The sequence below is a fragment of the Gavia stellata genome, chromosome 3 (assembly GCF_030936135.1).
Source record: "Gavia stellata isolate bGavSte3 chromosome 3, bGavSte3.hap2, whole genome shotgun sequence".
NCBI lineage: Eukaryota > Metazoa > Chordata > Aves > Gaviiformes > Gaviidae > Gavia > Gavia stellata.
Window position 1 is genome coordinate 98638740 of NC_082596.1, and position 144179 is coordinate 98782918.

At 42.8% G+C, this 144179-nt stretch overlaps 1 protein-coding gene across 1 annotated transcript; it reads right to left on the minus strand.

Annotated features, from left to right (window-relative positions):
• Window positions 1-25941: 25941 nt before the first annotated feature.
• HIVEP1 (HIVEP zinc finger 1) lies at window positions 25942-107430 on the minus strand. The gene is made up of 8 exons (XM_059815664.1): window positions 107379-107430; window positions 75219-75272; window positions 50912-56859; window positions 43595-43728; window positions 42038-42213; window positions 39873-39977; window positions 30185-30702; window positions 25942-27350 (listed from the first exon to the last, which is right to left on the minus strand). The coding sequence occupies exons 1-8, from the start codon at window positions 107428-107430 to the stop codon at window positions 26178-26180; spliced, it is 8160 nt and encodes a 2719-aa protein (XP_059671647.1). The 3' UTR covers window positions 25942-26177.
• Window positions 107431-144179: the final 36749 nt, after the last annotated feature.

Genomic DNA, 144179 nt, shown 5'->3' on the forward strand with positions numbered 1-144179 from the left:
AGGAGAAGAGAGAAATAGCTCTTTCCCTCAGTAGTGCTATAATCCTGGTCCCTTCTGGCCTTGAGAGGCTGCTCAGGTACTCAAGACTAAAAAGCTGTGGTATCGTGGGTGACGACAACAAGCAACTGCAAAAACTGCATTTCTCGAATAGCTGAAAATTGAGGCTAGGACTTTCACAAAAAAAAAGCCTAAAACAAGTTACTAGTGAACTGAGCACATCTTGCCTGGATTATGGAGATACCCCAATTAAAGCATCCCACTAGACTGTCTTTGCTGTTGGCTGAATTTCCCCTCCCAGTCGATCTGATCACAGCTTGCTCTCTCAGAGGGCTTCCAGGTTTGCATTTATTGTTCACACTAATCGACTTGTTTTGATAAAATAAGGAACAGGAAAAGGGGAGTGCTGAGGCTTTTGGTTTCTGACAGGGGTAGTACTACATTGTTATTGTCGCCGAAAAGAGCTGGAGCCTGGCCATGCTCATCTCTTCCAGCCTTACCACAGCTCGCATGCCTCTAGGTGGTGCCTCGCTCTAAAGTTTAATGCCAGGAGCTGGGGAGTAGCCGCCTCAGGCTGGGTTTTGCCCAGCAAGTGGTGCCAGCAGCTGCAGCACCCACCTTGCCCTTCCTGGGGTGGCGGAGGGAGCAAAGCAGGCAGTCCTGCTGAACCCTTTTCACCGAAGTATTGCTAGAAAAGTATATTTGCTTTAGGCAAAGAAGCCACAGCTAGAACTAGAGGGATCCCCCACAGCAACAGACATCTCTGCAGTTCATCCAGACCCCACATACAGACTTCATCCAGAGCTGACTGGGACACCTTCATTTAAAGCCACTGTGGGTCAGGCCCCTAAACCCAAAGAAAACCATTGGTTGCTTTGCTTTGAGGCTGCTGAAAAGCCTTGTCATCTAGAGAACTGGTGTCTGTAAGGAGATGTAATCAAGTTTATACCCTTCAGACTGAAGTGTTAGAAAAATTAGATGGGCAGGCTCGTGGGTCATCAGCGGGAGTGGGTGCCTATTTCTTTCCCGCTCTGCAGCCTATTTTGCTAACCTGGGCTGTGTTAAAAGTCGGGGGGGGGGGGGGGGGGGCAGGAGCAACTCCTGGAAACACATGTGGAGCAAAGGATGCGTGTAGATGATATAGAGCTGTTCCCTGTCCTTGACTGTGAGGAAGGGCAATGTTAGGGATCAGAAATGGAAGGGTACACTGAGTTTGTTATGTGTGGAAAAAGCAGTTCTTGATATTTCTTTTTACATCTTTGAGGTAAGGAATGTCAGCCAGGGAGGTTCACAGCCTTGGGATGGTCACAGCACATCCCTTCATCATGTCTCCTCCTTTTCCACTATGTGACTAGGAAGCAGAACACACCCTCTGTTTTGAAGAAAACTATTTGGTACACATAGCCATACAAAGTCAAAATCGACCCTGACATGACTGAGACAGCCCCAACTCTCACCTACTCACTGTAAGTTCATATATGTTCCCCCTCATACTGGAATAACAGAGCTCCCTGAATCCTACTTGGGAAGATGGGACCAGTCTCGGAAGACTTGCTATTTTCTTTCCTGCTATACCCGCCTCTTGAGAGAATTGACCTGTATTCAGTATGGGGAGGAAGAATTTGCCCTTGGGCTTCCTCCTTGCCCCTGCAGGTTTCCATGTACTTACATCTAAGGGGGAAGCAAACCTGGGACAATGGGGGAGGCGGTGTCACAGCTGGAGCGACATCTGAGGAGGGTCATCATGCCAGTTCATCCCTGAAGCAGGGCATGCCCAGCGGGAGGAGGGGGGAACATCTTCTCTGACATGCACTGCTCTCCTGAACAGGCTAAAGGATTAGCCCTTGGATTTGTTTTTCAGATGATCCCATGCTAACAGCTTTGGGTGGATTTGGGCTGACTTCTCCACGTCGAGTCCTTTGACCTTTTAATCCTTCTGAAATAACCTATTCCTTCTCCACCCCCTAAGTCCCAATCCCACCAGATTGCCTTTTGTTGTTTTTCTCCTTGGACATGTTTTGAGAGCTTGCAGCAACTTTTCTGGTGGGCTGGGTAATTAGCTGGCAGCTCTGGCTCTATCCTCCCACTGGGCTGTACCTAGGGCTATGCTTATTTCAGGGTGCTGCTTGATGAGGGTGTTGCTGGACTTGCAATTTGAAGGTTTTTCAGGGCTAAACCCAAACTTAGGCTTTTATGATAAATAATAAGGAATATCTCTGGCTTCTTTTCTCTTATTTTAACATCCCTCACTGCAGCTGGGAGACCCAAAGGGTTCTGCAGTTCTAAAAAAGGAAGAAAAGAAACCTGAAAAAAAGAAAATTACAGCTGGTAACTGAGGCCAGATATAGCTGTGGTGTGGATGAGGCAGGGAGGAAAAGGAGAAAGCTGGAGAGGGCCCTGGGGAGGAGGTGGCTGCGGAGGTGGTAACATAACAGATTAAGTATCTTAAGGACCTGAGGTGTGGGGGAGATGCAGAACCACCACTGCAAGTATAGTCACTAAATGCTGCATGAGGATACCTTTTATAGGCCCTGATCCAGCTCACAGAATTTTGAGACCCTGAAGGAAGCAACCCAACTAATGGCACATCCGTAGGGAGGTTCAGTTGGCTTCAGCCAGAGGATGAACACATGTTGTGTTTTCTCCCAAAGATGGGTAGCACGCTCTGTGTCCAGCCAGGTCCTGCTGTCTCCTTGGCTTCCTCTGCCATCGGTGACTTAAATAAGAGGATCGTAAGTGGCTCTTTAAAAGCAGTTCACACTGGCGCAAGAGAGGAATAATAAGTCCATACTTATTCTTCTGGACTTAGGTCTTTACGCAGACAGATCAATATGCTTCCTTCTGCAGTTCATCTTCAAACTCGTGTGTGGAGGAAATGCAGGGACTACTCAGAAAACTGTGTGGTCCCTTGCTTAAATTCATGCAAGGCTTATAGTTATCTGAGGTTTTTGGGAACTAACATTGTCTTTAAAGTTAAGTATAAACTCAAATTTTTCTCTCAAGAAAGACGGTTTAAGCATGTTTGCATTGGGAAAGTCCTTTTTCCCCATCTTTCACAATTGCTGTGTACAAAAATGCATGACTTCGTGGTAGGCTGACTTCTAGATGGCAAAATATACTGACGTGTTTCCTTGGCTCTAGATAAGCAAAGGGTGGCACTCCGGCAGCATTTTGGGGACTGTCAGCTTTCTTCCATTCTCCTCTAGGGAAAGTTTGTTGGAGAGGGAACGCACAGAAAGGAAGTCGGAAAGCTGAGGACAGCAGCTGCACAGCTCCGCATTCAGTGTGTGATGGTGCGAGAGAGCTGTACACAGAGGAGGAGGAAGGCAATGCCCAATCAAACCAAAAACAGGGACATGCACCCACGGGAACGGAGAGGAGCAGGGCTGTCTTAGTAGCTCATCTCACACCCCTGCACGAGGACACCACTGCCGCACTTGAAAAGGCACAGATATTTCCCTACACAGCCCAGAGAGTTTGCCCACTTCCTTCTACGAACAAAACTCTGCCAGGGTCACAGTTTCTGAACAGATCATACTCTCACACAGTCTCTTTCTATGTGAGCAAAAGCAGTAGCCAGTTCTCACACTTTGCATACCTGTGAAGGAAGATGGCACAGGTCTATGGCAATTGTACTGCAGAACTGCTGTAAGACCAAGGTTTTGGGCTTAATGACATGTGATACATACGGAAATAAATTCCATCTGCATGTACAATGTAAAGGAAACAGCCTTTTCACATCTGTCATGCTGTCCAGTGACTTGTCTAATTGAAAAACAAAACGAAGTACAACGTGGAAAAATCTTCACAAAAAGGTCCTAAGACAGGATGCTTTTTGCTCTTTTGAGGCAGTAGGGGAAATAGCCTGATTAATTCTTAAGGATGTCTGTGTATGAAAAAAAATTCTACACACTTTGCACCAAATACAGTTAAATTAAGCATGGTAAATATCATCCTGAGCACTGTTTGTATTTAAAAAAAAAAGAAATTTTGGCAAGTCTTTGAAGCTTGTACATTGAAGTCAAAACCCAAGAAGTGATGATCTGCCATAGAGGTCCTCAGTGGGATCCTGGAGAGTTTGTGTCAACCAGCAGTCAGGAAACCAAAAAGGCACATGAGATTTTGGGCTGACTCCTGCCCCAAAAGGTTGTCTCACCTTGCTCAGCCTCTCCCAGGGTCCAAGTGCCACACTGCATTGCCATTCAAACCCGTTGCGCATCCTGTTCTGGCCTGGATTTTTTGTTATGGGAAGGGTGTCACGCTGCTACACTGGGTCAGACCAAAAGCCTCCAACATCAGCCCAAGGCAGATGCCTAAGGAACAGTGTGACAGGGAAAGTAATAGTGTGAGACACCCTCATCAGTCTGTGACTCGAAGGCTTCCTGAGCCAGAGGTGGTGCTTTTGAATGTAGCAGCCCTCCATGGATCTCTATTCCACTGAGTTATCTAGCTTTCTGAAAACAGATGAGCTTTAGTGTTCACATCTCATGGCCAGTTTCTATGGCTCACTTGTATTTGGTGTGAATTACATATATCCTTCAGTTAATTTCAAATCTGCTGCATGGTCGCTGCATTATGATCCTTAGTTCCTGTCATGGAGGACCCTTATGCACCTACTTCCTGACACTCAGGGCTTTATAGACTGCTGCGGTAGCCCTGCAGTCATCCCTGCCATACTGGGACTGGTTTCCCTTTCTTCTGTGCTGGTCTAAGTCAGAAGCAACACAGCAAAGTCTACAGAGGCTGTACAGGAAGCACAGAAGAGAATATGACTGCATGGTTTCTTAATGCAAGCTCTGGCGTTTGTCCCTAAAACTAACACAAGAGGTTTCCTTATGTTACGTGTAAAGTTCTTTGTGCTGTTAGTAATAGAGCAATAAACTAGTGATCTTTTCTCTCCTGTCCAGAGGGAAAAGAAAACAGGGACCTGAATGCTAAATTCAGTTTTCGACTTCATCAAGATACTGTTTCTGGTTTGGATGTTTTCTGAGCTTCGGTTTTAGAAGTGTTCAAATTTATATCCCAAATGTCCATGCTCACCCAGAAATTCAATGAATTCAGGGGAGAGAACTGGTCTCTGACCAGCTGTTAGTTTGGTTTTGAGTGCTTCACAGGATCTTATTAAAATAATAAATTTCCATTGAAACTGCTACTGCAGCATTTTTATTTTTTTAATTTTTTTTCAAGAGGGAAGTTATGCAAGGCCTGCCGGATGATATCAGCACATCTGGACAGCTCGGAGACTGGGTAGTTTTGAGGAAAGAGGAGCCAAACAGAAAAGAAACTCGGGGGTTTCTCAGCTTGGGGCAGGTAGTGGGATCCTGGAGAGAGAACTACAAACTCTGCCAGCCCCAGGAGGGCCTTGCCTGGCTCTCTGCTGTCCAAAAGGTCACTGAATTTGGCAGCCATCACAGACAGCAAATAGCTGCTGATTGCCGCAGTGGGAAGTGCAAGGCCAAGCAAATTCGTTTGTGATTCCAGCACTAAATGCTTACTCCATAGCTACGCTTTGTATTTATGCTCTGGGGGATCTGTGGAGGGAGGGTTTGTTCCCCCTCTTGCCTAAGTAAGAAGTATTGCACAACAGGCAGGTGCTGGATGCCTTGGAGCAACTTCTGCTCAGTCCCGCTGATAGGAGAGTCATGAGAAGCAGCGTGCAGGCAGAGTGGAGCCCGCTGCGGCTGTTGAACCTCACAGCTACCACTTTGCAATTGCATCTTTTCAGTGCCTCCAGATGCAAGCAGGGCAGCATCTACTTGCTTGTGAGTTTAGACCCTTATAGCACATGTAACTACAACATCAGGTTCACAAGCCCCCGGGACCTGAGTGATAGTGCATGCGTTAACACCTCTGGCCTTCTGGTAAAAGCAGATCTGTTCATTCAAGCAAAGGTTCCTGAAAGGGCTGCAGAGGAAAAAAAAACAAATTGCTTTGGTTTAAGTTTCTGCACACATCTTCATGACATAACTGTTTTTCAATAGAGCCACCTCTTAAAAACATAATTAGAGGTCAAATATTAATGGACAATCCATGTCTTCAAATGTAATTAAAAGCACCGATACAAAACTGCTTCTGTCCAGAAAGTTCCTGTGCTTGGCTAAACTTTCAGGGGCTGGTCATTACTCTCAGCCATAGAGTTGCTTAAATCATTTTGATTCATAATCCTCTGCAAGAGAAAAATCAATGCTGGAGTGCTTTGCTTGTGTAACAATGTACATTAGTGAGCCTGGAGTGCCTCTTCAATGAGATAATACCAAGCAGTTAAAATATGTAGAGGGAGCCTCCTGAATTCATTATGAATCGAATTTCATCCTTTTAATATTCTTGCTTACAAAGAAATTCCTGTATGACACACTGGCCTTTGTCAGTTCACCTTCTTGGTCTTTGGGCTTGTTCCTTGGTGCTCTCCCAGTGCAAGCTGGTGGAGGGAATTACAGCGGGAACAGCCTGTTGATCAGCTCTGCATAAACTGAGTTGTATAAGCTCAACATTAAGTTATCCACAGTTAGAGAGAAGAAGAAAGCAGAAGGAAAGGGCTAATATCCCTTGCAATGATGAAAATAAGAACTTGTTATCAGTACTAGCAGTGTGACAACAATCTGCCCCTTCTTTCTCTGGTGGCTTCAGCTGGCCTGCCTTGAGCAAATGGGAGCTGGCTTCTCCCCTGCCTGTGGACGTGCCTGTTACACTTCCTCCGTGGTTTTGCAGACAACTTTCTAGGGATAAAGTGATTTGACAGGATTTGGTAAAACAAGTAATTTCACTCACTATCTTGCGAAAGATAAGTTTAGAAGTGAATGATGGTGAGTGATGGTCTCTCTTTAAAGGGTTAACCGGGTAACTTAGGCCATATCTGTGTGTGTTAGGTCTTCTCAGTCTGTACTATCTCTGGAAAATACTTTTAGCAGAGGCACAATTATTTTTTTGCCAGTATAACTTATCTCAGCAGAATAACGTGTACCTGTAGGCTGTAGCCCATGCTCAACAGCTATGTCTACTCCAGGTAATTTTTCTAGTGTAGCTGCATCATTCACCAGCCGTATCTCCTTGCAAACTCTGTCCTTCACAATTCCATCAGGAAAAACATATAACATAGGCCTGATCTCCTGTTCTGCTTTTCATAGGTCACTGTAACTGTACTCTGCTTCAGTCTGCTTTCCTACTAACCAAAGCTTAGGAAGCTTATGCTGCTCAGTTTTTTTGACAAATCAAATGTGTGCTGAAATTTAGTACCTGATGTACACATGGTTTGCGTGTGTACTATGGGACTGACTGTGTCTTAGTTTGCTTATTTATAAAGGATTAAATACAAAAATAGACTAAAACATTTGTATGCAACAAAATATGTTTTGGATGGGACTGCTAAGCATCTTTTCATGTGTTACTTTAATAGCAGTAAATATGTAGGGATTGCAAAAACCAAGGGTTCCAGTGGAAAATGTTTCAACAACAGATGATGAATACTGCTAAAACAGTTTTTATGCTTAAAATCATAATTAAAATTGTTTTAGGCAAAGCTGCTAATATACTGGCAAAGCTACTTCTCTGAGAGTGCCAGATGTTTTACTGTCACTTGAACTGCAATGTAGTGCGAAGACTGTTATTCTCCCATCTCTCTCTTTATGTCCAGCCATATTGTCTCTCTCCTTGACCTGGGCTATCAGCTTGTAGCTTTACATTCAGACCATGGCTGCACAGAAACACCCCCCGCTCTGAGTGGTATTGCTGAGAGTCTACCAAAGGCTCTGCTTCTCCTTAGGGGGTGAACTGCTGCGGAGGCATGCATCCATCAATGTGCTTTAATAAGCAATGGTGTTAGATAAAGTTTCCAGCTGGGGGAGGAGGAATGCTGCTTTTCCCACCAGAAAATGCCTACCCACCCAATGGGCTAAGTAGTGTCTAAGGCCCATTTCTGCTGACATTGTCTAACGTACTAGTACTCTCCCAGGACACAGGTGGAGGAAGCATCTTGAGGCTTGGGGCTCTTCTCCACTCACAGGCAATTCTTGGAAAAGCCCCAAAACCTTGGAAATTATACATGTGTTCCTCAAAACATGAGGTTTGATCCCACATCAGTTAACTTGCACAGGAAACCATGTTGTTCTCTGCAGTTTCCAGTACGTGACAGTTGTTACTCACACAGGCCTCTTCTTTCCTCAGTCAATTTAATGCAGCAGAAGTGATGACAACTTATGCAAGCAGTCTTCCTGGTACATGGGATTTTTTCTAAATAAGATAACAGAGATGCATCATTTTGGGCCTCTGTTCTTTGGAAACTGCTCATGTACTCCATTCTTAATGAGCAGGCTAGGGAGTTTTTCCCCACCTCTATCTTAATATAAAGAAAGTGTTTAAGACAGCCTTTTCCGTTTCAGCGATCCATAAAGCAGCATATTTGCAAATTCATGCCCACGTCAGATTATTTTTATCATTACAATTGGTCTCCCTGTGGAATTTGTTAACATGTTGCTGGCTATTTTCATCCTTCACATGAAAATGAATCTACTGGGTATCACAGAGCTCAGTTATTATGAGGATTTTTTTGATGAAAGACTTAAATTGCATCTGAGAAATACGAATTACAGGGCCTAATGTCCCCTCAGAGATTTTAATTTAATACACAAAAGGAGCTGCTCACTCCCTACTGAGGTCATTACACAAAAAATTTTTTCTAGCGAACAGAGTAATTGGGACCACTGGAGCTTGTTTCCCCCACCCCCCTCAAGAAAAAGGATGGGGCAATTTTGGCTGCCTCTGAAGGTTTATAAGTGATCATGCCTAAGATGAATTTTGTTGTTGTTGCTATAAGAACAAAGAACTTGTGAGAAGCCCTGTTCATGCCACAGGCGTTGTTCAGGGTAGTGGCCTCTCCTTTCACCGTTACAACATGGCACTGGTTGAAGCCACTGAGGTCCAGGTCCCCATAAACCCCAGTACACAAACCACAGTGCCAGCCTCCCCTCCCTGTGCCACAAAACCCCTTCAGGAGGCAAAAAAACCCTCAGAAAATGTAGTGGGTCAGTGAGAAAGAGGGTGCTGTCCCAGGAAGTTGCCCATGTCATAAGTGCCTGAAGGGGTTCATGGCCAAGGTAGTTGGCAGCCATCGGACAACATTATGGAGCCGATCCCACCCATCTGCTTTTCCCTGGTGACTGCTCGGCGGAGATCTGAACTTTAGGGCCGGGCAGTCTAAGGCAGATCCAGCGAAGTCCCCATATACTCATTTAACTCCAGGATAAACAAACACGTGCTGAGGTCACCCCACGTATGGCTGCGTGGGAGTCAGAGGGATGTCGGCAGGTCAGGCTGCGGGGTCAGGGAGGATGGTCCCACTGCAGTCCCTGCTACAGTCCCATTAACCTCAGCGACTCAGCTCCTATGCGTGGTTAAAATTTAAACACTTGCATAAGTGGTTTGCTGAACTGGTGCCAGAAGGATCAGTGTCTTGCAGGACTGAGCCCATTAATTCTTGCCCTTTGAGAAGTAGAGGGGGAACAGACGAGCCAGAAAACTAAACAGCTTCAGACTGTTTGATCCAACGAGAAGGGCAAATTCCAAAGTCGAGGAACCCTCACACGCTTTGAAAGGAAAAAAAAAAAAAGACAAAGGGAGTTCAGGGTTTCCATGCTGCAACTGTGCTTGGGGCTGTGGTAACCATAACTTCGCATGGATGCAGGATATTTTTGCACAGCAGAGTGAGCCAAGACATTATTCATTGTACCGGTTTGTAGGCACAGATTATGTGTATCACTAGTGTGAAATTCAGCCTCTTATTTCTAACTTGAGAAGAACTTTCCAAATACTCATTTTTTTCTCAATCTCCTATTGAAGAACAAAGCACTCAGGAGAACGGGCAGCTAGGAGGCATGCTCGTTCCCTGAGTGCCACTGAACTTCTTTAACAGAAACAGATGATAACAAGTATACTAAAAACAAGAATAAAAATATGCCTCAAACAAAAGCAATATACTTCCAAAACAAGGCTCTCAACCACACAGGTTTCTCCCAGTGGGGAGAGGCTGCGAGAACAAGCAGACGACACTTGTTAGTCACTTAACTGCACGCCTGGAAAGCACTCAGATCTGATGGTGATGACACCGTAAGACCCTATGCACAACATAAATGCTGAGCTGCAATAAAGGCTTTCACAATGGCATAGATGGAACCATTATTTTTCCCCAGGGTTTCAGGCACTGAATTCTTTCAGGAGCCATTTAATTATTTTGTTTTATTTCTGCTCAATCTGTATAGGAAAGCTTAGTAAAAGGACTGTTCATTTTGACAAGGTTCCTCAGGGAAACCTCGAGACAAAATAGCAGTAATTTCTTCCCCATATAACTCACTAAGAAAAATAGCAGAGGAAATAAAGGGGTAATAACAGCAAGAGGAAAATTATCTTTTAAAAGCAATTGCTTGATACCAATACATAGTGAATGTATTTACTGTCATAAACATAGGTTTACTTAGGGAAGACATGAGGAAATTTCAGGAGCAAACAGACTCATAGCTAAAATGAAATTAAGACTGGCAAGTGTAAGAGGAGAACGGAGGGAGGGGGGAAGAGAATCCCATTAGGGATGGTCTCATGGTTCTGACGAAGACTTAATAGTTGGATCCCAGCCGTATGTTTCTTGCAGATGTTGGGCTGCCAAAGCATGTGCTAATCTGGGCGCCTGACTGGCCAACTTCCTCCTTAGAGGGAGACAGTTGAGGCAGGGACCCATATATATAAAGACACATACATCTCTGGTGTGACCATGCTTACAGAGTGGAGACAGGTTCTAACGCCCTGCTTCCCTGAACACAGGAGCACTTTATTTCCTTTCCTCTGAAATGTCAAGGCTTGCTGACCCCCGAGCTCTTGACCCAAGCGGTCCCACCTTTCTTCCCATCCTCTGGCCACACTCCTGGCTCTCATGACACCTTCCTTCTTCCAGGCACAAGGACACTGGCATTTCAGGCCTCTGCCTGCCCCTGGTGGTTCCCTCCTTGCAGGCCTGTCCCCATGCCTCAACCGATAGCCTTGTGTTGCTGCCTGGGGGAACTCGATTGGGGCTCCTGCCAAGCCTGGGAGATGGTATCTTCCACTGGTGAACAGGTGACCCCATCCAGCAGTTATTGGTATCTTTTCTCACAATAGATCTTCCCTTACGCCTCCAGCATCAAGGTATAATCTGTGTTTCTAAACTGGTTAAGAGACTGCAGTGCCCACAACTGCAAAACAGGGCTCAACGGTATTTTCTTGTTTATACTTGTTCTGATTCTTCTGGGCCCTGAAATGTCAAAGACTCACTCATGTAGCTGAATTTTAGTCTTAGCAACAATGAGTTGTGCCTTTGACTTGATATACACCTGATTTTATGGTTTGCCGTTGACTTGGTGACTGTTCCCCCAGTCTCTCAGTGGCACCACTTATAGTGTGTCAAGCACATAAATCATGTCAGGTTTCAGGCTTGGACTTTAGGATGGAAACACTCCCCTACAAAATGTGTTGAAAATACTCAGTTGGGTCCAGCTCACAGCTGAGGATACTGGTGACAGATTCAGTGCCTTGAGAGCAGTAATGTCTTGGTGTTCAACACATACGCCTTCAGGTGATACATCCTTCCCCCCAGCCAGGCAACCAGCCAGAGACTGGGATCTTAAAAGTAAACTCCAGTCCCATAAATTCATATGCTCATAAATTTTACAGCCACGGGGAGCATTAGGACTCTCTACTCTATCTTCTGTTTAATAAAGGCCAAAGAGTCTCATTCAACCACTTTTGCATCAAGCTCAGAAGTTCTGATTGAGCCATGGAGAAAGTTATCCAAATATTGACCTAAGACTGAAAGGAATGGGGAATATCCCATATTAAACTGTTCTCATACTGGCTATGTATCCTCATTTGCCTTCGATCTTTTTAACAATGCACATGTCTCACTTGAGCTTGCAGCTTTTGTTTTTTGCTCCTTATTTGGGTTTTTTGCCAGATTAAATATCCCTTTCCTCCCCCCCCCAAAATACAAAAATCCCTCATTTGGGCTCTTCCTATAATAGCTTGGTTTTCCAAACTACCAACAGCTATACTTCTCTCTACTCTCCCTTGGACAGGCTACTATTTTGTTGCAAAATGCTTATTTATTTTCTATTTCCTACTGTTTTGGTTTACTGTGAGAAGCCCTGGCAAGCTAAAAGAGAGCCTCTCAAAGGAGAGCCAGCAGCCATTTACACTGTATGGGAGTTTTTGTGATGATTGTTCTTACCAATGAACCTGGCACAACAGATAAGCATGTAGATGCTTAGCTTGAATATTGATCTTCAGCTGAGGCTCTGGTGCTTGGCCCCACCTGCACCGGTTGCAGCTGTGCTTCTGCCTGGCCATGGACTGTTTCCACCCTGACCCCAACCCATGGGGGTTTGAACTTGGACCTGTCTGGCTGCTGTGGACTTGCCCAGAGATCTGGACTCTGGGCTGCCCCCCTGGGCCTGCCCTGTTCTCCGTCCTTGGGGCTGTGGGACTGCACCTCTTGTCCGTCCGTGAAGCCCTGACTTTGCTGGCCCTGATGTCACACTCACCTTGCTGTCCCTTGCTATTCCATGGCACAGTTGAAAGAAAAATCTGTAGGGCATGAGGCATCTGGTTTTATGCAGAGTGTGTGTGTGTGTAGCGACAGAGAGAAACTGTAAGTGCATTATGGGCACAGTGCTGAGGCACTGCCACTGCTAAAAATACCAAAGAAAAAACAAAAAAAGCAATTAACTCTCTAAATAGACATTCTGATCCCTAATTTTTCAACATGGAATAAATTTCTGTGCTTTTTTTATACTATTCCCAATCCTCTGTGCAGAATGGTACATGTGCTCTGTTATTCACTGCCTTAAGAGACAACAAAAAAATGAAGTTCAGTGCTGTTGGCCATGAGCAATGAGGATTTGAACACAAAGGCAGAGTTTTTTCCATGGCATCTTCTTTTACCTTTATGGAGAAATGTGTTTTTGAGTGTGACAGGATACATAAACCTTGATGAAAAATGCCTTTTAGTCAACATTTAAAGTCCAAACAGGAAGAGAAAGAAGGTGGCAATGAAACTGTTAAAGCAATAGATGCCAGATTTCTCTTGGGTTGGTTATAGCTCATCCTGTGTGTTCTTGACATTCTGACAGATCTGTTCAGAAGAGTAGAGGCACCCCAAAAATCAAGGCCAGGATTTTGCTATTGCAATTGCTGCCTTTGAAGAAGAAAAATACAGAGCTGGAATTACTTAGAGTAAGTGGTGATCCCAGAGTTACACTGTAGTGACTGGACTACAGGAGCTGTGTTTGGGCATTCAGACCTGAGGTCATCTCTCTTTGATATTAATTCTCTGCATAGGATTGTTCTCTAATATTTTGCAAGGCAGAACTCTTTGGGAAGGAGAAAGAGAAAGCAATTATGAGAGAGGCATATACTGTGTAGAAAGGAACAGAAGAAAAGCCTGGGGCATGATTGCCTTTACAGCAGGCAGCTGCAGGATCCTATACATAAGCAATAGCAGTATGAAGCTGCCTTCCTTGTGATGCAGCAGATGTGGCTAGCAAAGGCTTCAAGGAAGACTCAGCAACCTGGTAGGTATCAAACAGCCCTGCAGATGGTCTTTTACAATTGGTCTGACTATCTTCCTCAAACTCACACTGGGTCAAGTACGCACAACTTTCTGCTGGACAGAAGAGATAGAAGCAGGAGGAAAGAGAGAAACCAAGTGGAGACTGCTCTTCTTATTCAGCCCTCCTTGCACAAACACTGCATGAGAGAGACCCATTTCAGAAGGGTAAGAAAAGGGCTAGTGATAGGAAATGGGAAGAAGGAGGTAGCAAATAGCACTCTGTTAGCAGGAGCAGTGCTCCGTGAGCTCTGGCTGAGCAGACGAAAGGCAGCAGAGAGTCCTCAACTAACTAAATTCAAATCAGGCAACTGCCAGCTCCCAAAGCAGCTGCAATCCTAGACCTGCATGTCATTGCTTTGCCCAAAATCATCTCCCAGGCATGGACAAGTTAGCTCTCCATGAACCCAAACTGAACTGGATTGATAGCTGCAATTTTAGAGCTCAAATCACTAGAATAAGAATGAGAGACCTGATCTGATGTTAATAACAAATAGACTTTAAATGTGAAACTGAGCGTAAAGTAAACAGCTAAAGTCAGGCTGAGCACAAGAAGGACTCTCGCTGCGTGCTGTGGCAAAAAATCTGTTAATCTGTATGAACCTCTGTCCGGCCCTGTCCTCTGAGAGAGTGTTATGCTAATGAAAGGTTACTCCATCCACAGCAGGCTGCTTTCTTGCCCCCCTCTCTTCCTCCCATACTCTGTCTCTCTGCTTAATAGCTCATCTCACAACCCACACAGTTCCTAGCCTCTAAGCCCAGTTTATATCCGATTTCCAGCCTATCAGCGTTTTCATACTGATAGGCATCTGCTCCAGGCTTCTTGCCTTTCCCAGGCCCCCAGCCCCTCAACACTGAGGCAATTCCTCACGACACTGTTCCCACCTCCTACGGGTAACTGCAAACTCCTCTCAGAGACCAGGTGAAAAGCCTGTCCTCCTTCCCTTCCTCTTTATCATCCCCCTCCCCTTGCTTCTTTCCTGATGTAACTAACTCCACGTGGTGCTTCTCAAACTGGAAATCTGGTCTCGTTGGGGTCTGAGATAATGCTTAAAATGACTGGAGGAGAAGAAAGCTGTACAGACTCCTTTTGGCTTGCGTAAACCAAAAGGACAGCCTTCTCCTTCTGCTGATTTTTAAAATAGAGCTATCAGTTTTCCATATAGTCATCCTGCCTGACTTAGCCATTCTCTTCAAAGATTTCACATTAACATGTTTATATATTTGTTTGCCTGGCTGGCTTCTTTAATAATAAGCATGCCTTTGGTTCAGGTGCTCCCAGCAGACTGTGCTCTGCCAGGCTGCAGGAAGCCCTCTGTTCGTTGCAGCTGCATCCCCAAATTACGCTCTGCAACTGATTGCTTTTGGGGCAATTGCTTAACTGTAATAAGCAGGAACTTAGATAAATTGGACGTTTTTCTACAGAACCCATTAGAACCGTGCCTCAGAGAGGCTGGATTTGGTCTGACTTAATTTACAGAATCACAGAACCACTACGGTTGGAAAAGACCTGTAAGATCATCAAGTCCAATCTGAAAGTTTTGTTTCTGCAGTATGAGCTGAAGATCCCAGCAGGAGGATTATTTAAGTGCAGAGGCTAGACTAAGATATCCTGCTAAACTAGGATGTGGCTAGGAAAGCTGATATTAGACATGCAGGGGGCCCTGATAGATTCGGGGGTAGCCTTAAAAGAAGAGGTGGACAGTAAACTGATTTTGTACAGCTTTCATTTTAAACAAGGGCTCCTAGCAAGCCGGCCCCATCCTTGCCAGAAAAGGGATATCTGATCTGGTTTCTTGACTCTTCATGTAGCCTGTTTCCAATGCCAGGCTTATTTCTGTGACCGCTGCTAGAAGATCTGCACTTGCAGGGCTTTTCTTCTCTCTTTTGCCTCTGTGCTGGGTAAACTTCAGTTTCGCCTGAGGTAGCAGCTGCAAGTATGCAGGCAGTGAAAGTAAGCCTATATCTACTGTACCTACTTTGCTGAAAGCTCCCTGTGAAATTGGATTAGCACTTAAATGTTGTGTGACAAAGCTTTATGTTCCAGGTTTTGTAAATGCTCTCAAGGAAAAGAAAAAAAAATCACTTGTCAAACTCTCTCTGTATCGTTTGGGGACAATTACAGTATCGCCAGATTAATTACAGTGTTTCTACAATGCTCTCCTCTGATTCTACTATTAAAACACAGCAGAAATCAGAGTCTGTTTTGACCTTTATTCAGAGCCTCCTGTTAAAGTGACTTTCACAACAGAACCCAATTTGTCACATTTTATTTGTACTTTCATTTTATTATTAACAGATTAATGAAGCTGGTAATGGGTTTCCCGATGCTTCCCTTGGAAATGTGAACTGTGTTCCTTCCTTACATCAAAATGCTGTCAGCAGATGAAGTGCCTTTGCAAAATGCTATTAACTGTTACCAGAAGCAATTAGTTAAAATAGCAAGTCGGCTTCTAAAGGAGAGACTCCGGATTCCCTCAGTGTGTTAGGAAAAGCGCATTAGCTGATTTAGTCTTGCCAGCAGACACGGGCTTTAGGCCCTGCAGTAGGCACCTGGGTTAATGACGTGTAGAAATGCAAATGTATCAGCCTTTAATTTCCTTGAAGGAGCAATGCCAGGTTAAAAAAAAAAAAAACAAAACCAAACCACTTTCCGGTGTTATTAACAGCAATCCCCATTGTGCCAGAAATACCCATGCTCTGTTGTAAGATACTCTCTGTGCTCCAGCCTTAAAAATCCATGACTGAAATCCTGGCCCTCCTGAAGGCAGTAGGAGACTGCTCCTGACAACCCTGAGGCCAGGCTTTGTCTTCATTTTCTGGCCCAAACAATTATTTTAAAAGCATTCTCCCTCATCCTCCAAAGCATCAAAGTCCAACCCCCTTCTGAGATGGCTCCCTTTTTTATGCCGGCTCCCTTTTTTATGCCGCTGCCAGAAACTCACAAGATAATTCCTAGAGGAACATGCGCAAGCCAAGCTTGAGCTCCGTTTCCCACCCCCCCCTCGCCCCTGTTTGGCACCATCATTATGCTGACAGGTCAGTACTCCAGCATGGGGCTGACAAAATTGCATTATTGTACACACACAAAACACAAAATATGCTCAATAAATGGCCCCTAATAGGATGAAGTAGGAGTTTGAACTCTTTTGAGGCACTAGCTAGCACCTGGTTAAAAAGCCAGCAGTCCTCAGCTCCCTCACCACTGCCCTGGATGAACTGACAGGGAGGAATCTGGAGGAGGTGAAGCATTAGGTGTAAATAATATCCTAGATGCCCAGTGAAGTTTCAAGCATATGCTCTGGCATACCTACCCAGCACCTACAGACTGCTTTCCAGATTGGACAGACCAACAATTGGCCCCTCCTCTTTCTCTCAAATGTTGGAAAACAATGTTACAGTCACTATTTCCAGTGCATTGGTAATTGCATGTGTATTGCATACATGGGACCAATTAAAGGGGAAGGTCAAGAAAACAACAGAAATACCATGGATTATGAAGAACAAAAAGATTGTCCATTTGTTCTCAGGACTGGACAATGAGGTTTCTGTCTCTCTGCAGAAGGCTGATCTTTTTCATGTTATTTGGCCCTCGTTCCTTCAAACCCACTCCCACCTCCCTTGGACAGCTGCAGTGGCCGTGATGGCTGCCCCAGCCGGGGAAGCTGCAGCGGGGGGCAAACTTTGGGCTCAGTTCACATGCCTCTCACAACCCTGCCACATGCTGATACTCCTACATTGGGGAGTTTTTGGAGGCAGAGGACAACTCAGCATCAGATCTTACTGACATTTTTCCTCAAAGAAAGCATGAACAGCTGAACCCCACCCAGGGGCTTGGACAAACTATACTCTCGATAAAAAAACCCACACTTAATTCTGCCAAAACCGCATTGATTAAGAATATGCAAATCTAATGATTTTGCTGAGTATTTGCAGAGCGTATTCCTGCTGGGTATTTTTTCCTCCATTGCCTTCAAGTGAGTGTTCACAGTGCATAAGGTTAAAAGTGTTTCTTTTCCCCTCCAAGTGCAGAAGGCTAATAGAAGAGTTAGAGGTCTAGAACTAAAAGCCTGATACAGTCCACTCTAAGATGTAAGAAAGAGCAGCACATTTTATCTTCCTTTTATATGAGCTTAATGACAGAAAAAGGACAGTCCTTTGGTCCTTTATTCAGCTGTTTCCACTGACTGGAGGAACAGCTTCTTGAAAAAACGCAGTATATTGTTCAAACACTCCCATAAAAATGGTCTCTCTGACTATCCAAACACATTGTCCGTTGTCTTAGATCAAACACGGCTCTTATTCTTAAACATAAGGATTAAAAGGCATCCATTAAAAGGAGAGTTTAAAATTCTATTTTAAAAAAAAGTTCAGAATCTTAAAAGACTAATTATTTGTGCAATCTTCAAGATCAAACGCTGCTGAAATAAAGACTTTAACTGCTTTATCAGATAAAACCTGTGTTCAAAGATTGCAAGGGGAGAAAAGACTATTAAGATAATCTAGTCTGACCTCATGACCTTAGGTTTTGGCATTTCACTGGTGCAGAATCTTTTCAGTTGTTCATATAGCTAAATGGAAAATTGAATAAAACCATCAAGAACACAACAGACTGCATAAACTTGAAAAAACAGACCACATGTTTTCATGTTCCTTTAATTTGTGTGTTTGTAGGCAAGGCTCAATACTTAAATGGATAGTACCAAGTCCTCTGCTGATGCAGTTAGTGCAGCTCTTGCTGAAGCTTACGGATGTCATTTTCCATCAGATGAGGCTCTAGCCTGACGAGTTTCCAACTGCAAGGGAGAACAAAGTAAGTACAAAAGTGCAAATACTTAGAAAGGGTCATTTGTAGAAGACTCCAGGTAAACTAAGTTTCCAGAGTCTCTCTCTCTCTCTCTCTCCCCTTTTTTTCATTTTTTTTTTTGTCTTTCTACAGTTTCTTTTATAACAAGTGCTTAGGATTGTGTTGACCCTGCCAATTTTCAGCAGGACAGGAGGAAGGAGAAGCTGGGATGCATTTCTTTGTATGTGTCTTTTCTAATCTGTTTGAGCTGTCTGATGTCTTCATATCTAATACATTCTGGATCTTTGATCTGAGTTGGAGGATGTCTCAAGGAGGAATGATGATTCACAGGAAAACAGGATATGCACAGGGGAGCCAGTTACCCAGTCCAGCAGAATTAATCAGCATTAGGTGTGTGAGCTCTTGCTCTGAAACACTGTAAATAAGAAAGAGTCACCGATGATTATAGGTATGGGAATAAACAAAGAGAGAAACACAATTTAAACCTCTGAGTGTCAAAAATGGTTTCTGAACCACCCACTTGATTTGTTGGTGGAGCAAAACTGTCTAATGTCCAGATGAAAACATGACTTCTGTTTTGCAAAGAGGTACTGTTTCAACATTTGCTTCTGTTCTGGTTCCTAAACTGTTTTTGCAAACCAGGGCCACACCTAACACTGGGTCACAGGGCTGAAATACAGCGCGCTGTCTTCCTGCGCCCGAACAACCTAGCAGTCTGGTTACAGCATGGTGCTCTCCCTGGCTTGCTCTGTCTTGCAGCCTGGTTTCTCTCTCTTTCTTGTATCATGGCCTCGTGCCTCCAGCTGGCCTAGGCTAGAGCACGGGAGTTTGGAGCAGCCCCCGTTGAAAGAGGCATAACTAATGAAGGAGTCCGCTTACTGGGGGAGCTGAGGGACATCACCTTCCTTGCTATGTAGTCCCGGCCGATGAGAGAGCTGGTGCAGCACTAGTGTGCTTCAGCCTCCCATGAGAGGATGGTGACTGCACCTTCATTGCACCGCTTGGCCTCAGTGGCAGAGGGTGCCACCGCGGCAGTATCGGTGGCCGAGTGTATGAGAGTGGACATCACCATCTCCTTTTCCTCACGTTTTCAGAGTGAAGCCCTTGTGATTGCATTGTATAAAAGATATGATCTCTCAGCACAGTGTGCCTGAGGCATGGAGAGCCTCACAGAGGCAAACTACCTTGTTAGATCCTGTGGAGGAGAGCCGGGTGCCAGAAGGGCAGCAGCACAGGCTGGGGAGTTTTTGAGTATTAGCAGGAACAGAGCTGTAGCAATTTTCTGTTCAAACAGGGAATTTTGGCTTCATGTCAAAATTCCTTCTGATTTGCCAAAAATTTCTGTCAAAAGGTGCCTTTTAATCCTTCATTTTGACTTGATATGCATTAGTTATAAGGGATGGGAAGAGGGAACCCTCAAGATGGTTTTTCACTTAGCCGTTTCAGCTCTGGGTAGGTTCTGTTGATGGTGCCTAACTCCTTTTCCAAAATCTGCACCTGCACGAGGCCCAGCACTGAGCAAAATCCCTACTGGTGTCCAGTGGCCCTGTCTTCCTGGGACGTGGGTGGACATTTGCAGTGATGCTCCCTCTGTGCTGGTCCCTCACTGCATGCGCACGTCCAACGATCACTCCCGCCTCACACAGGAGTCCTGGGGAAAGCCCCTCACAAAAGCAGCCGCTGGAGCTATGATGGGGATGAGCCCTGCGCAAATGAGTGGGCTGCGAACTCACTTCCGTGGCTCCATCTGGGGCAGCGAGCTGATGGGGTTGGGGAGCGACTCTTAAGGGACAATGATTTTATTAAAGAGCTGCTGTATATGAAATGCAGATGTCACCTATGTCAAATGTTTTGTTTCTCAGAAGGAGGAATCCAACTGTAAGGTACTTAGGTACCAACACCAAAGCACCTTAGACCTGAATGACCTGCAAATGGAACTTCTGAAGCCCAAAAGGATGTTCTAACCATGTTAACTTAACAAAAAAGAGGAAATGCTAGGGGTATTTGACTTTACAAACAGCCTTCAGCTGGCCTGATTCCAGCACAAATGCCTCATGCATGGTAATAGATTTCAAATACACTAAAGAGTACAGCCGCAAAACCAAACAGGCCTTAACATTTGACCTTATTGGGGAAAGCAAGCCTACTATTACCAAAGAAAACTAAGCATGCCTAGCTAATTGACTCATCTTAGGACGAGTTTTGTTTCCATGACTGAACTGTAGGAATGTAAAGCCTTGCCATCTTTCAGCCAGCATGGTTTCCTTAGATCTCACATGAAATATCTGAAAATCACCAGCCACTTCCTAACATTTTGAGTAGTCTTGCCAGTATAGAGAGGAGAAGTGGAGGGACAAACAACACCAGCAACACCTTTGCCATAAGGATTTTCTTTTTTTTTGATTCAGCATTTCTGGAATAAAACATGAACATCTAATCAATTAATTACATGCTGTTACATCCTTGTTGCTGTTTGCTCATCTAACCAATGACATTCCACATAAACTTACCTAATAATCAATTTGAAGTATTTTAAAAAGTAGCTTGTTTTTATCGTAAGCCAGCAATAGAGTTAGCAATCCAGTGTCTAGACCTAAGACAGTCGTCTCATCCTCAAAGCTATAAGCCATAAATGGTTTCTATGTGGTGTAAGTCTCTGGTATTTTATGTATAATTAAAAATGGCCATCTGTAGGTGCTGAGACCCCTTACAAGCAAAGGAAAAAGCCTTAAGACAGGGAAAGACAATTCTAGCCACCTTTTTTTTAAGGCATTCTTAATTTAACATTCACAACTAGACACTGGCCACAACAGTCACCTACGATGGTTGACATCTATTATTTGTATTATAAACCATGAAAGCAAGGTAAGGATTCCCTGCTATGAGATGTAACAGGTCTCAGAGGATCTTTCAAAAGCAACAGAAGCAGTGGCCTGTCAGATAAATCAGCTGAAGGGTATCTTGAGCAAGCACTCTTACTTATAGATTGTTTGGTTTTCCTGGCTTTTGGGAAGTCACTTATGCTAAAACTGAGCATTTTTTTATTCTGTTTTGATGAAACCATCCCCATGCCAAACATGTTTGAAAGGCATTTTACAGGTTTAAACTGAAGCGTTTATAAAACCTTAGTGATGATTAGCTTGCAAAAAATGAGGACTTCTGGAATAAGCTGTATAGTGACAAATTCATTTTATATTCTGTTTAACATACATGTCAGTAAACTCAAGGCAAGATAAATCTGTTTATTAAGAACCCATACAGAATGTTTAGCTAAGTGTAAAGCATGGTATATCTTTGTTTTATGGTGTATCTTTGTTTTTGGGGTGGGCCAGACTTTGTTCAGCCTAAGTACGTTGTCTGAGATGAAATGCATGTGGTGTGCATTTGAATTTGCTTGTATGCAAAACACTGCTGTCAGACTTTCTGGCAGGGGACTGGCTGATACAGACCAACTGTGGGCTGCTGTAGCCTCAGGGCATAATTTACAGCAACCTGGAGCTACACAAAGTTACTTGAGAAGTGAAAGGAGCAGAAGTGTGAACAGCAACAGTAATCGATTCAGGGCAAGGCATCCCTCAACCTAGTAAGTTTGTTTTATGTCAGCTATGGCCCAGAAGTTGGGAGTTGCGTCTGGGGATGTAATGCTACAGATGCAGAGATCTGAGGCCAGTTACAGCAAAAGTGGCTGTCTTTGGTTTAGATAGTGTCCTAAGAAGTGACAGGTAGGTCATGCTGTAGCTTATTAAAGCCCAGATGGGGGACGTAGACACATTTAATAGAGTCCACATTCCAAAACCAATATTGTTATATGGACAGCAGGGGAACATGCCGCCTTCAAAATCAGATACCCACATCACCAGCAAACATCACGTATTGCAATGAGAAATTAATCCAGGTCTGAGTTGAAAGAGAAGAGCTACAGGCTACTGGTCGGTTCTTTTTCTACTGAGGGCTTTTGGCAGATAACAGGGAAGCATCTGCACAGGTCTCACAGAAGTGAGTACTGTATTTGTACCCAGCCTTCAGCTAGCACCTGCTTGCACCCTCTTGATGAGAATAGGTTGTGTGAAGATGCCAGACTGTACCTGGATGCACTGAGGAGCAACACTTGCCCTGGCCTTTTAATGTTTAAACAGCTGTGCTGGATTTGCCAGAGGGTGTCTGACAGAGTCGTTAAAAATTGATCCCTGAGTAAACAGCCCCAGTGCTATTTACTCCAATTCAGCTGCAATAATTTACACCATCTGAAGACCAGCCTAATCCTGCACTGGCAAATCTCTGAGATATTTGCTACTGACTTGAACAGAAGGATCCTTGTGGCAAGGGGAGTGCAATTTCCCCATCACTAATGACTCTGGACAAGAGAATAAAGATACAACACAATTTAAAATAAAAGGAATTAATTCAGAATGAAAACATAATCACTAACACAGTGGTCACAGGCTTGTGCAGATGCCGGACACCCATGTATGCTGACATACAGTATAGATGCTGGTTACACGCATGATTAAAATGAAACTGCTAGACACAGAGGAGAGGTATGGACCTCTCGGGTCTGGTCACACTCCTAGTTTGGTTTTTTTTCCTGTTGCACAAGTTGTAGAGGTACCTCATGGAATATCCATTGGGAAACATGCTAGAGGGAAGGGAAACAGTATAATGTTCAGGGCCACAAACATCTACCTTCTAAAAAAGTGATTTGCTCCCAACTCCATTTGAACAAGGTTAGCTATATCTGCAACTATCCGCTGATCTTTTCATTGTTAGCGGAGATCCTGCTTCAAATATGGCTCATCTGCTTTGCCTGGCTAAGTGTGATGATTGCTCACTATCAATCAGCACCCATTCTCTTGGTCCTTTCTCTCTATTGTCCTGCTATTAACTTACCAAATGACATATGTCTTAACATTCCTCTTTATGACATAGCTGTTGTCTTGTCATTCTTCAAGATATCCCTTCCATCTCTTGACTGATGTCTTCAAAACACCTAGAATAGAAGAGAGACACATGTAGATTGCCTGATTCACCAGGTTGAATTTTCTTTTAAATTAGTGACTTCCTGGAATTCATCCTTAGAACATGAGCACACCACAAACTGGTAGTCAAGTAAGTATTTAAGATGTGTATACAGTAAATCTCTGGAGTTTCTAAATGGTTAGTAAAATCAGGACTTCAGGGCATGTGGAACAGCGATTTCTTACCTACTGCTTCCTTAGAAAACTCAGAGAAATGGTAATACTTGTGATGGCATTCAAAATTTTGGAGCTAGATAGTTTTACTTTGCTGTAAACCTATTTGATCCAGTCATCTTTTTTTGTCATGCTGTAGACAAATACGCTTAAATTAATTAGCGTAATTCTAGTTTACTGGTAAGTGTAAGTGTCCATTTTAAAGAAGCTAAAACTGATGCTGTTTCTTGAGTTCATTAACTACAAACCTTCACCTGATTCTACTAGCAAAAGTTTCAGGCTCTCAAAGCATATGTAATGCAGCAATTTTTTTTTTTTTAACTTTGGCTGGTTCAGGTTATTTCACGTTTGGTATAAATGATAATGATATAAGACACGCTGACATCACTACATATTCATAAAAAGAACATACAAATGCACAGTGACATTTTACACAGTGGTTGCACATAAGACACTCACAAATTGGAAGTCCAACGCTGTGGGGTGCCAAGTACTCTTAACTCTCATTAAGTCCAATGTGAGTTGAGAGTGCTTTGTGGTTCAGGTGCTCAGGCCCTCAGTGAGGCTCTGCACAGTAAGGAATTATACCAACATTGATGTCTGAGCCGAGAGTAATTTTTCCTTTCTAGTTCGTGCGTTTCTAATTGCTGAATTAGTACAATTGGCTGATAATCACAGTAATATAAATGATTTTCTGGTACTGAAGTGCTCTTTCTGAAAGTTAATAAAGCTCACTCAACATCGCCTACAGTTTTACAACACGCCATAATGGAATAATGTAATGAGTACAATGTGAGTATTGTACAAAAGCTGATGTAAAGTTAAAAATGGATCTCGGATAGTGCTGTTCTCAAATACGAGCAGTACGAGGTATGAATTACTTCTTTGAGCTGGGTACAGGAGTTAATCTGTGAACAATGCAGCCCAGCTCACATTCAGGTTCACTCCTGATTATTTTTCAAGATTTGCTTCTCACCCTTTTCTTCCAGTTGTTTTATATGCACTCATCCTTGTTATTTCCATAAAGGCGGTCATGCTTTTAATTTACATCTTAGTTTTCTACTGGAATTTGGTTGTTAAAATGGTTTTCTAAACTTCTGTAAGAATGCGATATAAGGACACAGCAGAAAACCATCTCTACTTAAAAATGACAGCACGAATCCCAGGTCAATTTGAAACTTTCAGGAATGTGTAGCCCTGTAACATACGAGACTTGTCTCTTGCAGTAGTTGAACATGTTAAAAATTTATTGGTAACTTTAAATTGTTTTCACTATGTGCAAACAGAATTTTATTAAATTTCATTATTCTGGGATCCATCCATGTCTTGTATGCCCATGATGAGTTTGTTGATATAAGGGCACATTAATTGTATGTGTAAGACCTCTAGTCCCATTTTTCCCCCTGCATGATTGAGACAAAGCAATATTTAGGGAGAAATTGGCTTTGTCTACCTGTAAACCAAGATCACCTGAAATGCAGTCTCATAAGAAGTTGAGGGTAATTGGTAATGCCAAATCCTCATTACAGCACTGGCATTTTCACCAACTGTATGGCAGATTTTGCAATTAAGAACACACAAAGAATTATTCTTTTCTTGCGTAACAACATTTTAATGTCAATAAAAAGTGGTTTTATAGTTCAAGATTACAAATAAAAAAATATTTCATCTTGACCCTTTCCGTATTTTCCCTCAGGGAAGTCTTAAAATTTTAGTTAGGAAGTGTTAAAACCACGAGGTGGATGGATGCTGTCTCTACAAAAAGCTGAAGGACTCCCTCCCCACTTTGCCATCACCGGATGTTTTGAAGTGGAAGGTTTTGCTCCAAGTCAGCCTGAAAAGCATTCGCTCTCTCTCGTGGCAGGTGAAACCACGGGGGCATACACCACCACCGGATCCTTTCAAGCTGAATGCAGCTGGAAGGGTACTAAAAGGAATGAGTCAAGCGCCTCTCTATCTACCGGGCTCCATCAAGAAGGCACAACATAAGCAATGGTAAAGTCAGTAAACAAAATTTTACTGTAATATTTCATAACACAGATACTGTATTTCTCTTTTAAGTGTAAAGCTACCGTCTTACACAAGAAAGATGGACAGACCCTTTTCCAAGACTAATATGGATACAATAAATATGGAGTTTTACATACTAGATCTGTACACAGAAACTTTGTCCCACAGCCATAAAAATTTACATTTAACAGTGCAACATATAATTTAATCCTTTATTTATCTGACATAGGATGTTTACTTACTAAACACAAGCCACTACCTGGTTTTAATATACATATTTTATATATATATATTTTATATATATATATTCAACAATCTGTACAGGTTTCTAAACATAAAACTCCAAAAAGGCACAATCGTCTATACAACATGTACAAAAATGGCTGGAGCTGACAAGAAACAACAATTATTGGTCAAGAGTTCATGATTGCACAAAGATTAGTAATGGGTTTGTGTCAGAAAAATGTGCTTTAAGGAAAGGAAGGTTTGCAAAGAAACCTGTAAGTGTTATTAAAAAAACCTCAAAAAATAAAAACACAATGAAAAACAAAAACTAGGTTGCTATTACAAGTCTATCCTCATCGTCACTGCTGCCATCGCTAAACTGCACCGTGTTTTGCCGCCGGGGCAAGGCGGCTGGCCTGTGTACCTGTCTGTCCGGGGAGACAGTTCGGTGGACCGGGGACTTGGTTAACGTGTCAGGATTTGCCTTGGAGCGGGGCTCTGCCGGGGCAGCCCTCTTCACCTGGAGGGAAGGGACATGGCGCTTTGGCTTGGCAGGGTTCGTGAGGTCAGTCTTTTCGGGATCCGCTTTCCCCGGCCCGTCGGGTCGCTCGTAGTCAGTCAGCGGGGTGGGCTCGGGATGGCTCTTCCCGCTGTACCGCTGGCCGCTGGCCGCTGCCTGAGGAGAAGTGGCCCTGCCGGCCTGGCCAACCTCAGCCGCGGGGAAGCCAACAGGAGCCGGCTCTGGCTGGGCCTCGCAGGCTTTGCTGCCCGAGGCGGGCGCCTCAGAGGCTCCTTGCCCCTCGGTGCCGATGGGGCTGACGGAGGGGATGAGGGTCGGCAGGGCGATGTTCAGTATCTGCAAGCCGGGAATGTGGGCCTGTGGGCTGGGGTTGCCCTGCGGGGCTGCGCCGGCGGTCAAAACCTGGAGGCCCACAGCGTTCAGGGTAATTCCCGAAGGGCGTATCTGCGGGGTGATGTTTGCATTTGCCAGGCCCAAGATGTTCACTGTCTCCATGCCCAGTGGTGGCAGAGGCTGCAGGCTGGGCGTGCCGAGACCCTGGATGCCCGGCATGCTCACCTGGCCTATGGGAATGCACGGCACGACGCTGTTCACCTCGGCGACTCCCATGGGATTCGCAGCGGCCGCAGCCACGCCGCCCGTCTCGCCGAGGGCACTGGTAGTTCTGTGAATCACACTAACGGCAGGGATAGTGAGCTGCACTGGCCCTGCCTGGATGGGAACGAAGGTGGAGTAGGTGGCCAGGCCAGCGGGGACGACCTGAATCCCCCCGACTGGTACTGTGCCGTAGGGTGCCGTGGCTTGCCGCTGTGAGTGCAGGGGGAGGTGGCTGAAGAGGTGAGTCTGGGGAGCCCTCAGCTCGGTGGTGTGCTGCGGGCACCCAGCCAGCTTCTCCTCTGGGATTTCGGCGTAGGGTGATGGCGCTGTCGTCTGCATGCTGTGGTCCACCGGCGAGGAGGGAGAGCTGACGGAGGGCGTGCTCTGGGACAGAACAACACAGGCGTGTTAATGCGGTGGCCACCGCTATCCTCGAGTGAAATGAAAATGCAAGGTAGCTGGGAGTGCTTCCCACACTCCCTTTTAAGAAAAAACAAAAACAGACTGGTTCACAATATATACTGCCCAGCTTGAACAATGAACTAATTTCCTTCCTTTCTTTTTCCAACTCCTTCCTCGCCCACTAATTGAATTTTCCTCTCCTAATTACCCTGGCTAATTTCTCTTGAACACTAATACTCAAAAACATTGCTGAATATCCGTTGCACGCGTTTTTTAAGGAGCGAGAAGGCTTTGGAGAACTGTTTTCTGTGGAAATCACCTTAGGCAAGAAGGTTAAATAACCATAAGCTGGCATTTTTGATGCACCGGGTTCCTCAGCTGGAGGCATTACAGCCTCCGGCAGGCAGAAGCAGCATCATGGCACATCTGTCTGTAGGTGCTTCCAAAGTGGAAGACAGGCGATATGCAATGACAAGAGATGGATGACTACTACAGTGCTCGCATAGGCGGAGGTGATGGGCGGATACTGGAGTGAGACATGGGACCCACATCGCACTGCTGCCTCAGCTCACTGTGATGTGGTGCACACACCTGCACCGATAATCGTATTTATATGCTCTCTTTTCTTCTCATATAGCCTGTGTAACCAACCAAGGCTGGCAACTCCTTTCCTAAAAACACCTAAACCGAGAAGACTTAAACTGCAATTGCAATCTTGCAGTATCTTTTAGTTTTAGGCATATTCATAACACATAAAGAATGGTGCAACCTTATTTAGTTTATATAGTCCTAAACTGTAATTCTGTGGCTTTGACCAAACTCTCAAGAAATGTCTAGAGCAGGCACAAAACCGAAACACTAACAGAAATGCTTTTGAAAACTGCTGGTAGGAAACGTATTGGTTAAAGGAGAATATGATTTACTGACTATGCAGTGCCGATCAGTCTAAATGGGAAGATGGGTGTGAGAAAGAAGCCAACATCTTTCTCAGAATTAAGTCCTGTCTGACATCTCACAACAAATCCTGATAAACTGGTATGGATGCTTTCAAAGGAACATACAACAGCCTTCCTGAGCTGTCTCGACCCCTTGTCTCTATTGCAAGAAGTGGAATCCACAACCATTCACAACAGGAACAGACTGCAGATTAACCATCAGGCACACGGCTGCCACTTCTTTTTGGTCTGGGAAAGGAGGAGGTCGTCTGGAAAGGAATTACTGCCTTGTATTACTTACATGCCTTTTAAAAAATACATATTAATGTAGACAATTATTAGAGCTGTATTAATGAAGACCTTTCAACATTTTAAATTGTGTGAATATTTTCTTGAGGCTTCAGTGGTTCTGTTTGATGAGGGCGTAAACTCAGTCAGATATCTTTCTGGTATCTATTGGCAACAACTGTAACCCAAAATCCAAATATTAAGATCCTACCCCTTTTGTGGCAGGTGTTACACAGTGATCAGAGACCACTACATTTTATTCTCTGTCATACTACATTTACATTTGCCACACCGACTCACAGTTCTTTCAAGCAGGAATGAACCTGTGACAAACAATGACATGCAGCAATAATTTTTACTGTTTCTCCTTGTCAACAGTTCACTATCGTAAGTTTTTTAAAAAATAAATCCAGTAGTACAGATTTTCAAAGAAAAAACAAGCCAATAAGTACTTAAACATGAAAGAAATTTTTTCTTATTGCTTATGCTTTTGAAAATTTCCTGATGCTTATTTTTCTATAACTGCATGTATATACTATTTGTAAATACTGCATTCATCACAAAGAAGGTAGTAATTACTCCTTTATTTAAACTACATTTTGCATCACATTTTTCTGCGCATTATTCTGGAAAGCTCTAATGCCTTCATGGTCTGCAGTAAGAATTCAAAAGTTTCAAGAGATATCCTTAGGGTCAATCAGGTATGTGACTTGTACCGTCCCCACTACAGTCCATCAAAATATTGCTGAATTGTAAAAGGCTTAACACCTGCCAGTTCCCTTCTGTGATTTCCTCAGCAGAGGTTTAAAGACAATAGTCGCCAAAATTACTGAACGCTCCTGCAGCCTTGCACACAGACCGACCTCATCTTTCTGCACACTGCTCTGAAGAGCTGTGTGTCTAGAATAGGCGTGAGCAAAATTGATCCGTTTCTGATTAAAATGTTCTTTCAGCTTGGAGAAAAACTGAGAGTACTGGGAACTCGTGTCTCAGTTCTGCGCTCATCTCTCCTTTTGTTACTGTGCTAGGGCAATCTCCTGGTTTCCTTGAACATCTGGTGCTCTTTCTAATTCTAGTACTAAGCATATTCGGAGGAGAGATAAGCAATTGCACAATTTTTTTATAATGATAAGGCAAAAACCTTTGGGACTAGATTAGTTTCCCTTGGGAATTACCAATGATTCTATCATCATATTTCACAGTGAAATGACTTCTGAATTCTATCACTTCCCTCTGAAAACTTCATAACCACCATCATATGTTCATCCTACATATCATATCCCTTCTTATTTGTAATACAATCTACCAGCTCCAAACTTCAGCTGAGATGACCATATTACAATTAATCCTTTCAGGGAGAATACAATCAAAACTAAGAATTTGAAAAGCAGTGCTCCTACAACATTGCTGTTTCTAGAGTCCTACGCATCTGTGCTTCGATTCCTTGCCACTCTTCTTAAAGACTCACCAGCCAACAACTCTAAGAATAAAGGGAAAGGCAAACATTTTGCTCTTTGAAAAATCTCCAAAAAGATCTTTAAAAAGAGGATTTAAAATCCCGCTCGCTCTCCCCCCAGAGTTAGGCACTCCTACCTTTGTAAGAGCTGCAGTTGATACTAAGGAGTGGCCCAAGGCTGTTTCTGGATTGGGGTAATCCACAGACATCTGGTGACCTGGAGATGTAGGAGCGACGTCTGCCAGTGCTGCACCAGCACTGCGGGGGCCTGCTCCTCTCTCCTGAGCTTTACCCTCATGTGCTTCCTGATGGGTGAATTCTGCTGGTGACCTGGAGGTCCTGCTAACCGACTGCACTGCGCTAAGGACGGTCATCTTCGTCAGCAGCGCTTTTGGCAGACCATCCATAGAGTCCGTGTGAACCCCAGCAAAACAGTCTGGAAGCCTGATTTCTTCATCAGTGCTGGCGGCATCCTGCAGGCCATGTCGAGAAGGGTGATGCTGGGGGCTGGCCGTCACCGAGGGGGTTGTGGACAGGACTGACTCAGCCTGGCTGTCTTCATCATCATCTTCATTGTCATTTTCATCTTCATCTGCACCATCAGACTCCTCCACATCATATCCTGACCGGTCATAGCCAAATCTTTGCTTCTCACCTGCAAAAGTGGGAATTAGAAGGTAAGCCAATGAAGGTTCTGGACTGATTGGGAAGGAGGTGGGAAGGAGCAATTAGAAACACCAAGAAACACATGGCATGTGCATTTTTCAGTCACATCCCATTGCATCAAAGCAACAGGGAAGATTTTCATTTTTGTTTTTTATTTTCCAGTGTACATATTTAATTATACAGCTACGTGATCTTTCATATTCTGCTTCTGTGTTGTTTTTAACCTTCTGGATTTGACTGTTTTCTTTTAAGCCATTTATAACCATTTGCTCAAAGTCACCCTTCACTCTTTCGCTTGGGGAGAAGTGAGCAGATTCCTGGTTCATTAAGTTCCCAGTGACGACATACAAAACTGGTCTGCCAACCTTAGCGGTGGGATATTCTCTAGCTGGTTCTGACTCATAAGTGGGTGTCCTTGTACCTAATATGAATCACTGCTGCAAAGGTTTTTGAAGGATGCAAACAGAAAGACTGGAGGCTGTTAGTCAGGAACCCATCTCGTTAACAGGCAAAAGAGACCAAAATTAGACCTTAACAGATTCTTCACTTTGCTAATGTTTTGAAAGGTTTCTTAACGAATCACCCAAGATGTCCTAGGAGGCAAGAAAGCCCTAATCCTATCAAAACTTACCTATGCGTGAAGCTTTGCTCACATGAAGAAGCCCTCCTGACTTCAAGTCTTAAAGCCAAACTGCTGTCTAGTGGTAAATTTCTCTACAAAATACAGCTCTGCTGCAGCTTTTCACCTTCTTTTATATCATAACTTGGAAAGAAAGAATCGTCTTTAGTAAAGAGACAGAAAATCCCATCTGCTGTATCTGATTCCAAGCCACACTGTCTGGGATAATATTTTATAAAAGACAAAATGCTTTGAATGCACTAATATTTTATATTCGATTAAAGGTCTGTCTGCTGAGCTGTCCAAAAAAAATATCAGCATAAAAATCATTTGGCTCTGCAAAAGCAATGACGGCTGGTTAGTTAAAATCTCAGCGATCCTGTTCTAGGGAAATCTACAGAGCAACCTACCATCAAAATGAACGATTCTGAAAAAAATCAGATCCTTAAAAGAATTTGAATGTACTACCAATACTTCAGGCTGCTACATTACCAAAATGAAAATAAGCGTGTTTAACTCCAGGTAAAATAAATGGGTTTAATTGAGCTACCTCTCAGTAAGTTACCCACCTTTATAAGCCTTTATGGTTTCAAATGAGCAATGCAATTAAGAACGAGACTAACAGCTTCTTTGAAAAAATCCCTCTATAATGACTTTGCCCCTCTTTGCCCACACAGTAATTTGTACATTAACTAAATATGGAAACTATAGATTTTCTACGTTTACTACAGCAGGCATGAAACTGAAATGTTATTAAAAGTACCCCAAATCCTTCAGGTCATTGGAAGGATGCTAACCAAAATATTTTTTAGAATTTTAAATAGTCTTAATTTATAATTCTCATCTACAAAGCTGTTCAAGAAAGAAAATACATTTTAGTGGAAAAATTAATTCAGTAAGGTCCATTCCAAAAATACGGCAAGTAGGATTGTTAAAAATATGATTAACAAAACCACATGGAGTTATTCAACATTTTTTTACTTGCTACTTCTGTCATTTTTCTTCTTCACACAGTGTTTCTTCATCATTAATTCGCAAAGCAAACACATCTAAAATGTCAGAACCTCTACATATGTTTGATTTCTGAATGGAAGTAACTTCCCTCAATGCCTTTGTAACAGATCTCAAAGACTTCTCCATGTGTTACATCTAAAGGGTGACCCATGCATTTCCTGCAACTCTTTAAGCAGTGCATGGGGCATTGTAAAGTCTTGGATTTCAGTCCGGGCTCCCTCTTAACATTGGTCTCTTTACCAACATCACATATCTATTCTCCGGGAAATCCTACTGTTACTTTTCTTTTTTCTCCCTCTCTCCACATAAATCACATTTTCTGTGAAAGTTGATGTCAGTCACAAATGACTGTCTCCACTGGCAAGAGAAACTACCTGAAGTGATTAAACTGATTTGTCACATTTGTAAAGCATGGAAAACATATGCTCAAACAATGCCCTGATTTATAATAAGAAACTATCTTTTTTCAAATCAACATTTAAGATCACTATAGGATTTACTAGCAAATGCTGCTTATGTAGAAATTTTCTGCATATGTCTCAGCTTTCTAGAATAAAACCATGGAAAGGGGAACCGTGTGTGGGACACAGATTCCTTACATGCAGGACTCTCTGGGATATCATTTCCCTCTATTGTTTCCCTGTTTACCTCCACCCTTTGTGCATTTGCCAGCTTCTATTTAAGTGTGGTTACCTGGAGCTAAAGCCTGCAGTGTAGGCGAGGTGACAGTGATGAACGTGGTTCCCTCACTCCCACACCACTTCGAAACGTCAGATGAAAAAAAACCATTCCTGACTTGCTTGCTCTGGCAATGCACAAAGGAACGCTCTGCTCTGGCTTTCATACCTGCGTGCATGTTTGCTGAAACAAGAGGTGCCCAAGTTTTTGTAATTAGTGATCCCTTTAAGCATCGCTGTACATCAGTGGAGTTGCGAGAGGACCCGATGGTGGAGTTTTAAGCGGTGGAAGACCCAGGCAGGTTATGGGTCTTCTCTGAATGAGGCATCGAGCTGAGGCTGTGACCACTCCTTGTGGTGAAAGACTCTTTTCCAAGCAGTGTCTTGTTAACCAAGTAGTATTGGCCCCGATCCATTTTACTCATGGTACACTGCCTACTAAAGTTCCCTTGCTGTTTTAATTGGGGAAAAATTAATTCTTCGCTTCCTATCTTAAACTATGCACAATTATAACCATATGCTTATGTAGCTGATAGATATAACTAGAACTGACTCAATTTCCAAAGGGAACAAAATGACTTCTGTGTTTAACTGTGTATGAGATTGTAAAGCAGTGTGGGATATTTTAGAATGAAGGATGTGTCATAAATTTAAAGGCCACTAGCATATGGGGAAATGGCTTTTGGCATGAAAGTTCACAATTTAAAAAAAAAAAAAACAGGAAAAAAGTTTCACACTATTAAGTAAAGCCTTTATGAAAGCTACTTCTCTTTCAAATTTGTAACTCTCACCATTTTAATAGAAAGAATGTTCAAGACTGCCCCAATTTTTTATAAAGAGTGTTTTTGGAAGAGCAGCAACTGCTGCAGTCTTTTCTTCTAAACCCTTAGCAAGACTCTTTCTTCTTCCTGGACTTCACAGGAGGAAAGTGGAACTTTTGGCTACAGACATGAACACTGCAAAAATTAGGAACAGCTGGAAATACAGGTATAATAGAAACATGGACACAACTTTTGATTGGGGATTTTGCTCACATGCCAGCTATAATTCTATTTAATAAAACTGAGTTTTTAATCCTAGGTATTGAAGTAAGCGTATACAAATCACGGGCAAAAATCATCTTAGTCCTGCATTTATTTTGTTGTCAGTCCTCAGTTAATCAGCTCTGTATTGTCTTTGTGGTGCTGATGAACTTGTTGGCTAAGGCTCTGTTATACTGACATTTTACCTGGCAAAGAAAAAGCTTCAAGTTCTTTAGCACAATGGCATTAGCTGGACTTATCAGCATCCTAATACGTCCATTAGTGAAGCGCCTGGGGCTGATAACTGCCATGAACTGCTTCCTCCCCGTTGCGATGCTATGAATAAGGTAACTGAAATTATGTACTCTCTGTGTACTTTAAAGTTCTTTATTTTAAAAGTTTTTCCTACAGGAATCCTTACTGTATATGGCTTTAACAATGGCCATCTAATTATCGTCATACTGCAAAGTACTAAAAGAAAGGTTCTTCAGAATCTCAACTTACAGCTTTTAGTTTTAATTGCAATATTATCACCAATTAGTCTATCACATGATCTGACTTATCAGGCCCTGCTACAGACTTGGCCATTTCTGCACCAAATCCAATGATAAAGTTCAACAGCTTATAACTTGGTCATACTTAGTTATAACTTCATCATATTTAGGTAGGTTTTCACAGAAAGCGCAAAATGTTCATTTTCGTTCTTTCACTGGCAGGAAGACAAGAAAGACCTGAAAATGTAAGTCCAGACTAGTGAAGTTTTACACGTTCCTAAGCAAATGGACAGTTACGTAGGTAACTATAGGATTGCTATTAGCTCTACTTATACAGGCTAAAGACATAGCTTACTAAGTATCTGTTGGTCTGTTCACTATATATTCTTATCTAAATTTAAATTTACTAATTTTTTTGGCTTTTAGCACCTGAGTAATACAAAGCAGTGTTTATTGCCTCAAATTGTGCTAAGTATCTTCAGTTATGGATTAATACCTACATAAAAGCATTTAAAAAAAAGCATCTGTTCTGTATTATATATTCTTCATCAAACTCAAGAAAAAACTATATATTATGGCAATAAAGGCAGAAATATTTTTAGTATGTCAGCGTATTATCATAAACTTGAAAGTAAGGTCTATAAGTCATCAATGCACTCACTATTTTTCTAGACAATTAGAAGCTTAGACTTACCTTTCATCTGTTTTATTAGTCTTGTAATAGACTGTTCCACAACCATTCGAACAAATTTTAAAGAGGGTGAAACAAAGCACTGTGAAATAACGCTAGCATCTATACCCAAACTTGCTGTCTCCTTGTCTTTCTAGGTCTGTTCATAGGCTTCACTCACTGATTCCAGTCTTGCTTCAACTACTGTCCACTGCTCATCACCATCAAACAGGACTCACAGTGACATCTGCTGGGTTAAATTCAGACTGGTAATAGCCAGTGCCCCTCAGAGAGGAGAAAAAAACCCTGTGGGCTTTTGACTTTCATTCCTGAGAGTATGGGAAGTACCAAAGTAAAACTAACAAAAAAAAATACGAGTAACCTCTGTTTAAAGAAATTACCTACACCTAAGCCTTCCTGAGTAACCTGTATATTGTACATCAACCCTAGCACTAGGTAGTCTATTCCCAGGCTGTAGGTGTAGGGCTGCAGCATGCTCAATGTACATCTAGTTGAAGATTAGACACTAATATTAAAAAAAAAGGATTAAAAAAAACATTTCTTGTAAGCTAAACAGAATCAGCCTTCCATTCTATTTGCAAAAGGAGGATATTATTGCAAGGATTTTCATTTATTTTCACTCCTTAAATGCAGGTGCAGTGAAAACACAGACTGAGTCATGATTAAGCTAATGAAGAGCCATGGAAACTCACTTAAGATCTACTATAAGTAATATATAGCTAATTAACTTAGAACCATTGTATCTTTAGAAGGGTTTATTTAATACTGCAGAAAATGAAAGTGGGTTTTTTTATATATATGTGTGTATATATATAAATACATACCTGAAACTTACAATTAGGTCTTTTCACTGGTAAAGTAATGAATATTTTGGGAAAAAATTTCTCCATAGAGACCATTTAATAAGTTCTGCCCATCTACTGATTTCATTATTAAAGTACTATCTTGTGGAAGTTTACTCGGGCGTACCACACCACTCATACATTTGGTTACATATGAAATATTGCAGGCTTAAAGTTCATAACTGTTTTAATTTGGAGACAAATTATTGTTATTTTTAAGACTGCATAGAAGAATATTGGGTCAACATGGCCCAAGAGGATAGCCCCAGTTGCAGTCTGTCACACTAAACAGTTCACCTCATCTGACAATTTAATTCAGATATTAACATTCCTTACATTGTAACCCTGTATTTTGGTGACAAGAACATTCCACAGAGCAGAAGATGAAAGATAAATGGCTGAGGGAATGGTTTTGAATACAAAAAGCCAGGCCAGAAAGTACTTACTAATACCCAAATGATGACAAGTCCAAATACAAAGAATGCTATGTTAAAAGCTCTGATCACATATAGTCTCAGACAGCTAGAGAGCATCTCTTTCTTTTTTCCCTAGGCGCTACAGCACAACAAAATTTCAGCTTCTCAAATTACTGAAAAAACAGGCTCTGTGTGTGCATGTGCAGGACTGTGCACTATTTTGCACTCCTTATTCACTATGCATGTACTATTAATCTGTACTGCTGTCAGGTCAAAGATGACTTCTCATATGAATCTAAAAAATGATATATTCAAATAATTGTGATTGCCTATGCTTTAAAAAAAAATGCATAAAAATAGAACCAGCAAATTCCTTAGTAAATAAAAGGTTGGTGGCTTTGTTAAGTTTCTGGCTAATTCTCTAATTCAAAGTTGGTGGAAGACATACAGCTTAGTTATTTTAAGCAAAGGTGTAAACGTTTTTATTGCCATAAGAATAATCACTATTCCAAATGTTTGGATAACAAATGAGTTAGAGACAGACAGACATTCTCTACGTCAGGAAACAAGCCAATCTCACATGGCCTATGGGAAGAAGAATTTTTCTTTCTGAGGTCATAATTATTTCTTATCAGATTTTCTGCACCTTTCTCTACATCATCTCACATTGCCTTCCAACTGAGGAAAGAGATGGGATTGGGCAGACCACTGGCCCAAAGAAAGAGATCATTTTTAACAACCACACAACTCCTGAAGTAAAAAAGGTATGCGTTTAAAGACATCATTTTTTAAAGCACCAAAAGGCTAAGTGACACAGACCCACCACCGCCGCACGCCAGAGGGAAAAAGGATGAAAGGGCCAAAGATGTGACGCCACGAGTGCAGCTCAATACCCAAGGCCCATCACGGTTTCCTTCGCGGGTGACATACCGCTGGCAGGGCTGGCCCTAGAGCCCAGACCTGGCACGAGGGGTGCTGGCCCCGAATGCGAGCTCTGCTGCACTGCCCTGGGGAAAGGGCAGCCAAAGAGCCACTTTGTTAGCTGAGACTGCCTAGACACCTCAAAAAAATAAATGTATTCAATCACATTCAAACAGAGCCAAAAAAATTGGCATGTACAGGATTTCAGAGCGGGCAGAACCACCTACATTTAAGAAAGCACATATGCAAATACTTCACACTTTTTTTTCCCCTCCTGACTGTTTGCCTTAAAAATGGGCCAACAAGCAAGTTTCGAATTACCATGAGAAATACCTTCAAGTATATAAATACCTAGGTGAGCTGAGAGATGAAATCACATTTTTAAAGTGTACAGTTACTCACCGAATTTACATGGATAATTGTAAATGCCCTGTGTTATGCAGCAGCTGGAGGGGGCTGGTTTGGCTGCAGCAAACGCGTGTTTATCATGACCCTGCTTCTTGGATAGGACTTTTGTGCTGAGCTTTGTGCTGCACAGCTGGTTTTGCTACAGGTACATGAGCCAGATCGTTTAGAAAAGGTAGGGATTTTATCACCAAGTTGTTTTTTGGTTAAAGAAAGAAATGTTACCTGTTCTATTTTGGGGAAGGAGGGGGGAAAAAAAAAAAGGCATTGCACTCTTAAAATTACATTTCTGGAAGAATTTCAAGGATTAATTAGCAAATCCTGTTGAGTGTTTGTCTTGCCTTTTTCCCAAAATAGAACATTTAATTTATTAAGTAATTACTGTGCTGAAGTAAAAAAATTATTTCAGGGAGTATATAATATATTTATACTATGGTTACATGCATCTGTACATGATATATAAAAAGAGAGAGTCTCTCTCTCTCTCTCTCAGCGAAATAGTCTTAAAGCCAAAGGAAAGCAATCTTTCAACAAATATTTGACGTGGCTTCCTTCTACCGGGTGTTACTGGTAATTCTGTTAACATTTGAAATATTTCCCATTACATTATAACCACAAATGCAATTTTTAATGTACATAATTGGGAATATCGATTTATCAATCAATAAAATGTTTTCAGTTCCTAGTAAATTGAAATACCTGTTCAGCTGTAGTTTACAAAACTAACTAAAATGTCGAAAGCTAGAGAACATTGCTTAAAAAAGTGACAATTTTTCTGTCATGTGAAGGCTGAAAGTGTTAATGAAAACTGTTCCTCTGAAAAAAGGACAGTGATTTGTACTGCCGCTTATCTTCTGTGTTATTTATTTAGTACCTCAAGTTGCAAAGGAGGACATGCTTTTAGCTTACTGAAAAGGAATATATCGAAGAATGCCAAAAAAGGGAAAATGCAGGTTTCTTTGTACCTAGCGCACTACTGAATCATACCAGCTGACTCATATTCCCAGCATTATTTAGAATTAGATTCAAGCTGATTCGTTTATTCTGCTAGCGGCTGTCATATGGGAGCAAGTGCATTCATCTTTCTTGCCCTTTACTGTTTAAATAAAGATCTCCACTGCTTTCTTTTCTCAAAACCTCATCCGCAATCTAATAAACTATTCCACTGAAGGAAGAAAAATACAACAAGGCAAGGCAACAGGACTCATCTCCCTGCTGAGAAATGGGAGGAAGGAGAAAATGCCACCACTGCACTGAGACACGCTGAGATCCGAAACAGAATCCTAATGCACAACCCTGTTCTCCATCTCACTGCGTCTGGTGCAGCTACATCTTTCTTATCATGCTGAGCAAAACCCATGTGAACCCGGTTTGGCCCTCTTTCACTGTCCTCAATCTCATCTCCTCTTCAGCGGAGCCACTTCAGGACGCAGGAAGTGCAGAATTCCCATTATTAGCAATTACATGCATTTTGGTAACACTCTCATCGCTAGCAGAGAAGTAGAACATTTATCAAAAACATTCATAATTTCTAAATTATCTCTATCTGCTGATTTATGCCCAATTATTTGCAAAGGAGGACCAAACTCGACACTGGAAGATGATTAGCCTCCTTGCAAAGGGCTCAGCAATGTATTTGTGATTCTGGGTGGCATGTTAGTGATGTAATTTCTATGAAAATGTGCATCTCAAAACTTTGACAATTTCACGCACAACTATTTTCAAGGAAACACTACATTTGACTACATTTTTTTCTAGGCAAACAGCTGTTTTTCTGGTATTTTCAGTCTTGTCATATTTATCTATGAAGCTGATAAAGTTAAACTGCATAACACTTTGTGAGAAATTCAGCAGCAATTTATCTTTAGCATATGCTTGTCATTTCTTTTGGTGAAGGTTTTTCCAGTATTTCTTACTCCCTTGGACTAGCTTCTAAAATTTTTATCTCTGTATCTTTTCCCTATACAAGAATTTAGAAGCTTTGGAAAAGAAAGAGTAAGAAACTGGGATGACAAAATAAATACAAAAATGCAGTAAAGAAAGATTTTAATTTCTTACCATATTCTTCTTCTCCATCCTGATCATCTATTAAGCCTACTGAGACTCCCAAATCCATGCATTTCTTGCTATGTGCCTTTGACTTCATATGTTTTGTTAAATTTCCTTAAGAAAAAAATGAAAAAAATTAACTGCTCTGTGACTATACAAATGTATACAAATACACACTCAACATGTCTATATCTTACTCAGCTACATTTATAACCACCTGTATAATTTGATTTCACACTTGATAGAACCTTGCCCCTCAATGCAAGCCGTCAAGGGCTGCGGCAGATTCACCATCCTGCACGCTACTAGCTCTCTGGCTACATTTCATTAAGTTCTTCATTGAGATGAAATAGAATAGGATGGAAATCCTAGATGATGATGTATTTTGTATTGGTGTAAAAGATCCCTCATTTGTTTATGGCAATGTATAAAAAAGGCTGATCCAGTCTTCAAAGTCACATTGACAGAAAACTACTGTGTGAAACTAAAGTTCATATCTTGCAGCTCTTTTAGTATTTGATGGATTCTATTTTTAGTCTAAAAATTTTCACTGCTGACCTAAACAAACAGATTAATTTTATTCCAAACCAGAGCATGAACATATTTGATTTGAATCTCAAAAGTGAACGCATAACTGCTGAGAGGCCCCACAGGCTGCTCTCCCCTTCTCCTTTGAAAAGAAAATATGGCAAATATTATCAAGAAAAGGTTAAGAGTAGATCAAAGATCTGTAAATTATGACATTTGTGAAATGTATGTTATTACAAGTAATTGCTCGCTTTATACTTGAACTTCCTATTGTCTCTCAAAAACTGTTTCTTTGAGGTATTTCAATGGGAGAAATTACAGCAGGTGAAATGGTGACTCTTCTGTGGTTATGGAGTACTTTATTTGTGCTTCGAAACAAACCTAGGAAATCACCCCAAATTTTGAAATAATTGTTATGAAGCCATATGACTATATTGACTCAAAAAGAGCAATTTTCCCAGCTCTACATACAGCACGACGTTACTGGCTACACTGTCCTGTCACGAAGGGTGGTTTACCACACATCAAGCACCCAGCTGTGTGACTGACTCTGCCAGCAGTAATGGCAACCAACATCTGGGCAAAGCAACTGCAGAAGAGGAAAAGAATACAACTATCTGCTACAGCTGAAACCTGTAATTTCAAATTTCAAATGGGCAGAACTTAATTACTTGAACTTGGCCAGCACTCCTACTCTGCAAAAACCATCATCAGAATTTATGGGGTTCACACTCCGGCGTTCCATCTTAAGGGCAACATGATGACCCAGTGTGTCAGGATGCAGCGATAGTTTTTGGCACATCTATCCATCCCACTTTCTGCAGCACTGTGTTATTTCTTGGCAGTTTTCCATCCAACTGCTGAGTAGTCTTGAAGCCACTAAAAACACAAACCTTTCTGAGGTTACAGCTGGGGGGGGATTATTGCTAAATAATGTCTGAAGTCAAGAAAAAATTCGTTGTTTAGAATGTTTTTGCTGAAAGTATTTTGGCTGTGAACCTCTCCTGTCTGTTTCACCTACTTTGAGTCCTGGATCTACCACTGTTTAATACACCGCCTGCTTAAACTAGGATGCATTTAAGTATGCGCTGTAAACAGGCTTTAAAAAGTAGGGGTTCATCTTTGGGTCTTAGAAGGTCAAGTGGAACGTGAACCTTGTCCTTCAAGGGTATAAAAAACATGTTAATATAGTAATTTAATATAAACCAATTTCTTTCCCGGAGCAATTAGTTGAGTGCCAGTAGGAGTACAATATACGTCAATGGCATACCGCCGAAAGATCTCTGCTAGGGACTGAAAATTCTGTGTCCACATCCCTACCTAGGATGAGCAGCTAACCAGATCACCTATCTTCACCTAACTTTCATCATACTCCCATACGATTTCCCTCTTCCACTCCAATTTCTCACCTACTGTGGCATGCCACACAGTTCGTTTATATAAAGATGTGATTATCTGACTAAACATACAGAAGACAAAGGAAAAGAAGGAAATCAGAAACTACAAATACTTGAAGCATTAGACAATAAAACTCCACAGAGGGGCAACTTCTTTAGCTTACGAACAGCCAAATGTGAGAAGAAAAGAATTATACTTTAAAGTAGAAAGAGAAAAGGGGAAAAACGTACACCGAGAAGTACCCCTACCTTTAGTTTTGAAGGAAAAGTTGCAGTAATTGCAGTGGTAAGGACGGACATCTGTATGTGTGCGAATATGCTTCTTCAGCATGCTGGGTTTCTTGCAACGTATTCCACATTCCTCACAGATATACTTCCCTCTCCCTCTCCCCCGAACATACACGTAGTCTTCATTTGACTTGTACCTAGTAACAGTACCATAAGAGTAAGGCAATTAGTTCTAATGGGAAAAGTATTCTAGTTGGAAACCCTAATCTACCAGAATTTTGAAAATAATAGAACAGATGAAAATGAATGACTGACAAAACCAATCATCCTCTTTTTCTGCTCAACTTCTGCATTTATTTGTTAAGCTCATATCTAGATTTTTCACTAGGTAATCATGGACTTGTTTAGGAATAATGGCATATCTTTTTTAATAAAGGTACCGTTTGATACTAAGCATTTAAAGATTTCAAATCTCCTCTTCTCAACACAGGAACATACTTTTTAAAAGTGTCAATTATTGGAAGCGGGTTTGGGCACCATGAGTAAGCTTTAAAAGAGCATCTTTGAGGCTCAGCATTGGTTGCAGAAAAGGAACAACATTAGTTACGACAATGGGAAAGTCTTTAAAATTCCCTACCAACGTGCTCTGGACTCAGCCGACTGCGACCGTCTCTAGATGGAAAAAGTCATTCTGGTTCCATTTCAGCCTTTGTATCTCTGCTCAAGGATGCCAAAGGCTGTGCTTAGTTTTTGTGACCTGGTCCCTGCAACGTTTGGATCTGAGCAGAGACACGTAGCAATGTTTTACCTGGGCAGCTGGTAATGGCTTAACTGCTGGCCTAGACTGGATTCAAGCCGGGAACCAATAAATGGAAAGCCCTAGAGCCCGCCACCAATTACAAGAATAATAAAATATGCACCATTTGTGCTCAAAATTTTTAGAAGCGTCACTGGCACTTTTTACTGAAAAAAAAAGTCTGTTTTATAGGATGTTGTACATGGCACAACACTGTGGCTAAAGCAACTGCTATTCATATCAGGCAACCAATTTAAAGTATTACAGTGCATGGACTGCGACTCCCAGTAAATATTTCCATGGCACTTTTCAAATCAGGAGTTCTCCAGCCTGTGTATACCACAGTGAACTGCCAGACAGAGACCGTACCGCAGTCTGCTGCTTAGCTCCTGGACTATATCCTCTCCGGCTACAGTTATACAACCTTACTGCCGAATAGGTATTATTTATCACGTAAAAGAAATATAGGAAAAGAATTTACATCTATGGCTGTATCTAGCTGCTTGTACTGCTGATTAATGTTCGTCCTTTGGAAAAGAAAAAAATCATCGCACTGCCTACTGTTCTTCGTTTCATTACCCCTCCTCATAACTCTCACGGCTCCATACTTCTGATGACTTTCCATTTTTCTTGGAAACATAAACCAACATCCACAGACCACAGTATGGGAACTGTTGTTTAAAATAAATCAAACAGGAAGCAACGTCTCTGCAAAGTCTAGAATCAAGGAAAAAATATCTTCCCAACGAGATCTAGTCTAGTATACAAAGTACAATACTTGCCCTCCGTCAAATATTTTAACTCTTCTTGGTTCAGTTTTGATAAAGGAGTTTTCTTTATCGTGTTCAGTGCTTGATTCAGAGTTTTCCTTATTGCTGAATTCAGTTGCAGTCAATTTTTTTCTATTTAACGCTCGCTGAAAGAGAGTGAGATATGCATATAATTAAATTTAGTATCTCTCATATGCCATTAAAACCTGTAAATTACGATGAATAAAAGCATCATAAAAGCCACAATTACAGTAACTGATTTTTTTACAATGTTAAGATACATGAAACAAAAAATATCTTTTGCTAAACTACTTCTCTACTATGCATTGACTATTTGTGGACTCGCAAACGGAGATGGAGATTATGGCACTGTAGGAAACCAGGAATGCTTTGAATCTATTGTAGGAGATGCCTCCTCCTTCTTCAGGGAAGATGAAGGTGATGGTTTTTAGCTCACAGATAGCCTTCCACAGAGCAAACCCAAACCCAGCTGCTTCCTGAACGGCTACAGCTTTGCTCCTCTGCCCTCAATGCGGCCACTGGACCATACAGACGGGGCTCTACAGCTGTATGATACACTGTCCCCCACAATTGGACAAAAAGGGGGAAACTTCAGTGTGCAACTAGTTATCCGTGCTTTTTTCCCCACTGCTCAAGTCCCGCACCATTTCAGTAGCACATCCCCGGGTCTAGCTGCCTGGTGTCTACCAACAGCAGGGCAGGGGCAGGGGAGGGAAGGGCTTCCCTGACTGCTCTCCATCCCACGACTGCGGGTCTCGGGTCTCACCTGCCGACCCGCGACCCAGCAGCACCTCACGGCTGGCAGGAGCTGCTTCCCCATGGCCCAGCAAAGAGGAGAAGGGTGGGAAGGAGGGGTGTACCAACGGGAGATGCTATACAGGTAACAGTTCTGATTGCTAGTATTTTTCAAAAAATGTACCTGTTTTGGTGTGGAAATTGACTATTCCCTGCTCCGGAACCCTTCCAAAGCAGGACTCCACACTCAATTCCCACTGCCAGACCAAATTACAAGAAGCAGCATACCAGTTGTCTAGCAGAACAAAAATACGTTTCTCCATTTCCCCCGATTATTAATTAAGGAATTTTTAAAATTTTTTTTATTTAAAAGGAGGATAAGTTCCCCCAACATTTGCCAGCTAAAATCTACTCCTTCCAAGTCTAGGATATTTATAAAATGGGCAACAATGAAGGAATGATCCAATTAGCCAGCAATTATTACTGCTGTATTTATAAACTGTTCTACCCACGTAGCTGGCACACTTACCACATTTGCTCATATTGATAAGTGAATAAAACGATGAGAGAAAAAAAAAGTCCAGCCCTATGTTTTCTACTCATTATAAAATTTAATGCTGTAAGCTTGCAGATTCTTGGCAAGAGGAATGACTTCACTGGCTGACTTGAAATGACTGCTGAATTACACTGGTCATTACATATATCGAAGGGTGACATCATTCTGGCACCCGGTCCTTGCCCATAGTCCTCCATGCAGCCTCAGCCACCGCCTTTACTTCCCACCTGAGGAGGAATGTGGCTGATGAGGAATTAACACAGATCAGAGAAAAAGCATCTTCCCATTCAATTCAAAGCCCTAGGAATTCTGCACAGGCTGCAAGTACTGCTCCAATGCGTATGCTTTCATGCAGTCCTCTGATTGATTTGGGCTGGATTTTCAAATATCTGAGCAGTTCTACCAAAGCATACGTGACAGCTCTGCCTGTGTGTAGGAAGAAAGAAATTTCACCCTGCATCTTTTAACAGCACTCATACAAGATGAAAGGAGATGATGTTCTGGATGAAATATCAGAAGTGGAACCTACTCTAGTAATTGCAACTCAGCCATGTTGTAGTTCCTATACACTACCTGGCACATGAATTGCTTTTGTTTCCACTGCAAACAAAGAGTAACAAGATGACATTTGTAATTTGATAAGAAAAGAGTAGTGGAGAATACAGAATACATACAATAAGCCCAGTACCACATAAATATTCCCAGCAGCTGGAATAATGCAATCTTTAAGTGCCTGATCTTTCAAACCTAAATACTAAGTATTCTTTCTAGATTAAAATTTCAATAATAAAAAGACAAAGGAAAAAGAAAGATTCCAGAAGTATTTGGCCCACGTTGTTATCCAAACTACAGTCAAACAGCATTATAATGTATTGTTTGTTCACAAAAGCACCTAGAGTGCAAAAACTAACACAAGGCCAAATACCTCTGGATTCTCCCCCCTGCTTCTTTTTTTAACACACACACACACACGCGCGCACGCCCGCTGATGTGCTTTAATTTACTGGTTATATACTATTTTAGCAGTTGTTTCAGTGTCTTAAACATGCAAAATGCTGCTACCACAGAGATGCCCTAATAGAAACACCAAGTTTCTGTCACAGAAATCTACAGAAATGCTCACTGACAATGAAAAAAACCAGTCTTTCTAGTTTTTATGAAAACTTCCAAATTCATCATAGAATCATAGCATAGTTTGGGTTGGAAGGGACCTTAAAGATCATCTAGTCCAACACCCCTGCAGTGAGCAGGGACATCTTCAACTAGATCAGGTTGCTCAGAGCCCCGTCCAACCTGACCTTGAATGTTTCCAGGGATGGGGCATCTACCACCTCTCTGGGCAATCTGTGCCAGTGTTTCACCACCCTCATTGTAAAAAACCTCTTCCTCATATCTAGCCGAAACCTACCGTCTTTTAGTTTAAAACCATTTCCCCTTGTCCTATTGCAACAGACCCTGCTAAAAAGTCTGTCCCCATCTTTCTTACAAGCCCCCTTTAAGTATTGAAAGGCCCCAATAAGGTCTCCCCGGAGCCTTCTCTTCTCCAGGCTGAACAACCCCAACTCTCTCAGCCTGTCCTCACAGGAGAGGTGTTTCAGCCCTCTGATCATTTTTGTGTCTCTCCTCCAGACGGGCTCCAACAGGTCCATGTCTCTCCTGTGCTGAGGACCCCAGAGCTGGACACAGTACTGCAGGTGGGGTCTCACCAGAGCAGAGCAGAGGGGCAGAATCACCTCCCTTGACCTGCTGGCCACGCATCTTTTGATGCAGCCCAGAATACAGTTGACTTTCTGGGCTGCAAGCGCACATTGCTGGCTCATACCCAGCTTTTCAGCCACCAGTACCCCCAAGTCCTTCTCCGCAGGGCTGCTCTCGATCCCTTCATCACCCAGCCTCTATTGATACCGAGGGTTCATGCTGAAGAGGACTTGGGTCCTCCGTAAACCTTTGACAGCTGCCAGTCTCTAAGAACCACAGGTTTCTTCTGTGGAAATCCTTTCATGTACCTCACCTAAAAAAACCCCATACCTGCTGGCGGGGAAGGGTAGAAAAACAGCAGTGCTGTAAAATGTTCCTCTCCACAATTAGTTATGCCTTCCGCTTCTAACACAGTCTTCTCTCTCTTCTCCCATAGAGACAAGGACCATGATTCATTTCTACTTTACTCATTTTGCTCCAATTTAACTTCGCTGTCTTCAATTACTAGTATAAAACTGGAAAAAAACCTGCTCTTAGGGCTGCCCAGAGACCAATAGGTACTTCTGGTACAACGTCCCTTGGAAAAAAAACATACTCGCAGCCTGAATCATCAGTTATAAATTTCAGATTATAATATTCCTTAAACATTTTTCCCATTGGCACATGGCCGCTTGAGGAAAATGGTTTTAATATCTTTAAACTTTTACTAGTCTACACATAAAAATATTCTGTATTTAACTACTTTCCAGTGGTGAGCTGGACTGTTGTGGCACATCGTCCAAGAAAGGAAAGCCTTCCAGTTAGGAGAAACTTTCCATTCTTCCGCCTATTCTTGCCCGAAAATCTTCACCCTGGAGTACTGCACACATTACTGATTCGCTTCAGAGAGGGAAGCCAAGATCGATGTGGGGACTTGAGAAAGGGCTCCTGATACAACACCAATGACTTCAGGTGAGGAAAACTGGTGAAAAATAATAATAAATAGAACAATAAAATAAAAAGAGTAGGGAGATAAAATAAGCCTTTTCCATGCAGGTGAACCTCCTGTTACATTTTAATGTGCTGTACTCATTCCAGGAGCTTCCTTCACAATAACATTTTGTGGTTTGTTCTCTGAATCACTGGAACGTGGCAACTTCACCTATTGCCTCTGAGCAGTGAATTGTGACGAGCAAACAAAGTCCCGGGGTTCCTTATTGTTTGCATTTTGTTCACATGTCTCTTCATTTCCCATGGCATCTATTGTTGAAAGAATTGCCTTTTTTGTGACAGTGATTAGTGGCGGTTATGAAGCAGCATGAGATTTCTGTAAACACGACATAGTTCTGAGGGCAAACCCGGGAACAGTTCAGGAAGTCGCTTTATCCTGGTGAGAGTATCAGCAGCTAAAGGCCCACGAGCAGGATACGCCAAGTCACTCCAGAAAGGGCTAGGACTGTGAGAGAGGACGTGAGGCATAACAGTGCGGCATTTTTATTATTATTTATAAATTGGATGATAGTAGCACTTAAAGCTCTCCATCAGGTCAGGGTTAAAATGTGCAAACCACTTGTGCACATGCAACCCCGAGAGACTTGCAATCTCAACGGTGGTGCCCAAAGGAACTCAGGACCCCGCCAAGCTTTTAAGCAGGAAATCAATCCCTTTTTTTTGAGAATTATTTGCTAATCTGTTTGTTGGATTTGTTATGGGTTTTTTTTTTCCCAATGGAATATTAATTTCCAAAAGGACCTCCAATGTTCTCCATCCTCACTCTCAACCAGAAAAAACAGTAGGAGAATTACTGGGCATGAACCGAATGAGGAATTTCAGGTTTTGCTTTCTTGAAACATGGCTTCTGGGAGGAAGTTTCCAAGACGGCATCAACTATTCCATTACCAGGTCTAAGTAGAGACTGGTAACACAGAGGTATATTCTAACAGCAGCATCACCATCCTGGAAAGGCAGCAGGATTTCAGCCGCTGAGTCATTAAAAGGGAAAGCAGACAAGCTCTGGAGGTGTTAGGTCATACCAGGTCTTTGAAACTTTCAATTTCTGCCATCCTATACCTTGCTCGTACAATCTGAGATGCCAATTAAACTTTAATTGGTGCTTTCTCACTGCACTTTCTTCCTTCATAATGGCTCTGAGTAAAACCTGTAAATCAGCCGCAAGCAGAGCTTAAGAACTCTTCATTTTCATCATGCTCGTACGCTTCATTCAAAACGTCAACAAGAAAGACTGAAGAAAGATTAGTAACTGCGGTTCTTTTGTGGCAGAAGCACTGCAAATGTACCTGACAGCTGCCTATTACAGTATGTAAGTACTCCTAGAGTGTTCAAAAGGGTGCTGTCAAAATATTTTTCAAAATATTATTATCCATTATTTATATTCTAAACAGAATTTGTTTGTAGACAAAATTTGTTCTTCAAGAGGCACACGCTAGCTTTGTTATCAGAGTTCTTCTGATACACTGTTCTTTAAACATAAAACAAACTTGAGTCAATGACACAAATGATGCGAGACTTGCCTTAGAAAGAGTCGCTCAACTATGTACAACGAAAAAAGCTAAATCTTCGAATCCTTTTTTCTTTTTTTTTAATTTAGCACTATTTAAGTACAACATCTCATGACGTGTACGAGGGAGCAGGCTGAAAAAGGCAATACGGGTTTAAACAAAGGCGGAACGCTAATATGGAACCAACAATTCAGTTCACTTACAGCACTAACACAAATTCAGCAGCCTGTATGTATTTTGTGCACCGAACATTACAGATAAAGTTTTGACCTCCAATGTAAGTGTTAGCAAAGTCTCCCACTAATTTCAGGAGGACCAGGTTTAACTCTAATGCTCTTTTGGCCTGAGGGGTTTTAGCATATCTTCTCGACTCCCCCTGAAACTATTTCTTCCTGTTACACAGAGTTTCTCCTCCTATTGCTCTTTTCCCCACTGACGACTTTGTATCTTAGCAAAACATTTAGCAAACACAGGACCATCCCAGGGTGACCTTTGACAGCAACAGTCTGTCACTCAACGTCCACAGAAATACGCGTCTTTTCCCAAGGCTGTGGTGGGTCTCCTCTAGAGTGACCGACAGACCCCGATTCCCAGCCCAATGCCCAGAAAGTTTTGCTGATGGCAGACTGCAGGATTAGGGCAAGTTATGATTGCTTTTAACGCCCCCAGAAAAAGGTTTCTATGTCCTAGACAGCTGAAGGACTCTAGAGAAAGGGAGGTCCACGGCTAATGCAGTATTTTTGCCAGCTCCAAAGAGAAGTCTGGCATCAAACACATGGCGTACACAGCAAAGAGGAAAGAAGAGCACGAACCCATGCTGTATGCCGGGGCTGTCTTCAGAAAGCTTTATGGCTTCACTAGATGGGACAATAAAAGCTAGTACTGGATCGATTAAATAAGACACGGCCACCTCTTGCCATGCTATAGGGCAGAAAGCCACCTTCACCCATTCACAGTGGCGGTTCAATTACTAAGGAACACCAAATCCAGTGCAAACCAGCACAGCTTTGGTCCTGTACACAACAGAACTGTCCAGTGAGTGAAATCCCAGTCACACGTGTGCAGCCCCGAGACAGCTAAGGAAATAACAAGTGACTACTTTGCTCTGCCACATCTGACTCTGGAATGACGCAGTGTTTTATGTGGGTCACAAACATTGCCTGGAGTATATTCAGCTGCGCAAGATTTAACGTCATCTTTGGAGCCATATCAATCCAAGAAGTTGTCACTGTTTTTATGGCAGCTGTAATTTTATTTTAAACTTCGCTGGTTTTGTCATTATTTCACACTGCTGATTAACCTAGGCGGGAGAAAGGGAAACGGTACACTGCTCGTCTCACAGTTAGATGATCAGCAATGGTGAAAAATATTTTCATGGCGTATCCATGGACACCTGTTCAGGCTGAGCACTCTTTTATAACAGAAAATACCGGCTGACTTTTAAGGCAAAATATGCAATTATGATCTTAAATTAACCTGTTTTAAGTTAAAAGTGTTTATCAAATATTTATATCAGAACTATTTTCCTTCAACCCTTTGCATTTCAAAAATAGTCAAACACATTCCTGCCATGATAAACACTTCATATACAGAATTAAATCCAGGAACTAATTTCCATGAAAAGCGATAAATCCTTATGAACAGGTTTCTTAATGGAATTACTTAAGATCTTTTTAGCAGTTTGATCCAGCATAACTAAAATAAATAAGCACATATATTATACATGTCAGGCATATTACATTCTCTAGAATATGAACAAGCATGATTTCCCAAGCAAATCCTCTGTAAACGATCAGTATACATCAAGCATAGCTTAAGTACCTTGGTTAAGCTGTTCTTCCACTTGCTTGAATAGACCAATACATCAGATCTGGGATGAGTAGTTCTTGCTTGAGTGTACAGCGGTTTTTCAACTTTTTGTTTTGAATTGAGGAGGGAGAGAGCTACCTTTGTCGACAAACCAAGTGGATTGGGATTGTTGGGACTAATGGTCCAGGTAGAATAGGCTGAGATTTTCTGATCGTTTTGCAGCAGATGCAATGGTTTTCTCTTCAGAAGATAGCACCAGGTAAAACTTGTTGAGGTCTTGAGGCTCGGAAATGACAGCCTCTGCATTTCTCCTGCGTTCATTGCAGCCAATGTAGTTACCGGCTTTGCTTGACCCTGGCTATTGATTTGCTTGCTCTCGTTACTGTTACTCGGGGACCTTCTTTCTTGACTGCTACTTACAGTCTTGAGAAGAGAACTCTGATTATTCACCGGAGACAATTCAGATGGTTTTCTAACTACAAACACTGGCGATGCGGAAGACTTAAGGTCTTCAGATTCTGGTGACTCCTCTAGGGCTTCTGAAACCCCAGTGTCAGATGAATGACGGTCAGGCAACAGGTCTGAAGTACTAGCTTTGATGCTTTTTTCATGCTGTGCAACACCATCAGGATCTAAGAGGTGACTTTCAAGAGGCTCTGTGGTGCAAACCTGTCTTACCAAAACTGGTTTCTTCTGCTTACTAGTCGGGTCATTAGATCTAGCGTTCAGTGAATGCAGTGGTCTAGCATCTGTCATGCAGGCAGCTCCACTCTCATCTTTAACACGTTTTTGCTGTTTTTCCATAGCAATATCTAAACTGTTGGCTGGGGAAAGCATTCGTTTACTTGAAGCTGTAGCTTCTTGTTGAGGGAAGAGTCCACTAACTGGCACTTTCTGAATAATATTCGAAGAGCTTGACAAAGGTGAATTTCTGGTTCCACTTTCTGGTAGTGAGTTTTCAAATTCAAATGAATTTGGCAAAGTCTTCTGATGATCTTTGTGAGATTTTGGCAGCTGAGTTTTGCCTTCAAGCGTTGGCACTGTCGCAACATTTGTTTTGCAAACAGATTGATTTACTTGATCCTGGGTCACTAAAATGTGAGGAAGGGGTGTAACAGTTGCAAAGCCATAGGATGGCATACTGCTGTGAATACGGACGGGAACCACAAAAGGAGGAATCTGATGTATTTGATTGCTGCAGTTATTAGGGACAATTTGCTTTAGAGGAGGCACAGAGTATGGATTAGACATGTCAGACAGCTTAGCCTGCAATTCAAAGGAGGATGCATTCTGGTCCACCCCAACTTGACTTGGAACTGTCTGAGTTGATAAAGTATTTTTCAGCAATTTAGAAGAGTATGGCTGACCTACGTGCAACGTTTTAACTTGAAGTTGATACTTTGGAGCAAAACAATCCTTTTTTTCATCGGGATGACAAGAAAGTGCGTATGTGCTCACTTGTTCCCCTTGGTCTGATGTTTTAGTAGATGTCTGGGAAGGCTGATGAGTTAGGGATGGCTTTCCTTGATTATTCAACACATGATCTAGAGGGTGCTGAACCGAAGACAGGCTAACAGGATTACAATTTTGAATTGCCAGGTGAGGCCTGGAGTGAGTCTGTGAATGGTGAGTACTTGAAGGAAACTCCACCGAAGATTTGCCGGAGGTCTGCAGTCTGTGCAATGGCACTGCGGGCACATCCGTAGCATGAGCTGTCTGAAATGCTGATTTAACTTGAGGCTGATGATTTTCTGGAGCAATATTTAAAGATATTTGTCTTACAAATGGCCCCCTCCTCCGTTCTAGCAGAGGCACATGTCCAGTAACTCCATTTGCAGACGACACTTTCGGAGCAGCTATCTCTATGAGCGAGGCAGGTTTTGACAGAGACATGCTTCCACAGTCGAAAGACTTACTCCTGTAGTCCACAACCTCCATTGACGGCTGAGTGCAGCTGATTTGCTCCGAGGCGGCACGTCTCATTTCCCGGTAATGAGGGCCAGGCACAGCCAGTGCGTGTGAGCCAGCGGGAATCATGAGGAACTCTGTCGACTTGCTAACAGACTCCGCTTTGGAAGGGTTCTCAGCCTTCGAAGTTTCATCTTTATCAAGTGAAGCCGAGAAACTAGAGGCATGAGACAAGCTACTCTCCCGACTCAGGCTTCTGGAAAGCGTGGAGTCAACACTCGATTCGGCAGATGAATGCTCCATTTCAGCCAAGCGAATTCTTTTCTTCTTCGGTGGAAGCTTTTCTGTCGGCAATTTTGACAGCGTTTCGCTGCGCTGTGGCCAATTAAACCTTTCTGTCTTTTCCTGATCACTGCATTGGTTTTCTTGGTCCCTGTCTGGTTCTTCTGTGACCAGTATTTCAGGAACCTGGATGTTATGCTGGCGAACAAGTCTTGACGGCTGCAGCGGTGCGCTTCTCTCATTAGAAACTATTTGGCTTCCCTGAATGTCCCCTCTAGGTGCTTCTGACAACAGGGGTTGATGATGCTGGGGAGCATTCAGATGAGAGTGTCTATCCTCTTGGATTACAACTGTATTCAAAGAGCGGTGCTTCGCAACCTTGTTGGGCTCTTGAGAAGAAACTGGTGATACTCTTTCAAATGACTCTGATTTCTCAAATGAGCTGTTTCTGCTCAGTGAATTGGTGTGCTGTATTACTGAAATGCCAGTCCCTTGTCTTTTCAACTCCACCTTTTCTTGCACAACTGAACTTGCCTGCTTTTCGACGAGCGGAGCCACCTTTGGCTCGGTAGTTTGATCTGTGCCTCGAGCCACAAGCTGCATTTGTGAGTTCTGAAGTAGAAGGTTGCTTGGCTGTTGTGATCCTACCACTGTTGTCGCTGCACTGTGTTTTGACAGACTGGAAGAATTTGCTGGCTTGCTTTGGCCTTCTGCGTTCTTTGAGGGTATGCTCGTATCATTTTGCTGTGGGTCATCGTCATCACCAACACTTTTCATTTTCCTTCTTTTCCTTATCTGGGGTGTCTGCTCCCAGACACCAGTTGAAGTAGTGACTCTGTAGTGTAGAATTTGAGGTTGTGTACTGTTTGGAACAGTTTTATGCTCAGGCTCTCGGATTGCTGCTTTAGTTTTAGGTCCATGCAACTCTGAACAATAAAATTTCTTGTGGTTTTCAAAATTTTCCAGTTTTCTGTATCTGTTTCTGCAGGTTTCGCACTCAAACATTGTTCCTCGCACCTGAGGGGACTTCTTTGTTTTTTCTAAATTTGATCCCTGTGCCAGGGACTTGCTTCTTTGCAATAAAGATTCATTTGATAAATTACACCCGAGATAACTTTCTTCTACAGATCGCACTGCTCCAAGAACCTGGCTTTCACCAGTAGAAGAATCTTCTATTGCCGCCTGTCTAACAAGGGTCCGAGGATGTCCACCTTGATTCAGTGGAGTAGCAGGTCCTGATACAAAAACATCATCATACAAAGAGCCAATTTTATCATCAAATGACTGACTGCCTCGAAGGGGATGAGAGGGAGGTATTACATTTGGAGGTACTGCTGAGTAACTGGTAGTAGGCATGGAATTGCTTCGTGTTATAGGTAAACAGTCAAGGGACGGTACAGAGAGAAGGAAAACTTGCTTTGATTTGTCAGTGGGTGTAAAAGGAGACTTTGGTATATCAGAACTTGAGCTAGTTCTTCTTCCCATGGGCTTTAAATCAAACTGGAAAGAATCCTTAAATATGTAGGATTTTGGTGAATCTATGCTTCCTCTTCTTGAAAGAGATGTTCTTCTTGGTTTCACACTATCTAACTGTTTGTCATCCACAACAGCTTCATTATCAGAAATTAACTTTGAGATACGCTCCTCAAGGGTTTTTGTTGCCATGGGAGGTCGCATTTGGCCAGAGAGAATCAGATTTTTTTCGGCACAAACAGTTTGTACCACTGATGCTACCACACCACTTGCTCGCGGCACACAGGGCAGGTTTTTATTTGCATCTTTCTCAGAGGTCAGCAATCCTCTTACGAAAGGAGCTGGTGGGCTCATTGTCTGATCGGCACTTTCAGAACGAGAGAAATAACCAGAATCAGTACTCCCCAAACTTCTAGGGCTCAAAAGACATTTTCCTTGTTGATCTTGGGAACCATCGGTTGCCTGTTGTCTCTGGAGCTGAGCATGCACCGCTCCTACTGCAGATCCCAGCTGTTCTTCTAATAGGCCCATTTCTACTTTCTGATGTTGCTTTATGTCATTCTCCTTGAATGAGGCTGTATGTGTTAAATTTGACTGAAGTGTTGTCACTTTAAAATCTGCTTTTCTCTGTGCTGCAGCAAGCTCAGGTGCTGGTTCTGTTACTTTTGGGCTATCGGCCCTTAATGGAGAAACATTTACAGGATGAACTACGACTTTTGGTAAAGCTGCCCTTACTTGAGGTTCTGTATCACATAACGAAGAGTCCCCTGGTATACAATCTGGGTTGCTTAAGGGAATAGGGCTTCCTTTCTGTAACGTTTCTGCACTCGAAATTACTTTCACAATTTGTGCAGGTTCCAGTTCTTGATCATCTTGTCTTTCATCAGCAGTGCCTTCATCTTCACTTTCACCGCTTTCTTCCACATCTGAATGAATGCTAAGTGCTTTGTCCGACTCATGAGATAAGAAGAGGCCACTTGAATCTGGCTGCAGGACAAGTCCAAGTTTGATAGCATGTGCATGAGATTTTTTGTGCTTGTACAGATTGCTTTTGGTTTTAAATGAAAACCCACACGTCACACAAGGATACGGTCGCTCTCCAGTATGGGATCGGATGTGCTTCTGGAGAACACTGGGCTTGGCACAGGCCCGATTGCAATACTCACAGACGTATTTCCCTAGCTTTTTAGGCTTCTGGTCTTTCAAGAGGTTACATATTTGTTCTACACCATGGTTTACAACTGATGCTATCTGGGCTGAATTATACATGGGACCTATAGACAAGTGTGTTGAACTCGATGTGCTAATTGACAAAGGTGAAGACGAACTAGCTACTAACTGGTTTTGAGGAAGAACCTGAGTTACAGTGGGAGATGAGGTGTGAACGACAGACGAAGTTACTGCTATGCTGTATATCTGCTGGAGCTTGGGGTTTTCTTGACTCTGCTGTTGCACCAGCGATCTAGTGAAACTTGGACACATAACAACCTGGTGATTTTGTTGACTGGTTTTAGTAATAAGGTCTTGCGAATGAGAAACCGATTGGCCTTGTGCTTGTCCAGTGTTGGTTGTTGTTGCTACATGCACATTGTTTAACGTACACGGGTAATAGTGAGGTCCAGCTGCAAATTCACGCTGTGACAAGGCAGACTGATTTTGGATGCTCATTGTATTGGGCGTGAGACTAGAAGAGGTGCTTACAGTTTTATTTGGTCTCAGTTTCTCTATTGGCATCCCATAAGGGGGGCACTCTTGTGCTAAGGTGTTCAGTTCAGGCTCCATAGCTTTTAATAAGACATCGAATGCAGTACGTGTACATGGGGATGACGTACTGCAGTCAACAAAATTAATACATTCATTACTGTCAGTCTTCGTTTTACTTGATGAGGAGTTTGAGAGAGACTTCTTCTCTGGTGAGTTCAGTTGGTGTGCATCAGTATCCTCCACTGCCTGTTTACCCAAATCCAAGGACTGATGCGTCAATGAAAGCTTTGTCTGCATTGATGTCTCAGATTTGGTTGTTTCAATACTTATCTCACTACTAAGCACTCCCCCGTTTTGTTTGGTACATTGATTTCCATTTTGCAAGGGTAGGTGATCCTGTGCCGTGGGGTGTTCGGAGGCATCCGGAAGAGCTTTTAGTGGTGAAGGGTCTACATTCTGCTTAACCTTGGCTTCGGCGGGGCTTCTCAGAGGCGATTTTGGTATTTTTTTTAGATGGTTTTCAGTCACAATCTTTTTTCTTTTCACACCCTTAATTGTATCTTGGGTTCCTCTAGTACCAGCATCGGTGATTTCTGTTAAAACGCAAAGAGAATACAAAAGAATATTAAAACTGGATAATGTACTATATTTTTATTTATACCATTTTATCATCTCTAAGTTTCAACAGTAACCCCTGGGGCAACAGGACTGTCCATTTCTCCAGCCTCCAGGATTTTTTTTAACATTAAGTGTTTCTTAGCAAAGATCTAAAAAGAGCAATGTTTTCTAACTGATGCTGTTAAGACATTACAAAAGTAATTCACTATAGGAAAACCTTCAAAGGAAATGTAAGACAAGAAAGGCTACTGAAAGAATGTCTTAGCTTTTATAGCAACTCCTTTTCAGATAAAGTAAAAAGAAACCTCCCTTTTGCACTTGTTCAAAAATTCAAATCATTATAGCAGGAAAATGAAGAGCCAAGACACAAATCCGTTTTCACGTCGTGTTTGTCACTTTTTCCATCTATATGTTGCAGTAGTCAAGGAATGAAGACAACTTCCTCATGGTTATATTTGTAAGTAGATTTATCACGGAAATGGCACAACCACCCACACCATCTGTCAAATACTGTATTTCAGAGCTCAAATTACTGAACTTCAACAGCACTTCAGATGAGCAACTACTGCAGATGAATAAAATCAGTCACACTTAAATGATTTTCTATTTGTGCATCATGAAACAAAAGAAACTAAATTTGAAATATTTCATTACTAGCTACACTTGTTGCTGATTTTAAGCAGGTGTGCAGGCGGAGTTTCGGGGTGTAGTGAAGAGCAAATGAATTGGAATATTATTCAGCTGAATAATTTTGCAGCAAGTACTTATATTTGTATGAAGTCCAATTTCAGCTATGACAAAAAATATACATAGATAGACTGAATTTCAGTGTTGATACTTACAAGCTTTTTTTTTTTTATAGATACCTGATGTTACACACCTTTGTTTACCTCAACAGAGTGATATTTAATCTGTTAGTTAATGATTTAATTTTTTTTACTTCTTTCCTAACATACACTCAGTCATAGCCACTGCCTCAGCTACCATCACTGGTAGTGCAGAGGAAGCCACATATTAAATGGATGTAAATCCATTTTCTTAAGCTTTTACAACTCATTCATTAGGCTGTTAGCCAAAACCATATTAATCTGATTGCCAATATTCAACGCAAAGGAAGAATCTGATGTGACTAGAGGGCTGGTGCCTCTGCAAAGGTTCAGCTGCACACACATTTTGGAAAGCAGTAACTCCATGTAGTATGTTTACCTGCAGAGTTACCCAGGAACGGAGGTCTACGTGCACTTCTAGGCAAAGCCTTAAGACAACGTATAAAGGGACAAAATTCTCACAGTCAACTTCAGAAGGAGGTAAGTGGAGAAAGCTCAGACTTCCCAGTACCCATCAACCCTACGGCCCCCTCCGAGGGCACGAAGACTATCCTCTTGCAGAAACACCAGCTGGCTTCTATACTGTGGTGGGAGGAAAGCCAACACATAGTCTGCATCTGACAAGAGATACTGGAGCTGATGAATCCAGGGTGAAATTCCTGCTCCGTGTAAAGGAAACCCAGGCAATGCCTAAAGCTTGTCCAGCAGAAGAGAATGCAAAGTGACCAGTAAGAAAAGAAAGGCAAGAAGATGTTATGTTCTCTCCATGCCAGAGCATAACCCAGCTGGGATGTGTGCTAATGCCAGATACTTGGAAGTTCAAAATCCCGTTTCCAATTCAATGCCAACTTAATGTACGCATATATTCATTTAGGGTGAATGGATATTCACGATATTTGCTTGCAGACTGAAAGATTAAAGACTACGCATCACACATCATGTATTGCAAATGGGGAAGTTCTGCAGAACCTGACCTTTTCCTCTCTCATCCCTACTAGAGGAAGTTTAACTGTGAAGAGTAAGAGACTGTTTCGTCACATTCAGCAGTCCCATGAAAGAGACGCTTGAATCCCTTGCCAGAACTACTGGCTCCGAATCCTAGTTATGGGGACTTCGTGCTCCTCTTGTGCATCCAGAAAGAAATTTCTGCAGTAATGATCACTTAAGCTTTAAATGAACTTTGCATTTATTGCTTTATCACCAAAACCTATTAGTATTAGGCTGGATTTAACATATACAAAGCAGAGCTGTCTTTTATCACAACGTTTTGTACCTTCCATTGCTTCGCAATTAAATGAGTGGCTTACACTAATAAGTTATCATCAATAATATTAATGGTGATTTCTTTAAAATTCATAGTCTACTGCAACTGGTTTTTCTTCAAAAACAACAAAAACAATTTTACACAAACCAAAGAGAAAATAACAACGTAATTATATAGAAAGGTGCTTTTAGCCATGGGTTGGTGATCTCTCAGAAGCATGGCCACGTTAATTGAGCATGAGTAATTTGGTTCCTTTTATGCACACACTGCAGCTTTTATCCCGTCACAATCACGCCTCCACACTGATCATACTGCCGGTGTTTGTACCGGAGCGCTGCGGGAAGAGCTGGGCAGATCACACAGAGCTAGGAAGATAAGAGCGCCAGGAATTGCGAACATCCAAGCAGACAAACATACACAAAAAGACTAAGGTGTTTTATACTGCAGTAATTGAACAATCAAATGATGTGCTGCTTCCTGGTGCCTCAGAATATTAAATAACTAATATTCCTGGCTTTCAACCATATAGTGCAGAGGAACAAGGGCACTCAACCTGCACCATGCTAGTGAACTGGAAACCAACACAGCTGAAAGATGTAACGTGGCTTACGAAAGCCTTAAAGAAAGTAAAAAAGTATCTCTGATCTACCAATCAAGCAATTAAAAATATGAATTCGTTACGAATACAAGATCAGAATTTTCCATCATCTATTTACTGCTTTACTTTTTAAAAATGTTGTTCAACACATGCCAAACCATAAAAATTGTTCAGGAAATTGAAAAGGAAAGAAAAAGGAATAAACAAAGGTAAGTTATGCGTTGCATTACATACAGAAATAGTAATTTTCTTTAGTCTTCACAACCACTAATTGTGCTGCTTCTATACTAGTAAAATTCCAGTCTACAGAAATCAGGAGAACTAGTTTCTTATTTGTATTTCTGACTCTACACCTTTTGTCATTCCAGAGACGGAGTCGCAGGTTTGCTTCAGTGTCTATAAAATCTTATAAAACATACTTTCTTGACAATGGCTTTACAAGGCTTAACAACAGCTTATGTCCTGTGCTCTACTTTACTCCTAGATAATTTAGAAATCCTTATTATTAATGGAAATATTCACCTCATGTTTGCCAACAACCAAATTTCTAGAATACTTGGGGAAAAAAGTAATCCCTGACAACTTCTTTTCACTTATTTTTCAGCTTCTCGTTCCTTTTGTATAAGTCTTCTTTTTGTATTCCCAGTTTATGCTGAAGACATTCCATTCCACGTTTATTAATCTACAGCTACGTGCTTGCACAAAGATCAACTGCATCAATATTTCCAGAGGCAACAACAAAACTGGCGGAAAGCATCAGTCCCAGAATGCTAAACACTCCTCTGCCTTTCAGAGCTACAAACTTCCAGGAGCATGATAACTTGTCAGGGCTGTGTACCCACATCAACAAGCTGACACTGAACAAAGAGAATGTAAAAACACCCTCGTGAAAAAAAAAGAAAAAAAGTTGTTGATCTGCTTTTCTTTCTCTCCCTGCCACTCCACACGCTCTGCTCACCTCCCTCTGCAATCATAAAGCCCTTCTGATCGTTTGGCGGTAATTCCCCTTTTTCTCAGGTGGTGAAGTGGTGTTGAGAAGTGCTGTCACCTCAATCAGATGTCTAAAAAGTATCTTCTTCATAAGCTGTATTATATCAAATAGGATTAAGTTACCCAGCCCAAGAGGAGCGGTAACAACGCCATTGTGCTCAGCCTCTCACTTGTCACATCCCAGGGACACCGGTGCATCTCTCTCACTCTTCGCCTGGTTGGCTTTGTTCTCCTTTGCCATCGGGACTCTCGGTTTAATTCTTTTGCTTCAGTATGAATTCTGCACTCAAAACATGACAAGAAAACCCGATGTTTCTAAACATGACTTTGTTCACCTGTGATTTCTCTGCTGCACTTTGCACAGGAAATAGAGCAAAAGAACACAAGCGTGATGGTGTAGATAGCAATCTGGCAGAGTAGCTCATGCAGCAAATAAAGGAAAGGTATAAGTGATCAGATTTTTTTCTTCCATAGCATTCACTGGTGAACTAGACAGTGTCTTGACAAAATGATCTCAATGGTTTTGTTTAAGGAACTTTCAGAACTGCCTGTCTCAAAGCCTACATGTTATTATAACACCCACTCTCTTTCTCTCCTTTCTAATAGAGCTACGTGCTTTTACTTAAAAAAAGGCACGAGAATAAGAGGGAACCAAAGCAAGGGACCAAGCTCCCTTCTCCCTTAGTGCTACCCTGTGAAACACGGAGCAAGCAACCACTACCTGCCGCTACAGTCCAATGAATGGCACAGTTTTCATCTCATGTCCTCACTTTATGTTGCAGAATTTAAAAAATCACTGTAGGCTTACATACAGAGACCAGATTTTCAAGTCCAAGTGCCTAACCTTTAGCTCCTAAATCTGTACTTTGCTCCCAGGGCACTGGCAAGTAAGTTCAAGCCTCTTCTGAAAGTGTTCAAATACTAATTGATGTCTTAAACGTACAGCTAAAAGGTTACTCTGACACCTAACAATGGTAGCGATTCAAAGGTGGAAGGCTTTTCAAAAGAGAGAGACCACTACTAAGGATCTTATTCTGATTAAAGCTAAGCTACCCAGTGTCTTTAGATATTCATAATATTCTTGTTCTTGACAGCTGATACTTATTTAATTTTGATTTCACTGAAACTATCGAAAGCACTCATGAATCACCCCACTGGGTCTGTTTCTATGAATAAGTAAAGAACATGATTACGAGGTAAAGAAATAAGTCTTGCCGACAAATGTAAGGCCACCAGAACTTACATTAAACGCAGCAGGGAATAACTAAACTTTCATTTTTTATTAAATTACCTCTTTGGCTTCATACTGCCTCCTACATGTTAAGTACAGCCATAAATATTTTTCCTAAAATTATAGTTTTTCCAAAGCATAAAAAAAAAAACCCAAACAAAAAAACCTTGATTACATAAACCACTCATACAATTATGAAAATGTTCACAAGTCAACAAGTCAACAGAAAGATTTGAACAAGATTAACCCAAGCACCGTGCTTAATTTTAAGCACAGAGAGGATTTTAAAGTCAACCACCAACAATTTTAACAGCGTTATTTCAGGTGCCTAACTTCAGACTTCTTGAGATGGCCACATGGTAGTCAATCCCTGTTTCAGAGGTCAGGAGGCAAGTCAAAGAACTTGGGGCACTCCGAGCAGCGATACGTGAAAACCTCTGTCAGTAGGCTTAATCTATGCTTAAGAGCTTTTATCGCTGACAACACCAGTCCAAACATATACAGAGCAGACCCTTAAAAACCACTTGATCTGTAAGTAAAGCACAATTTGACATTAATTAATTAAAGGGCGGGGGAGCTTTGACGTTCAAAGGCTAAAGCAGTCTGACTGGATCACATGTTCATCTATGCCAACGTCTGTTCTTTTGTTCATTATCAGCAAGTACTGGACCATTCCAGAAGGCATGGATAAGGTAAGTATGGTTTCATAATTTCATACTGCCTGTAAACACATGATTATTTTTCTCGGTGTTTTTAACAGACAACACTAAGCTCTGGGTTGATATGTGATCCACCAAAGGTATTGTATTGCCTATCAGCAAGAGAGAGGTTCCCCAGTTCTCTTTTAAGGGTCATTTCACACCAGGTTTTCATACTGGCATGACTATTTTATCAGCATAATTTCTCACTATTAACCAAAATAGCAGAAGTCCTACTAACACAAGCTCCAGGAAAGGTGTACCTATGTTAATACGTGGTAGCAGCGCTCATCTGAGTAGTGCCATTAACCTCAATGTCACCATACATTTTTGTAAAGTTAAATTAAATTTTAATGCTCTCTACCATCACACCCTGGCAAGCCCGTAAAACCAGTGTATCTCAAGTTCATATATTAAAGGTAATTGTAGAGAAAATGTATAATGATATATACACCAAGAAATCATACCCAGTACCTCCACCACGAAGTAAATTTCCAAAATTTAAAAATTAATATTTCATAACCTCACAAGATAATTCAGGTGGGAAAGGACCTCAGCAAATCTCTAGTCCAACCTCCTGCTCAAATCAGGGCCAGCTATGGGATCAGACCAGGTCCTTAGGGCTTTGTCCAGTAGAGTCTTGGAAACCCCCAAGTAGAGCGTCTACACACAGCCTCCGTGAGCAACATCTTCCACTGCCTGACTGTCCTCGTGGGGAACAAGCCAGTCTGTGCCTCTATTGTTTCCACTTATTCCTATTGCCTCTCATCCTCCCACCATGCTCCACTGTGAAGAGTCTGACTCCATCTTCATGATAACCACCCTTAAAACCACCTCTTCTCAAGGCTGAATGAGCCCCGGTCCCTCAACTTCTCCTCACAGGACCAGTGCTCCAGCCCTGACAGCTGTGGTGTCCTAATGCTGAACTCACTCCAGGTTTTTGATGTTCCTCCTGCACAGGGGGGACCAAAACTGGACAGAGTATCTAAACATGGTCTAAGGATTGCTGAGCAGGGGAAGATAATCCCTTCCCTCGATCTCCTGGTGTTTTTGCTCACGTATATACCCAATACACTGTTTGCATGCTTCTATAGGTCTTCATCTTAACAAGTCATATGGATCAGAATACATACCAATGATACGCTCTCTGGCTAGATGGGGAATAGTATCCCCCAGGAATCCTGCTTTTCAGTTTTTCTTGTTGCTTAATTCCTTTTCCCATTCCCAATTTCCACCATCAAACAGATCACATCAGTAAATTCTGCGCACACTTCATCTCACTGATGGCAAAACTAACAGGCACCTCAACAAAAGCAATGCAATCTAAAAACGTTCAGTTTGTTCCACCGGATGCTTTAGCGTAACTACAGATGTGGCTGGCGTTGCTTTATATCTAAGTCTATTCGTATGCAATTTACAGGTTTTCAAATAAATACGTTCCAAGAAATATCCATATTGGATGTGGTTGGCTACCAAGAGTAAGCAATAGGTAAGAACAGGCCAACTTTATTTAATCAAGTTTAGTACAAAATGTAGTGTTTAAACTATACAATCTACTGTTTCCACTAATTCTCTATTACCAGGAGTGAACTGCCACTTCGAAGGTAACAGTGGGGAAAGGAAGAAGTATTTCTGGTCTTTCAGTAACACTTCCCTGAAATAACAGGCCTGCCTGTATTTCAAACTAGCCCGAGAGAGACCAGAGCTGGTGTGGGAGGGAAGAAGGGGCTGCTCAGACCCCACGTCTCAGCGCCTCTCTCACCAGCGTTTGAGTTGCAAAGATACACTAAAGCTGAAAGGGCAGAATAACTTTCTGGACTGTCCAAAGCCAGGGTAAGTAGATACAGAAATACTGCACTCATTTTATTCGAAACATAAGTTTCTTCCCCGAGAATCAAGAATACATCCAACCTAGTTAGTGAAATAAAGCAAATGTAGGTTTAAAGGTGCAGCCACCGAGAAAGGCGCACTCTGGGCTACTCCTCACAGACCAGATGAAATACCGTGGCACCATTAGCAAGGGCAGAGTGGATGAACTTTATAAATTGTGCAATAATGTTTTAGCATAAGGTAAGGGAGACACCTTCACCCCGAGGCACGCAGCTTGGACTTATCAGGAAGCTCCCCTGTGCGACGGTTTCATCCCAGATGTGAGAGCCTGCCAACTCTTGTTTGGCCTTGGGATAGGTAAAGAGTAAATGACAAGTTGCAGTCTGGGGCTGTCTTTCTGACAGCATCTTTTCCAGTCATGGCTACTCACATCAAGACAACCCTGACAGCAAGACTTCTGATGGGGTGTAAGGACAAAACTACCCTAATGCTAATGAGAAAGATCTTCTTTGTAAGAGTGTGGTCTCGTTTTGTGCATTTACCTTCTTGGTTTGAGTGAAGAAAGTAACAACCAGCAGATTTGTAGCCATAAAATCAGCGCGCTTGATGAGAAGACCATGAAGATGAAACAGCAATAAACATCTCACCACTGAGGTTACACTAGAGCCTCAGCTGAGAAATGCCAACATCCAATCAAATGCAACATTTCGGCACATCTGAAAATCTCTGACCAAAGTGAAATGGGTTATTTTTTCCCAAAAAAAGTTAATTTCCTGCCCAGCATGAAACACGTTAAATGAAACATGCCATTTGATACTGATCGAGATTTCCCACCACTATGTGTGTAAGAAACCAGCAGAGGCTGAACCACTGTAAAGTTTCACAGGACTTGAGTTCTTCATTGAAAGACAGAGGAAAGGCAACACAAGAACAGCAAACACCGACCACACAACCTATGGTTAACGCCTAACTACTCACACAAAATGTCAATATATGAACCTGCAGCAAAGGCATAGACTACAGTATTTTATACATGCTGAAAAAAAATTAAAGATATTTACAATATTAAGTAGCCCTATGGAGTTTATGTACTGGCTCTGCATTACAGCCATTTAACAACTCTATATTCCTAATCTACACAGAAGCCTTAATACTAAACTAAGAAAAGTAACCACTTTTTAACTGCTGTTAAGATAAAGCACGTTATGATAGATATTAGGCTGGATAGTAGGAAAAATTTCTTTACTGAGAGAGTGGTGAGACACTGGAACAGGCTGCCCAGGGAGGTGGTGGAGTCACCATCCCTGGAGATGTTCAAGGGACGTATGGACGAGGCATTGTGGGACATGGTTTAATGGGCATGGTGGTGTTGGTTGATGGTTGGACTTGATGATCTTACAGGTCTTTTCCAACCTTAGTGATTCTGTGATAGCTAAAGTCACCAGCAATCCCAGCCTGAGAAGTTCTTCCTCCCTGGGCACTCCAAAGACATAAAAAACCAGACCAGATGCCCCCCCAAAGGCAAATTAATGAGCTCCCAGTCAAAGCCTAATCAGAAACCAGTTCCACCCAGTTATCCATGTAAGAATAAAGCAGTTTAAACATAACCAGTTAAAGAAAGTATGTTGCCAGAAATTAACTACAATACCTCAGGGACATCTGGAAATCTTCCTCGAATGTCAGGCAATGTTGTGAACAGTTTCATGACTGAATTATCTGTTTGCAATTTAAGGATTATCAGTTGTTACTGGAAAGTTAGGATTTGGTTAATAAATCATTAGAGCAACTCCTACCCCTAACACACAGAAGAAGAAAGGCCATTAAAACAGAATTATAGAATGGCTCATGAAACAGCAACCAGTGTAAGGGTTATCAGCAAAGAGCAACTGCTATCTGGTCAGATGAGATACTGAATAAAAAATACCCAAACATGAGTCTGAGGGAAAAAACAGAAATGAAAGGAACAAGATGTTAACTAAACTATCTTTGCATATAACGACGTCCAAACAGAACAAGCTCCTTAGTCATATTCTCTGCACTACTTTAACATAAATCTTCCATTTGAAAAGCAGGGATCAAATGGAGGGATTTCCATACTGCCTGTAGCAATTGAAAAGAAACTGAAGAGCAGCAAAGAGCTCGCACCTAACAACTGTACCATTTAAAAACAGAGAAAGGAACAGGAGATCTGAAAAGCAGAGTAGGAGAAGTCTTACGCAGCAGGTCTTTCTTTTAGGACTAAATGGCGCTGTGAACATGACAAAAGCAGAAGTTGATCTGATGGAAATCTAGACACCAGGAATGTCCTAACCGCGGAAGCTCGGTCTGGCGTGCTAGAGGTGGGAAGGATGATCTCCCCCAGGGTAGGTTTGCTTCAGCATCAGTGAGAGGTCCTCAACGCCAAGACCTCTGAGCTCTTTCCCTTCCCCAGCCTCGCTCGTCCTTTTCCACAGATGTGCACAGTCTCTCTTTTCTCCCTCTCACACATACACCCCTGCACCTTTTTAGGAGATTCCTATGAACGACTCCATCCAGGTCAGCCAGCAGCATAGCAGACGGTGGTACACTGTACCTAACTCACCAACCATTTATATACTGTATTTTCCCCTCACAAGGAGGCCAAAGGAAATTAACAACTAGAAGAAGCTAAAGGAGTATCTGGAAAGCATGAAAAAACCCACTCATTACTCATATGCAAGGCAGACTACAAGGAAGCTAACAAGTGAAAAATCTTGCATTTCCACAACTGGCTTGCTCCCAGCTCACATCAGCTAAAATAAGCAACCTATTGCATTTACTACACACGCATAGGTACGCCTCTCAAATTAGCTAGTTCGTTAGCTCAGCATCCTCCCACCATAAAAATAAGCTTGTTCTGGTCTCAGATTTTAGAAACTTGCAAGAAATCCTTCTATTCATTAAAGCAGGGTCAAGCTCAGAATGCTACTGCATCTGAAAACGCAGCCACTGATTTAACAACACACTGTACTGTGATTTGGAATAGCCACTTTCCACTTACTATCAGGAAGATGCTTTTTCAACAGCTGTTTTACAAAGTTAATTTGTATAATGTCCCTTTGAAAATGATACTTGCAGGTTGGAATCTCTTTTGCTGAACTGTCACTCAAAAAATTTGCTATACTTGTCAGAAAAAGTCAAAATACTATTACTTTAACATCCCATTAATGCTTTAACCAAGTTCTCATAATAGCTCCAAAGGATGAAATATTCATTTTAAAACTGTAAATCTGTTTGTCTGCCTGTCAAAACAATACCAGTTCTTGCTGTGTCTAGCACCAGCAGTGGATTTACCGAGCAGATTTCAGCTGCTAGTAGTCTAAACTAAATGTACTAACCAAAGAAAATTAAAATAGAAATAACAGATACAGACATTGACTCACAACCCAGGAGGTTTATAGAAGCCAGAAAACTTCCCTGGGTTAAGCCCATATTGCACTGTTGTTTCTCAGAGCAAAGAACACGTAAACATCTCCATCTTTATCAGTTTGCCCCCACTAGTAAAATGAGGACATTAAAATGTACTTAACTATTGAAGACAAAAGCAATGAAAAATGAGGTTAAATGATTATCAGAGATTATTCCTGCTCCCACAGAAGTCAGGAGGGTTTTCTCACTGTCCTTCGTGGGCACAAAACCCTGCATTGAATGTGCCTGAAGACAGAAAGAACCTTTCAAGTCATCATTGTTGTTATTAGCAGCATGCAGTGTTCCCTCAATGTGAAAACACCAGAGATTTTAAGAATAGATGGGACTTCATGAAAATGCGAGATATTGCAGGACGTGAGCTACAGATGCGAATAGTTCCTGCATAAAGCCAATCACGGCTGTCTGAGCTGCTGTAAATATTTTAGGAAGATAATTCAGCCTTGATTTAAAGCCTTATACTTTGACGTACACAGAACGATTTAAATAAATTACCTCTCAGACACATGTATTGACATATTTTAATGTAGATACAAACACTTTATGAAATCAGACATCAAGAAAATGCACAACGGAATTGCATGAAATATCACTGCTAGCTTGTAGTTTTGAACATTTGGAAAGTAGAAGATAGGTAGCTCTGGTGTGTGTCAACCGAAAAATAAAAAGGCAAGCTAATCCTCTCACCAGCGGTACGTAGTGAACAGGACACTACTGTAACTCGCAACTTTTGAAGATTATATCCTTCCATTTAGAGTGACTGTATTTCTAGCCCATATGGTGGCTGAAGATAAGGACAGAAAGATGAAAAGAATCAAATGAAACTTTGGATCTTGGTTACATGTCTTGCCCCAAAAGTAAGGCAGAGTTTCCTACAAATACAAAATGGAAAGAAAATGTTTTGGACTAATGATAGGACGTGGGTACCACCGCAGCAAAGAATCCAGAAAGCTCACACGCTTGTGAACCTACAGGAAAAATTCAGGGAAACATCTGTGGAGGATAAGGTCACTCTAAGCCGGTAAATCAAAATGCACATTTCAGATTTCCAGATTTCTGTTTGATCTCTCCCCTTTTCATTCTATTTCCTATTTCCCTTGAAGGAAAGAATCCAGTACGGACCACAGCCGACGACCCAGGGAGCAGGGTACGTTCCCCGCACGCAGGGCTCCCACCTGCTTTTTGGCAGGGAGAGGTGCAGTGGCAGGAAGCGGCATCGGGATTGCAGGCGGAGAGGGAAGGGGAGAGGAGGGAATGGCCCTGGCCGCTCCTTTGAGGCCAGATGGTGGGCTGAGGAGAGTTGTCTGTAAGCTGGGACATGGCAACATAAAAAGGGCGTCAATCTTTAAGGTGAGATGTACGCAACGCTTTGTTTATCTAGGGAGAATGCTGGCATATTTATGATAATGTATTTGAAACTCCCTCTGTAATTTTGTCAATAACGTGCATTCATTTAACAAGAGGGATGATAAGGTGAGGGAGGGTTTGGAAGGACTCAGAAGATACAACGTGTGTCTACCATGAATCTGCAGCAGAACCTACGTTTCTGAACTGAAGTCTCATGCTTCCATTTATAATGACAAATTTCCTCGCCTAAATCTCAGTGCAGTTTAATTTACTAGAAAAATAACATTCTGGTTAAAAAAACAGCAGATGGGCAAGCAAGGTAAAGGGCATTTAATTTCAGTTGCCTCTCCTCCATGCCAACACACTACTCTGAAGGGACTGCAAGTGTGGGAGGGGAACATATGTGCATGTGGATTGTGCATCTTAGAGAATATGTGCTGCTGGAACGTAATCTCTCTTTTCTTTACTCTTTCTTTCCACAATAGCTCAAATGTACATTCACACAATGGGTGGTTCCACACAGTTGCACGTGGACGTAGGTCAGCAAGTGGAGAGCCTCAGTCCTGCATGCAAACAGTGACTACAGAGCCACTCCACCAGTCACCCTTAAGGCTTCAGAGACAGATTAGCACCCGCTGGAAGTGCAGACGGAGGCTTTAAGTAGCCCCATGACAGAGGCTGGAAATAAAGGTATTTTTCAACAGCACCCCAGAAGTTGCTTGGACCTTGCTGGAGTCCAAACCAGGGCTTTGAATGGTTCTGTCTTGGTGGTTTCTCAGCAAATACCGACAGAGCCTGCTGCCATTTGAACAACCACTGATCAAGTCAGACAGAACTCCTGAACCTGCCAACAATGTTTCTGTATCTCAGGATGCAAATGAAGAGGGCACTACTAGTACCGAAGCATGAGACTCTGGAAAGAGAACTGATCTGGGTGAAATTCTGATACTGTCTTAGGGAGAAACTTCTGGTACCTCTGGAAGGGAACTCAATCATCAAGATAGATGTGTCGCAAATGCTGGGACTTCTGGAAGAGGTGAGAGCAACTTAGAAATCCATCTTCACAGACCAAGAAGTGAACAGCTATGCTAAGGATCTGAAACTGAGGATGCGGGAGAATACACAGCTTCGTCTTCAAATTCCACGTGCATCATCTCCAGCCACAGGCAAGGAACTGAAAAAGCTCTTTAAGGAACATGAAAATGATGGAGTAAGAAAATGTAGCAACTTGGTTGATAGGCAAATGACAGGCTCAAATAGGTGCTAAATAGACCTTAACACAGTTTAAGGACAGACCTGATCCCTTCAGCTCAAGTGGGTACTCCAAAATTACCATTGACCCTTTTGACTGTGATATGGCAATAAGCAGTTACCTGAAATGATGTAGTTGAATAGTACTCCTAACAGCCAGAGAGACCCCAGGATCGGTGGGCAATGCAGAGCATACATCAGGCCATGAGATGGCTCTTTCGGGGATCTGCCACCCACTTTATGGCAAATCTTGGTGTTGCTGGAATTTGTCACCAACTTTAGTTCCCTGAACAGTTTCAGAAGCCAAGATAGAGATTTAGGCGGCAGTCTTGGCATCGCTGGTGCCAAGTATGGAAATAACCAAATGAGTTCCACTCATCCTAAAGAATGCAGTGACGGTGTTGGTGGAGCTGATGTACTTACGACTGCTGTGACAGGCAGAGAACTGCTGCAACAGATAAAGACAAAAACAAATGCTTACAGAGCTTCATATTGGCCTTCAGTGGCTGAACTGGTTCTGGGGATGACCAAATCAGAAGCCTCTATGGTAATCACAAGGATCTGAGAGGACTTGACCTTACCAGTCTGGAAAGGAGAAGACAGAGAGACTTTCTTGGGATGGCTCTCTTAGGAGGATGGCCAGTGGTAGATCAAAGACAAAGCAGTCAGATTCGGCTGACTGCCTTCCAGCCCATGATACCCACTGGGTCCCACGTCAGAGAAAGCTTTCACTGCCTTCTCAAGAAGAAATTTTCTGTAGATCAAGATCACCATCCCTTCCAGGTTTTAAAGAACACCACGTGGAGCACTCGCTGGGACCAAGACCTTCTCTGTCACACTAACGAAACCCTGTATGTGTGTCAGAAGATGAAATTCAACCCCAAAGCAGGGGTACACCCAGGGTGTCAAACAGCCTTGGGAGTTACCATCAAAGCTAAAGAGAAGCACAGCTTCTCCCACTGAAAATTCATAGCAACAATTGGGCAGTTGAGCGAAAATGAAATGGCACAAGAATTATCCACCTTACACACTCACTGAGCGGGAAGGTGAGCGTGGCCCCTAATGAACGTGTTTCTGGTCTCAAGTGACGGGCCACGTGAATATCCATAATCTGAATGTATTTGTGGACTATCACTCCAAAAAATAAAAAAGTAGGTCTTCCAGCTGCAACTTTATACTCAATAACCGAAGTCCCCAAACTTGAAAACTACGTCTGCTCATTTACTGTCTCCTCTGTGCTTAACAGAGACCTATCCCAATTTGTGCTTAATTGGATTACTACAGGTAATGGCAAAATGAAGTGTTAAATACATATCTTTTTGTAGCCAATTAAATTTAACTTTAATCCCACACATGTATAAAGTTATGACTGATCGGTGCACAATGCTAGTCAGCAGAAACCCAGCATGATTAAACTTGTGAAAAATTGCTCCCTGCAAATATGCTGTGCCATTGACAGCTCCGCTACTGAGAGAGCAGTAGTTGACTTATGATAAATTCCATAAAATTACATTCCCTATTCATTTTGGATAGGAAATAAACAAATCTAAAGTGATCTAGATGAACTGAAAGACGAAATAAATGAACAAAGAAAAAAAATACATAACCATACTTAATGTGAGTCTGTATACACTGGATTGTGATTTAAAATAACTTCTGTGAATATGTGCATATTTTTATTTACTTGTTTAGCTCAAAACATATATTTTCTTTTTTCAGTGGCCTTCAGACTCTAAAGCTTCAAATAGATAATTTCGTTTACTTCGTATTACCAAGAAATCTATCTATTCAGACATTTAAGAAATTAAAAAAAAAAAAAACAGGCAGAGGACATTTTTCATTTGAAAAGAGCAGTCTTATTATCTGTTATTTCTATATCAATTTTCTATGTAAAAAATTATTTTTCAATTGCCAGCCATATAAATTTAGATTAGGAGTCAAAAATTAGGCAATGATCTCTTTGACTTCTGCGATGCTGAAAGCCGAGCGCTACCATCACGTAAATCTTTGCAACCCCATCCTTTTCAGAGTACATCATTTAGTTGACACTAGAGAAGTTGCCTTCCTTTGTGCAAAGGTCTTACTCACGTGTGAGAACAAACGCCTGAAAGCAGAGGTTAGCTCATCTCTAGTTTGAACACGTCCATCACAAAAAATTATCCAGGCCAATATTACTTCTGCAAGACCAACAGCAACAACAGCAGACAGCAATACTTTACACGCCAAGTTTTTTATGTTTGGCTGACAATACCACTTATCTACAATCCACTAAACAAAAATACGTCCAAACTATTTAGTAGAAGGTCTAGTTTGTTGAAACGTCTTTGTAAATGTTTGAAGGACTGCTATTACCATCTAGCCACTTATTTTTTTTTCTCTTCCACCTTTTACAAATACGTAGAGCAAGATGACAGCCCTGGTGACCACACGAGACAGTTTGTATCAAACCTTCCACTGAAAAACTAAACCAGTCGTGAGCTTGGGAGAATAGAAAGCTGATTGGGACATGGACGAGGTTCATAAAATCACAAAAGCTGTGGTTAAGGTGAACGTAGAACTGCTATTTAACAAATTGCACAATGCTTGAACCAGGGACATCTGTTGAAACTAGTCGGAAATCAAGAAAAAAGGTAAGATAATGCACTTTTTTATGTGCTTGGTAGTGAAATACTGCAGTTTGCTGCCAGGCTATGCTGGATGCAGGCACCATTTAACCAAAAGGATTCATGGATAACAGGTCCAAAAATGTCTAGCTACTAAAGGCAGGAGGCAGGCATCCCTAATCCAACATCCATGGACAGCATGAGGGGAATGGGCTGCAGAAAGTGGCCAGGTTTATGTGCTGTCCTTAAGGAGTACATCCTATTGCCACCGTTGAAGGCAGAATGCTGGGTCAGATGGACCCTGCTGACATCCACTCGGGTATTTCTTATGCTCTCTCATCATCAAAAAGTTTTGAAGTTCATTGTTTCAAAGGATAATAAACTTTGATTCCAGGACAGCGCATCAGCAGGTTACAGCAGTGTTCAGAGACGTGTCACAGGCCAGAAGGACAGCTCACTACCACAAGAGGCGAATGCCTACCCAGAACAAGACAAAGCACCGACATCTGCTACTGTTAGAGGAAAATATCTCAAGCCGAATCCGGCAGCCCGCAAGAGGCGAGGCTGCTGTCGCTCCATGCCCCCAGGTCTAACCGGTAGCGAGGCTGAACATGTTTTTCCAACAGGCACATGCACTCAGAGCACACATATACGCCACATACATAAATATACATACATATATATGGCTGGACAGACAGAGCACTCACACCAAAACTAACGGCCGCATCCTGCTCCCTGCTCCGGTTGATCAGGATGGAAGCCCATTAAAGGGAATAGTCCACAGTGGACCCCTCCAGCAGCTGGGCTCAGACACTCAGTCTGCCCAGTAGCCGCCCCTGGATCCCAGTCTCCCCAGTTGCTGCCACCTGGACCACGAGCCCTCGAGGCTGCAGACAGGCAGACACGCACAGAGCTGTCCAGGACCGCCCTGGTCCCAACAGCCACCCCACGTGCTCTCACCCCTACAGACACGCAGCCGCTCTCACACCCAGAGCTGACCTTTAGAGACCTCCAAACCCCTCCTGGCCCCCCAGCCCGCTTCACCTACTCCCTGCCTCATCCAGCTTGATCCCTCCTAACAACCACGTGCTCACCCGCACACCCACACCCATTCTAGCTGCTGCACCGTAGACCCCCATCCACACAGGGAGTAGAGTCCCTCGCTGGAAAACAGTTGAAGGTGGTGTTCAATGAGGGGACGGGGCAGACCGTGCTGGTCAGGAGCAGGGCACTGCCAGACAAGCATCCTGGCCAGCCCCTGCTAACATGCAAACAGACCCTTTTATTCTGTTATCCCGCTACTTCCCAGATTTGTTCCTCCCCGTATCACCTAAATCCCTCCCTTTTCCCACCTTTGGTTCCTCCCCTAGGCATCCCGTAAGAAGTCCTGTGCAATCCCCAAAAACTCTTCCCCTGCGTCCCCCAACATGTCCCACACCCCCAGCTAGCAATGCCCTTAGTCCAAAAAGCAAACCAGAGGGCTGCTCCCGATGGCCCACGGCGATGGGTTTCACGCCTGGACACCAACGCTCTGCTGGGACAGCCCTGGGAGGGGACTGGACAGGGTCTCCCTTCCTCTGGGTCCTTAATTTGGGTTTCCACCTGCCCCTGTGCTCCTCTGGGCTTGTGGACACGGACCTTTCACGGCTCTCCTGTGATGGGTCCAGGAGTAGCCCACCAAGGTACTGTTTGGGCTCCCCCCACCCATGTCTCCCTGGGCTCCTCTGCGGGTGTGCAGATGAGCTTTATCACACTGCAGCCAGCCAGCCCTGAAATGCAATGACTTTCCACCAGCTTTCTACGCTCTAACACACAGACTGAGTCTGTCACAGGTCATCTGTTTCTGAAAACAACCTGCGATGATCAATCCCCCTTCAGCATCTGTTAGAAATCATCACGTATTGCTTGTCATAAACCAAATACGGTTGCTGATGAGCAGGTAAATCATATAACGAACCAAACGGTTAGCACAGGCTCTGCTCAGTAACTTGTGCACACCCCTAACGCTACAGGTTCAGCAGTCTCATCAAGGTCAACGCGGCTACTCAAGCGGTTAAAACAAAGCATTTGTGTCTCAGCAAAACTGGGGCGTTACAGACCGCAGCCCCTGATCTGCAGACAGACCTGCCCGGGGCCTCGTCCAGCGCCCAGCCCAGTGGAGGCTTTTCACCGACGCAGCAGGGCTTAGGATCAGCCTCTAGAATCGCAATGCGGTTTTTTTTCTATGTCATTTTTTGAGTTTGTTTATTACCTCTCTGTTGGTCTTCTGTTCCATTAAGTTGTTTTTGTGCTTCTTCAATTTTGTCTGCAAGAAAGAGACATCATTGTTAAAATACATATATAAAAAAAGCAAGATTTTAGAAAGTCATTTAATGAAATCTGTCTTGAGCTATCTGTTTATATTTAGGAGCGATACCATTCACACATAAATATGCAGTACATTATGAGCAATACAGCCGTACAAAATTTTCTCATGTTTCACCAGCAAGGCTATTGACATGTTAAATTACACGGAACTACAGAAAGAAAAGCATTGGCCTTGGATCTCCAGTCAACAGCTAATCCCACCGTAATTTCGTACCATCTGTAATAATTTATGCAGCCAGGGGACTCTTCGGAATAGGTATTATGGTGCATTACAGAGTATTTTAATACATTTTTGAAAAATACTGTTAGAACAAGACAATGCGGCATTGAACACCGTGATACAAAGAGCAAACAGGATTTGCTACGTGAAGCAACGGAGCCAATACTGTCACATGGGAGTAGCGGGGGGTGAGCAGTAGCCCCGTGCTTATTCCTCTGTGAAACTACCCAAAATTCATACAGATGCAGCAGAGCAAAAAGAGGCCTTGAGCCTTTACCCCCGCCCTGTTCGCAGCAGATCTCCTGCTGCCCCCAAACACATCCCTGTCGGGAAGGGAACTGGGTTTCTGCTGCTGTTGCAGAGAAGATCCCGTGGGAAGGGGGGACCTCCTTCCGCACGCGTGCGCGTCTGCATGTGCAGAGGAAGAAACAAGCAAAGGGGCAACTGGAACGAATAAAAACTTGAGACCAATTTCTTTTTGGCAGCAAACAGTCCTCTGAGTGGCTTCAGGATAAGAGGTTGTGTTGATAAGAAGCAGCGGCCCTGGGAGAGGCTGAGCTCCACGTTGAACTATGGCATGACCAACCAAGAGCTGAGCTGCGAACGTGGCTTTCAGATATAACTCATCATTTTCCAAAATACCTGGGAAAGCTTTCCTTTTTTTTTTTTTTAACCTTTTTTTTCCTTGGAGGGACAACAATGTTTATAAAAATAAATTGAAAGAATAGAACATAACTGGATTCACCCTAAACCTCTCCAATTGTACTGGTACAACTGGGGACTTCTTGGCTGCCATACGTAGAAGAAGGAGGACAGCTCTGCAAAGTCCGCACCTCTTTCTTCACATGCGTGGAGGCTGTTACTCGGTCTAACTTTCACTCACCGTTCCTATACAACACAAGGTTTCTAGAAAATGGTCCTTTCTTCCACAGACTTTTAAATCAGCGGGTTTAAGTGACTTCTCTAATATTTATGAGCTGAACCACTCGAGTACCTTGGAACCATTTGTTCACAGCTGAAGTCTGACATTGTTTTCCAATTATTTTCTTAGTAGAACCAAAAAATTACAACCGAAACCAACCCTTCTCACATGTCTTAAGACCGAGTTTTGTTCAGCTCGCTCCAGTTCTGCGTTTCTGCCTTTCAAAACCAGCACCAGCTTCCCTTCCCCACGAAAGCTCAATCATTTCTCTCCTGTACGTTGTCCCAGAGAATGCACCAAAACATCTCAGAAGGATGCTGACCGGGCGGACTCCCAGAGCTGGAGTGAATGAAGCTGCTAATGAGAAAGACTACCCCCACAATTTTAAAAGCCAAACCTCTTCCTTCTTCCTCTGAGGTTAGTGAGACACACATACATATTTAAAGCGAAGTTTTATACACAGTCTCTTTTATACTGACTTACTGGCTGCTGAAGACAAACACAAGCAACTCAAGGAGAACAAGCCCTCGCTAGCTCTTTACCAACCCAGTTAGGCAGGCTTATGTTAAACAATGAAAACTTGATATTTAACATCTTCCTGGATTTCAGCTACAGCCGACATACTGTATGTATCCATACATCTTTGTATAGAAAGGGCTGTAAATAACAATTTCTGACAAAAATAAGAGGAAACATAAACAAAGCATCTTTTATATACATGTGCCACTAATGCTATTAGCGAAAAAAGTATCTAACAATCGTATACTGTTTTCCCACAGATTATTGCCTTACAGAAAGGTGATGGAATAAGCAACTTACAAAGTTGCATGACAGCTGATGAAATACCCAGGAAAAAAATAAACATCAACAAATTGACCCTGTAAATGGAGCAGTAAGATTTACCACAAAGCAACAAGCAGTCAAAACCATAGATTGGCTATCAAACTCCTTTCCCCTCTGTTTAGAGATATCTCTAACACACAAGATACGGTGTTTATCTCGTGAGAGGATGTAAAAGATTTGTCACCAAAATTTATGCTTAAGTAAACAGACAACTGCAGTTTATTAAAATTATTAAAAGAATTATCTGCATATTTCACATAAATACTACAATAAATGTATGCTTTTAAATTCACCATCCTATTTTATAGAGAAAAATTACTTAAGTATTTTGGAAGCGTGCTACATTAGATTGCCAGGAAGATTAAATGCTTTGATCTCCTTAGCTAAATTCTCTCTATTAAAAAAAATTGAGTTCCTATTAGAAATTCCCAACCACTTCTCTGTCAGACTGCAATCCCAAACAAAGGAACACAGATAACAGAAACAAGAACTAGGTAAACATATGCTTGGTGCGCAGCCAGAAAGTCTCCTGCACTTCCTGCATCTCCCGAAATGTTTCCCCAATGAGTTATCTTTGCTGCATGTGCGTCTTCCTGCCTGTGGAGGTATCTCTGCGCAGAACACTTTTGAGCATCGTGAACACCGAAAAAATTCCATGTTGGTTCTGGCAGCCGAGACGCTGATTTGAGCTGTAAAAGAGGCACGGGTGTTAACACGGGTCTGCCTGCGGAACGTTTCACCGAGGACTGCATCCTTGTAAGGACCCGCACCCCCCAGCTACCCGCTCTTCTTATTGCGCCGAGGCATGTTTAACACCGCGGAACGAAACCGGTGGCAGCTGCTTCCCAGCCTGCCGCGTTTTACAACTACAGATCCTATACGGGCGACTACTTTACTGACTGCTGCCTTTCACGCTGGAAGGAAGAACTGGGTTATCCCGAACCGCCGCGGATCAGGCGGGAAGAGCAGGCTGGGAACCGCTCATCCCAGGGACACCGGAACGCAGCCTCCCGGGTTCTTCCGACAACTCCCACCTATGCCAGTAACGACTTGCTAACTAACTAAAAATTTATATTATCCAGACATTTCCTTCTCCTTCGTCTCACTAAACTAGCCCTATGCGAAACATTTAGAGGCAAATTATTTCAGACAACGTACCATATTATTTCATAATTGTATTATAGATTCTCTAACAGCACACACCTTTGAAAACTCTTTACAAGCAAAAATACGTTACACAAAAACCATCTGCAAAACCCAGGAGGAACTGAAAACTGCAAAGTCCACTATTAATTGCAAATAACATTATCCGATCCAATACTCACTTGATTTAGTATTATTTCAGATTTAAACCTGTGATACTGAAGAGACCGTCTAATCTGAAAAGTTTACAAAGGAAACGTTTCTTTGTCACTGGAATATTATTTACTTCTACTAGGATAAGAGAAAGTAATTTAAGCAATGGAAATTTCTAACACGTCAGGCACAGCACCCTCTTTATTTCCCATCAAATGACAGAATAGTACATTATCTTGACGACTGGTTTGTTGTAAGACCTATCCTAACGTCCCCAACCTTCGGCAGACAGCTTTCTGGAGCAGCACACATATAGGAGCAAATGATGATGGTGGCAGACACACTTGCATTTAGGCCAGGACACTTCTCACTAAGTGCTTACTAGAGGGGGAAAAGCAGAGCAACAATAGAAGAGGAAATCTTCATATGCGCCGCTGTATGGAGAGGAGACTCCATATGCCACAAAAAAGCAAAGCACAGGTAACATCATATAATGGTTATATATATATATAGTTATATACGTAAACATATATATACATGTGCAGGTGTGTAAAATAAAATGAAACAACATGGGTGCGATGCCTTTTCTTACTCCAGTAGTAAACCTTTTCACGTCATTGTCCAACACAGCTCTCCCAGCAGGTATCTGCTGCGTGGAAGTGTCATCAAATTCCTTGGGGTTTTAAATATATAATGTAACTGTGCTTTTTAGGAATGCAAGGAAGGAGATTGGCACGCATTAAAATATGCTTCTTGTTTTACAGGCCTCCTGCTGTGATAGATCGTTAAATGGATACCAACAGTCTGAGTTGGATACGGTGGTGCTGTGGTGGGTTTTTAAATGAAAAAATAAACCAGATTTTTCACCAGCTTTACATTCTCTATTTCTGATCTTCACCGAGAGATATAACCTCACAGATTTTATTTACAACACAAATAAAATGCAGTTTATAAAGATCTTTACTCTTTTTTTTAAAGACATCAGTGTATCAACGTATACAAACCTGAACATGTTTACGTGTATTAGAAACGCGTTAGGAATTGTCAAGAAAACCTTTAAAGGCCTCGTTTATATGGTTAGTTAAGGAGGTAAAAACAAAGGTTTAGGAATTTCAACAAGGAAAGCAGAAATACTGAAAAGTGTGAGGTTTGCAAAATATGAAACCAGTAACTTCTGACAGCAATTTAAGCTGGAGCGGAAGAAATCTTCCATTTGTGGGTTTATTTGTGGGTTTGTTTTCTTTTTTTAAAAAAGCACATAAGGAAACTCTTTTTTTGGCTCATGAAGGAGAGTCCCCATGCCGGCGGAATGAGACGACCTTGTCCTGCTGAACAAGCGGCCCCGTACGGTGACAACACACACAGGAATGGAGAAGCAGTCCCTGAGGAGGACTACTTTTAAGCCACCAGAAACGCTTATGTGGGGGTGGTGGGTGGGAAATGTTCATTAAGCTTAAGCAAAACGCCCAAACACGAATATTTTTCATTGTACGTATTTGCAGGTGTCTATAAAGAAAGTTTGTTTTTTTTTTTTTTGCTTCTTGATGAAGACTCAAAACTTCTGCTCTAAAACAAAAAAGAAAGGGGGTTGTTTGTATTGTTTGTAATCTCACATACCCTGTTGCTCTACGGGTAAATGGAAAATTAGCAGATGTAGACCATGCTGGACGCTAAGAGCAGGCTACTTTATCGCAACTTTAAAAAGGAAAAATGTGTATCTTGCCTGAAAGGCCAGGTTTTTATATTCAAATATCTAACCAAAACAGCTGGAAGGAAAATACCAGCTTTTTTCTTTTTTCCCTTCAGTCAAAAGCAAGAACTCCTCTCAGGCCTTACACCCCAGTCATCCTCAAAATACCTCCAGCAACACAGTTTCCGATGGCAACGGTCCTTCTTCTTGTTTTCTCAATAAACTCACTCTCTCTTACCTTACTGCATCAGAAAACATTTGAAAAGTAATTTTAAAAACCACTTTGCATGTTTTTTCAATGGACACAAAGAAAGATACCACTTTAATTCTTTTTTCTTGTGTTGATCATCTCGACCGCTCGCAGAGAACCGCAGTGACAAAATATTCATCAGCTGAAGTGCATTAACGCAATCAGTCTATAGGCATTGGGCGGTACTACCGAAAACAGCATCACAGGTGGGTTTTCCTTTTTTTGGGGTGGAGGCACAGCTCGAGAAAACCACTGATGAGAGTTCAAAGCACTGCATTTTCCACGGCTACTGAGCCGTAGAGAAGGAGGCTGGGACCCTGCGTGGAAACCTCCATCTCCTGACCATTGAAACCCAGCGGGCTCACGCACCAGAAGCGAAGTGCTTTGCATTTCGCTGGAGGAGAAGAGTTTCTGAAAGCATCAGAAGCCCACCGCGTGTAAATGAACAAATAAATAATAACAAAAAAAATGCCCTGAACGCTAGACGGGCGGTGCGGACTGGTGTGTCGTATGACGAAGAGCTCAGATGCAACATGGAGGGACCCGAGCCCACCCCCGGAGGCATTTCACACCTTCCCCAGAGGGAAAAAGCCTCATGCTTCAAGCATCCGTGCCCACCAGAGGCAGCGGGGAATCCCAAGGGACCCCGCTTGCCGCCGAGGGTACCTGCCCGGGGCTGGGGAGGACGCAGAAGCGCCCACGCCCCGCTGCGAGGAGTCCGCGACGCCCGGCTTCTCCCTTTCCCTAGGAGGAGGAAAGGCTCTTTACAACCTGCTAAAACAAGAACGCCGTAGTCCTAATGCGTTTCGGTTAACCGAGATGAATCCCAAGACTTCCCTCAACCAGCTAATTAAATAAAAGGGGGGCGGGGGGGGAAGCAAGAGTCTTGTCTGTACAAGGAGCCCATTAGGTTACTTGAGAGCGCGGCGCAGTCGGCGGGATGCTGCCTCTATCCCATCCTCGGGAAGAGCGGAGGCTGGGCAGGCCCCTGCACGCAGGCTGCCCCGCGCAGCAGCGGGAGAGGCTCCAAAGCCGAAACCCCGAGCGGGTGCCGAGGCACCCCGGGCTCGCAGCGGGAAGGAGGGGAGGCGGCAGGCAGGAGGTGCGGGGGCTGGCAGAGCCGGGCACCTTCCGCGGCCCCCAGCTCCCACCGCTGCCGTCCTTCCCCAAAACCAACACCCACCGAGCCGGCGAACAGCTGCGAGATGTTTCAGGAGACCCACAGGATGAGGCACTCTCCTCGCTCAGATTTAAACCTACTTTTAATTAGAGACTGCTCTTCTGTCCCCATGTATTTCCCTCCTCCAATTTAATGAGGAACGCTCAAGATTAAAAGGAAGAGATCAGATGAGGCGAAAACAGCCCCTACGTCCTCCTCTTCCATTTTACAATTTTGACACCTTTTGGCATACGGTTTGTTTCGGGGTTTCTCCTTTCCAGTCTGGGGCTGAAGAGAATCGCAGTACCACGGCTTAGTGGGCTGCCAAACACTGAGCCTGACAGCACGGATGTCCCCAGCCTATCATAAAAGCAAGGTAAAACAGATTAAATCGCAGTTTGTCAGGTGCTACGGGGTTTGAAGATTGCTCGTACAGCTCTAAGAGGGAGGGGGGGGAGGAAAGGCTTCTTAAAAATTATGAAACGTTAATTCAAAATTCTTCGCCACTAGTAGGATGATGCAGGAGCAGTTGTTATTTTAAAAACTATCAACTACTTTTTTTAAAACATCTTAAATGAGGTTTAAAACATCTTAAAATGCTCTACTAGTCATTATAACCTTGACTAATGACCTGTTTGATCAGTTTTCCAGGAAAATTTTATGCATTTTCATTTTAATGTCAACTTTGAATGCTCATCACACTCCCTGCCATATATAATCATTTGCATTTAAAAATGAAAAACTCATGACAGATGCTTTACATAACCCCGTTGAAAATAGAAGAGAAAAATCCTCCTACTATTCTTCTTCAGTTTAAGAAAAAAAAGAGGCTTGCATATTTGAAAATACAATCTGTAATCTGCAGATTAAACTAGTATCAGCAATGAACAGCTATACTGTATATACAATAAAACAGTCAATGGAGCAGCTGTATATAAATTAAATATATAATAGCTTTATCCTTGCCATCACACGTATTACTTAAGCATGGCAAGGGCTCCTGATGAGGTTGACAAGGTGTATGTGCATAAATTACATAAGCGCTTTGCGTATGAACCCAAACTCGGTCCCTGTGTCATCAATTTACGGCTGGGGAGCTTTCGACTTGTTTTTTCGTTCACGTGATTTGAATTTTTATTATGAGGCTTTTAAACTCATTAAAAACTGAGCACAGGAGGGGGTGGGGGGAAGAGGATTTTCGGATGACTGTCGCCTCACAGAAGGACGTAGCAAACAGTGAGGCAGCTGTGGGGACCAGGTACAGTATCTGCCAAGCACAACAATTCAGAAGTGCAGGTGAAGTACCTTCAGAAACATCTCCTGCTTGGCACCTCTGCACCCTGTGTAAGCCACCGTGCACTTTCCACGGCCAGTCCCTTTTCCACCTGTACTTCTGAGAGCCGGGAGCGGTGCCACCAGAGAGGGTTCTTGTCTCCCTGCTGTACCAAAGCACAAGCCCAGGTACCGTTGCAGGTCCATTTGCATAGCTCCTCATCAGGCATCTAGCGCACTAATTACCCATTGCGAGGGTGATGCTAGACCCCTGCTCTGCCCCACTGCCAAACTCTACCTGTGTACCTAGGACGGGGCGATTACTATCAGTAAAATCTGCTTAATAATTATTTAACAGCCTCTAGGGCATTCACTGTTGCAGGGTTAATTTTGGCTTTCTGGTGCTTTTTTTTTCCCCCTATACCTAAACCAGTATCGGGGTTAAAAGTTAAAATATTAAAGCCAACCACGAGTCACTTCAGTTCATCACCTTCTCCAAGCTGCTGCTATGAGCACCTTCATACCTTGGGCACTGAGACAGGTTCTCTCCCCCTGGAAGGTTTACTGGCCTTTGATCTGATGTCCCCAAACTGGAAAAAAGTGTGGTTATATTTTTTTTTTTTTTTTTTAAAAAAGCCTGGCACAGAAATTAAATAAATGCCAGTGAAACCCCTGCAAGCTTTTTTTTTTTTTAAAAAAAAAAACCCAAACATCAACTTTTCCACTCACATATATGAAACATATGTAAAAATAACAACACATGGGGCCCAAAAGATTTCTTTCATTTCTGTATTTGCTCAAATACCAATCCTATACCAAAGCAGCACACAGTGGAGCCAGCCACCCCCCAGCCAAATAGGGTTAAAAAACCCTTCCATCCATCTTTCCGGTACTCGGAAAGCGCACTCATCCCCAGCTGCACAGCTGCTGCGGGAGGGCTCGCTCAACGCTCAACGCTCAACACTCAACGCTCAACGCAGAAAGGCACAAAACTGGTTCAACAGGTAGAGCAACCTCAAGAGCTGCGGTTTCATCACCCGAGACAACAGCGCGGAGGCTTTCTGCAAGTTCTCCGAGGGGTCAGACTGCTCTGTAATTTCTTCCTCTGTTTCTGGAGTTCCTCAAACACCACCAGGTTTACAAGGCAGAAATCATGTAAGTAGATATGTTCAGCACTGAGGAACCTATAGCACCAACAACCCTGTTTAAACACAGACTGGTTTTCCTAAGCTTAGCATATACCTTAAAAATTATCTCTACTGAGATCCTAAAATTTTGATAGAAATGTTTTAAATGATTAGATCTTTAGTAGGACTTTAGATACGGGAGTTCTTGTAATTACCTGACATTAAGATGGACAATGAATAGTACTGCTGGCTAAGAAAAATATTTTTTTGATGCCACCAACAAAAAAATGAAGCAAAGCAAAAGCCTCCAAGTCAAGCCAAAAGTCCAGCCTAACATCTTGCCTCCAGCAGCAGCTGAGAGCAGAAGCGGAGGGAAAAGCAGAAGAGGACACGCAGTAAGTCCCGGCCTCTAAAACCACGCAGCTCTGAAGGCAGCCCCAGAAGCTGTACTTGAACCTCACGGGTCCCGCAGATTATTCCTACATTAGTGTCTCCAAGCGTGCTTTGAATCCGTGTGAGCTTTTCACATCTTTCTTCTTCAAACTGCAGGACTTCATCTACTTAGCCATTCCTTATACAAAAGCTATTCAATAGACTTATGACCTCCACAACTTTTGCAGTACTATTTTATCCTCTTTGGAGGTGGAAGTGAAGAAGGGAAAGAGAACTAGGAGGAAGACATCAGAATCGATCCCACTGTTCAAGATGAAGGCACACCACAGACGCTACTGTGACAGATATGTTTTTCTCTACCACTACCATAAACTTTCCTAATGGTTTATTTGCTCTTTGACAGCTAGTGGGTATACAGTTGACTTCTCCACGCAAATATATGGCCCCCAGATCTCATGCCTGAGTGTTAAAAAGCAACTCAATTTAAATGAAAAGTTAGAATATTTTTCCTGTGGACATCACTTTGCATTTATCCGCACTGAATTTCATTTGTCATTTTATAATATGGTTGCACAGCAACCTAATGTAATTTTGAAATCCTTTGCATTTTCATTTGCATCTTCATCTTCACCTCTGTGGTAACTCCATCAAATCAGCAACACTGCCACTTCACCACGCGTGCTCTTTCCCGGATCACTCAAAAGAACGGGAATCGACAGAGGCACATTTTTATTAACTGTAAAACGGCAGGCAGTGTTTGTCTGCTCAGGAGCGGGTACCAACTGCGAAATGTGTAAATATCAGCCTCTCAATAAATTTACACGCAATAGGTTTTTCTTCTGGGGTATGCCAGGGGAGTTCACTCCATACTCTTTGTCTTTCTTCTTTAAAACCCTGCCCATATTTCCAACCTGTCTTTAAAACCCAGCCTCCCCAAACGCCATCGTCCCTTCACCACGTAGCTCAAAGAACGTACCTCTGGGGCATCACCTCCAGCCGCCCTGCCCACTCCTTTCTCACCGGCACCTGCCAGCGCTGGAGCATCTTCATGCACCATCCTCATAACCGGAGCGACTCCAACGCACAGCTCAGGACTCCATCCAGACCAATGGTCAGCTGCCGTTTTATGCTATTCGGTAAATCCACTTTGAAATGGGCTGCAAAATCACACTCACCTTCAAATTCAAAATCCTTCTTTAGTATAAATAAACACTAGATGCAAAGCTAAAGCTTTTCACTAATTGACTAAGGTATCTCATTTTTTGCTTGCTTGTATTTCCAAGAACTTAACAGGTCTTAATGTTACAAGCCACAGCGGGTGAATACGGTCCAACGCATGAACAGTCGTAATGGCATCAGTGGGTCTTAAAAAACCAAAACCCTAAAAATCCACAATTAACTTGTTATGCTAAACCTTGCTCTGTGGACTTTGCAAGTTTATTTTCCATAGTAATCTTCTATTTTTGCCCTGATTTTTTTTTTTATATGCTGAATGAAATGTTACTAGCTGCAACTTTAAAGTGAAAAACAGCAGCGGAAATTGGTTTGACAAAAAGAAAAGCGCCTTTGAAGAACAAGTCAATACAGGCTGATGTAGGACTTGGTGTACTTGAAACACAAACCTTAAGCAAAGGCACAAAGATACGGTATTTTCTTGTTAACAGCGTGCTCCAGCCATGAACTGGGGCTTTGCCACTCCAAGGGGCTTACAGACAAAACAGCCCTAGTCAGTTCTTGTTCTCTTCTCAGGGCAAACACAAATTGGGGGTGGAAAATATATATACAATATATGTATTAAGCCAATACCTCACTTCAGTGATTTATTTCACTTTTCTCCTCTCCCTGCTCCCATCCTCCCTCAAGACCCAAGACAAAAACTAGGTCTAGAGCATCCCACTGAGCACTTGGGTGTTCTCCAGTCCGTGTGCCATTCCCATCAAAGGCGGTGGGAGCAAGGATAAACCATCCCTCCAGAAACTGTGCACACCCTACGCAGGGTTAGGCAGACCCCACACAAAGCAAGGAAGTTGTGGGCCGATTACCCTAAATCATCCAAATTTGCCAGACACTTCCCAAGGTAGGGCTTTGGGAAGGAGGGGCCATTCAGCAGGCACGCCGAGAGGGAATCAGGCACGTACGGGAGATGTTCTATACCGAAAGGAAATAAAAATGGATCATATACTCACCGGTACGTTCCAGCAAATTGGGATGAGCTGAAACTACAAACAATGCTGCAGCTTTGTTATTTTACTACTTTTAAAGAACTATTGGAAAGGAGCTACTAAGTCGCTGACCATAGGAATGGCAAGCTGCCCTTGCAGAGCACCCCACAGCACACAGCAGTAACCTCCCGGGCACTGTAAAAGCCTCGGTGTCCCACTATTTCGGTTGCTTATTCAGGGGCTGAATGGCAGATAAGCCTTGTACGACAAGGCTATACAAAACAACTGCTTTTTTTTTTTCCCAGGGAGAGGGGATGGAGGGGAGGAAAACATCCTGGGGGCCAGATTCAGCCCGTGTCCACCAGCTAGTAACCGTCCATCCAAACAGGTATCTGTTTCTCCAGGAAAAATAGAGGACCTGCAGTCTCCTGTCACAGGAGGCCAAGTGACAAACGCCCACATCAGTAAGAAGGGATTATTTTCTGGTCACAACCACACACCAGCCTGCTAAGGCTGTGCTCAGCTTTAAGCACCCACCTGCAAACCGCAGGAGCCGTTTCCCAGCTGCCCTGCTCTCCTTCCCCAAGTCCCGTAAAACGAAGATTTCCGCTGGGCGCAGGGCTGTGCTGGTCCCAAGGCACTTGTTAAAACCTGTCTCCAGCACAGCCAGCTCGCATCTTGTCTCTCTTCTCCTCCTCCGTGCCTGCTCCGGCTGGCCCCGGGAGCGGGGAGGGGAGGCTGGTCCCGGGGGACACCGCTGCACCCTCCCCACCCCAGCTCACCCGTAAAGGGCAGCATTGCCCTGTCCCTCACCGCTGAAAAAAGTCAAAATTGCTCTGATCATACAAGTCCGGTAAAAGGGAGCAGAGACGAAGAACGCAGCATGATTTATAAGCGCCGCTGACGAACACAAATGGGTTGCAATAGAGCCCCAGAAGGTCTTTTGTGGGGCTGAATGTATAGAGAACTGGAATCAACAGTGAAATCTTTAATGATTCCTCCAAAGTAGAGTCCTGACCAAAATTTCTTTTTCTTTCTTTGTTCGGGTTATTGTTAAAATATTAAAATATTTGCTGTGTGCCCTGGATGGTAATCAGCATCAAATGTGAAGAAAAAAAAAAATTGAAATGCTCTCTCCCCCCCCCTCCAAGAAATATAATAGATTTTTCCCCAAGAAATAAAAGAAAGTAGGCTGAAGTATCTTACTAGCATTCCTTTTCTGATTATCTCTAAGAGACCCTTCGACAACAAACAAGATCTTGGGGAAAAAAAAAAAATAATCCTGGAATGTTGACACTGCAAATTTAGTTCATTAATTTTTATACAAAAAACTAGTTATTCCAAGAAGCTGAGAAGGTTTTGTCTAGTAAATAAAGAATAGGAAACAAATATGGCAGTACACAGATAGGTAAGTGTATTATTAATATGCTAAACAGTGTTTTGAAAAATGAAGCGAAAATTATATAGATCTACTCACATTCACCTCACCCCACAAGAAGTACAGTTCCTTACTGCCATGAAACGGCAGACTATTATGATATCTTTAAAAAAATAAGTAAAATCTAAACCAAAACTAAAACCTAGCCCTCTCCCCCCCCTTTTTCTAGGTTCACCGGTGAAACTTTCTTTCTCTACTTGCAAGCTTAGGGAGATAATTAACTAGCTGCTTCTTACACACCTACAAAACGACGGCACTCTGCAATCCGAACAGCACCCGGGTGTTTTTTCCTTTTTTATTTAGAATTCACGCTCAATCTTGCGTCGTCTGATTGAAGATGAGGGGGTGGTGAGGAACGCGTGGGAGAAAGCCACAGCAAGCTGCCACACACGCCATCCATCCCATCCTGCATTTGGAAGTGAACAATTCCGCCTGGAGGGAGCTGGCGTCAGCAAGGATGTGCCGAAGCGGGCATCCAGGGACTTCACCTCCTCAGATAGGGTTGGTGGGGTTTTTTTGGCCTTTAACGAAAAGATTTTACACAACTCGACCCCGCGCCACAACAGAGTAGAAAGGCTTGCATCCGACTTTATTAACGCATTTACAGTAAGATTTTGGGGGGGGTTGTTTTGTTGGAACAATGACTTCTGGAAAATATGGTGAGTGGGAGAAGAAATTATTAGAATGTACTACCTAACTGACACAATGAAAATGCAAACCCAGAATAATGTCCTGGAACTGCTTTTTAGTTTTAACATGCCTGTTTGGACATTTTCTTGGTAGCACTAAAATTAATGACTTACGAATCAGCCCCAGATTTCCAAAACAATTAAGATTTTAAATGGCATTTTCCCTGCATATAGCCTCATCTGTTTATTTCACTTTTAAATATCTTACCTATTTACAGAAGTATTTTTCTCATATTTTTTTTTTCAACAGCTCAGCTAAAATAAATTTCTGCTCAAAGTTTCCACATTTCCAGCCAGAGAAAGGGTAACTGAGACAAAAATTGTGCATGGTTCGTAGGAAGAAAAATAACATCGGAAACTTTGCACGCACAAAGAAGGGAAGGAGGGGAGAACGAGGCCAACTGGACAACCTCTCTCGCTCTTTAATTTCTCTTCTCTTCTCTTCTCTGAGGAGGTTCACACCAGCTAGTAGAGGACCGAGTCTCCCTGACCTAAGCACCTGGAGTTGTGTTGAAGGAAAAGGCTCCGCCAACTTCTCACTGAAGTTTATGAGAGCCCTACTAAATACCAGGAACGTTTCACCCAAACCCAACATATACCGCAGGGGCATTACATGAGGAAAGTGAAAAGGTGTTGGAGGAGAGGAAAAAAAAAGCCCAGAGCTGTCAATTCGATACTTTCTCCATGGAAGACGAGACACGTCACTTCTCGCCGGGCACACAGCCGAGCCAGGCCCGCGGCGATGTACCCGGGCACCTGCCCGGGGAGCGGGAAGGCAGCCGGCGGCGGATCTCGCGGTGGACACCTTCTGCCTCTGCCGTCTGGGTCCTCTTTCCTTGGCGCGTCTTGACGAATCATTAGTGATCACCTGCCAAGGAACAAGTGCTGCTTCCCTAATACTTATTCTTTGCCCTAACGCTTGTATCGTCTCCAAAGTCACCCTGTTCATTGTTATAAACCATCGTGCGGAACTGCTGGAATGACTAGATTTTTCCAGCGCAGAAAAACCAGGAGTGAGGCTGGGCTCGGTGCTCCTCAACCTCTCTCAGGTTTCCTCTCTTGCCAACCCCTCCTATGCCAAGGATCACGTCAGCAAGACCCTCCTGCTTCCCTCCGCTGCCAGCAGATTCACCCGGTGCTACTATTTAAGGCTGTGAGCGGTAGGACAAGGCGGGCATCCACCAACCAAATGCACATGTAGGTTAAAGACTTCTGATGACTCCAACTTGGGGAAGACCTCAGGTTGTACACAGAGCTCAGAGAGCATTTCTCTCTTTGTGGTGCTCAGAAATAAAGGCAAGTATTTTTTGCTCCACATTGAAATGGGTGAGGGAGAAGGAAAGGAGACAGGAGGACAAAAGCAGGTTAAAAGGTAGTATGGGGGGAAAATAAAGACAATGATGAAGTAAAACACAAAGCCAATGAACACTGCCTACACTGTAGACATGATGCACCGAAATGACTTTCTTTTTCTTTTTCCTTCCTGAGAAGATGATAAGTCAGTTCAGACTTTGAGGACTCTACTCGAAGAGCAGAGAAATTGCAGCAAGTAGGGAAGTACTAAACACACCATTTTGCATTTCTTTTCCCTTGTAAATAAACATTGGACAATATTTTATTGGTGACTAAATTTAATTAAAACATATACAGCAGATGACCTGATGCTTTCAGATCTTTGGCTGTGTTTCTGTCCAGCTTCTCATTTTCTGGAGTTACAATTCATAATTACATACCAAATAACCTCAGGTTAATCCTGAGGCAGGATGAACCAAATTCTTAGAGGCAATCAGGTATTTAGCTTTTGGCTTCACAATTTAGAATACATTTTAAGCATATAATACTTCAAAAAATCAAACCAAACCAAAATCCCAAAGCCAGCCCACCCCAAAAGCCAACAACACTCCGCATTCATGTTAAGCTTATGCTTTGGGTATTTAAATATCTTAGCTCTCATTTCTTTTGTCCCATTTAGTAATTACTTCCAACTGTATTAAATTGTGACAGTTTTATTTTTAAGAACTTCCAGAAATTAAGTTTTATTCAAATTGAATACTCAAGAAGTATTCATTAACAACTCGAGCCAGAATTCAGTAACAGAATCTGACCTTAATGACCAATTATCAACTGTATAAAATTTACACGTTCACACTCCTAGTAGATAACTTTGAAGATTTTGGTGGCTGCAATTTCATTACCTCACATGCTACAGCAAACAAAAGATTTGGAAATTGTTACTGCAAATTTAGCACAAAAGCAGAGACAAACCCAATGGCGCTCATTAAAAAACCTTTCTAAAACTGGGATTGAAAGATGGAAAAACAGATAGCATTTTTACATTATTGCCAGGATTTAGTTCTGAGCATGCAAATAGTTCCCGGCTTAATTCGCAGTTTAACTGCAGTCTATCATATGACACCTTAGGAGTCACCTCCTCACAGGACAGCTAGAGCAATGCAACCCAACCAGTACATTAGCAGCCTAAATTGCGGACTCTGGAAAAGCGTTTTTCCCTGGAAGGCTGTGTTACAACAAGCATGCTAAGGCAAAAAGCCATGATCAAAGCACTGAAATGCAGAAAGAAATAAATAGGTCAAATCCCTGTATCTGTTTAAACTACTCATACATTCAGTTTACGACCTGTTGGTGTGCGGCAGCGAGGAACTGACCTGCAGGTCTCGATGATTCTCTGAAAATACCCACATACTGCACAAGGTTCATTCCTGGGCGCTTTGCTGATTTATTTTTTTAATGCTTTGTGGGAGGCGGCGGTATTTGCAGATAAAACGTTGGGTTGCTTCAGGAAAAATACACAACATCATACAACTAATTCGGAAACAGAAAAAGTTCAAAGGGTAATAAAAATACTTAGGAGCCTGTAGAAGATTCCATATGCAAAGAGTCTAAAAGATAACAGCAGTTTAATTTACAGAGAGGTGGAAAATATTCAACAGAATGCAGATATATCAAATAATAAATGTTATGGGGAAGGTCAAGCTGAGCACTACTGGAAAAAAAGACCAAACTGAAACCTCATAACTCTTATTTCTGATATCTTAGGTCTTAGGAGCTGAACTTCTTACCAGTTCTGTTTTACCAGTTTATCTCAGCTCTCATTTCCTCCCTGCTTTTGGGCAGATATTTAAAATATGTGTTCGAGATTTAGCTTTCCCATTGCAAATGAATTCGTTGATTAATTCTGTTTGAAAACTTTACAGAGAAACCCTTTTAAACACAACCAGATACCAGCTCTTGGGCTTTTGTCATGAAATGCTGAAGCTGTGTACCGGGGAATCTTAACACTCACGTTATTAAGAAGAACACACCCCGCTAAGGGCGAACAGATAACGTTCTCAATGGAGATCAAATGTGATTTTCAGAACACCACCCAGCTACTAATTGCACTGCATGAAAGGTTAAAAAAACCCACAAAACAAAACACCGTGGCCCACAGCTGGTTCTTGCAAAATTGCCCACTGAACCACTTGTTATTCTCCCTCTGAAACACTTTGCAGGGGCCGCTTCGAGACAGGATACTGATGAATCACTCTGGGTTTGTTTTAAAGAAATGAGGAAAGAGTTAAAAATAATTCTGGTTGCTTTAGAAACTGACATCCTTTGTTTTGGTTGAGAAGAAATACCATTACAGGCATGCAATACCCTTTAAACTTGCCACTAGTCCAACAATAACTAAAGCTGTTCTAAGAAACTACCACCCAAAAAGAGATCACCACAGATTTACAGTAAGTTTGCCGTTGCAAAGTTGGAGTATACTCACGACATTACCAAAAATGCTCAGCTGAGCCCAGTTCGGAGTGACCTGACTGTAACCACCAAAACATGACAGTAACTCACTGCCCACCGACTCCAGCAAAAACACAGCGATCAAAATAGCAATATGGGCTTTTCTGTTTTCAACAGCAACTTGAAGCTAACCGTATTTTCAGCAAATGCAATACTCAACCCAAATCATTAAGATGACATTCCTAACACAAGAACATTAAAATACTGCTAAAATTTAATGATAAAGCCAAAACCGCGTGGTTTTAACATGCGTTTTAGCTTCACTATTGTACTTCACTCAAATCTCAACCTTTTAGACCACTGAACTCAGACTCTCTTGTTTGCTGATACAGACACTTCTGCCCTCGTCACGAGCTTACCTGACCACCGACCCTTCAATATTTCTTTTAAACAACACAGACTTTCAAACTTGTAAGCTGTTTGCTTTGAAGCTGGCACCACTCCATCTAAAACCATCTTAATTATTAGCATTCAAGCACGGAAAGGGATTTTTGTTTTGCAGTGTTTTAGCTTCCCCAAAGTGGTTCCCAAGCCCATCCACGCTGAGCCACCTCCTGCGCTCTCCCCGCTACTCGCCGCAAGTCCCGACAGCCACCGATGGCTCGCAAGAACACAAACCTCCTGTTTTGACATCTGTCCCTGCCCAAACGAACCTCAAAGGACCACTTTAAAAGTTACTGCTGGGTTGGTTGAAAGCAATATATTGGAATATGCTGATCTGCCAGTAATAGCCACCCATATACAATAGATGATGCTACATGTGACAACATATGTGACCTGACTTGTAACTCTCTTGATCTGAGTCTGTCTTAACATTTTGGAGATCGTTCTGACTCAAACTAAAATTAAAAACATTGATAGGCAAAACGAAGCTCAATAGTTTGCAAACTAAACTGCCATCGCTCCCTCTACATATGCGTATGAATGTACACATTTTAAAGGATGCATAATTAACTGCAAGAAAATAGTTCTCAGAAACCAGAGAGCTAAAGTATTTATATCAAAAGCTGAATCTTTCTCACTCTATCTGCACAAATAAACCCACTGGAGTTGCCAGCTTTGTCAAAGTGAGCAAGATTACGTTCTAAACATAAATCAATTTAGGCAGTCAGAAACCTACAAGAAGTACTAAAGTTGCTTGCAAAAAATTCCTTGCAGATTTTTACAAATTGAAAATCATTGACTCAGTCCGTGGAAACAAAGTTAGTATTTTCTAATGCAAGACAACATTGCTGTCACATGCAACACAGTTTCTATTAGGGTCATTTAAAATCAGAATAAAAGTATGGTATTTCTAGACTGGCTTGCAAGGGTGGTTTGGGGGTGGGGATAGGGTAAAAGGGGGTACTGATCTTACAACTGCAATGATGTTTAAAATTCCAGGTATCCATGCTGGTCAGACAGCACTGAGTTGTTTTGGTTTTTTATTTTTTTTTTTTTTTCCAAATTTTGCTATGTATTTATAACCATAAAAGCCAGTAAAGTGACTTGATTTGTGAGGCACTACAATCAGACAGCTCTAAGATAAAAATAAGACTCATTATCTGTAAGGTTGCTCTCAAAAGTCAACTAACACACTGGCATCCTAAGAAATTAATTCATCAGTCTATTTTTGACAAGCACAGTGTTTTTTCTCCGAAAGGTCATTTTTCTAAATTAAGCAAAGTATTAAATATCTTTGCTGTTCTGCTGCACATCCCAAACTTAACTCATGAAATGTTTTCACCGTAAAATCAAATTACATTTGAAATAAATATATGAAATAAAGCTTCACATGCATTTAAATTTGACATCTGTACTGTAAGCAACGTAAGCAGTAAGGCCTGTTCTTACGTGTCATGAGCTACGTTAACTGAAAATGCGCATACTTAGTAAAGGCAGTATAGCCTAGTTTTGCCCCCAAAGCGTCCTTCTTTTAAAACTCCCCTAAATGCAGGCTGGTAAGCGTGAAAGGTAGATCTGGACATCACTGTCCACTGTTTAGGATTTGCGTGGGTCTTTCTTACTGAAGTGGGAAAACCAGACCGACGTCCTACGCCGCGTGCTCTGCCGCCCCTACATCCATCCACACCGTTCCTCCCTCTCATCGAACAGCGCCGGGATGGAAGCCACCAGACCCAGGACTTCTGACTCCCACCCTGCCTCCGGAAGGAGCTTACCTGGACTCTTCCAACCGGCGGTGGCAGCGCCTTGTGATGAACTATGGAAAATACCTACCTCTCCCCTTCCACGTCGGAAAAGGACAACTCCTACCCACAACACCGACAAGAAAAAGCAGCTCCACAGGATAAAAACCGGGACTCCTCCGGTGCCAAACAGACAGGTCAAAGACAACTTCTCTTTGTGAATAAATACAGCGCGAAGGATAAAGCTTCTCCTGGGAGCGCCTACTGGAGTTCTTCTGCGATGAGTGGATTTTCTGCAGCGCCTGTCTTCCTGGCAGGCTAGGGTTACAGGAGTGTCTTCACTTATGCAACTTCATTTCTTGAGTACACAATTACCCAACACACCCAAGGCACTCCAAGGCTTTTTTTTTTTTTATTAAAGAAAAATTAGTTTCTTTCCAGCTGGAGTATTTCTTTTTTCAAACTTAAGTCTGTAAGTGAAGCCACAGAAGCCCTCTGAATGTGGTGCGCCGAGACCCTCGGTATCCCAGTAAAGCAGACATTAATTTCTTGGCAGCGCATCTCTCTCTCTATGGACGGGAACGTGGGCTGAGCTCCAGACTTACAAGAGACCTCGACATTCACAAGAACCTCCTCCATTTTCACCCGTGCACCTTCTTCCTCCTACATGCACCTTCTTCCTCCTACGGCAGGTCATCAAGTTTCTGCCGAACATTCCTCCCAAAGCCATACAAGACAGCTGCCTACCAGCAATCCCCACCACCAGAAACAAATGCCCTTTCTGCCATTCCACAGCATCTAATATTTGACTGTATTCTTCCCGAACAAAACACTTTAACTCATTTTACAAGAGAAAGGCAGTGGCAAAGAGCAGGATACAAACTCTTAAGGGAGTATTAGCCCATGAAAAGGCAGTGGGACACTGTGTGGGGAGATACCTGCGATCAAGGCACACTCAACTGCAGTAAGATCTAGAAAATTGGACTCTGCATTTGAATAAGCCATCAGCGAAGCTAAATATAAATCTGTCAGGCAGCACATAGGCAGACCACAAGAGCCTCATTACAAGGATTTGTACTTGCCACAGTTGCCTTAAAACACCTTCTCCCTCCTGAACAGGTCTTCAGCAAAGGCCATTTGCAAACCGTGGAAACTCTCCCTTTGGGCACACAGTCAGGACAAGACAGAGCACCAACATGCTGTGAAGGTACCAGTCGCATCCACCGTCAGTAGACCTGTGCCAGGCAGAGTGTGACAGAGATCACTGATCACTTGTAAGTAGAAATGGGCCTTTGTAACTGGTGACCTGAGTAGTTAAAAGCACAAAGGAATCCCAGTCCCCCCCGATGCTGAGGTAGGATTATAATCACACAGGTCTGAAGGCGACACGGGGAAAGCACTGGTGTTCGTATCGCAGTCTGCTAGTGAAGAATCAGGACCCTATCTAGCGAGCAGCGTGACAGACACCTATAAAGGGGGGGGGGGAAGAAGTTAGTCCCCTTCTCCCAAGAAGTTTAACTTAAATATACTATTAAAAAACACTGATTCTATTTCACAAGCGTTACAGATTCCCAAAATCCATACCTCTGCTCGAGGTCCTAAACATTCTGACAAAGTCATTGAGGCTGTTCAGGTACCGTTCATCCCTTGACCCAAACCACTATTTTTAATCATTTTATCCAAAAGCAAAGCGGTGGAACTTCACAACCATACTGTGTTTGGAGGTACTGTAAAATTTCCTTGGTCCGTGGCTACGTTACCCCTCGTTACAGCTGACATGATACAACACAGCGTCACGTCGGGAGAGAAGAAGATGCGATACGTAACTGACCTGCAGCCTGCTCTTTGCCATGCTCCCTTCCCCACGGGTGGGGAAGGCCACCTCTCCGGTGGCCCTCCGAGCTGGCGGGGATACCCCGGCAGCTGGACATCACACCAGGGCTGCTGCAGAGACAGCAGCATTCCCATCTCCAGCCACCCCCTCCGCTGTGGGAAGGGGCGGCAACGCTCTTCCAGAGCTCCAAGATACTGAAGGAGCAGTGAAACCATCAGGTTGAAGGGATGTTTGACAAATATTTGTCCTTGTCATGATTTCAAGGGGAAGAAAAAGGTTAAGTTGTCTGAGGGAAATTAGACGTTTTAATAGGAGCAAGAACAAATATGAAGTTGTCAGGATGTAAAAATGCAACTTCTATAAAACTGTTCATGTTTTGATCTGTGCAACCAAGAAAGAGACATTAAAAATAACCATGCTGCACTCCGCTTGAATGCTGTTGACATAAGATCTATGGGAGAGAAAATAAAAAGTAAATAACCCAGCAGACTGTTGTTGCACTGTTGATTGCTGAAGAGACGCAGTGGGAAATACCTCCCATCTCATACGATTCAAGAAGACTCAGGCAAAGCAAACCAAAATTTTGTAGTATTTCATTTCTAGTTCAGATTTGAGATGGCTGGCCATATTAATTTACAAATTTTTGCTTTATAAATATATCATGACTAATTTATATTTAAGAAGTAAAACTTGAAACCAAGCAGTGCAACAGTAAAGCTTCCTTAAGGCACAATGCCAAAGAAAACCAGAAGGCTGCAGTAAACCGCACTGGTAAACACACTTTGGGAATACATTGTACAGGCCAGTAAGAATCTCTGTGCTGTATTATCAGAGGGGCTTTAAGCATTATACTGCAAATCCTGTGTAGCAAGAAGTGGATGAAGCATATCAAATCATATAGTGTTCTTTAAAATTCCCCATATAAAACGTAGGTTTTAAGAAATCAGGTTGACATTATAAGTTAGTACCGGAGAGCAAAATGCATTATATGGTGCATTATCCTCAAAATTATCCCCAAAACAAGTGATGCATATCCATAAAATCAGAGCAAAATAAACTGAAACTCATCATGGTTGGGAAATGCACTGCTAAGGTACACGGAGCCTTATTAACAGCGGAGTCAACACTGGGACTCTCATTAAGATATGCTGGTGTTTTGAAACCCTAAATTAAATTTTATTTCAGGATCTGCTGGCCATTTCTCCCATTCTAATATGACCAAAGGGCACAGCTAGCATTGTTTGGCAGTGGTAGTGGATTGATTTTCTATAGCTTAAAATGGCCCACGTTGGGCTGACAGCCAGCTTCCCCAGGAAAACTGGGGGCAGCTCCTGTGCTGATGACAAAAGGATGCTGACAGAGGGAATCTCCCCCCAGAAAGATTTCTGTCAGAAAATCCATTACCAAAATCTAAGGCGTTTGCAGGAAGTATGAGTTTCAGCAAGTTTTACATCACAAAATATTTTCTAGAATGGTCAGTTTCATCTTTTTCTCGAAAAAGAAAACAACAACAAAGAACATTTTATCCAAAGCTTTGTTTCAAATTTTTTTATTAATTTACACTAAGGAAAGCCATGCAGACTTTGAAAAGTCAAATTCAAAACAAAGCATTTAAAATTTGTAACAAGGAAACTCTTATCTAATACACATTTTCATTTCAGAAAAATTACAGAAACGTGACAAGTTTTGGGTCTTCTGACATTTTAGTTTTTGTTGCTTTTTCACAGTAAACACAAGTTATAAAGGAAAACAAAGACACTCTTCTAGAAATAATGTCAACAATGACCTATGAATCTAATTTCAATGAGCTTTAATTGCAGATGTTTGAATAGAGTACAAATCTACTCTGAAGATCGTCTGACATACCCACAAGGAATGGCTTGGCACACACTTATTAAGTGTGGATTTAATATCTATTGTTCGCTCAAATCTATGAACGCATTTACTACCCTTCGGAGGACTCATTCTGAAAATACTCCTGGTTTAGGTAATTTCAATAGGGATACATTTTGCTTTTTGCACAAACAACATTGTATCCACTGTAAAGCTACAGAGCTGATTATGGATCTCAAAATGCTCGTCTTTTTCTTTGTTATATATACACCTGTCCCTTACAATGGTACACAGGCACACACAGACGAGTATCTCTGTCGCATGGAATAAATTAGATGAAGCTGAAATGCTTTCCCCAACCCCACACTCCATACTCAGAGCATCCGACTCCCTCACCAACACGCTACCGACAGAGGACATCGGATAAAGAGCCCAACCTCTGAATTTAATCATCTCCAGAGCAGTGGAAAGCCTAAATGCAAAAAAAAATATGGTTAACCCAGAAAACCCCGTACTTCTTCACCGAAATTCAGACCATGCTTAGGCCGACTATAAAGCTCCAAAGGATTTTAATAGAACCAGAATTTTATCTTACAATTTTATTAGGAAACCAAAACTTCCTGGCACAACCCCACAACATCCACCTATCTGTGGGAACTCCCTTGCTGTGATTTCCATTCCCCTGTGGCAAGCGACTCTGCAAACCAGCCAAATCTCACACAAAGGTTTGCTTCTTCGTCGCTCCTCCGGAATCCCAGGGCGTAGATGAAAGTGAGGACTGGCTGCCTTGGAAAGAATCCCAGCACAGAGCAATAAAAAAAAAAAAAAAAGCAGGTAGGAAGATGCGTACCAGCAGCACAAAACTCCCTCTTCTATAGCGAGTGGGAAAAGGGAAGAGGATGCTTGTTTTCGACCGCACGGCTCCGTGATGGGAAGGCAGAAGAGAGTATGTGGGACGATGCTGGAGAGGTGAGGGTGAAACGCCACAGGGAATTACTTAATGGGGAGGGGGAAAGTCAGGTCTCAGGGTTAAGGAACTTGTTGTGGGATATGAGAGCTCAGTACCGGCGCCCACCACAACCTTCCTGCATGCCTTAGCTCCAGTCCACAAAACGACGTTTCCATGCTCCAAGGATTTATTGGAAAGATAATTTATATTCCTAAGGAACATAGCTGCTGCACACACGAAGTCTTACAGAGATATTTAGACAGTTTATTGCCAACTACTTACATAGAACACACTCTTGAATTAACCCCTTAGATGAGCTCTTGAGCATATCTTCTCATTTACTGCTGCCTTTTCCAATGGCGCACAAAAATTTAAAGGCAGCTTGATTTGTTGCTGTTTCATCACATGTTACTACTGCATCCGAGGTGGGGGCACAAACTCCTCCCACCCTTACACATTCTGACAGGTTATACGAAATAGTTAGACCAACGACTTCAAAAGCAGCTAATGAGTCAAAGCGCCCAACTACAGTTCTCTTAAACCAGCCTGGTTTTCAGAAAGGGACTCTCTGAAAATCAGACCCTATTAAATTGTCTCAGAGCGGGCCCACACAAAGCTAGCTGCCTAAAACCCTTCTGCAAAAACGCACCTGAATTCTCTATGTGTCTCCTAAATACAGTGTCAACTCATTATTGTACGGACAATGCAAAATCAGGAGAGTTAGAAAGTGGCCTCTTCTTCCAACTTGTAGCAATTAATTCCAAAGTCAAAAATCTTCATAATGTAGTTGAGAATTTTCAAAGGCACTATGACATTGGTGACAGGTTTTAACTAATTTTCCCACAGAAGCTAATGATAAAACTTCTGCCAATTAAAACAGCGTTCATCTAACTCAACTTCCAAGTGCTCCTGACAATCACACTCGTAACTCCTAGGTGAGGCAACAACCCATTTAAATCTTTTGGAAAATGATCTGTAAAGATAAAACTTATTATTAAGTAATAAAAACCTGATATTTATCTTGCCATGACAATAAAAACCTTACTAAAGCACGGATGTTGAACCAGAATAAAATCTTACTGTGCTCAGCACGAACTGGTTTGTGACCATATACTTTAGGACATACAAAACACCAAAAGACCGAAACAGTACGGTACTCCCGTACAGTGTCTCAAATGGACACTTAGACCACACCACAAGAAACCCATGCGTTACTTTAAAACCAGTTCAGCCCCCCACTTGACATTTCCCCTCTGGCTGGGTTAGCAGAATAGTCTTCGTTACGATCCAAAAGCCTTATCCCTGCTTCTCCATCTCCCTGTACTACCCACTTTCTAGATGAAAGACAACTTGCCAAGGTTTGGGATCACTTTTGGTAAAATACGCTACACGAACTTACATCATCAGATTTAATATCACGAAAGGTTTCCAAATACATTAATAGGAAGATTTGCGCTTGGGTTTTATTCTGGTGTCTCCCTCTAAATAAATTCCGCGGTTCAGTTATAGGCACCTGCTCAATGTCTTTTCACAATACAAGCCAGGACTGGGTCAACCAATATTAGTAGCTGATCCTCTGCTATGTACTGTGTCCTGTCATCTATCATCTCCAGGGCCACTGGCACTGCTGGGATTTATAATCAAATCATGGTACATAACAGACAAATGAGCAAAAATTCTTCTTAATTTAAAATGTCATTAATTCCATTAAAATTGTATTGACTGTAGTAAAGGTCTGCCATTTTTAAAAGGGGCACAAACACTTGACAAGCAGATATGTACTGAAATAAAGATCCAGAGATAAGCTGACGCTAGTTCCATGTCAGGGAAGTGAAAATATCTGAAAGGCATACCTACAGAACATCGATTGAGGCTACTCATAAACCCAGCGAGCTTCAGAAAGGCTCCAGAAGCAAAGCAGACGACGGGGCATGTCTCACTTCCTTCGAGGAGGAAGCATGTATGAAACCCTACCCTGACAAAGGTAGCTGCCAAAACAGCAGCAATTAATGCTTTCAGCTGCATATGCCCAGCCTATCCAAAATAATTTTAAGGTCAAGCTTCATTCATCTTCATTTGTTTTTAGTTTTGCCAAGGTAACTGCGATTAACTTGCCAAGTTTCAGGCTGAACTACTCTGGGGTCAGGGGAGAAGAAGGGAGGGAAAGAAAGGTTAATGCAAAGTCAGGTGTTTGCCTTGCAAGCCTCAATAAACAACTGCTGGTGATGCAGAACAATACTGCATTTTAAAATAAACAAGAGTCAAATCCCTACAGCTGAAACAACCAAAACATAAGTTACTTTATCTCTTGGAAAGTAGTTGTCAATATTAACGAACATCAGACATATGCAAAAGACAGCTGAATTACACGCACCAAAAAACCCCTCGCTGTACTCTTTACTTATAGAAATGCAGCAGAAGCAATACTTCCAGTTCCCGAAAAGAACAGCTGTAAGCTACTCTGGGGCAACCGAGGATGTCTAAACGCAACCAAAGTTCTCGTATCCGAACACTTCCAATTTCTCTGAGCAAACATCAGTTGCTCATATCCAAAAGAAGACAGCGCCAGTTTTGCAGTCTCCTTCAACAGGTACCAGGCCTTGCTTTGCTAAACAAGCACTCCAACAACAAAAGTATCCAGCAAATTCCTGAAGCCACCAGAAACGGCTGCAGGCGTAGCTGCCACCCTCCAGTGCCAGGCAGGCACCCAGGGCGCTCCGCCGCGCAGGGACTTGTTCCTCAGCTCCTTCCTGCAGCGCCCGGAGCGTGCTGAACTCCTGCATAACCCCGCTGCAACAAATCCCATCTTCTGGCTCCCCGTGCTGCCCCCGCGCTTGCACACTTCGGTACGGCTGTATTATTCAGCTTTATGTGTTGCCAGCTCCGGCTTCTGCATTTTTAGAAGATCCGCATGCGCGCACACAGGTAGGAGGTATGCTGTGCTAATGAAAGCAACAACGCTCTTCTCAAATGGCTTCGTACAATAAATACTCGGCTTCTCAGAAACTGGTTTGGTTGTGACTTTGTTGGGTTCCCCCCCACCCAGTACAACTTGGCGATAGAGATCTTGTCACAGCTGTAAAACCCAATGCTACAGCTACACTACAGCCCAAGTTAGGCTTTGCCTATTTATACAACAGCATCCTTACTTTAATGCTTTAAAGTTCTTGTAGCCCATTTCTGTCTTTCTCATACACGCAGTATTTGCAAAAGCAAAGTGTCTTTGTTCAGGTAGACCAAACAGAGCCTTTTGCCGGTAACAGCCTGGAAGCTAATAACTATTTTAGAGCAATTCCAGTACAATGAAGTGCTGTTATTGGCTGTTTATGTAACTCTGAATTAACCCCCACCGATACCTTTCAGGAATTCATAACCGTAGTGCACAAAACGTGCTTTGCGAGAGCTTGTTAATACGGCAAGTGCAAAAGCCGTCTCGATTCAGAAGACTGTCTTTGAAAGCAAACATGCTTAACCTGCAGTTTCAGTCATGGAAGAAATTACTCAATTAATTGCAGACAACAAAAACAACAGGGTTATAACTAATGTACAGTAAATGCTCTGTGGGTGTAATGCAAGCTCATTTCCCAGTAGCGTACTCTTTTACATCCTAACACATTTCTTACCCCACCTGCTGTAAAACAGCTGAAAAATGTTAAATTTACTTAGATTTTTTTTTCCCCACACACATTTGTTTTCTGGCAATGAATATTATTAACCGAGGTAGGGTTGGTGCTCTTAAGAAACGTGTTTACAGCACAGTATTTTGCAGTACAGTATTTTTCATACTTTCTTCTAGAAAATACATCATCTTCTCCAAACTTAAAGCCAAACATCAGAATGTAGAAAGTTTTTGCCTGCACTAATGATAGCCTTGCAGCGACAAAAGAGGAGATCACAGTGACAGGACTCAATAAATTCTCACCTGCTTCTAGGAATTCCAGCAGGCAAAGAGTAGGAAAAGGCTCAAAAGCCCAAAAAGACCCCATCAGTGGCAACTGCTCCCGCTCTGACACTGAGCAAGAGATGGAAACAATTAAAGATAATGGAAAGAAAACTTACCAAAGCAGACACGGATGTCTTCTTCCGTCATTCCTTCCGTTCATGTTGAAGACATCTGTCAACGACTTGATCTAGGCTAGGTATCAGTGTAAGGCTAATACTTAGACTCGCTGCCTGCTTACTGCTCATAGATTTTTCAGGATCCGTTCACACGCACAGCTTACAATTAAAACGCTAACAACTAACCGCGATAATAAAATACGCGGATGAAAATTAGAAGAATCCCCTTCTAGCAGACGGCACCCAGTTCTCGGCGGGCGCTAGAAATACGCATGACCACGTATGCCTCCCCTTCGCGCCGAGACCAGCCCGCTGCCGCAAACCAACCGCCCCGAAAGTCTTGGGGTGTTCCTCACCCCCGTGCAGAGGCACCCCATCCTCTCACCCCCAAAGCCACCCCCCGCGCAGCTCCCTTTTATTTAAGGTGATGCCTCGCTCCCCTCCGCCGGCGGGTCACCCCCCGGGACACCCGAAGGACCCTGCCACATCACGGCAGGCGCAGCCCGCTGCCGGGTTAAGACGTAATCTCTCTTCCCGGCTTACGGATCCCAGGAATCCTCCCCCGCTATCTCGCCATGGCAACGGCAAAGACGGGGAAGACGGTCCGCCTCTTACGCAAGAGGAGCGCGCCGAGCCCTGCCAAAAGGCCGGCGGCCCCCGCGGAGCCCACCGCCACCGCACACCGCTCCGCACACCGCTCCGCGCACCGCTCCGCGCACCGCCTTACCCCGAGCGGAGTCTGGAGAAGGCCAAGGGTCGGGGCTTTTTTGTTTTGGGGGTATTTTGTTTTGGGGGTATTTTGTTTTGTGGGTATTTTGTTTTGGGGGTTTGGGGTTTTTTTGTTTCTTTGGGTTTTTTTCCTTCCCCCCCCCCCCTCCTTTTTTGCATCCCCCACATCCAACAAACAGCCGGCTGGCACAGATTTAACCCGCTCCAATCCCCCTCCCACCATGGAAAACCACCTACAGCAATACCCATTCCCACTTCTCCCGTTAACGGGCGCCGCAAAAAATTGTTGCGCGTTTTAACTTCTTGGAATCAATAACCCCGGGAAGGCAGAGGACTGGCAGATGAAAGGCAAGGTGCGGACTTTGATCGTGCAAGCGGATCCATGCGCAGGCCCCCCCGGCCCGTGCGGAACACCGTTGAAGGTCAGCCGAGGCTGATCAGATTGCAGCAAGAGAGCCGGAGAAAGCACGCCAAACGGAGGTGGAAAAATCTATACACCCAGATATCTGCCAAGAGATGAAAGAAAAGTTTGCCTCTGGTGCTGGGATTTATGATAAAGGTAAAGGAAGCCGTAATACAACCCTTGCCAAGATACTTAGGTCTTCCTTCAGGAAAACACTTAAGCATGTGCTTAAACTCATTACTATTCAGGGCAGCCGTAAGCGTGTGCTGAAGGTTAAGCGTAATGTTCTTACACGGGAGCCCTTAAGTACTACGCTGATTAAGGTTGGGTTTTTTTCTTCTAAATCTGAGCCACTGTGAACCAACAAAATGAACTGCCCTCATTATATTTTAATATCACCTCTGTCTTCTGTCAAATTAAACCAGAGAATGCAAACAGAAAATAAGCCTTATTTTACATTAAGAGGATAAAACCCAACTTTACATTGTCGTGGTTTTTTTCTTTCCTTTAAGATCAACAGGCTGCGCACCACCACGCGTCCCTATGAATGAGCGCTTTTCACGAGGAAGAAAGCGAGCGCATGGAAAAATGATTGCGCTGCTACTCCTAAAACTCTGGAATTCCCTTGATGGGCTGTTAGAAGCCAGAAAGGATCACGCAGAGCGATGCACACATACATATGCTTTATCCACTGACCTCTTTTGAAGCAAACCTTAAAACGCTGTAGATGGTGAACATATTTTGCTACTAAAGGTCGTGGATAAGTCAGCTATTTATCAGTTCAAGCAAGGTCACCGTTACATCCACAGGCAGAGGGCTTTGCCTATTGCACAAATGACACTGCCTGCCCTTAATGCCCTGAGAAACTTCTGACAAGCTAAGCACACATAAAAAGCCACAAGCCTTACATATAAATGTTGCAGTTCATTAATGTTCAACAGGGAGGTATCATGTCTGCAACCGCTTCAGTTTCTGTTTCACAGCATACCACCTCTCCTCAGCGCTCTCCGCCGGGGATTTCTTACAAAGAACTGGTATCCCCTGTTGGAGGAAGAAACCTCGCTAACTCGTGAATCGGCGGTTGTGGCTCTTTCCAAAAAACCTTTCTCCTTGCTGTCGTTTAGGAATATTCTGCCCCACATACCGAACTACTGGTTCATTTACTTTCTTATATATATGCAGAAAAATGGACCTTGGAAAACGGTTTGTGCCCGTTTTAGACTTCTACCGGAGCTAAAATCAGGGTCTTGGTTGAATTCTCTAACATACAGTTCTGAAGGAAAACATTTTTACGTTAACTCCTCTGTTTCCCTTTTTGGGAGACAGCCTTGGTAAGAGAGCTTGCGAGAGGCAGTCAAATCTCCTATTGCAGGTCTTGAGACAGATGGTAAAGTACCAGGGCAGAAGGTTACATAAAGGTCAAGGTGTTTCCCGTTCTTACTAGCCATATCCAAATGCTATGGGCAGGCAGGAACATCTTCACTATATTCACCTCCAAGAAACTTTACCTCTTCTCCTCGCTTGCAGTAATTTGCCCTGCTAAATCCTGAGCTAAAGGCACCATCGTCTTGCTGGAAACCTTGTTGTTATAAATGGGTTAGGACAAAGAAATAAAGAAGAATCTCAGATGTCTGTCCCTAAATGACCAATTTACCTTTCAGGAAATAAAGGTGTCACCATGCTCCTATACTTTGGCATGGGAGCTGGACAAAAGAGATGAAGTTTGAAACCCCAATGCCACAGCTGTCCTGATGTGCCCCACTCAGCTCTTCAAACAGGAAAGCAAACCCAAGAAGTAGGTTAATAACCTTCTTTCATTAAAAAAAAAAAAAAAAAATTAAAAATAATTTGTAAAAACAAGAGAAGGCCACCATCACGCTGCAAGGAAATGAAAGTAGATTCAGCTGTCCAGGGATAGTAAAATTACAGGTGAACTTTATAAAGCACCGCCTGGGGTGAATGCTATCGGACTTCTGTTTAATCAGAAGAACAATGCTGCAAAAAAGGGGAGAAATGAGACGTTCAAAGTCTTTCCCACTGTTCCCACAGCTTAAAGACCTACGGGCACTAAATCAACACAAGCAACATGAAGAAACGAGTAAGTGAATAACCACAATCATCACCGCTGTGCAGAGAAGCTTGAAACCAAAGAAAAAGAAAGATGAGTATGAACAAACCTAACTCTAAATTTGTAAAACAAACCTAGAAGAAAATGTCTCCTTACGTGAGATCATAGCAGGGCCCGAATAGCTTCAAGACAAAGCGTACGTGAACTGCTCTCTCCTGTGAAGGCTCAAAGTTGGGTGCTCAAGTCAACTACCAGTGAGTTTTCCCGCAGAAGCGGGACCTTCAAGAGACTGTTTCTATTGCCACCTGATTCACAGCAAGGACCTGGCAGCATGCGATTACCGCGCGAGCTTCTCTCTCCTCCCCCAAAAAGGGGCAAAAAATGAAGGATGCTAACTGTTTTCAGTCATTCGTGACCGGAGATCACAGCACCTGTATTTCCCTACACCTCCTTCTTGGAGCAGTATTTTAACAGTCTATTAAAAATTAACTAGTAATGAAACAAAAATAGATTACAAACTGACAATCCCCATTTTCTAAAGCTGAAATCCCAATCTCTTCCACTGGAGTGAAAGTCCAAGTGATGAAATAAACCTTGAACCGTGCCCTAGCATTGCTCTCCTCATCATTTTTGGAAACCAAGAGCACCTCGTCCCAAACACTGCAATTTAGCAACTTCATCTGTATACGTGTCCTGATGCCAGATGTCACAAAGAGGGAGCAGAAAGCCTTCAGCCAGCCAGTACCCAAATGAGAGTGTTCCCCCGATCAATGTCACTGACCGGAATCGCGCTTGTCATCGTAAGGGACGCAGGCCAGTGCAGTTACCGTCATACCACCGTGACCCGCCTCCGGGCAGGCAGCTGTGCTCCCAAGCCAGTGGTCTCCAAAAGTGGGTCTCATCAACAGCAAGCAGTCCTCTAGATACGAAGGGGGGGAGAATAAAAAGGAGGAGCTATTCACCATCGACACGTTCAGCAGAACTCAGCCTGCATCATCTTGTTAGCTCTCCCAGTGGTCTCCAGGAGCCAGTGAGCAGGAGAGATGACAGAGAAGAGCTCTGAACTGGAACTCACTGGCAGAGGGAAGCGGGAGGTCATACCTGAATAACCTGGAGAACCTTGGATGCTTTCTTTGACAGGAAAATGCATAGAAGACTATCAAAGGGTCTCTTCTAGTTGAAGGGAGTTTTACTGATGACTTAACAGTCATAATTTTGTCCGTAAACCTTCTCACCTCCCAAATTCCCCAAAGGAAAAATGGGTACATTGCGTACCTGTATTGGGTCTCTCTCTCGCTGATCTCAGCCACTTCAACTGCTCCTAAATGCTAAGCTCCGTTTCAATTGAAAAAACAAGGAAAACAAAATCTGTGCATTCCTGATGTGCAATACACAGCTGTCACAAGGACAACACTGCAGATACAGGAAAAGAGAACTATTTAATGAGTATTTTTTCCCATTTTTATCTAAGGTAATTCCAAATAATAAACAGGGGGAGAAGAGTTCGCTACAGTATCTAGTGTTCATCCTAAATCAGATTGCAAGGATATGTTAGAAAAAGATAGCACTTCTTTGGAACCGCTTTAAATATGATTGAATAAAAATTCCCACCTGGGTTTGAAATAATCTTGAATAGTCTTTCCAACGGTTTTGTCCCGTTACACTATGATTTAAACCAGCTATAATGCAATTTTGCATCCTATTCAAACAAGGTATCTCAACAAATTTAAACTATATTTAGACTGCAGTATTTTCACTACTAAAGAAACCGAACAGAGGAGCAACACGCTTGGAACATCTGTCGCAGTGATTGAAAGAAGTCTACGACAGGAATAGCAAACACTTCTTTTCTTTTCTGAGATGCTGTCAGTCTGTTGAAGCAAAGTATCAGTGAAGTAGATTGTTTCTAAGAGGTACCTCACACTGGCCCATCTTCTCCAAAATAAAGATGATTAAAATATCCCCTCGTTGCATAACCTTGTCTGCTTGCTTATTATTATCTGCTATCTCTGTATTGGGGGAAAAAACGTCTTTGTCAAACTAGTAAGCATGTTACAGTGTTATATAAAAAAATAATTTCATTTGCCTAAGTCTAATCCCCCTAATGAAATTCAAATTTTAACGTGTGTCAATTATTATTTACATTTAAATAATCAACCGTATGACTCAACACAATCCCTAAAGACACAGACCCCTAAGCAAGGCTGTCTGTCACACAGCGTATTCTGCAGAGACGATCAGAGCCACAAGTATTTATTACACAACTTTCCAGTTACTTCATGGAAGATGACAACAGAACGGCTGCTCACCCTACGCTATTGCTGGTTCTCCAGGATGGGTTTCTATGCTGCTTGCTCCTTAAGTGGTCAAAAATCAAGGTTCCTTCCTACAAGTGCGCTGTCTGCCCAGACCACACAGAGGCGTTTTCCACGTGAAGGTGAAGAAGGAAGGAGTCTCTGGGGCTGAGTTTGGGCTCCCTGTGAGCCCAAAGTTAAAGGAAACCGATACGCCAAAAAGTAATGGCATGACTCATAGGATTCATTACAAGTTCTTGGTGTATCATTGTCACGGGTCCAACTGCGGGCCACCAGCAAACAGCACCTCTTCTCCCTGTCACCAGGCTGAGGTTTCAACCGCATCACCGCGGCCGTACACATCGCTCTCCTGAACTAGGATCTGCCGGGGCCCTTAAGTCAGGCAGGTAAGACACAGTACTCCACATCACCCCTGCCTGACAGCATCAGCACGCAGCTAAGGCAGGCACGTCTCTCGAGCTCTGGTGGAACAAGCCTTGAGGCTCAGCTGGGAGAAGACACTCCGGTAGGCTGCCAACATGAAAGGGTGTCTCTAAATAACCAACAACAGTCCTGCAAGACATGAGACAACGCAGCCCGTGAAGGGCCGGAGGCGGCTGCGGTTGCACGGCCCGGGCAGTTCACCTGTGCCCGGTGCTGAACTGGGTTCAGGAGAGGTGACCATCACCACTACCGATGTTCTCGGACCAGCCCGGGGAAGAGCTTCTCGGCGGGTCACTGCACCGCCGCAGCGCCGTGGGCTATGACACTGGGGGTTCCAGCCACAGCTGAGACCACCACCACTTTTCTAGATGAAAACGTGAGATGCGAAATGGTTTAGGAGATGTTGTGATAGAAATTAAGAAGGGGACTTCAAAAAAGCAGCCAAGCGGTTTCTGGCCAGTGGATATGGATGTAAAAGCTTTCTGAGAAACTTCAGTGTCAAAAGCTAAGACGGAACCCAGTATTGGCACTCAAGAGGAACTGAAATTACTGTGAGACGGGAATGAAATATGACAGCCTTGAAGTTCTCAAGGCTGTTTGTTCGGAGGGGGGGAAAAAACATAAAATCAAAGAAGGACAGGGATACTTACATATTCAACTAAATGGTTTAAAATCCTATTTCCTTTTCATATGTAAATATTCATGTTAACATATGTTGTGCTAAAAAGATTCATATGACATTTAGATATAAAATACAGACTTAAAAGCAGAATTTATCCCTCTGTATAAGGTTTTCTTGTAGATACAGGGCTCTTTACTTCAAAAGGGACTCCTACACAAAGGAATCATTGTTAACTTCCAACTTCTGTATCAAAAGTATCACTGTTTTGCGGCGGGTTTTGGGTGTTTTCAGTTTTTTTCCCTTTTTTTGGTTGTTTTTTTTTTTTTAAAGTTCATAATTCATCCGCAATCAGGAGCTCACGTTGGGTTCTTGTGCAAACAATTTGGGAAAAGATGGTGGCTGTGTAATGCGCCGGGGTGACACACAACACCCACTGTATTGCACCCTGCTCCACCCGCGGCTCAAATCCTTCTGTACCTTTATCAAAACCGATGGATACAGATCCCATCTTCTGAGATCCAAGACTTGATTTCCCTTCACATCCACTGGTCCTTTTGGAGCGGTCTCCTTTGAGCTCTCCAGGGGCATGTCAGCTCTTCGCTCCTGCTCTTTTTACCCCTCCTTAAATGTCAACAGAGGGACTTCAGCAAAAGCTATCTATTTTAAATGGTTTGTGGAGAGACCTGGATCTACAATTCCAGAGCAATAAAAAGGTAGGACGGAATTTTCTCTGTCAGTAGCAGACAAGCAGAGCTCCTTTTTGACTAATTATTTTAATGCTGCTGTGGTTTTGTTGTAGTATTAATTATGCAGTAGGGCACCCACAGCTTTGTATAAGCATCTTTTTGAATTATTTAAAACAAAATAAAAGGGCAACAGCAGTTACTCAGCATTTCTGCACACTGTGCAACTCAAATTTTAGCACCGATCACAGAACACGCTAAACAGCAAATAATGTAGTCAGCCCTGTGCAGGCCTTGAAAGACGAAGCACAGGTCAATTCTACAGCTGATGTCCCTTCACAGCAGTGCACGTGCTCAGGGACAGAAGCACCGCAGGGTTACCAAGGGTACCACTTTTGTGGATTCAGTCGGTTAGTTTCTTTAAAAAAATACAAAAACAAAACAAAAAAAACCCAACCCAAACCCCCTAGCCCAGACCACAGAATAAGTGGAAAAAAATATGTTAAATTAAACAATGTATTTCTATTCGGTTTTTGAAGTTTTGGGTTGAAATAGCCCATAGTGAAAAACCAATGGAGAAATAAAGCTCCCAGACTCCTGTACAATTTCAACCCAGTCCTTGGCCAATGCAGTGATAATTGGGGCAGAGATTATAAACTAATAGAGCCGATATTTGACGACATGGTTTTCCAGCCAACGTGAAGCGCCCTTCCCTCCTGCTCCCGAATCCATCCCCGCCCCCGGTCCTCGCACAGCTCCGTTAAACCCTCCCCTTTCACGCTGACGATGGAAGCAGCATGGGTAGCAGGTTTTAAGAGAGTTCCCTTAAGTCTAATGAGGAAATGTTGAAACGAACCAGGGTGCAGTCATAGCTGCGTGACTCTCCTGAAGAAAGCATTTAGGAACAGATTCATAAACAAGGGGATTGCGGCTGTCAGTTGGGGCTTAAGGCCCATAATCGGGATCAGACAACACAACGCGAACCGCGGCATTCGCCGCTGTAGTTACTACACTTCTGTCCTTTTTCCAGCAACTGCTGCTGACTCAGGAGCACAAATTGCTGACATCCCTCCCGGGAGTGCTCACGCACACAGCAAACTCCTTTACACGCACACAGAATCAACAACATGAACATGGAAAGGAGTTTGAAACAATACGTATATGTCACAGAACTTAAAAAACCCAAGAAGTTCTGTAATTTAACTGCCTCTCTTTTTTGTTTTTTTTCAAATACTCACGTTAAGTGCAACGCTGAATAAAAGCAGCTGAACAAACACTCTTGGGATTACTGGAAAAAATACAGTGGTGAAATTTTGCAGGGTTTTAGCCCACTACAAAGACCCACAGTTTTTTGTCCAATCTGGAAGACAAATTGTTTCAATGACTGAGGATTTCCCCTCTTTTCAGAAAGGAAAAAACTTGCTGTGCACGTGTAGCACATCCTCAACAACCAAAAGCATCACGGGAGTTGTTCTGCATAGGTACCCACCCCAGACACTGCACAAGTAACCCTGCCATTTGGAATGCAGGATAAAAAGACTACAGAAAAGTTTAAAGTACCACTTCTTGACACTTACAAAATTACTACCGTTACAAGAAAATACATACAAACAAAACCAACTGCATTTACCTAAGGCTTTATACAAAAATCACTTGAACTGAAACTTTTTGCACAAAGAATATGAAAAGGTCACACAGAAAAGCAACTTGGGCTGCAAAGTGACAGTGTTCAGGCATGCACCAATGCAAGCAAGCAAATGTCCGCATTAATGCTACTAATAATACTGTCTCGTAGATAAAGAAAAATGGATTCCTTTGGCTATCTCCTAGCCTCAATCAGGTTATAACCTTGACACCTAAACTAAACTTCAGCACATTCATTGCCAAAATCCTTTTGGTATCAGATTTAGTAACTGTAGAAAAAATATTCCACGTTTTGTCTTTTTTTCCCCAGTGATATATTTTCACAGTTTCTTTAGTCTAGTTGTTTTCCTCTGAGTAATTGTTATCTCTTCTTCTATTTCATCATCCCATGCTAGCCTCACAACCAGTTTTCCATCTTTCATCGACTGCTCAACTTGCGCTCTCCCAGCTAAGCAGGAGTTCTGTGGAAGAGAGCTAGAGGTTACAGCGTACGATCAGCTAGGCATGCATCCGCAATATCCTACTCTTGCAAAAAAGCAAACATTGTGCTGGAAGAGACAGACAGCAACGGAGGTCCGTGAGGAAAGCCTTCTGCTGTACTCACCATTACTGGGATGTCACCAGGAGCATTTTGGTCAAGTTTCACTGCTGCACTCCGTGAAACATGCAGACAAGTCGGAAGACATTCAGAGAAGAGTAGAAAAAGGATGGATTATGTATCTAATCTAAACAAAAGGAAACTGAAGGGAGACAAGGTAACAGTCTTCAATTGTTCAGAAGGATGATGCAAAGAAGAAAGGAACTTATTTTCAAATTACAAGAAGAAAGACTTTACCAAGGCAGTGAGAAAAGCTTTCCGGCAGAAAGAAAAACACTTGAATAGAATAGATACGACATATTCATATACATATAAATCATACATATATGATATAAATTGTATCTTTTTAGTAGGATGAGAACATATATCTATGTATGAAGATGCTAGTTGCTGTCAGAAATGACCAAGACTTTGCCAACACTGCCTTAGGGTAAGTGGTTTAGATCATTTGTTGGGGACCCAGTTCAGCCCTGGGATTCCGCATGCAGCAAACCACCTTACCCTCTTCCCGGCACCGAGCGCCCACCGAAGCCTAGGAGAGGAGCAGTCCCTTTATTTTAAAATACAGAAAGAAGAGAGGCTTTAGCTTTGCTGTCCCTGGTAATCCTGGGCAAAGATGGGGTACAACCTGCCCCTCAACAGCAAGTCTAAGGCGCAACGATAAAGGATGACGTAGCCGCGTGGAATACTGCAAGTCACCTGAACTGCACAAAAAACCCGAAGTCCACGCAATCAGCTACAGAGAAAATAAAAGCAGGGGTTTGCAGTTAGATGCTAAGAGGTCTACAAACAGGAAAGGGCAAAAATCTTCTGGAACACCACCTTTGACTTCTAACATGCGTTGTCTGCTGGTACAGCATGTATTTGTGGACATCAGTTTCCCTGCACCCTGCTTCTAAATAAAGTACATGGCTTTTCCCTCTCCTATGTGTATTCTGTCTACACAGATTACTAGTAGCTTGGGGTAAAAACTATTTTACTTATTTACTCTGTCCCCTGAAAAACAGGGATCTCCCTCAGTTGATTATAAGCATTGACCACCCATCAGCTGTCCAAACAAACGAGTTGCATCTCCCACCTCACTGTGATTTAGCTACAGCTACAAGTTTGGGTTCACTCTGAGGATGTGATTTTTTTCCCTGTTCTCCCACAACTTTGTTTCCAGAGTGGTTTTTTTAATCTGTCCTTTTCCCCTTTCTTCTTCTCCTCTCTCTTTTCTCCTTCCAGCCTTTTCTGTTCTCCACTAGCTGCTCTTCTCCGCTGCCACTCCTAATTTCTCTACACCACGCCACAGGGTGGAAGGCGGTGAAAGAAAAGTAGTGGGACAAGCACACCGAGCTCCAGTGAAACAGGGACACCCCCGGTGCCCTCCTCCTCCAAACATTTAAAAGCAAAGGTCTCCAACCTTCACTCATCCATCAGCAGTAACAGTACAGACTAACACTGAAACACCAAGGGCTACATCAGACTTTGCTCTCATATCATGGTTGACTAAATCAAGAAATATTTCACATACAGAGGGTGGGAAAAAGAAGAAAGCCTGAAGGACTGACTCAAGATGCGGACAGGTACACAATTTGGGCTAGTCTTGTGGGTAACACAGAAGCACCCATAGAAATGGGACAGTTGCAGTCACCCTGTAGTGAAAAATTACTGTGATTTTTATCCCAATCAACGTTAGTCCTTGGGCTGGAAAAAAAAAGGGGTAAACAAAAACACTTAACAAAACTCTTTAAGAGCAAAGGCATTGCAATGATGTCTTACGATGAGGGGACAGGAACTACTGTGCCTCTATGGGACAAAGCACAGGTTGGAGAACAACACAGGTGGCTTCAAAAATGTTTTGTGTTCTCTTGTCTCTGGACTGCTGTCGGGGTTGGAGGGACCCTGACGTGATCTGGATGCCTGGATTATGCCGACCACTGCATACGAACCCTTGTCTCCTATGGACCCCCCCGACACGCTCCTCCTGACTCCACAGCACGGCTGGCAAGAGGAGTCCAGGGCTGAGGCACGTTCTCCAAGCCAGGGAGATGTCAATGATCCCGTCAAAACTGTTCTAGATTTTTTTGTGAAAATTGACAGGACTGCAGTCCTGGTGAAGATCTCAGCCACCATACATACATGTTCCTTTGGCTTTTCCTTTTACTGGCAACACAGAAAGTGGCAGCGTTTCAAGAACTGAAGCTCTCCAGGAAAATCATTCAGGCAGTGCAGAACACCTCAGTAATTACATTATTAACGTACACTTCCCTTAGCAAAGCCTTGTCCACAGCACACGCATAACCAAGTTCCAGCAACTAGTTTTGGAGTCACATCTCGCGCAAAGCAGCTGTTGAGTTTAAGTACAGCAGCTTTTGACAAACAATTTATCAGAACCATTACTGGGCAGACGCTTAGGTGTTTGTTGTACAGCCAGGACCAAAGGCGCCTTAATGGAAAAGTTTATTTCCTTCTGTTGTTCCATGCAGGTGCATTAGGATTGTTGTAATACTGGGCTTTGTTCGATGGCAAGTTTCTATACGTATATATATATCCCACACATGCACATACGCTCCAAACTCCAAGGAAAATAAACAGAAAGTTAAGCTTTGATCATACTTCTATTTATACCAGTCACAGCAATCCTCATTTTCTCTGAAGTACCCAAAACCTTATGCAGGTGCATGGCAGGTACGGCCTCTGGCTTCGTGAGACATACTGGACAGGGTAACAGGAGCTGGGCTGAGTGAGGCTGGTACGGGCTAGCCATGCGAGACGTCGTGCTGCACTCGTTTGGAAAGCACCTCGCAGCCATGCCTCAACTCATTTTGAGATGAGAAAGGCCACTTCTTCCTGGTTTGTATACAGGTTATCAGAAAACCACAGGAAGTTCCCACAGCAGTAACTAACAAATACTCTTAGGGGAGTAAAACACAATAAAAATATATATTTAGATACGCATGCACGTACAAAACTGTTGTCTTAAACACAAAATAGAGGACTTCATGGGCTAAACTCTGGCAGAAGGGTGGACGTTCAGCAATAGCTGCTCTACCAAAACCACGCTGCTAATGTGGAAATTACCTCCCGCTTCCTAAATATGAAGTGCACTAGTATCAACAAACTATTTTGAAACTAATGACCAAAATTAAGGGGAAAAAACCCCAAAGATACAGTTCAGATCAGAGGAAGTTCCAACCATCTAAAAATTTCCACTGATCTTACCAGCACTAAGTGTATTTATATAGGCATCTAAAAGTTAATTTGAAAAAACAGACTTTAAATTCTGCTTTTGAAGATGTGAGACAGTGTGTTTGGTCACACAACACGCTACAACTGAGTTTCTTTTTCTACTCGGAGCATTAGGCAGTTATGAAAGGTGTTAATAAGTCTTTAATTACATCATAAACCTTGGCAGTGTTTGATAATTTCTTAAGGGATTTGGTAAGAGGAAGGAAAAGGTTACAGAAATCTCAGTTCTGCTTCTTAGGTTCCTAACCTTCTTCACAGCGGTGCAGTCATGTGGAAGAAGCAAATGTGAAAGAACCAGATGAAAGGCGGCAAGTAAATACATTTCAAGTTCCTTTTTAATTTTAAAAAATCTAATAGTTTAAGCCAACTTCAGGGAGCTCTGGCTGAATACTGAGCACCCGAGGTTAAGAACACTACTAAGCATTAGCGCCTTGTAATCAAACCTCTAATTTTGTGCTGCGTTCAAGCTAGCAGTTACGAGCTGAATTAGCTCCCGAATTCCCCAGTTGGGCAGCAAGGGCTGCACGCACCCGTGGCAATCCGCCGTCGAAGACCGGGGGGAAATCTGCTCTATCCCAGCACACTCCGTCCCAGCCGGGGTTCGCTCCCCGCCTGTCCCCGAGACCACCCATCAGCTGGGGGTGATTCAGTAGCGGCAAGGCAGGGTTTTCTCCAAACGCTGCAGTCCTCCCCCAAACTGCCCGAGCATCACGACCCCGTCGCTTGGGCAGCAATGCACATCGTAGAGGGCTTGAAAATTTTGAACGGCCTCTTTTATCTTGGGAACAACAGAGATGCTGCCGACTACAGAATGACTGCTTAACAGTGCTGCTTTAGGGGGATGCTACTGGCTTTATTTCCTCGGGATGTAACTATGAAGGATGAAACTACTGCTCATGTAATGACAGTAACGAGCTGTTCCTACCATATAGCGGTGTCCTGCCCTACCAGGGAAAATATAAACATGTGCCAAAGAACCGAGTTCTGTCCCCAGAGTTCCAGTAACTTAAATCCAACAGGAAGAAGCATGCTCAAGAAACACTCAGAAGGGGATTTTTCCTTCAGCTTTTCTCATATATGAAATATATGCATGTATAGCAATATTCCTGTTTTAGTAGCTCTGGTATTTGTTTTCCATTAGGCATTATGAAACTTACTTTAGCAAATATGTTTTGTGGGTTGTAATCCATAGCTTGTTAACCACTATATTCATTTAGGGACTACACATATGCTTTTTCAAATATAGACATAAGGGGAAGCAAAAATCATGCCAGAGAGCATTGGTTAGTTCCCAGGAAAGACAGCATCTAGAATTTGGCAGCCTTCAGACACGAGAAGACTACAAACACCATCAGACTCAAAATTTTAAGTAGTTTGTGCGGGCCATTTTTTTTGTACTGGTGACCCCAACTTCTACAGTTATTTGTAGCTTAAACCGTCCTTGTATGTTAATACAAAATGCATAGCATCGTTTCCTCTAGCTGTAGCATTATTGTACTACAAAATGATGTTTGCAAAACACATCCCCACAATTCCGAGTGCTTCCAGAAACTTCTTTTTACGGGACATTTGATAAAAATACCGATGTAATTCACTACATCGCCACCAAACCTCTTACAGAAGGAAAGTATGGTTGGTAAACGGAAAATAATAAATGAGTTATCACTAGGTTTCCAATAAAGTAGAGAGGGAAAAGTGGTCGCACCAGGTCACCAGAACACACCGAGAACTGGTCTCTACCACCCAACAGAAAGCGGGGCAGAGATCCCCGACATCATGCTGAAACGGTTTAAATTACCTTCCAACACATTAGAGCGGCACAGAGGTCTTGGACCCTTCCAAAAGCCTTCTGTGCTTCATGAACCCTGGCTGCCTGCTCGGCCAGGTTATCGCCTTCCCGACGGGGCACCCCGGCTCAGGGACAAGCCCGGCTGTTGGCCGGGGAGCCTCCGCTCCCCAGCACCGGCGTCCTTGGGTGACAGCTGCCGCGGCTGAGCGAGGGATCTGTATTGCACATCCACATACGGCAAATAATAAACTCTCCAAAACTATCATGCTAGTGATGAGGCTTCCTAATTGGGAAAAACACACCCGTTCCAAGGTAGCTGACTGGTTTTCTCTTTGGTTTTGTTATAGCCAAGATGAAAGAATCGCAGCTTAAGCTTACAGCTTTTTTTTTAAAAAAAAAAAACAAAAATGTACTGTTGGTTCTGTAAAAAAACCCAAAACAAAACCAAAAAACAACCCCCAAACAAACAAAAAAAACCCCAACAAAACCCCCCCAATATTATGTATTAGACACCCCCCAATATTGTGTATTAAGCACAAGCAGACCCGCGTTGAAGACCACCGTGGGGTTGGGGAGCCAAGCACCGGACTGAGGCCAGCAGCACAACCTCCCCTCAACCGCAACGTTTTGTAGCCCGCTTTTCCTCTCAAAACCGCTCCACCTCTTGCCATGCGGAAGGGGTGGCCATCGCCTGGTGGTCATCACTTGGTGGCCAGCCACGTGCTGTCTTCTCTTTGTGGCTCAGGGAATGGCCCCGTGCTCCCTTTGGCTCATTTTTCAGTCCGGTTGGTACGAGACAACATTTAAAGACGAGTCTGGGCACTGGAATGTAACACTGTTGAGGGCACAGGTTTAGTAGCCATCACCAAAGATAAATCTATTCTCTGCTGATCCATCTACCTCTTAATAACTGAATTCTGGATGGCCTCTAAGCAATGAACTCTAAATTGTAACAGGGCTTCTGCACACATGGTTGGGCTCAAAGTACTCACTATGTGCAACTGCAACCGGTATCTGTAGAAAGAACACGTTCTTACCACCATTCACTAAGAAAAAGATATTTATATTGACATTACAGAAGAACTCTTTGGGGAAAAAAAAAAGCCTTCAAATATGTTCAATTTTTTAAAATCAAAATTAGGAGTTTATTCTGCAGACTGTGATTGCATTGTAAAAGGGAAATAAAACCATTCAGTGTGCTTCCCTGAGGTTTAAGCAAGTAATTGAATACTATACAGTTTATAACATTTAATTTGCCTCAGCTTCTGGAAAATAATTAGACACATAGGGGGACATTTTCAAAATTTTGATCTGGTCCACTTGAAAACTATTTAAAGGAAATATTAACCGATATATACATTGCTGAATCCCTCTGCCAATACTTGCTGATTATCCCAGCAGTTTTCCCTCGTATTGCTGTATGAAAGAAACAGCCAACTAATTCATTAACCAGGAGGTGTTGATTACATACATATTGTTATCAAAAGCACAAACTACAGTTTTTTCCCTTTCTCTCAGTTACAGTAATTTTAGGTGCTTGCAAAACAAGCAGACTGAAAATATTCAGCCTGAAATCTGATACTTAAATAATACTTGGATAATGCCTCCTTAGGAACCCAAATAAGAGACGCAGAAATTTCGTACACACAAAGCCTAGCTACGCACAGCTAGTAGCTATTCTGGATGAAGTATTCTATTTCAAAAATGGATAAAGCTGAACACACAAAGAGCGCTTTTTTTTCGTCCCAGAATAAGTATGTCCATGGAGCTGAAACTTTCCCTTTATTTTACATTTATACCGCCTTTAAATTCAAGTTAGTTTCCAAACACAAAAAAGTCCCCATCTTCTTTTTTGCATGGCCTAACTACAGAAGACTTGATTATACGTATAAGGAATGAATGCTGCCTTCTAACAAACTGATTCAGCTGGGTAGTCTCGATTTTACAGCCAGCTGCAAGAAGCCCCCAAAACCATGAAAATGACCTAGCGTTTTTATCAGCACTTCCCACCCCCATACATTTATGAATACCAAAATCCGTAGTTACAACAGACTCTCAAATTGTTTTCGATAATTCACCACTGTGATGGCCAGAGCCTCAAAAAGTGACTAACCGTAGAACAGGCTAGTAGCTGAAGACAATTTAGAAATATCACCCCCCAAGGCCAAGTCTGTCATCGATTTAATATGCCACGTTTGGTCTCTAAGTAAAACTAACAGTGCATGTTGATGTCATACATAATCGCAATAAAGTGTTATAGTTCTAGAAGACAAAGTGCTACATGATTCAATAAAACTCTTCTAGTACATGATGTAACTGAATTGTTAAGAGGTAAACCACAGGAATTTTAAGGATCCTCCTCATCAGCTAGATCTGTTCCCAGATAAGCTTAAAGAATATGGTATGACCAGCATCTTGGTTGCCACATAACTAAAGACAAGGAAACAGAAAAAAGGAGCTTCAAAAAAAAAAAAAATAAACAGCAACACGATCTGAAATTTTCTTCCCTTAATTTTAGGAACAGGCTCCTTCTTAGAAAGGAAGCATTATAAAGGCGAAGAGCACCTACACAGAGCTACATCCTCAGATTTCTGTAGCTATAAAACACCCTGGACAAAATCCTAGAGAAACAGGTTGAACAGAATATATGGTAACAGTCTCTGAGTCTGTACTTCGTTGTTACACTTCACATTTTTTGTTTGCGTTAACTCAGTAATCAAGAATTTAACCCATCACCTGGCTGAAATAAAACTAGTTTTTGCTTGAAGTTCCTCCAGCATCTGTAGTCGCTTTGCAAGGTCACACCGAGGACTAGCGGTATCAAAAGCCAAGAAAAAGCAAGATGTTTTGCCAAGCAGGCAATAGCCAGTGCCTCCCTGGCACAGGGCAGACAAAACAAAGGCAAAGGCAATCCATGACTCTGGGAAATGCCTGCTTTCACTTATTTATTTTTTTAAAAGTCCTCCAAAACAAAACGCAGAGACCCATCACTTTAACCGAGGAGAGTTTTATACAGCATTTTACTTCTTTGTCAGACAACAGTCAGGATGGCCAGGCAATATTTTCCATATCGCCAACTTCTGATGTATTTCAGCTGCTCTTTTTCCTTCTTTCCATTGTAAACAAAAACATTCTACATAATAATATTTTGCATACTCTTGGGCAGAATGTTAATTACAAAAGGCAGGTGGATTTCCTTTCAGGAAACACAACACCTCACGGCAGTAACTCTTCAGAGCTCAGTGACAAAAACCTTATCTGCTTTATAGTTCTTATGGCCCCACTAAAACACCGCCGTTACACCGTGGGGTTGGTAACTCATGTAGTATTTTCAGAATATAGTCCAGTCTGTGTATAACTCACAGAAGACCTAGGTTGGCATTAGGCTCTTAAAGAGTAAAACTGAGTATTTCTATGCAAGTAGGACACCTATTGCACCTATTACTGCTTCTAGCCCCTGCCGTATGATGCCGCGAAGGGAATGGGTGGTAACACTTCAGTTCAGCTAGCTTTTGCAGGCTGATCCCAGCAACTGACGGCAATAAGGTATCTTTTCCCCCTTCTCAGTATCTAGAACAACAGATGGATTCCATGCCCAATATTATTCTGTGCAATGTCCTGAGTTATACCACAAATGGCTTACGCAACAGAGCTAAAACAAACTACTCTGCAGCAATGAATGGGGACTCTGTTGTTGAAGTCTTTGCCAACTGCATGCATCATTCTTGGTTCTGCTAATGTTGAGTAAGGACAAAGGCTATATTCTGTCCTTCACGGCAGCGCAGCACAGTGACCATGCTATAAATTACAGAAAGCACAACGCGCCGACAACAGACTCATTACTGCTTTCTTACTCTCAGTCCCAATACATAAATGTAGCGCAGAGTTCCTCACGTTGTGTTGACAATAATGGGAAACAGGGATAAGCATGGGAGAGCCTTTCCGTAGCTCAAGAACGCAGATACCACTTCCTCCATCTGGATGCAATTTTGTTGGGTGTTTTTCTTGCATCGACTGTGTATCCTCGTTCTTACCTTTTCTTCTAGTTGTTTTCAGAGCATAGCAATAATGTAAACAATACTTTTCTCCAGAACAGCATAATCTATACTCCTATGAGAATCTGCTCCACAGTCTCTGGTAATGTCCTATCTCTCTCTACCATCTTTATTTCAGGCAAATACAAAAATCAAGTTTGGGGAAAGATCTAAGAAAGTTTCATTTATAAACAGATGTAGACATTTCCCATACAGGTAAGTAAATCATACAGTCCTGATTGCTCCATAACCCCTTGTTCTGCCCCGTTCGCCTCTCCTTTTCCCCACGCACATATGACCTGGGCTGTCTGGCTGCTAGGTGTGACCTCAATATCATCATGATATTGAAGATAACCTAAGTGGAGGCTGCAGAAAGAACACATCTAATAATAAAGCTGTTTGCAGAAAACTGTGGGGATTCCAGAGAATATTAGAAGCCTAAAATATAGGCATGCCTACAGAAATAACATGAACCAGACTTGATTCTGATGTCCCGAGAGAAAACACTTCTGTATCAATACTATGCTTGCCTTAGGAACAAAGAAATGCCTATCAGCATCCTTATTACCTGTAGAAAAAAATGCAATGCTAGTGAAAATAGCCAGACATTTGTGCATACTAAGTTTTGTCAGGATTAAACAGAGTAGTATGTAGTTAATAGCGATCAAAGGCTAAAGGGTACCTGACCATCCTCAACGTTGCCTCTGGCTCAACAGCCCCACTCACCCCCAGCCTAGATGAGCCATTGGTCAAAAAAACAACCCAAAAAACCCCCAAAAGTGTCTCTTGTGAATGGCAACCTGACATTTCATGGAGATGATTACATTACAGTTCCCATAATGTTTAGAAATTAGATTTAAAATAGGAGGAACAGTGAATGTAATTCTACTGCCAGGAATAAAAAAAACCCCAAGAGTTCTCAGGTTAACCAGACCTCAAAACAAACCCCTCTCTGTAAACTTGGGATATGTTCTCATGGAAGCAGAAATACAAATTAGACCAGTCACTAACAGGAAAAACATTTTCCTTTTTCTGTGTTTCCAAAGGAAACAGAGAATTTGGTGCAAACACCACCCTTTTCTCGGAAGCGGATTTCTACAGAAGTTGAGCAAAAAGTCACTGTGTGAAAGCTTCGCAACACAGAAGACATGTGCAGCCCACCCCAGTCTGTGACAATAATCTAAATACTCCACCAAAAAAATAGCCGGAAACAAGCTTAGAAAGAGTTCAAGCATTATTTACAGCTTAGACTGTAAATACACAGAGTGAAAAATACAGCTACTCGTGGGTGCACCTTGGGCTACAAGAGCTGCTGGTGTAAGTAGTGCCTGATGGTAGTTTTAAACTGGATTTCTTTGAGGGGAAACACCAGACCTGAGTGGACCCTGAGCCACAGGTAGTGACCTGAGTGCCAACGGGCAGAGCCGACGGCTCTGGAGGGTCGCTCAGTCGCTTTCGGGGGTGCTCTCAACTGCGTCAAAAATCAAGACTAAAAACTCCGCAACGGCTACTGAGCTCTCCCACGCGGCTTCCAATTATATATTGTACTTGAAACCATTCTGATATAAAGAAAGATACTGGCGAAACCAGTCCAGTGACAGCATCGCTCTAATCAATGTCTTTGCCAACCAAATGAGTAAGTGGTCCGGGTGAGTGAACAGACCTGCCTCTACCACCCTGAGCAACGAGAAAAGTTGTAGCTGGTGGACACGGCCGCGACAAACAGGTTCCCTACGCCACTAACCTGCTTCTGCAGGGATTTAATGTGGAGAGAGCGTACCGTGACATGAAACCCCACAATCACTGGACCAGGATTTCTCCCAAGGGAAGTACAGTACGGCAGCAGCAGGAAAAAGAAAAATTAAGGGGTTTGATGCTGCATAAATATGCCTATACAGCTACTGGATACGAGCACTGAGAAATACCTGAACTCATAAGCTTACTAACTTTCATGCTGAACTTCGTATTGCAAATTAGCAGCCACTCCACTGATACAAAAATACTTCATTCAATCAAGTCACACATTTCAATAGCATGCAATTCAAACGCTTACCTTGGAAAGAAGTCTGACAACTTCTGTTTACATGCCTTAACTTGCTCATTTGCATTCTGTAAAATATTTTGAAGTCATTAACTGGAAGCTACCATATCCTCTATGGTTCACAAAAGAAACCTTCATCCTACAGCCACACTCATTTTGCGTCATTCATCGCTGCACGATTCAAGCACATGTGGGTTTCTGGTAAGAGGTATGACCAATAATAAAAACTATACATAAACTAGCTCAGCTTGGACTCCTGCGTATAATTGTCAGCAGAAGCTCTCTCCTTGGTTGTAGCTGTATTACTCAACACAGTGCACAGGAATTGTTTGTGGAAACATTTGGTATTTTTAGGGCTGGCCTCTCAATGGGAATTCCACCCTGAAAAAAAGGTATCATTTATACACTCAAACCCTTCCTTGTGTCCCTCCGCTAAGAATTTACAGACCGGGGGTAGAGGGTGAATTGCTCAGCTATAAGCTGGAACTTCCAAACGTGTTTAAGCACCTGCCGAAAATAACTAGGAATTATGCTCTTGACATGGGTACATGCTTCTCTTTTTCTGCAAAGTACAGGACAGGAGTACACGTAAAATGAATCGATATTGAGTGAAAAGCCAAATCCGCTCTTCTGATTACCCGTTCTTGTCTTAGTTGCACAAATATATTCTTTTAATCTAGTTTTCAAAGCAAGACACTCTGTATATAATTTACATAATCTGTATATAATGGGGGGGGGGGGCAGGGGGGGAAAGGAAGAAAAGCAAATAAAATAACCTGCAAGAAAAAAATATTTCTGTGGGCATTAAGCATGAATGGAAAGAGAAAGTCAGGAAGAAGCAAAGACGACTCAGCCAGAATATTTATGCCCCTCTTCCTCTCAGCTGCATGCTCCGACATTAGTGTCAGCTACAGACAGGTACGGACAAAGTTTTCCTTGGGGAATATATTCATCCACTTAACTGCAAACTAATACTTTTTTTGTGACTGTATGGAGGATTTTGTATACTCTGAGCTTCAGAGCAATGCTGTACTTCCTCACCACCGCAGGAGCACAGTTAATAGGAAGGGGATGAAGCAACCACTGTGACTTGGAAGAGCATTTCTGTAGCAATTCCTGAGCTGCAGTTTCTGAAGGGAAAACGGGTGGGGCGGTTGGATCCATCTCTGGAAAAACTTCAGCCTTTTTTCCAGGGGACTTTTTAGTTAAAAGTCTGCGTTGTTATTATAACGATTATTTAGCATAGCTTTTAGGAGCACCAAAATAAGCAAAGCAGTGTGTGCATCAGGCAGAGCTTTACCAGGGGAGCAAAGGAGTAACGCGCCGGGAGAGCGACAGCCCGTTTCTCCACCCATTAGCAGACCCCTGGATGGTTTGCACACCCCTGGTCAGGGATACGACACAAAAAGTTCCAGCGTGGCTTCACGCACCCACGCTGCAGCATCATTAACCTTCTAGAACTTTAAAATGCTAAGTAAGCATATATGCAGTTCCCACGGTGGGATTTACATATGAAGCAGAAGGAGCAAACCAGGTGTTTTAAAATTTGTTTACCAAACACACTTTTCTCACGCGGGCACACATAAAGGATAAAACCACGCTGACTTCCACCACGCAGCGTCACGCCAAGTTCCTCAGCACTCCTGGGCACAAAGATGGCAACAGCGATGGAGAATATCTTTTCTGACCTTGAGAGCACCAGAAGTCTATTCCCTTTATCTTGCCATGAGGCTCTAAGCCCCGTGATTCATGTTTTGTGGTTCCTGGGCTAGCGCGGTTCCCCAGGCACGAAGTCGCAGCTGCTGCACGGAGCAGAAGTCTGCAGCCTGTACGTCGCTGGGGCTGGGCTCCCCTGAACCTGCGAGGCTTCTGCTTCAGAAGCGACGAGCACGAGCCCCGGTCCACTGCGCACGGATCAGAGGCACGTCTGCCGTATTGACTGCAACAGCCCAGCTGAACCAAAGGCGCACAAATGTAGTGGCAGGGACACAGAGGAGGACTTGGCCACTACCGAAGGGAATTAATTCTCAGCGGTCAGACATCCAGCTCTTAATTACTTCTCGGGATGAATGAAAGTCTAACTGTATCTTCAGGCACTTCATTTCAATAATTCGTTCAGCACAGAGAGCCTCCCTCAGATGAAACTCGTAAGAGGGAAGAACAGACTGGGCAGCTCCTGGAAGTGGTGACGCCGGTGGGACTCGAGTCCCGCCGGCACGGCAAGGCAACGGGCCCCGACAAACACATCTGTATCTCATTAATCCACACCCCGTAGCGCTAGGCACAAACACATGACTGGGGGGACTCTTGTGCAGAGAGCCACAGAGCTCAAAACTCTTAGGAAAGGGTTCTGTTGGAAAATACCAGGTCAGCAGTGACCACTGCTAGCTGGAACAGCCAGGAAAGACCTGGCTTCATCCCCCAGCATGACCCGAAGCGACCGTTCCAGGGCCTGATCCAGCAAGGGCTTTGGGCGGAATAGCTCCTCAGGCTTTAGTAGAGGGTACATGTCTACACACCTCAGCTAAGCTGTCTCTTAATCCTCCTGTGCCTCTGCGTCTTGACTTCGCGGTAGTTGCAACAGCAATACCTTGTTTTGAAAGAAGTGCAACAAAAAAATAGGGAAGCCCCAACGACAGCTGGTGAAAAATGTTACTATGGAACTGTTTTGATTTTGGACCACGTCAAGGAGGACAGAGAAGAATGACGGGATGAATGCCTAAGTCAGTTCCAGCTGTTTTCTTCATTTGTCTTCGATCAGAGAGAGAAGAAAGCGGGCTGCACAAATGGTACTCCAACACCAACGCAACAGCAAAACCACAGAGCACCAAGTAGTTGGGGTATTGTGAATTACTTGGGTTTGGTACTGCTTCTGTCTCACAGTTTTAAAAACATTTGAAGCAGGAGGGGAGGAAAAAAAAGAAAATGTGAACCAAAGTAAATCGTCAAGATCAGTTATAGACCAGCTTGCTATGAGAGAAGGGCGACTGTTTCATTTGTTGCTCGCCTAGGTTTACTTTCTATCCCTTCACAGTTCTCAAAACCTCTGCCCGTTCAACAACAACAGAAGCCTTTCTGTGTAAACAGAAGTCTTTGCTCTACAAGCCCAGGTAGAAGACTAATACAAAACCTTGCAGAGGATATAAAAACTTACACAACAAAAACAAACTGGGTGGAAAGGGGAAAAGGTTTGTGTCATCAGAGGGCACAGAAAGGAAATCAAGTTTCCTTTGGAAGAAAGAGAGTCATATGTTCTACGCAGGAATCCTCCTTCCAACAGATGAGCGCAGCACGTCGTCTCTCCTTTAGGACAGTCACGTTAAGCGGAGGAGGAACCGTGGCTTTTCAAAAGCGTCCCGCCTCCCTGATGTTAGCCCCATGTGAATATTCCCCTTCAAAGTTCAACCGTACTACCTAAAAATTCTTTGAGGCTCTGTTCAATCCTTGTGTAAGATGTTGCGTTTTAAGGAGGAATCATTTAAAAGGCAAAAGGTGAGAAGCAAACAATGTAAAAACAGAGTCACGGGGAAGCAAAGGAGGGAGGAAGGGAGGGAAAGGATTTGGTTTTGCCTCTCTACAGAAATTGTTTTGATACAGTATCCCCGTTGCATGAATTTTCCATATGCCTGTGTCAGATCCACTACTTCAAGCCACAGAGCTGTCAGATGCTCGTTTTTTATGGTGTGCTTACGTGGCAAGCCAACCTTTCTGTTGAATCAGTCAGTTTTTCACAAAGCCAGGATCTGCAACCCAGAAAGATGTACATGCTCTTTTGGCCAAAAGTCTCAACTTTGCAGCAGAAGTGCGTCGGCAAAGCAAACCACTATATCCTGGTACCTAACAACTGTTACCAGAATCAGTGCTTTTACATGAAAAAAAAAAAGTTATGAACAGCGTAAGAAATAGCAACTATTCTGCATGCATATATGAAGCAAATATCACAGTGCACATGCAGATTTAAATGATCAGATGCTATCACAAATTGGCAATTCTTAAAATAATCCAGAGAAATCTCACAAACTTTTGTACACGCTCAACTTTCTTTGTCTTTAACAAAATGAGGAGCAGGAGACATTTAGTTCGTGAACAAAAGCCTTAATACTTCAGTTAAAACTTAAATTAAGTCTGTTGTAGACTAAGTAGAATTTGCAAAAAACCCAAAATAAAATCAAACCCCTCCCACACTTTTTCCTTTACCCTTATCTGATTAAGAAACCCCATAATCCCAGAACTAAGTGAAAATATCAGTCACGTAGGTATCACTTTACAAGGCTGAGGGAGGTGGGCGCATCTCCTGCACGTTTTTTACCTCGCATCCCCAGCCTTTAGCATCTGAAAGATTATCTCCATTCTCCATGCTCAAATTCTGCTAAAGTAAAATTGCGTATTTAAATGCAGCATACACGCTAATCAGCATGCAAACGTCTAAATAACAGAACGCAGATCCGTTAATCAAAACTGATTACCAGCTTTCTTTCCATTTACTGGGGGTTCTCCTGTAAAATATTATCTTAGTTACTGTTGCCAAAACTGTGTTTTCAAAGCCTCTCGGAGAAGCAGCTGATCAGCTATAACATTGGCTCAAGAGACATGTTTTACGTCAGCGTTTACTAGAAATGCAGGACTGAAATCAACTTGCAGGTACTGAGTACGTAATTGTGCATCTACATTAAACCTTTCTGTTAGCTTAAAAACAGGCTTTGTCTCCTCTGCCCCTTTTCCTCGCACCCGTAGATTTTTGGAGCATTTCAAAGTTCTGAATGCCCTCGCGGAAATAAGTGTTTAAGCAGAAACTTTCAGCTCTGGAAAACACTGACCACTACATCCTTTTCAAGCTATTATTTTTCACTAACGGAGATATCAACGTTCAGACTCCTCGCTGCTTTTAAGGACTTTTAAATAGCTTTTCACAGTTAATGCATCCAACTACAGCAGGCCAGGATGGGTGAGCTGGGGCTGTCGCTGGCCGTGCTCTGCAAATTGCCATTCCCCAGCCAAATTAAAAACCAGAAATTCACAAGCTCCATTTATAAGCTTTTAATGCCTGACCGCAGGCAACGTGCTAAGGTCCACGAGAAAGGATCTCAACAGGTTTTACTTATCTTTTACCCTCGCTGCGACAAAGAGGCAGAGGAAAGGATGCTGCGAGGCACGCGGGGCACGCCAGCTGGCTCCTCGCACCCTCTCCTTTCTCTGCCGAAGTTCCCTTTGACAGTCCAAGACGGTAAACAGGAGAGATCTACTGTGCAAACCTGGCCAGCGTTTTACTAAAGCATGGAGGCTGAGCATTCAAAAGAAAAGCTGCTAGAATGTGAATCTTCTACAGGATGGGGAAATCAAGAACTTTTACCAAAAAAAAAAAAAAAAAAAGAAAGAAGGTAAAAAAGCACAAAAATTACTGTAAAAGTTGGAAAAAATATTTCAATGTTAACTCATTTTTTGGTACTGCCAAACAGTCCTAAATATGTTTATACAGACCTATGAGAAATGCAAGCCCTCGCACGCTTGCTCTTTCATCTTGCAGACACTGTTTGTAGAAATACTGCCTAAAATAATGGGGTCAGTTTTGAGGTATACTGAAAATCCATTACTTGGCAATGTTTCCTCAGCATGTTACAGACAGATAGCACATTCTTCAACCCTCTGAACCTTGATTCTTAATGCACCATGCTTCTCTATAGCCAATTTCTTGTTCTGCTTTCTCAAAGCACTGTAAAGATGTTACTCCTGAGGAACATACTTTGTTAACTGTATTTTTTAAGGCCTCATCATGTAAACTCAGGGTCACTTCAGTAGAAATGTCTTTATATCTACGACTTTGTTCAGGGAGCAAGCCAAAGCATGTAAGACGACAGCAGTATCAAAAGGTTTGTGAGGCTTAAGAACAGGAGAAAAAAAATCAGGGAGCAATAAGATGACACTATGAATCTGCCTCTTTTCTAGATGCCCACTAGACTGTTGGTTATATTTGCATTAGCAGGCAGAGCAGTAGAGAAGCAATAGCCATAGATAGTGAGAACTGGAAGTCACTCTGTAGAAAAATAATGAGAGAAGAAAAAAAGCACAGAGGGGAAAAAAAAACCCACCAACCCAGAAACACCATCACCAAAAAAAAAGTTGTGAAGACACAAAGTTAAAATGATAGTCTTTAAGAGGAGTGTGCTATTCATTCATTTTTGAAAAGGCATGCTAGAAGCCAGCCATAAGATACTGGAAAAACATTAATAATTAAAACCTGTTTTGTGCCAAGGCCACATCCCGCCTGGATGCCTGCGGAAACTTCCCACGAGCTCCGGGACGTGCCCCGATCTGCCTATGGTGCCCACTCACTCTAGGATCCGGGATCCCTCCGGCAAATGCCCCAAGCGGGAGATCCCAACCTGCTCCATCAGGGAATTTCAGAGTTTGCCTTGACAGCACTCTTGCATATGCAGATGATACACCAAGACAACCGAAAGCTTCAGAAAACCATAAACTGTTAAGACTGCAGGGCTTCTGAGCAAGCCTAATTAATGAGCCTGAGAGAGAGAAGATTGACCATTTAAATGGGGTTAGCAGCCAGAAAACAAAAACTGGCTCTTTCTTTCCAGCACCATTTTCAGTATATCCACCATGGGTTTCTCGTCTGTGAGCAGCCAGATTCTACAGCAACCCCTGCACCAAACCCTGCTGAAGAGGTCCTCAAGACAAACTGCATTTCACAAGTCAGCAGTAAAATCATCCCGTACCAGAACAGCAATTCCTCTGACTTCTCCAGAAGTTACATCACTGTTTCAGGTTATATTCTAGAATTTTAAGAAAAAAAGGAAAAAGCACATAAAGAAAACACTATTTTGGAACAGGCTGACGAACACATATACCTGGACGCAATATACGTACACAGAAATATACTTTGTTTAAAAGAAAGAAAAAACACCAGGGGAAAACATAATTAAATGCTCCATAGATTGTTATCACGAAAAAGGGTACTCTCCCACCCCCCTAAACAAACGCATGCAATACCTGAGACAAATTCAGCAAGCCCGCTGTGTACACTACATAAAGCTTTGTTTGAAAATTATTAGATCATCCCTGTAATAAAGTTTAGTATCTTCATAGTTCCTAATAGCCACAAAAGCATTGCCCTTACACTGAAAAAGGCAATTCTCTTAAGATTCAAGGCATTAAACTGTTACAGTATACATACTTAGCTCTGCCTCTTGACAACTGAGAATTACGGGGACGTTTTGGCATATTATGCATTTTGCTAATAAAAATTATAGAGTGAAATATTTTAAACACAATTAATACATATACCATTGTGCCTCCTTCATAGATCTGGGACAGAAATACTTCTTTCTCTAAGAAACCCTGAAGCGGGGAGGAAGGTAAAATCTGTACATCTACTGTGCAAGCAACACGCACTACTCTTCAAAAAGCACAACAGCTAGAGATTCCTTACAGGCAACAGAATAGCAAAACCACCACAGAAATTACAGTTTGAGTGCCATTTCTAAACACTCCTTTCTTTTTCCTGGCTCCGTATCGTGGCTGCACTGCAACCTTCAGGGTAAGAACAAGCGTGCCATCTCCCATCTGACTTCACAGAGCTCAGTCGTTAAAAACAATACGGTTCAACATTAACTTACCCTACTTCCCACCCCCCGAAATTAGGCCAAAAATCAGAGGAAATCATGCGGTGTGCTCTAGATATTCCATGACTACCACCGCTGGCAGGGCGTAAGCCACATATTTCGTAGGTAACTAGGAACACACGCACAGTTGTTTGGTAGCGACGCTGGAGCACGGGCTCCTGCTGAGCTGCTGCTTTCCCTCCCCGCGGCTCGTCCCAAACCTGTCCCCATTTCAGCCCGGGAGCTCTGCCCCGGGATTTACGAAGGGGACTTGGTGGGAACTTGTCTTTTAAGCAGAAGGGACGAAAGTCCACAGGGTGTTTTAACATATGAACACGCATTCTCTACTCGCTGCTCCGGCGAGTTAAATCCAGTTTACTGCATTAACCAGATTCATTTAAATGAATAGCAACAAAGTCTTAAGTCAAAGATGAAAATTTCAAGTACGCAGACTTTTTTGACTTTGCCTTAACAAAAATCCTCCTTCCGCTTTTCTTGACCTGTGGATCATTACAAAGACATTGCTTCTTCAGCCTGCCACCAAAGGTCATACGGGAAGCATTAAGTCAGCATATTCTCCGAGCAGCCTCATTCTGAGAGAAGCTTTAAGGGCATTTAAAAACCTTTTGTATAAAAACAAACAGCACTGCCTCACCTACCAAACTACAGCTTCCCCACTTCCCCCACAAATGCGTCACCAAAGGCCCCAAACATCTGCCGTAGGGGCTCCCCCCCCTTCTTCTTAATGTAAATATTCTGAGTTATGATACATTTAAACAAGCGGAGGGAAAGACTGCACTTCGCCCAACTCATCCAATTCGGAAACTGAAAGTCCAGTTTATTCATCTGTTTTAACATAGCAAGGAAAACCTTACTTTTCCAACTGAGTAAGAGCCTGAGTTTCTCTCTTCATAATCTCGTAAGCCATTACTGAACTACAACGCTTGCTGCAGAGGTCCAACATATCAAGGAATGAACAAGTCTAGGAATACATACTGGTATAACCAGCTCTTTGAAAGCGTGTCGCTCCAGGAAGTCTCCTTTACATTTTCCAGCGTAAATATTTACGCCAGTTTGCAATTTGAAATCAAATTGTCTGATCATAAGAAGAAACTCAAAATACGTGCCATGAAAACCGAGTAATTTCAGGATTAAAAACCAAAACGAAGCAACACAACCCCAGAACCAGAGAACCAGTCCTTTTCCAAGCTTCCCGAGTACATCAGGTTGGGCTACAGGTGACTGTTTTGGTGAGGACGACTGACTGTGGTTAGAACAAAACAGTTCTTCAGCAATCGTGCAAAGCGTTAGGTCAAACAGTCAGTACCCCCTAACCCGCAGACAACCACGCGTTGTTACTGAGCAAGGTCCTGCACCGTCTCCCCACCCTGCCAAGGACCGGGAATTCTTCCCACAGCCCAAGAATCCTCCCCTGTAGCAGCAGGTAAGCATTTATCACACAATCCCTTTCAAGCATTGTAACACAGGCACAGTGAACAGTCTGAAGGAAGCAGTACTACTCCTTAAAATTGCTTTGGTACTTTTTTCTTCGAGAGAATTCATTGCAACAAGATATTTTTTAACGGTAGCAATGCTCTTGGAAAGGTTATTGGGATAGATACCAGACCCATGCAGTAACACAGCCCACAGCTGCGGAATCTAAGTGCCTTCGAAGTTTGAAAATACCGACGTGTCAACAGAGAAACTTGCACAGTTTTACAGCAGGAAGAAGTCAATTAAGAAAAATGTGAGACCGTAAACCTCCACCTTTTCCCTGAGAGCTATTTAAGATGTAGATGACCATAAACCTGCGAGGAGGCTCTCCCACCCAAGCTTCTCAAGCCTATCCAGGATTTTGTTATTTACATGTGAATTTCTAACAGTTACACATCAGAATGGGCTGTTGGTTATTTGGTTGGTTGGTTTTTAGGTTCACACACTGGACATTAGAAGCGACCTTACATATAAACCCACAGCAAATCAAAATCTATTCTGAGATGCAAGGATTTTAAAAAAAAAAAAAAAGAAAAAAATTCTTCTAAATACTCCTAAGAAAGCTCATTACAAAACGTAATTGTTCCTGGGCTCAAAAGACTGGACTCGGTTTCATCCCAGCGCCAACTGCCTGCTCTAATAGAAATGTTTGAAAGAGCAGCTGTTGAAATCTTACTTTTTGTTTCTCTTTTCACAACCACAGTTTTTTTCATGACCTTCCTAACACGCTGGAGTTCATGCTTCAGCAAATGCCAAATTCTGTAGCATTTCTTCCTCCACGCTCAATTAACAATAATGAAGATACAGGATGTAAAGGTGAGGCAGAATTACAGATCTGCACTGTTTCCACTTCACTATATTCTGAAAGAAATCTAACTGCCTTATACATAGCTTTCAAGCCCCAGTTCACTGCTGCTTTTTTGGTGTCAGTATGAATTCAAGTTTCTTTTTAACCTTACCCTTCACTAATTTCTTCCAGCTCGAGCCCGATTCTAACTGCAACTATAATGATTTTATATTCCATAATATAAGCTATATTCCATATGTATATATTCCATAACTATAATGATTTCTATTCCATAAAAAATACAACACAACTAAGAAAAGAACTAAGCTCCTTCCTCCAGTCTTGTTCTTTCATCAACAGCCATTCTTGCGGGTATTTCTTTGCAATCCTGTTACCTGGAATACCATTCTTTTATCCTTCTTCTTCACATTATTTTAACTCCCTCTGAAAGCACCTATTTTTGCCACTGTCTCTATCCAGCAGACTCTCTTTGCATTACCCCCATTTTCTTTTCATAGTATTTAGTGTGCACATGCAGAAATCTATAGATACATATTCAAAGCTGAGAGTGCCAGCTACAACCAAGTTTGGTTCTCTGGACCAAATTGCTTAAATCTTAGACAAATTTTGTTCATTCTGAATCAAAGTTCTATGCCAAATTTTAGAGGGAGCGTTTTATTTTATTTTTAATTAAGGTGTCAGCTGAGACCAGTTCAGCCTCCCCCTGGTTTACCAGTACACTAAAATTCTTAAAAGTTATCTATTAAGAATCATATCACAGAATCATAGAATGGTTTGGGTTGGAAGGGACCCTAAAGATCATCTAGTTCCAACCCCTCTGCCATGGGCAGGGACACCTTCCACTAGACCAGGTTGCTCCAAGCCCCATCCAACCTGACCTTGAACACTTCCAGGGATGGGGCATCCACAACTTCTCTGGGCAACCTGTGCCAGCGCCTCACCACCCTCAGGGTGAGGAATTTCTTCCTAATATCTCATCTAAATCTATTCTCTTTCAGTTTAAAGCCATTACCCAAGAATCTCCCTCGCTTCCCAGTTTTGAAATTTGCCAATAGAAAGGGGTTCTGAAGGGAAAAGCAAACCAACCAGAAATAAGGAACAGACCTTTTGTTATCTTTATGAAAAATCTATACCCGTGCTTGGACAATTAAAGAAGCTCAAAAACCCTGCTATTTATACATGGCAAATAGATTTCCAACGTAGTTTCACACGGAGGCCAAGCAGGAGGCTTGAGACAAGCCCAGCCCTGCGCCGTCCCTCCCGGCTGCCACCACCACCCGCTGCAGCAGGAGCACCGGGGAACCAACCGACCCAGTGCGAAAATCACCCCACTCACTCTGGGTGCCGCTACTTCTTCCACTGCGGGGCCAGCGAACGTACGAGCGAGGAGGGTAACACAACGCGGGGAACAGGCGTCTGGGGTAGGGGCAGGCAGGACTGCATCACTCCCTCCTCCTCCTCCAGCGGCAATGGCTTAAACCAGCCTCGAAACCAACTGGAAAACGATGACATTAAAGATGTTCCTCTCTAGAGACTTCTCCTGCATTGAGTATTCCCTCCCGGGTGCAGGGGCAACAGCCCGAAACTCTGCAACGTGACGATGAACACTCACCGATGGAAGCGATTTCTTTCTCCGCTCTCCAGTGCCAGTCCATGCGGGATACGTCGGCATGCCGCACGGCTCACACAGCAAAAGCCGGCGTTGCAGTCTGAGGTCCCAACACGCCGATGACTCATATGAGAGGCGTCGTGGTTCAATACGGTGGAATTTCTTGTTTTAGTTTGGTATTTTAAAAGCTAGGAAGTAACCTTTAAGAATACCTTTTAAATGTTAAGATTGTGAAGCAAAGCAGCAAGAAGTTGGAGAATGCCAAAAGGGTGTTTACGCAAACTAAGCCAGTGTGCAAAATGGGCTGTGCTCACTGCTTGGCTCTGTTTACTACCAGTTTCTTCATCATCTTTTCCGTTATTTAGCCACCGAGTGTCTGCGTCACCACACTAACAACTTTATCTTCTGAACCCTTAGAAGCTGATGTGGTACTGGTATCTCCAATTTACAGGCAGAAAACAGAGGCATAGAGAGATTAAAAGATTTGCCAAAAGTGTCGGCTAATCTTGGATCTTCAACTTAAGTCACCCAGGCCTTAAGGTTTTTTAAGTTTTTTTTTTACAGGTACTTAGCACAGTGTTTTGCATCCAAACTGTAGCCATAGTGGACCGGCTGCAGTTGCAAAAACTCAGAATTTGTGCCTGGGCATCTCAACTCAGGCAAAATGCAGCATTTGCAATTAGTGGCTGGCCGCAAAGGTTTGGTGTAACAGAATCGCTCAGTCTCACACAAGAAACTCAGTGGTAGAGGCAGGAATTAAACGCAGTTGTCTCAAGGCAACACTGAACAGCGTTATCCACCCTACTATTCTTTCCCCTCTTGCAATCCACTCTCAACAGGCTTTTGTCCATCGCCTGTGGCCACTGACATAAGCCCCAACCATCCGGTGCAGCGATTAGGGCTAGACCCTGTCAAAAGCACATCATCAGATTTAGGGACATGGAACAACGAGATGGGAACAGGACAGGTGATGGGAAAGGGTGGCAAATTACAGCTTTAAATCCAGCCTTTCTTACACTGCAGAGTGTTTTAGAGAGTTTTTCGCACGTAAATATAGACATGATTCACATTACAATAAAATTTAAGGGCTGCAGCCGAGATGACCTCTCATGTGCAAGACGTTGGACCACACACACCGTAAGAAACAGCCTAAAGATCTTACACCCTAAACAAGTAAAACAAAAACAAACATGAAAAAGGAGAAACATTATAATTCCACATTCCAGATGAGAAATACGAGGCACAGAGAGAGTACTTCTATAGTCTAGAAGGGATCTGGTCTCTTCATTGCATTACAGGTGGATCTGCTGGTACTCCAGCTGGCGAGACACCAACAGAGCCATGCATGCTCTCTACCTTCACGAGTGAGGTTTTGGGTTCAAGTTTGGTTTGTAGAAGAAATTACACGAAACAATCTGATATACAGAAACAAGAACTGCTGCCAAATCAAGGGATATTTCTATAACAAAGTCACCGAGTCAAAACTCTGATTTCTCCTTCCACCTGTGTCTCACACACGTTCCAGAAATTCAAGCAAGACACATACGCAACGCCTTCACAGATGTCCGCAGGTACGCCACAGAGCGCAGACCACGAGCACTTCTGATGTACCAATACTGCATCAACAGCCCCTCAGAAATACCCTGGAACGGAGCATTATTTTTGTCTCCGAAACAATACCAAGACCCCAAAGTCAAATGTTGCGCTCGCACGTTTCTTGTGAACCAAGCAAGCACACGCTACAGAAGGGAGCCTCGAGAAATCTCAGCGGTTTAAGTCATTTGATGCAAATCATGAACTAGAGCACAGCACGCCAATCGATCCTTAAGTTTTATAGACTACACAACTGAACACTAATAAGAAATATCAACCTGTCAGCTCTCAGTGCAGACAGACCTATTTCAGTACTGAAAGCACATTACAATTTTAAACCAACTCAAAGAGCCTTTGCTAAATCACACTTAAGGCGTAGTAGACGCCAAGCTCTTCTAAGGCCCAGAACGTATCCAGCTTCCCAGCAAACTTAAGCATGCTTTTCAGATTACTGCAAAGATATCAAGCTATTGAGCAAAGCTATTCATACTATACTCGCATTTCTGTATCAAATGCAAAGCATTAAAAAGATTTGGAGATGGCTGTTGAACTTTTTGGGCCTGTCCACCATTTGTTTCAAACAGAAGTATTTGATTGAGAAGGAAAAACAGAAACAGCAACAACTTGCCTTCTTAAAAATAACAGAAAGCTTATCTAGAAAGAGACGAAGTTCAAAATGTTTCTGTCACAGTTTTGTGTTGGTGAATCAGAGCGCTGTACACATAATAAATAAGTTTTCTTTTTAAACTCTGCAACTGGGTACTTCGAAGTAAACAAAAACATGAGTTGTTTTTCCTTCTATATCCTCACAACCATCTGACAACAAACCAAGCCCACTCAGCCCTGCTAAAAGCATGATCCTCTAATGTAACTGTACTTCTGGGAATACATTACAGCTTCCACGAAATCCTCTGTTACACCTGCGTATCAACCGGCCATGTAAATATAGGATGTAACAGCAGGCAAAGTAGTCTTTTCATTAGTGAACCCAAACTTCACACAACAAATAAAGTAAATTAAGAAAAGACGACCTCTGGGTGTCTGAATAAGACAGGTATTTTCCTCTTTTGCAGCACACATTTTCTGGAGGGGGAGTGATGATGCTTCTGGTTAGCAACACCATACGCACCTTTAATATTTAAGAGACTCAGACAACCTCAGAACACCCGCTTATAAGCTCAGTTCCAGCCACATAGCTGACAGGTGACCCACACCAGGCTTTTCCTAGGCATGCCTTTGGCCTTCGCCTTCAGAGCTACTAAGCATTTTCCAGAAATTGCATGCATCCAATCCATACCCTTCTGAAACCTGCAAAACCGTAATTTCTCTCAAATTTTAGCCACTCATCCCTACTGCTGGGGATGACCGCGACCGTTACGATAGTCGGGACGCTGCACGCAACTCCTCTCACCAAAGCAGCCCACTGGTGATGGTAACGTTTTTCACGTACGGCCGTATTTGCGGTGAGAAGCAGGGAAGGCTGATGTGACAAGACAACGTAATGAAAGGAGCGCAGCACAGCAGATGCCTTATTGGTACCCTTCAGATACAACATGCTCGTTCAGCCGCAGTCGGGCATTAAAACCGTGTCACGAACACATAGGCATGAAAACAAATGGCCGACTAATTTAATTTTTTTTTTTTATTTGCAAAATAATGCTTCCCATGTCCTGTCCTCTTGATACAGGGTTTTCTTCCTGCTGTAAAATCAGGTTAGTATAGCACTATATTGACTCGCCTATAAACAGACAGTGAAAGACAAGAAGGCGGAGAGGGGAGAGGACCTCAGCACACAGAAAAAACCCACAAAAAATAAATTTGATCTTCACTGATCCTGATACTTCAGGGCCACCACTAATCTGCCAAAGGCTGTCAGCCCTCTCAGAAGTATACAAAATAAGTAAAATCAAGCCATGTCACAAAAAGAAGAGCCTTAAGGTTTCCTGCCAAAATCTTAAATTCAGCTCTCTATATTAAACAATGCTACTTCATTTTCCCCAGACAATAAGGTTGCTTACAGTAAACACAGGCAATATTAAAAACTTCAGAACTTACTCCTATGCTGCAGCAAACCTCAAATTAACAAATGGAGGGGGGAGTGTTTATTGTGGGGTTTTTTCTGTGTGGGTTTTTTGGGGGGGAGAGAGAGAGAGGGGTTGTGTTGGGTTTTTTTTAGGGGAAAACACTTTATGTTCTTGGACTTGGTTGTACATTCTCCAGGCTGACTTGGACTGCAAGTGCAACCCAAGTAACTCATCTGATGCACAACAGGATAGAGAGTGTCAAGGGTTGTTCAACAGTGATCTCTCAAAAAAGTTAAACATTGATGGGCTCTGGACAAGTCCAGTTAAAGCTCTCGGCCATTTGATTGCTATGGGGCAACGAGAGGAGCTGGGACAAGGGAGGGAGAAGCCAGGTAAGGGCATGGAGCGTTCTTTGTACATAGTACAAAAGGTGACAGTCAGGTTTAGACAAAAATACCACTTGACCTAAAAATACAGGTTACTTACTTAATCTTAAATCTTTTGTCTTCTAAAAGTTATAAAAGGTAAGAGTTAGCCGAGTTTCACCTTCGACCACAGACATTTGTTCTTTTTGCAGATCTAGTTATCATCGGTACCAATTACCATGGGTTAAACCATGGTGTTATAAACCACATTTTTTAAAGTTTTAATGTTAAGAGTGTCAACTTAAGATGGGTCTAACTTTTTGTCAGAAAACAGACCTGTGAAATCTTTCAGCCTCCTCAAGTTCCAGCAAAAACTGAGGGTTTAAGCAAATATTTTCTGCAATAAAATCTCTCAGAGACTGATAAAACGACTAAAGAAACTGAAATCTAGTTTTCCTCATTATCTAGACTAAAAATGGAAATAGGGCATAACTAATGAGAAGTAAACTGATTTTTCAAATCACTTCACCTCTAATAACCCATGATTGTAGCAATATATGCTCACAACGTGTTGAAGTTCGCAGCACCTGTGTGGTTTTAACCATCATTTAACTGTTCCAACATCATTTCAAATTATGGGCTCACTGTATACCTCTATTTTCCTTCTCAACATTTAACCCATCTTAATTCATTCAAGAACTCCATTAGCTGTGGAAAAATAGGAACGATGAAAACTGCTATTACAGGGGGTGATGAAAGCTAAATGATTGGGGAAATTACGCAAGGCAAAAAAAAAAGCAATTAGTTTCTTACACAATTAAGAGTTTAATTAGATTATTTATTTTAAATGCATTTACTTAAGTGAATAGAAAGCTTTACAATAGACTTAACTCCTCTTAAGTTTCAAGCAATACAAGAATAGATATCAGACAGAGGACTAAAATGAGATCACTCTCATATTTGATCGGAAAACGTACGCTCAGCTATGTCAGCAACATGGTAAGCAGCAATATCAAAAATCGGGCTCTAATCTATTGCTTCGCTTTCAGTAAGAAGGGGAAACGGCATCACCTAAATGTGAAATTCCTGATCTGTGATGGAGGTTTATCCATCATGCCGAACAATGCTGCTCAGCACTTCCTGAATAAAGACGCTGCAAAAACGTCTTCTCCAGCAGAGGCTGTCAGTGGTAGCAGCGACAACAGTCCGCAAACGCGAGGTCTCGGATACCGCTGTATGCACTAGCGCTTGAGAGCCTCCCAACTGTAAACTAACCGAAACACACGCGGATGCTTGCCGGGTTTTGGCATCAAAAGCTAAAACCGGAATCAAATGCTGCTTCTGCCCCTGAAACTTTATGTTGATGTTTGCGGTTTTGTAATCGCTTTTATTCTCTGAAGGGGTGCTTCCATGCTGCGACTGTAAAATTCACATTAAAAAAGCTGATGACAGCTACACGTGAGGGTGCAGGTGGAAGCGCGTTCTCCTGAAAGCTGCGTACGAGGGTGGGGATGGAAGCGTGTTCTCCCTCGACATACACATCTGCTCGTCAACTGACTGTATTTCTCCTCTCATTTAATTCCTCCAGGACCACTTCTACCAAGACAATAACAAATAACCATAGGATCGGATTCCTCACATTCATCTGCCCATCCTGGGCTCGGTTAAGTGCTCTGGGATTTTGTTCAAGGAAATGTCTGGACATAGAAGCCTGCCAGTTTGTGGAGCAGGTCGCTTGCCTGCTTGCTCCTTTCCATAGCCAACAAGGTCCCCTTTGGCTGTGTGAAGGCAGGACAGCGAGGAGACCAAGGTCAAACCTAGCGATGCCCGAGGTAGCGTAGGTGACCGAGGTGATAAATAGTGGGGAGGCATGCATGGGAGGAGAGTCTGATCCCCTCAAAAGCAAGCCAAACTGAATACGAAAACCGGCTGCCAGATCTCATGCTGCTTCTACGTTACACACATTTCCCACCTCCCCGTACATTTCAACTGTAATTTCTCTGGTAAGGAAACTACGTCTTCCTTTGCATTTTCAAAGTTCATCCTGGTTATTGCTGTAAGCTGGAGGATATCAAGAATGCTGTCAAGCTCACAGACTGCAGGAATAAGAACCGTCTCATGGATGACTCCTAAAACTTGCTGGCAAACTATTTTTGGATCAAAACAGACTTCTTAAATGCATATTCCTTTAACCTCGTAATTGAAACTGCAACCGAGTTTCCCAAGAGCTTTTCTTTCTCAGCTGAGAGCTACATACCTCTCAGATTTCTGGGATGTATCTGCTTTGTCCGAGGCATTTTCCTCTAATCTCATACACCACTTTCTCCTCTCAGAAATGGAAAGAACAGCAAGCAGAGAGATGGCAGCTCCATAAACTTGTCAAAGGGGTCAGTTAATCCGTATGCTAAAAAAAGAGAGAGAAAAGTTATGACACGTATGCATTAATAAGGAAACAAAGATACCTGTTTGCTCCCTTTCATCCTCAAACGGCTACGGAAATTAGCGACGAGCAAGAAATGTTTCTGTACCTATCCTTTTACGGAGTGAAACGTTCCAACATCTTAAGAAAACTACATGAGGGTGAAACTCCTTTTGGGATTACTCAGGAAGCATGAGAAAACTAAGACACTTTTCCACATTTGTCAGCTGTTTTCTAGCCAGAAAAAGCCTTCCAACAACTCGTGTCCCGTGCAAATAAATCCAGAAAACTAAACAAAATTTGACATCAGGCTTTAAGATAGAGATCTTCATCTCGGGGTGGGGGGAGAGCAGAGCAGAGGGGAAACGCACGCTGTATCAGCAATAATCCACCCTATTTGTAACATCAGTCACCTCCCATTTCCATACACGGAGCGTGCAAGTCCGGAAGAACTCTCCATGGGATACTTCTGCTGAAATATCCATGCACAGCAGAGAATCACACCGGCTCCTGACCCACCTGCAAGTTCTTCCACAGCAAGTTTTGTGCCCTGGCGTGGTCCTGCGAGGCTGTAGCAGCCCCTGCATTTACAGCAGGCTGCAGCCAGCAAAGCCCCGGTACGGATAAACCCCACGGACCAGGGAATTCTTCTAGTAGCCTAACGCACAGATTCGCTGCTAAATTGGCACAAACCTACATCTGCATCCCCAAACCGACATCTTTTTCAAGACTAACAGAACTTACTTACTTTTCAAATATTCTTATGATTTACTCCCAGTTTAAGGAGCATTTTGCTTAGTTCCTGAAATCCTACAGGATATGAAATCTCCCACAGAACTATGGCAAACTACTTACGCACAAGAACTTAAAAAATAACTGGTGTAATTCCACTCCTCCAGCTAAACAAAATAAAAAATTAACCACTTCTCACTTTTTTTTTTTAATACTAATACTACGTCAGGTTCACTGATTTATTTCTTTTAGCAAACACCAGGAAGAAATTTTAAAAATTTATATAAACTTCAGAATGGCCCCTAATATAGACAAGCTGATCAAGAATAGCTACTCGAAGGAGGAAGTATGTAGGATTTTTAGCATTTGTTGCAAGTATTAATTTAAAAGGCTTTTGGTTTGTTTTCTTTTAAGACAAACATGTTTTTGTAAAAACGGAATTCAAACCCACTTAAAATAGACTACTTGCAACCACCCCTTCAGTCTACAGACTGTTGAGGAATATAATCATTAATTTTTAATGTTTCTTTTGTCTTGTTGCTGCATAAAAGGACCCAAACAGGAGAAGAAACTGACTGCAACTGACACAAAGGAAGGCTGGAAAATGTTATTCTGACTAATGGCTCTTCGCTGGGGTATTACTGCACGTTAAAGGAAAAACAGGGACAAACCCAAACCAGAGCACACAGCCCCTCAAGCCGCTCACTCATACCACTTTATCTGCAAGGACAACAGAAGGGTTTAGGAATGAAATAAAACCTTATGCCAACGGGTCCATTTTCCTGGTCTTGGACACAGCGGATGGATTGCTTGAAGCAACAAGCACCCCCTGAAGGCCCCCCCGGTGGGAACTGGGGGTGCTGCTGGGCTGAGGGTTTTCAAGATTATCATAAACACCGGCGCTTCTTCACGCAAGTTATTTGGAGCCGGAGTTTGAGATCCCCCCCGGGTATCCGTAAATCGTGAGCACCTCCCGATGCTCCCCTGCAGCACAAATGACAGCTTATTTAAGCTTTAAAGCCACTAATTTTTCCCCCGCTCACCAGCAAGGCTGGGGGTTTTTTTGGGGGGGGGGGGGGGTGGCCGGGGGTAAGCCATGGCAGGAACACTGCGCAGGACCCAGGAGAAAAGTCATTCCCTCCTCAATTTGAACACAAAAAAAGGGAGAGGGGGAAAAGGGCCTTTGCAAACGCAGCGGTCACATCCCCCCCCCCAAAAAAAAAATGGAGCTTAGGGAGCGGGGCGGCAGCCAGCCCCGGGAGCCGCCGGTATGCGCGAGCAGGGTTGCAAAGGGAAGGGAGAGAGGGAAAAAAAACCATGAATGAATAAAGAGGGAGGAGCCTGGGAAAACCCCTCTGCAACGCCGCACCGAACAAAGCGCTGCACACATGCCGGGGGGGGGGGGGGGGGTGCGGGGGGGCGGCCGCAGCCCGGCACCCTGCGGGGCCGGGAGGAGCCGGGCCGGGGCTCGGCGGCACCCAACACCCCCCCAGCCCCGGCCGCAAAGCGGGGGGGAGCAGACGGACAACCCGCCCGAGCGCT

What these genes read in the sequence shown, in the direction of transcription:
- HIVEP1 (XM_059815664.1), bottom strand. Translation starts at nt 107,430, where the DNA reads ATGACGGTAACTGCACTGGCCTGCGTCCCTTACGATGACAAGCGCGAT. An exon ending in CGATGACAAGCGCGATTCCG is followed by an intron (nt 75,273 to 107,378) that starts GTCAGTGACATT and finishes TCTTTCTTGCAG; the next exon opens with ACAAAATTGAAGAAGCACAA. An exon ending in GTTAAAATATTTGACGGAGG is followed by an intron (nt 42,214 to 43,594) that starts GCAAGTATTGTA and finishes TACTGTTACTAG; the next exon opens with GTACAAGTCAAATGAAGACT.